The following is a 144,179-nucleotide window of genomic DNA, read 5'->3' as shown; positions in this document are numbered from 1 at the left end:
AAGTACTTGGCTGTGACACACCTAATTCTACACCTTCATTCCTCTCAGTGCAGGTTTCAGAGAGGATTGAAGGTATAGTGGGGTTGGAGATCCCAGTTGATGAGGAGCAAGGAGAGGTTGTTCTTTGGTGTGTGTCTTTTAGTTACAATTGCCAATGAACTGCATGGCAGGTCAACATATGTCTGGTCAAGCATGTGGTGCCCAAGTGGGTTATGTTTTGGCCATGTGAGATACGCTTGACATATGTTGCAAATGGCAGCGGTGAGATCTAATGCACTCGTCTCAAAAAAGCCCTACACCAAAGAACTTTTGGAATAACACAGAGACAGACAGCAGCGCCCTGCACATGCAGAGCTCTGCGTTGTGATGCAGCCAGTGTGCTGCCCTTAAGCTGGCCCCTGGAGGGCATCCTGCCTCGGGGATGTGCCTCCTCTCTCCCATCAGGCACCCACGTGGAGTCTGACCTCATCCTCTCCCTCATCACTGTAGCAAACCTGGCAGTGTGCTGCAGCTGGGGGAACATGACTGCCAGATTGCTGTCCATCTTGGGCACCCCCTCTCTCTGGGCTCACGTTACTGCCTTCCTCTAGCTGGGTACCATCATCGGAGCCTTCAAAACACTGCGCATCCTCCTGCAGCATGTACCCAACACTGTGGTCAAACAAATCGGGTGACTCCTCAGGAAGACATGGTGGGGCTACGGAAAGCGTGACTGATGCCATTGAGCAGAGGGAAGAGGCCGCATTGGCAGCTACTTTGCCAAAGTACCCTAAGCCTGTGTAAGAGGATGAGGATGATGAAAACGGCTTGGTCATCCACTCTACCAAGTCTTCGGCATGTTGTGGCTCAACACAGCCAGCTGCCGAAAAAAAAGAACGAGCGTGTCCCACAGCCACGTGCTGATGAGGATGCACAGTGTCCACGACCAGCACTGTTGCCTATAGACGTAGATAAGCTGCGCTAATGCAAATTCAAAATATATAAAAAGTGACCTATATATAAAAAATGTGAACACATAAAGAAGTACTGAACTTATAATATGACTCAATGAAAAAGCGTGACTATATAAACATAAAGAGTATATATGGTGAACCAGTGACAGATGAATTAACTTAAAGTCCAAAAAATAATCAATACACATCAAGTCCAAAAAATCAATAGATGTTTGAACTTCAATCTCCAGGTGAAAAGAAATCCACAGCATCCAGAAACGTGAGGATAGAAAAGCACCTCCACCTTATTAAAACTCTGCCTCTTACCAGCTAAAAACGATCTCGTTACAGGATTATTTATTTTTTGGACTTTTAAGTGAATTCACCTGTCACTGGTTCACCATATACACTCTATGTTTATATAGCCACTCCTTTCATTGAGAGTGTCATATTATAAGTTCAGTACTTATTTATGTGTTCACATTCTTTATATATTAATTCACTTTTATATATTTTTAATTTGCATTAGTGCATATGTCTTTGTGTAGTATAACACTTATAGTTGCTTGCTTGATACCCACTGAATGAGCGCAAATTTTTTTCTACCATACTCTAGACAGAGAGTGCTTGCCCTCTTATCGGTTTGTGACTCTCTGCCTCTCCTTGTCCTTCCAGACATACTAATGGCCTGCAGGGAGATGTAGCTGCACAAATACTGACAATACTTGCAGATCCCTGCCTGTGGTAATAGTATGAGAACACCAGCAATTGTAGTCGGGTAGCTTTAGGTGCACACTGTGCAAAGGACACTAAAACTGAATACTGTACAGTGGCAAGGGGGGAGCCAGGCTTGCCATCGACCGCCAGTGGCAAGGGGGGGAGCCAGGCTTGCCATCGACCGCCAGTGGCAAGGGGGGGAGCCAGGCTTGCCATCGACCGCCAGTGGCAAGGGGGGGAGCCAGGCTTGCCATCGACCGCCAGTGGCAAGGGGGGGAGCCAGGCTTGCCATCGACCGCCAGTGGCAAGGGGGGGAGCCAGGCTTGCCATCGACCGCCAGTGGCAAGGGGGGGAGCCAGGCTTGCCATCGACCGCCAGTGGCAAGGGGGGGAGCCAGGCTTGCCATCGACCGCCAGTGGCAAGGGGGGGAGCCAGGCTTGCCATCGACCGCCAGTGGCAAGGGGGGGAGCCAAGCTTGCCATCGACCGCCAGTGGCAAGGGGGGGAGCCAGGCTTGCCATCGACCGCCAGTGGCAAGGGGGGGGGGAGCCAGGCTTGCCATCGACCGCCAGTGGCAAGGGGGGGGGAGCCAGGCTTGCCATCGACCGCCAGTGGCAAGGGGGGGGAGCCAGGCTTGCCATCGACCGCCAGTGGCAAGGGGGGGGAGCAAGGCTTGCCATCGACCGCCAGTGGCAAGGGGGGGGGAGCAAGGCTTGCCATCGACCGCCAGTGGCAAGGGGGGGGAGCAAGGCTTGCCATCGACCGCCAGTGGCAAGGGGGGGGGAGCAAGGCTTGCCATCGACCGCCAGTGGCAAGGGGGGGAGCAAGGCTTGCCATCGACCGCCAGTGGCAAGGGGGGGGGGAGCAAGGCTTGCCATCGACCGCCAGTGGCAAGGGGGGGGAGCAAGGCTTGCCATCGACCGCCAGTGGCAAGGGGGGGAGCCAGGCTTGCCATCGACCGCCAGTGGCAAGGGGGGGAGCCAGGCTTGCCATCGACCGCCAGTGGCAAGGGGGGGAGCCAGGCTTGCCATCGACCGCCAGTGGGAAGGGGGGGGAGCCAGGCTTGCCATCGACCGCCAGCGGCAAGGGGGGGAGCCAGGCTTGCCATCGACCGCCAGCGGCAAGGGGGGGGGAGCCAGGCTTGCCATCGACCGCCAGCGGCAAGGGGGGGGGAGCCAGGCTTGCCATCGACCGCCAGTGGCAAGGGGGGGGAGCCAGGCTTGCCATCGACCGCCAGTGGCAAGGGGGGGGAGCCAGGCTTGCCATCGACCGCCAGTGGCAAGGGGGGGGAGCCAGGCTTGCCATCGACCGCCAGTGGCAAGGGGGGGGAGCCAGGCTTGCCATCGACCGCCAGTGGCAAGGGGGGGGAGCCAGGCTTGCCATCGACCGCCAGTGGCAAGGGGGGGGAGCCAGGCTTGCCATCGACTGCCAGTGGCAAGGGGGGGAGCAAGGCTTGCCATCGACCGCCAGTGGCAAGGGGGGGAGCAAGGCTTGCCATCGACTGCCAGTGGCAAGGGGGGGGGGGGGCCAGGCTTGCCATCGACTGCCAGTGGCAAGGGGGGGAGCAAGGCTTGCCATCGACCGCCAGTGGCAAGGGGGGGAGCAAGGCTTGCCATCGACTGCCAGTGGCAAGGGGGGGGGGGCCAGGCTTGCCATCGACTGCCAGTGGCAAGGGGGGGAGCCAGGCTTGCCATCGACCGCCAGTGGCAAGGGGGGGGAGCCAGGCTTGCCATCGCCTGCCAGTGGCAAGGGGGGGAGCCAGGCTTGCCATCGATCGCCAGTGGCAAGAGGGGGAGCCAGGCTTCCTATTAATTAGCAGTGGATTGGTTTAAGCAGGGGTTCCCCTGGAGAAACAAGGTTGATCTATGTAGTACACAAGGTTGCCTGTTTGAATACAGGACATTAAAGTAGGCCCTAGGACATTAAAGTAGGCCCCAGTATAACACAGTTGATAGTAAAACATTTTAGGAGATTATACGTTAGAATTGTAACATGTGCAAAAAAAAAAGCTTAAACTGTAGCTTTTAAATCAACATTGCAAACATAATCAAACACAACTTACCAAACCAATATGGCAGCAGCAAGCCATGTGCTCACATCTGTAGACCAAAGGGCTGACTGCATCACAAGTGGGCGTATTTATATGTAAATCGTGCATTTTTTTTTCACCCAACTTTATTTGTGACAGTACCAAATCAACTAAGCTCACAAACTCTCAAAAAGTTAAAAATATATTTTTCTTTTGCAATCAGGGTTCGGATATGTCGCTGTTCCTGGGTAGCTGCAGAGAAGGGGAAATACAATTAAAATTAAGGAAAAAAACAAAAAACAAACAAACCAGCTGTAATGCTAAATGGTGAACTAGGAAGTTAAAAGTCAGCCGACACCTTCAACTTTAACCCCTTATTGGCCAGATTCAGTTTTACCTTTGCTTTGCACGGGTTAAACTTGCCTTAGGTTGTTTGATGGTTTACGGAAGAAGGAAAAAAAAATAAAGGTTTGTCACTTTTTTTTGGTCAAATTCGACAACCAAATTCTACAAATAGTTTTATTTAATAATTGCAGAGTGCACTAAGGGCCCATTCACATCAGTGTGTTGTGAAATGCACATCTTGTTTTTAGTGCTTTTTCAATGTGTTGCGTTAACATTAAATGCAATGCATGTGTTTTTCATGCATTTTCCTCCATGGTCCCCAGGGAAAAATGGACATGTCACAAAAAAACACAAAGAAAAAGTGTTGCTTTTGCTTGCGTTGATTATAATGGAAGGTATATTCTTGGTGCGTTTTTTAACAAAATGCAGAGCTCGGTGATGTTATGCCCCAATGCCAGCTCCTGTGCTGGAGGTTCACTGGGTTGTTCCTCCACAAGTATATTAAATTACTAGTCTGGAATTGCTGAAAATCCAGGGTATGGGTTGGCGGCACTTGGGCCCAGTGCCAGCACTTTGGCAGGTGACTCATAATCCATAACATCCTCCTATGAAAAGTCAATTGAATTCAAACATTCTGTGATCTGTGGCTGAAGAGATGAGCCTCATCCGGCTCCTAGATAGACCTATTCCTCCATCCAAGATCGTCCCATGCAGAAACAGGATCGTCAAGGTGAGTCAGCACTTGCTGCATCCGCCATAAGACCTCCACTGCAGGTGGGGATGGGCAAAGCAAACTGTTACTATGCCACATTGCCGATTCAGAGCTGTCAGCTGGTATTTCCTGATAGACCAAAGGGAGCCCAGACCGGCTGCTAAGCAGAATCTAGTAGCCATCTGTAGGCGATCTCCAGCTCCCATTTCTTTTTTTTTTTTCAAATTGTTTTTATTAAGTTTCTGAACAATACATCAACACGACAGAAGACAATACAAACATATACAGCTCATATGCATTGAACATAAATCAATATATACGTTGTTACATGGTGTTACATAGTGCTTCCTGAAAGGTGGAGGTTTACAACCATGAATCAATGAGAATAGGGACAGGGGGAGCTAAGATGCCCCCCCCCCCCTAGCGGTGTGCTCCCTCGGCGCTCCGGCCAACCAAAAAGAAAATAAAAAATAAAAATAAGAAGGAAACAAATTATCCTCTATGCCCTCACGGCCAACATGTCATCTATTACAGGTGTTCACCCCGCAGTTTCATCTTCTGCTAGCCAGGCCCAGCTCCCATTTCTGATTGGTTAGAAACGCCAAATCTTCCAGTGCCCAGAGTACTTCTGAGACATTCATCATCTGTTCTCTGTACTTCAAAATTTCCTCCAAATGCCACTCCAGATCGCTCAAATGTCAGGGTCCTTGGATAGCCTCTCGTATAACAGTCCCAGGCCACTGTAGCCAAAGCCTTCCATCGGGCTGTTGTCCACAGACACACTTGGGCTACATACCAGTGGAGGGCTCTGTAGCTCTCATCCAACTGCATCTCTGCCTGCTTTTATCAAGAGTACCTCCATAAGGTTACAGTGTGAAGGTGCCACGGACACCCAAAGACCAATTTTTCTGTACCTGTTTGGCAGGTGCATATCATTAACATTTTTGACAGCAAGGCAATTCTTGCTTTTATCAAGAGTACCTCTATAAGGTTACGGTGTGAAGGCACCTCCGACAAAGAACAATTTTTGTGCGCCTGTTGCTTCTATCCAAAGCCTGCGGAAGAGACACCAGAATTCATCCAAAAAATCTCTAATCTTGTTCCTATTGTTCCTAGTGTATTACATTGTGGCCTCATCATACAGACTCTCTCCAAGCCGTTGTTTACAAAATAAAGAAAGCTTGCAGGGAAAATGATTTTTTTGGGGCTTTATAATAGCAATTTTTGCTGCAGCAGCTTCTATACACAGTACAGATGTGCCACTTTACAGGTAGACTAAGGGGACCCCCAGGGACTATATTAAAAGGATTTTTTTTTATCATTTCTAATTTTTATGCTTTCACTGTAAGCATCTGTAAATTACTGCTCATTTAAAAATAACGTTTTTTACTAACTTTTTTTCATTGATGCATGTCCCCCAGGACAGTACCTGGACCCCCATAACCATAAGCTCTAATAGACGTCCAAAAAAGGTGAACAACGAGCGATACTTTATCAAAAACAGTATTCCTGGCTCTTGGGGGCTAAAAATGTTCCTATTTTATCAAAAACAGTAATCCCGTCCTTTGGAAGCCAAAAATGGTCCACAGTGAACAAAAATAGCACTACAGGCCCTTGTAGACCAAAAATTTTACTATTTTATCAAAAACACAACCCCGGACCCTCGTAGGCCAAAAATGGTCCTCGGTGTCAAAATACAGCACTCTTGGCCCTTGTAGGTGAAAAATGGTCCTTGATAACGAAAAACAGCAATATCGTCCATTGGAGGCCAAAAATGACCGTCTGTGATCAAAAACAACAATCTTGGCTTTTGGGGCCAAAATTGTTCCTCGATGACCAAAACAGCACTCCCGGACCTTGGAGACCAAAAATGGTCCTCGGTGACCAGAAACAGCACTTCCAGCCCTTGGAGGCCAAAAATTGTCCTCGTGACCAGAAACAGCACTCCCATTTATTTGGAGGTCAAAAATGGGCCTCGGTGACCAAAAAACTGAGGATTAAATGACAAATACAAGAGGCAATAATCTTGTTGGAAGCCGTGAAATCATCAGGCGTTCCACCTGGAATGACAAACTTGCATGCGATCACCTACAAGGAGGGGCTGCCAAAAGGCGATTAGACTATTCGCCTTTGCAGCCCCTCAGCGGAAGGAGGAAGTGGGACAGGAAGTCCCACTCCTCCTGAAGCCCCCCCCCCCCCCCCGAAAAAATTACATGCCAAATGTGGCATGTAAGGGGGCAAGGAGTGGATTAAGCGGAAGTTCCACTTTTGGGTGGAACTCCGCTTTAAGTTTTCAGCATTTGCAAAGCACACATCGTCAGCTTGCAAAGCCTATGTGTTCATCTGTCATTGCAGAGTGCTCTGTTAATCTGAACGTCACATGCATGTATTGCCCTGGGCTGGGCACTCATGCCAATAGCTTTCTCCCGAGGAGCAATAACAACTCAGTCTAGTTGTTGGCCAAAATAAACTACGCTTTTGGATTTGCTTTGCATTCAATGTCCATGTGGATGCTTTCCAACAGATCCTGTACCCATAAGATACCTGGATAAAAAAAGAGAAAATGGTAGCCACCATTGGCATCTAATTTTGGAAGCTGTAGCCCTTTCCTTTTGCTTTACTGCTTAGAGAATCTCTAACTCGACACTGATTTGCTGCAAATTGTGAGCAATGCATTGAAGTCTCAAAAAATAGAAAGGTTGAAGATTGTGTGCTCTTGATGTAGCCCAATGTGTACAGTGCTTGTCTTGTAGCTTAACCACTTGCCGACTGCCTCACGTATATATACACGTTGGCAGAATGGCACGGGCAGGCAAAGCAACGTACCTGTACTTTGCTTTGAATCTCCAGCGGGGCGCGCCCGCCGTGAGTTCCATGACCACGGGACCCACGGACTCGATGTCCGCCGGTGTCCCGCGATCATGTCACGGAGCTGCAGAACGGGGACAGCAAGGCATTAACCTGTCCTTCCTAGTGACAGGACAGTGATCTACTGCTCCCTGTCATCGAGAGCAGTGATCACTGTCGTGTCACTTGTAGCTGAGCCCCCTTAACCCATTCCTTGCCCCCTAGTGTTTTACCCCTTCCCTGCCAGTGTCATTTACACAGTAATCAGTGCATTTTTATAGCACTGATCGCTGGATAAATGTCAATGGTCCCAAAATAGTGTCAAAAGTGTCCGATGTGCCCGCCGCAATATCTCAGTCACAATAAAAATCGCAGATCGCCGCCATTACTAGTAAAAAAAAAAAAATAATAATAAAAATGCCATAAAACTATCCCCTATTTTGTAGACGCTATAACTTTTTATATATATTTTTGGGGAAGAAAAAAGTGGGTAGGGGGCGCTGATAATACGAAAATCCAATAGGAAGTGGCAATAAAGCGCCTGTGCAAACAATGCAGAAAAAATATATAGCCGTGAAATATCAATAAATAAAGATCCTAATGGGGATCGCAAAACTTGCCATATGTGTGCCAAACAGCAAATAAATAAAGTGCATGTGCAGTATATACAAACAAGAAAAATTAGTACATAAGACCTGTATATAAATCACAGAAAATAAAATAAAATATGTGTGCACTGAGTGCCAAAAAAGGGGGATTGCATAAAAAACAAAAAATTATTAGAAAAATGATATATCAAATGTGAATGAATCACAAAATGTAAACCAGTGAGAGGTCACAAAGAAAAGTCCATAATCTTGGAATGTAAATGTCCATAAATTCCTTATCATTACTACATGTGTGGTAAGTTGCAGAGAAGCAGGAATTACACCTTCACCAATCCTATCACCCAAACGTGCATAAAGGATGGCCCCTTACCGCATGTAGTTGACCTTTTTAACTAAAAAAAGGTCAAATAAAGCTTTGCTGTCACCCTGGACAGATTGTGGATAGTCTGAGGTTCCTGTGGGTCAGCTTAATAGGACATCATGGAAAAATAAAACAGAGAGATACCGCCATAGCATATTATCATTTATTAAAAGTTTAAAACAAACAAGTGACGAGTGGAGGCTTACTTTAAAAGTGCCCACATCCCGGCACTGAGGCTTTGGGCTTGAGTCAGAAAGTACTATCCTGAGGACCCGTTCCGTAGAGAGTAATGTCCGCGCTGGGGTGATCTACAGCGTGCGTTCCACCTCGCAGGAGCTGAGAGCCAGCTGGACAGGAAGCTGTGTGTGATCTGCGTGTCGCCTCTAGATATATTTTTGGGGGATATTTGATATATCAAAAACTTTTTTTCAAAATTGTTGCTCTTTTTTTGCTTATAGCGCAAAAAATAAAAATCGCAGAGGTGATCAAATACCACCAAAAGAAAGCTCTATTTGTGGGGGAAAGCGAATTGCAATAAATGGCCTGGTCATTGGGCAGCCAATTCTTCCGGGGCTAAAGTGGTTAAAGGTTCAAATCTACATGCATAAAACCCGGTTTTGTGTTCATAAGCCACCAAATGTTTTTTCATTTGTTCTCATCATGTCCTATTTGGTATAAAGTTCTACAAAGAAGTTGTGTTGCTGGCTAGAGCCTGTGGTGCATGGTGTTGTTATCCTGCTGTTGAATCCTGGAAGTTCTGGATTTCTTAGTTCGAATCTGATGTGTTTCTCGTAAAGTGTTTTATGGGCGAGTAAATGTAAATGTTTTTTAATTGTTCCCATCATGTCATCTTCAGTATATACAGAAACAGAGAAGTTGTGTTTCTTTGCTAGAGCTTGTGGTGCATGGTGTTGGTGTGCTGCTGTTGAATGCTGCAAGCCTTAGATTTCATGGTTCAAATCTCTGATGTGGTAAGTGTTTTATGTTTCAATGACTTAGAGAGTCTAGATCCATGATATAGGTGCACCAGCAACGACTTCTTATGTCTTCTGGTTCTGTGGCGCAGGCTGTAAGCTCCTGAAGTTTGAATCAGAGGTCTGTAGGTTCGATTCCCATGTGAGCAAAGATGTTTCCTCAAAGTAGCACCAAGACTTTGGAGGAAGTGTAAAGGGCGGCTGAAATTGGAAAGACTGTGCAGGAAGTGGTCAGGACCTTGATTAAGGTGGTGGTGCGGACCACCGTCAGTGGGGCATGAGTGAACCTGTGACCCTGGAACTGGGGACAGGAATACAGTGAAGGAGAAGGGCATGTTGATGAAAAATATCAGATTTATTGGAAAAATGCAAAAAAAACACAAGAATGTTTGTTTCTACTCAGTTTCTGGATTCTTAAGCTTTCTGTACCCAACTTTCCTGTGGTCAAGTTCCATTGTGGCACAGTTATCCTCTGCTCGTGGTTTCCATTCACATGCTTTCAAGGACACCTCCTTGCTGGTTACCTGGATGGACCTCACTTCATTCACATGGTGCTGATGTTACCCACTTGATGGCCGGTGCTTGCTTCATTCACATGGTGCCAATGTTACCTACTTGATGGCTGGTGCTTGCTTCATTCGCATGGTGCTGATGTTACCCACTTGATGGCTGGACTTCACTTTGTCCACATGGTGCCAATGTTACTTACTTGATGGCTGGACCTCGTTTCATAGATGGTTCATTCACATGGTGCTCCTTAACCTGTAATTACACAGAGATGTCCCTTTGCCACAGTAGCTGTTCTGCCCCAAACACATTCAAATTATGCCAAGGTTACTTACTTGATGAAGGGTATAATTCACACAGTTCCAAGGTTATCCAATTGCTTGTCACATGGTTGGTGCCCCAACAGATCTGTTCTGGTATGCTTTGGGAATTGAACTCACAGCCTTGAGATGCCACATTCACCACCATGCATGTTGCGCCACAGACCAGGATGCTTAAGCTTGACAGCAGTGTCTATAAATACTAAATCCAATCAAGATTCAAGCTGCAAAGTGTAGTGACCCGTAGCAACCGATATGAGGAGGCTTTAAAAGAGGATTGGTTGCTATTGGTTGCAGTAGTTTGTATAACATTAATAAATAAATATGCAAAGCTGACCACCTAGGGATTCAAACTCACGACCAGCTGAATGCGAGTTCACTGACATATCCCCAAAGCTATAGTCTCAGATGGAGATTTTGCCCAAAACTAGAGTTGTAATATCATGATGACATACCGTATGATCAGTCAGTGGATTAATGTACTAAATTGCCATCATTAACAAAAACTAGTCTCCCAGTTGACCTTCCAAAGGATAATCTTAATTGCTACTTGCAAAGTACAATAATAAAACATAATGAAATAATACTTAAACTGAAAAGGCCCATAATAACCAATCAACTTTCAGACTATGTAACTTTAATAAATGAATCATAAAAAGGTGCTCGCCTGAGGATTTGAACTTGCAAACTTATCGTTTGTGAGATCAGCAGCATACATGCAGGGCCACTGTCTCAGTTGGTGGGCGGAGTTGAAAACTAGAGCTTTAATATCTTGAAATAACACATGACTAGGGGCTTAATATTAGAATATTAAATAAGTTGTTACCATCAGACCACTTGGCCTGAAGGAAATTCCCATTAAGTAAAACTGTACTTTCCATTATCCATTGCCATAAACCACAGGACACTATCTCAACTGATGCCTACAAAGTGCAATAACACAAAGCAATTAATAAGAAAGGATAAGCCCGTGCAATTTTCATAAATGAGTCACTTGGGGATTCGAACTTGCAGCCATTTCACTTGGTAGCCCAGTGTCTTGCATACCAGGCCACCGGCTCAGAAGGTTGGTGTTGTTCAAAATTAGACCTTGACTAGGGGCTTAATATTAGAATATTAAATAAGTTGCTACCATCAGACCTTGGACTACTCCGCCACTTGGCCTAAAGGAAATTCCCATTTAGTAAAACTGTACTTTCCATTGTCCATTGCCATAAACCACAGGACACTTTCTCAACTGATGCCTACAAAGTGCAATAACACATAGCAATTAATAAGAAAGGATGAGCCCGAGCAATTTTAATAAATGAGTCACTTGGGGATTCAAACTTGCAGCCATTGCACTTGGTAGCCCAGTGTCTTGCATATCAGGCCACCGCCTCAGATAGTGGGTGTTGTTCAAAACTAGACCTTGACTAGGGACTTAATATTAGAATATTAAATAAGTTACTACCATCAGACCTTAGACTACTCCGCCACTTGGCCTAAAGGAAATTCCCATTTAGTAAAACTGTACTTTCCATTGTCCATTGCCATAAACCACAGGACACTTTCTCAACTGATGCCTACAAAGTGCAATAACACATAGCAATTAATAAGAAAGGATGATCCCGAGCAATTTTAATAAATGAGTCACTTGGGGATTCAAACTTGCAACCATTTCACTTGGTAGCCCAGTGTCTTGCATACCAGGCCACCACCTCAGATGGTGGGTGGGGCTCAAAACTAGACCTTTCATTTACTAGCATACCATATGACTAGTGCATTAATATTTGAGTATTTTTCTAAATTGCTACCATTACACCCTAGACTAGTCTTCCATTTGGCCTAGAGGAAATTCACATTTGGTAAAATTGTACTGTTAAGGAGTCCATTGCCATGAACCACAGGGAACTATCTCAACCACTGCCTGCCTACACAGTGCAGTAATCCATAGAAATTAATAAAAAAGGATAAGTCCTCTGAAAGTTAATTTGTTGCTTTAGGGTTTTGCATCTGAAAAGGTGGTCACCATTTTACTTGCTAGCCCAATGTCTTACACACAAGGCCACTGCCTCGGACGGTGGGTGGGGCTCAAAACTAGACCTTTCATTTAATGGAATACCATATGACTAGTGGATTAATATTCATGCAATTTACTAAACTGCTACCATAACCGCTAGACAAATCTCTCACTCGACCTAGAGGAAATTCCCATCTGGCAAAACTGTGCCTTCAAGAGTCCATTGCCACAAACCATAAGGAACAATCTCAACTGCTGCCTTCAAAGTGCAGTAACACATAGCATGTTTGTTATTCATATAGGGAGATAAAGGAGCCTTTAAATCACTTTAAAGGTTGTGTGTTCACATCTGCATACAGAAAAACCCACTTTTGTGTTTAATGAGTCACCAAATGTTTTTCAATTGTTCTCATCATGTTGTATTTGGTATATAGTTATACAGAGAAGTCATATTGCTGCCTAGAGCCTGTGGTGTGTGTTGTTGGTGTGCTGCTGTTGAACGCCTAAAGCCCTGGAATGTTTAGTTAGAATCTCTAATTTGGTAATAGTTTTATGTTTCAAAGACTTAGAGAGTCTAGATCCATAATATAGGTGCACTACTCCAGATATCTTCTAGTTCTGTGGCGCAGCATGTAAGCTCCTGAAGTTTTGAATCCGAGGGTTGTAGGTTCGATTCCCACGTATGATCAAAAATGGTTCCTCAAAGTAACACTAAATACTTATGGATTGTTGTGTGAAGGGTGGATGAAATTGTAAAGACTGTGATGAAGTAGCCAGAACTTGACTAAGTTGGTGGTGTGGACCTCCATCAGTTGGGCATAGAGTGAACCTAGAACTAGGGCAGACATACTGTGAAGGAGATGAGCATTTTGATGAAAAATATGAGATTCATTGGCAAAATGGCTAAAAAAAAAAAAAACACAAAAATGAATTGACCTTTGAGGTTGTGGGTTCTTTTCCAAACCTTTAGCACCCATTGTACCAACTCTCCCATGCTTTCTATGTTCAAGTTGCCCTTTGTTTTCTTGTGGCACTATATTTACTGCTTGCGGTTTTCACTCACATTATTTTAATGACATCCCATTGATGGGTACATGGCTGGAAATAATTTCATTGAGGCTTTATTAACATGGTGCCAAGGTCACTCACATCATGGTTATACAGTGAGAAGGTCTGCTACTTAACCTCTCATTACACATAGTAGCTGTTTCGCCCCAAACAGCCAGGGCCGATCCACCCTATAGGCTCACTATGCAAGCTGCTTAGGGCCCCGCAAAGCTGTGGAGGGCCCCCCAAATTACTAGAGGCCCCGTCTGGTGAGACGTCATTTTTGGCCCCTCACCCCGCTTCTCAACTCACTGGCTGCATGGGAGAAGAGGTAAGAAGTCAGCACCCCCGCCTTCTCACTTTAATGTAAGGTGTCAGTTCGGATAAGGTGATCCAGACCAAACTGCTGTATAGATAGTATTTTACACCATATTTGTTATATAGACTGAAGAGATTATCCACTCCTGTGTGCACTCGATGTGGAATGGCCGATGGCACGTTCTTTCATCTGATGTGGGAATGTGCTCCGATCAGGAAGTTTTGGTCAGCTTTCATCAGCTCTGTAACTGAGATACCAAACATTTGTAATCCTCTTAGATGTCTGCTGGGATACGTTGATCATGAAGCATTGTCCAAAAATGTGCAATCATTTATACACATATTGTTTTTTTTAAGCTAAAAAAAAGGATAACAATGCACTGGAAATCCCAATCTGCACAAACTATAAAGTTCTGGCTTACCATTATCAACCAAGCAATACCACTATATAAGTTAACATACGAAGCTAGAGGATGTCCAAAGAAGTTCTCCAAAATATGGAACTCCTGGGTTACCTCACATAGTACCATACCACCTGCCCCCTAGGGCACAAATCGTACGAGGGATATTCTGGTCCAATTACTGCCAGTGCCTACGCCCTGACTAGAGTAAACTATGCTGTGTGCTGATGTTTTCTGAGTACTGTTTCACACTATCCACCTGTATACTTGATTAATATATTGCACTATGTTTGCAGCGATGTTCGCTATGACTATACGCCTGTGTAACTGTTACGTGTTATGTTTATATAAAAAATAAAAAGGTTAACCTTTAAAAAAAAAAGATGACAGGTCTGTGTCCGCTTTGCTATGTAGAGCAGACAAGGACAGAGCCCGCTCTCCTCTATGGGGCAGTCGGATGGAAATAGACTGCATGTCCATTTCAATCCGATCCGACCCGCTGGACAAATGGCGAGCGCATCACCAAACGTCTGTTTTCAGCGGATTTTTACTAATCGGATGGCTAGCGGGTGTCAGTGGACACGTGTCCACTGACATTCACTGCCCCATAGAGGACAATGATTGGCCCGATCGGGTCCACCTGAAAAACGAACAGGTAGACCCGATTGGTCCGCTGGTGTGAAAGGGGCCTTAGGCTCTGAGGGCCTATAGTTACTGCCCATCAACGTAGCCGAAGGTTTGGTTCTACCCTACCCCTTGCATTCAGGAAGGAGCAAACTCCGGCCACCTGTTGCATAGCTAATTGCAGTTTCAAGAGCGGGGGCCAATGAAATGGTGTTCCCTTAAAGCAGTGGTTCTCAACCTTTCTAGCGCCGTGACCACTTGATACATTTTCCCAAGTTGTGGGGACCCCTAACAGTAAAATTATTTTCGTAACGTGGGTTGTCACCACCAAGGCAAGACAAGTAATTTGCGCCCCTAACCCATGGACATTTAGCGCTCCCTAAGTCCCTTCCACTCGTACAGTATTAAAACCCCTTATGGTACATTTTAGGATGTGCCACTCTTTGGCCCCATACACACGAGAGAATTTATCCGCGGATATGGTCCAGCGGACCGTTTCCACGGATAAATCCTCTCAAAGATTTCCGCAGATTTCTATGCGATGGAGTGTACACACCATCGCATTGAAATCCGCGCGGAAATCCTCTGGCGATGACGTGTCGCGCCGTCGCCGCGATTATGACGCGGCGACGGCGCGACGCTGTCATATAAGGAATTCCACGCATGCGTCAAATCATTACGACGCGTGCGGGGAATCCCTTTGGACGGATGGATCCGGTGAGTCTGTACAGACGAGCGGATCCATCCGTTGGGATGGATTCCAGCAGATGGATTTGTTGTGCATGTCAGCAAATATCCGATCTGCTGGAATCCATCCCAGAGGAGATTTCTCCGCGGAAACAGATCCGCTGGCGTGTACACACCATAGGATCTATCCGCAGAAACCCATTTGCTGGGATTTATCTGCGGATGGATTCTATCGTGTGTATGGGGCCTTTCTCTTCGTTCTCCTTTTTTTACATGTTATCTCTCTCTATCCTAATTTCTTGTCCCCCAATCCCTCTCTCTAGCCGTCTTTTTTGTTCTTTCTATTATTCTTTCTCTCCCTTTTTCTCTTGATCCTCCCCCTGTTTCCCTCTCCCTTCCATGTATTCTCAATTTCTATTCCTTCTATTACTCCTTGGTGTGGGGGGGGGGGGGTGTATTGAGTGGCAGTGCTGGCGGGGAGTTGGGGATGAGTGGCAGTGCTGGTGGCAAATGGGATAAGTGGCAGTGTTGGGGGGAGTTCTGATCAGCCAACTTAGGTGCTCTTGATCAAGGTCATCTGCTGCTCTGAGAACTGTAGTGGGGACTTTTATTGGCAACTATAATCACAGGTAGTATTACTCGCTGTGTCTCCAGCTTCACTGTGTCTCCGACTTTGTGGTGTCTTGCAGCAGTGACACCCATGCCGGAATCAGGAGATAGGGTCTCCTTCAGCCCCTCCCACTTCACATTCCTCACCAGTCAGCTGAACGCTAGTCTCTGCCCCCAGCCATGCTGTGAACTGAATGGTCAACGGCAAAGAGGCAGAGAAAAGGCTGGGAGAGTGCTGCGGGCTTCAGGAACAGCCCAGGATTTGGGGACCCCTGGCAAATCATCATTCGACCCCCAGGTTGAAACCCACTGCCTTAAAGGGTAACCAGGTCAGATGTTCTTTGGATGCTGCATTCCAGCTACACAGCCAAAGTGCATTTGTATGGAAATCTGACATGATTCACAAGCTACAAATCGGTCTGCTGTGCTGTAGACGTGTAGTTCATTCTTTCACCAATTTCAAAAGTGACTGCTGTAGGGGAGAAGAACCCCCACACACTTCAAATAATTTCTAGAACAAAATTGTATTTTAAGGTGGCAATAAAAAAACATAACAAATGTCTTTTATTACAAAATATCAATAAAAATATCTAAAATAAAATGTGCATATCATATCAAGCGCATGGCCACCACGGAATAACATATAGTTGCTTGCTGTAATCAATCCGTCTCCACATGTTTCACTTGAGATTTGTCATTTTCAGGACACTTTTGTGCTACAAAGTTACAAGCTACAATAAAATGCAGGCATTTATATTTTGTTAAACCAAAAAAAATCCTGTTCCCATGTTATAAAGCGCAGTGTTTGTGCTCTGTCATTTGGCCCCCTGTAACACTGGAAATACCTGGCTGATCCTGCCTGGCTATGCCCTCCCCCCTGTAAAGTGACCACAGTGTATCATGACTGCTGAGCCCTGACACCTCAGTTTACGTGCCTCCGTCATCCGCAGCTCTGCTCTCCTCTGTGCTCCTGTGCCCCCCCTCCCCTGTCAGCTCTGTGTCCATGCTGCTCTGCTCTCCACCCCCTCCTGCTGCTGCTCAAATTATGGTTAACATAACACTATCCTCTCTATGTATTCCTGTAATGTGCCCTGTGTCTATGCCTTATAAAAATAATGCTGCTATATACCTCTTTCAGGGCACTGATTGGCGGTCACGTGATCCGCCGCCTCTCTCGCATGACAGCTGCATCGGGTAGGGTCGCCTCTCTTCCCCCCTCCTGACTGACGCCAGCGGGGGATCCTCAGCCCCGCCTGCTGTAGGGTCAAGAGGGGAGAGGTGGCGGATCATGTGAGTGACAATTTGCGCTCTGAAACAGGTATATAGCAGCATTCTTTTTAGAAGGCATATACACTGGGCACATTACAGGAATACATAGAGAGGATGGTGTAATTTTACCTTAGTGGGTTAACTGTAACATAAAGCATATAACAATATCAACAAATATTTTTACACTCATACAAATCTAAATTTGATAAACCGGTTTCGCCTGAGATTCGGCTTCTTCAGGAGGCTTTTGTGCTACAAAGTTGCAAGCTACAATAAAATACAGTTATATTATATTAAATGCCACCTGTATTATAAAGCATATCCTTTTCTCTGCCACATTCTGCACTCCGGTCCCACACTGAGTTGTCAGCAGCGGCTTTAGTGTGTAGGCGGGTGTAGGAGAGGCAGCTGACAATGGAAGCCCCATAGTAACTCTATGGGTGACGACGTCACTTCCCAGCCATTGTCGGTTCTCTCCTGCACACAGCATCCACTGTTAGAGATCAGCTGCAGAACAGGCAAGTACAACGAGTTTTGCTTTACAGAGCTAGATAGGTTAGTCTTAGGCCGCTTTCACACTGGGGCGAGGGCAGCGGTAAATCCTCATTTTTGCAGAGGTACTCGGCCGCCCGATAGCGGCCGAAAAAGGGTTAAAACCACCCGCAAAGCACCGCTCCAGCAGTTCGGCCGCGGTGCCCATTTACTCCAAAGATGCTGCTTGCAGGAAATTTTTTAACGTCCTGCCAGCACAGTGCTCCAGTGTGAAAGCCCTCGGACTTTCACACTGGAGTGAATGGAGACGCTCCTTCAGGGCGCTTTGCAGGTGCTATTTTTAGCGTTATAGCGCCTGCAAAGAGCCTCGGTGTGAAAGAGGGCTAAGAATGTGGCATAGGGTAGGATTAGAGTTCGATTTTGCCTAAACTTTCACTTAAAGGTTGGATGTAGATCAGTTCCAGGGTTAGTGTTGGGGTCAAAGGTCAGTTCAGTATATTTTGGGTAGGATTTTTTTATTTATTTGTTTAAAGCATTTTTTAAGATTAGTGTCAGTGAGTTCTAGCTAGGTAGGATAATAAAAAAAAACAAATAGCGCAATATTGTTTCGGGGGCCCTAAACAACAACTAACATACACATTTGTGGTATCCCTATCATCGTCAAGGGGAGAATTTATTTTGTGATGTTGTTTTTTTTTACTATTTTTGGGCAGTTTTCCTTTGATAATTAAACAATAAATAAACCTGGAGATTTCCATTACTATTTACCACCAAAAAAAAAGTCCAATTTGTCCTGAAAAAAAAAGAAAAAATATATAATTTACCTGGATTGTGAGACGTAAAATTTTTACCTATGCATATCAAACTTGCAGAATTGTGTTCAGGCATTAACATTTGTTTTACTCTCGATCACTAAGGGGTTAAAAAAATGTTACACATGTGACTGTAGAATTACTGTTGGGGGCTATGCCTTTAATTATGATGTACCAGGCTGTGTATGTATTTTTTATCTTTTTTTTTCATTATTAATAATAATAATTATGTATTATATGTAATTATATATATATAATTATATGTATGTATAATTATGTATTTTTCCATATATATTTTTTAAAGGTTATTGAGCCCGTGGTAAACCTAGAAACAGTAATTTCAAAGAAAAATATGGGGTTGGATCCAGAAGTTGCAATAGAATGGTTCAGCAGGAATTTTGATAGAAGAATCTCCTCTATTGGAAGAAGGTAAGCTTCTCTTTGTAAGGGGTTACATAGTAGGCGAGGTTGAAAAAAAGACACAAGTCCAACCTATGTGTGTGATTATATGTCATTATTACATTGTATATCCCTGTATGTTGTGGTCATTTAGATGCTTATCTAATAGTTTTTTGAAACTATCAATGCCCCCCACCCAGACCACCGCCTGTGGTAGGGAATTCCACATTACAGTAAAGAACCCTCTACATCGGTGGTCATCAACCCTGTCCTCAGGGCCCACTAACAGGCCAGGTTTTATGTATTACCTTGGAGAGATGCAGACTAGAATTCTGCAATCACTGAGCAGCAAATGAGATCACCTGTCATGTATTTCAGTTATCTTGCAAACCTGGCCTGTTAGTGGTCCCAGAGGACATGGTTTATGACCACTGCTCCACGTAGTTTATGGTTAAACCTCTTTTCTTCAAATTTTCATGAATGGCCACAAAGTTTTATCCCTATTGTGGGGTCACCAGTACGGTATTTGTACATTGAAATCAAATCCCCTCTCAAGCGTCTCTTCTCCAGAGAGAATAAGTTCAGTGCTCGCAACCTTTACTCATAACGAATATCCTCCAGACCCTTTATTGCCCTTCTTTGTACTCACTTTATTTCCAGTACATCCTTCCTGAGGACTGGTGCCCAGAACTGGACACCATACTCCAGGTGCGGCTGGATCAGAGTCTTGTAGAGTGGGAGAATTATCGTTTTATCTCTGGCATTAATCCCCTTTTTTTAATGTATGCCAATATTCTGTTTGCTTTGTTAGCAGCAGCTTGGCATTGCATGCCATTGCTGAGCCTGTCATCTACTAGGACCCCCAGGTCCTTTTCCGTCCTAGATTCTCCCAGAGGTTCATCCCCCTAAAGCTACGTTTCCACTGTTGTCTCTGAGATTTCTGCAACTTTGATCCAACTTTACAGTCTATGGATCAAAGTTGCATCAAAGTAGTGCAGGAACCTTTTCAAAGTTGCTGCAACCAGAGGCGGACTGACAACTCATGGGGCCCCCGGGCAATAGAAGAGTATGGGGCCCCTCTGGCTTACAGATGGCCACCACGCCAGGAGGTAGTGCAGAGGCGGGCAGCTAAAATCTTGGGATATTCACATTAAAAGCATGTCATTTTCGGACATATCAGGGACAGATCTAAAAAAAACACAGATTTTTACATACTGTCCCTGGTTTTACTGAGCCTGGCAACCTGGATGGGGCCCCCTAGTGGCATGGGGCCCTCGGGCAGTGCCCGAGTGAGTCAATGGTCAGTCTGCCCCTGGCTGCAACTTTGTCACATAGATGGGAACAGGTGCCATTGAAATCAATGGGCTGTGACTTGTCATGTGACTGTGTGCAAAGTCGCATAACAAGTTGCACTAGTGGAAACGGAGCCAGTAAGGACACAAGCAAATCGTTAAGGCTAGCTGGAAATGGCAGGGTGCCCCTGCACCCTTTTTTTTTATTGCCAGTGTCTAATCACATGATGGTATCTGCGTATAACTGACTGTTAATGAGCAAAGATCCTGTGTGTAAATTCTGTTTTTGTGTTTATACACCCTCTGAATTCTTGTTGTGGAAACCGCTATCCATTGCAAAATCCAGTCTGACAGTTACCCTCCCTCATCTAGGTATGTGGGGTTACCACTGCCCAGACACACTTCTTTCTAAACGTCAATTCTGCAGTGGACAGGTATCAAAAATTATAAATTTCTTATTAAAATGTTCCAGTTACTTAAATAGATCTAAACCTTAAGGAGTAGTAAACTCTTTGTACAAAAAAAAAAAGTTTGCCCCTGCAAGACAAAGGCATAATGTACTAGTATGCATTGCATACTAGCACATTATGAAGGGGCTTGCCATTAAACAAAGTCTTCCGGCGGTGCGCTGTCACCGCTGCAGAGGCTTTCATCTTAACCCGTTCTTCCTACCGGGTTCGTGGGCTGCAGGTGCTCGATTGACCGAGCCTTGGCTGCGGCACACAGTTCTGAAGGAACGGCACAGGTTCCTGAAAAGCACTTGATTAGGTAATTTTTGGTAGCACTATTGCCCTGTCAAATGCGACAGGGGGTTTATTTCTATCGCAGCTGCATATGTACAGTGCTGAGGCGGTGGGTGGTTGGGGAGATGTAAAACTATTCTATTACTCAACAGTTTTTATAGCACCCCCCCCCCCCCCCCCCAATGTGAACAAGGCCATAGCTTGCTAAAATACTGGGTATCATGAAAATGCCTTTCCCAATAGACTCCATGGCAGCCTACGTATATGTTAACTCCGCCTCCTCTCCTATGCTATAGGACCCTACTCCCTTAAATTTGAGCTCATGGTCAGATGTCGTGTTTCTTTTTGTCCTCCTCTAGGTATCCTATGTGCACATGCTGATGTCCTAACTGTCTGTGCGGTGGAGAAGGAATGGCATCCCGGTCGTCTCTTGTAAATCCTGGCCGCGAGTTTGGGTGGATACAGGCATATTTAAGTGGTGTCTGTGTGAGCACAAGGCCCAGCCACGGCCGGGCGAGTGGCATTCTGGCCGGATGGCCCAGCTTCTGGCGGGCGGCCTGCGTATGCCCTGAATGGACGTCCTCATCATGCAGTGCCCTGGCAAGGTCTCAGAAGATTGCGCCCCTGGGTGCTCCAGACTCCATGGCAGCAGTCTGTGTTCATAGTTCTCCTGATCTCCCTGGCTTTAGTTCTCGGCCTCTCATGCATCTGCGCTCCAAGCCGCTGCTTCTCTTCTGGCCCCGGCTGCCACCGCGAAGCCTTGGACAAATTTGAGGCTTGGTTCCGTACATGCATGATCATTCAGGGACTGCGTAGGCACATGCCCGGCGGAGGCTTGGTGATTATGTCAGCAGGGCGGGGGGTTTAAATAGCTGTTAGCCCCTGCCACCTTTAGAAAATCCTGCGGGCAGTGTGCAGTAGCTTCTCCAGGCCTTGTGTGTGCTCTCTCTAGGTAACCCTTGGCTCTCAGCAGTGGGGGGTTCTGGGGGACTGAGCCTTGCTTACTTTGTCCTTTTATTCCTCTGCAGTCTAGGTGGACTGTGTAGTTGCTCCCTCTGCCATGGACACGTGGCCAGCCTTCACGCAACAGGTATGTGCAGTTGTGTGAACTCCACTACCCTGGTGCATCTGAGGGTCTCCTGTGGCAGCCATGTTAGCTAGGCCGCAGCATCGACATTCCTCAGCTAGATCTAGAAGCCATGGTTCTCCGTCTAGAATCCGACATCATGGGAGAAGTTCTTATTCCTCTGTAGAAGATGCCTTGTCCTTCAAGGATGCTCATGAGAGAAGAATCGATCTAGATCTCAGGAGGATTTGTGCAACGGTGGGAATGGCCTGCAAACTCGATCTGACCCTCGCAGCCATGTCCAAGGTGGAGGTTTGGATGGAGAACGTTGACACAGTGCTCAGGAGTGTCTCTGAAGAGGTGGCCAGAAGCTTAGCCATGCAGGAGCTGAAGCTGGTCGGTCTTCCTAGGTGAGGCCTCTATTGACATTATCTGCCTGCTGGCATGGGTTATGCTCTCATCCATAACGGCTAATCGAGCATTGTGGCTTTGTCCCTGGCTCGCTGATCCGGCGTCTAAACAGGCCTGGTGTAGGATCCATTTCAAGGGATCCTCACTGTTTGGCATAAGCTGGACAGCACCATAGCCCAGACCACGGTGGGAAGTGAGTGTTTTTACCTCAGGATAAGTACCTGTTTGGCCAGAAGAGACCTCAGTCGAGAAGGCGAAGCGTAGAATGGGCAAGGGATGCACGTTTCTAGGGACCAGGTCAAGATTTTAGGAGAAATTAGAAAAGAGGCCAGACATCCTTCCAGAGGTATGCCAAGAACTTAACTTCTGGTGGGCATGAGGCCACCAAATACTTTTGAGATTGGGCCCGCTGAGGCATGTCAGGTGGGGGCACGCTTCCTCTACTTTAAAAATGTTTGGGTGGCCTTAATCTCAGATTACTGGACCATCAAAACAGTCTCCTTGGGACACGCATGGTTGTTCATAAATACCCCCCCCCCCCCCAGATCAGATTTGTACCCACGCTTTTGCCTCACTCAGAGAAGAAGCAAGTGCTGCTGTCCAGTGATAGATCTCATGCACTTAAACAAGTTTGTCAAGAACGAGAGGCTTAAAATGGAGACTGTCTACAATTCAACAGGCCGTTCAGCCGGATGACTGGCTAGTCTCCATACACTTAAGACGCATACTTCCACGTGTCCATTGCAGAGGAATTCCGCAGTTTTCTGAAGATACTGTCGTGCAAGTGCATTTTCAGTTCACCTGCCCCCCATTTGGACTCTGAACATCACCTCAGGTGTGCTCAAAAGTTCTATTGGCAGCAGTAGCCCTTATCAGGATGAGGGACATATGCCTGCATCATTATCTCGACCCTCTTTTTTTGTTGTCTTAGGACAAGGAGCAGTTGCTGATAGACAGGGCTCAAGTAATTTCTACACACCTCGAATTTGGCTGGTTGTATAAAGTTGGAGAAGAGTCATCTAGAACCTACACAGCATCCAATGTACATAGGAGCCCAGTTTGACACAGTCAGAAACACAATTTCCTTACCTCTGGAGCAAATCCTGGTAGTTTGGGACAGGGTGCGCCTGGCCCTATCTTCTTCACACTTAAGAGCCTCCAAGTGCCTCAGAATCATCAGCACTATGGTCTCCACAGCCCCCATGGTAAAATGGACTCTTTGGAGGATGTGCCCCTTTCAGAGAGGGTTTCTCCAACAGTGGGACCCAGACAGGGGCAACCAGCTCATTTACATAACCTCAAGCATGTGGGAACCTGTTCAAGTGCCATTCCATAGCCCCCTGTTTCCTGGGTCACAATAACGACCATTGCCAGCAGTACAGGATGGGGGACCCACTGCAGGTCAGAAATTGCCCAAGGCAGATGGGATCTTCATCCTCACAATCTTGTATCGAACATTTTGGTTATACAGGCAGCTTTCTGCACTCTCCAGGCCTTCTGCCATCTAACAGGGGGAGAGTCTGTACTGTTGGGAATGGACAACACCACAGCTGTCCCCTATGTGAAGAGACAGGGAAGGAGTCAGAGTCTTCCTCTATTACATGAAGTGAAGCCAATCATGACCTGGGCCCAAAAGAAGAACCTGGCCGACATCTCGGCAGTCTATGTTCCCAAGGCCCAGAATGTCCAAGCAGACTTTCTTTCCTGAGTCCAACTGGACAACGAGTGAACCCTTCATATGGAGACATTTAGATGGATACTGGCCCTGGGTGTCGACCCCGAAGACGACCTGTTTGCCTCCCCCTGCAAACAAACTCAAGAAGTACTACACGCGGGGCCGGTGTTGCCAGGCTTGCGGGGTATATGCCCTGATGGATCAATGAAGCTTCAACAATGAAGCGTATGCCTTTCCTCCAGTCCCAGTCAACCTCAGGTTCCTGTGGAGACTCCGATCAGAAAACATTAAGCCATGGTTTCCCCTGCTAATACAATACAGCTATTGGAACCTGGTGCCCTTGCCCCTTAGACCAGACCTGTCGCAGGGGGCAGTTCCGCATCCATGTCGCGTGCAGCTGCACCTGATTGGCTGTTTTTTGAGAGGGAAAGGTTGGAAGCCCTTAACTGTGCCTTATGAGTTCAAGAAAGGGAAGTACGAACCAGGTTTACAAAAGAATATGGACCAGGTTTGTGGCGTTCACATCCTCAATGGGGAGATCATACAGAGACCCTGGCGTTCAGGAGTTCCTCCAGTCAAGCCTAGACCTGACTCTATCAGTCAGCTCCCTGAGAGTTCAAGTTTCGGCCTTCACAGGAGTGGCGTGGACCAGTCACCACCTTATCCAGCAATTCTTCAGAGGTGCAGGCCTCAGAGGAAGTCGAGATTCCCCAAATGGGACTCCCCTGTACTAGAGTATCTGCTCCGATTGACAGGGGATGCCTTGTTAGGGACACAAACTGCTGTAGCTTTTTGTTAAACCAGCATGCCAATAAATTGACCTCTGGCCATCCCCAACACTGGCAGATTTCACATTCGGGTGTAGAGACCATTCCACTGGGCAGATAATCCGCCTTCCAGTTCTCTACTCCTGGGATATGGACTGTCGATAGAACAGGCACGTGTCCCTCTGCCCAGGTTAATATATGGTTCACCTCCTCCTGAGTTGAATGGCTCCTAGTACCCTGGTGGTTGATATAGGCCACTGCAGTAGCATCGTCGTACTGAACCCTGATGGGGAAGTCCTGAAGCTCCACCGTCCAGGACCACAGGGCCAGACGTACCGCCCGTAACTCCAGGATGTTGATGGGCAGGCTCTGCTCCTGACCAACTCTCCTGAGTAGTAAACCCCTCTAGAGTCGCTCCCCAGCCCGAGAGACTGGGTTCTGTGGTCAGTACTCTACAAGACACTGGGAGGAAGGATCTTTACCTTTTGTAGGTTGTAATCCTGCAACCACCAGCTTAGGCTTAAGTGTGCCCGGGGAGATAAGCACATGGGGTAATCTAGGGCTTGTGCTCTCCCGTTTCAAGCCGACAAGATGTCTTGTTGTATAGGCCTGGAATGTAATTGAGCGTAGGGAACTACCTTGAAGGAGAACACCATCCTTCCCAGAAGACTCATAAGGAGGGTTGCCTGGTACCCCTAACTTGACGCACCTGATCCTTCAGGGCACATATTTTTATGGGTAGCAGAAATACCTCTGCCTGGACCATATCCAGGAACAGACCTAGATACTTGAGTCTCAAGCTGGTCTCAAGGCTGACTTTTTGGTATTTATGACCCAGCCTATTGCAGGCTACACTGTGTTCCAGTGCCTATAGTGAGTGATCTCTGAGCAGGAGGTCATCCAAGTATCTGAGCACCAAGATCCCCTGAGCCCTTAAAAGACCCAATACAGGTTTTAGGATCTTTGTAAACATCCAGGGTGCTTTGGCAAGCCCAAAAGGCAGTGCAACAAACTGAAAATTATGCTCCTCTACTGCAAATCGCAGGAACCTCTGATGAGACTGAAAGATACACAAAGACCCTAACTGCTAAACTAGAAGGACTATAATGGTACCAATTGGGTAAAAAAAAGTCTCTCCAAATTAGGGGTCTCAGGAGATGGGGACAGTTCATCCCTGGTGATAAAGGGTGAAGCAGCAGCATTGACTGTAGGCACAATAACAGACATGCGCAGCGGGTGATATTGCCCGGAAGCCTCTGGTCTCTCAGGGGATACAACACTAGTGTTTCGACTAGGCTCCTCAGGAGCTACTGAAGACATAGGTGTGCCCTGTAGTGTTAGTCCTGCTCCTCTTTTTTTTTTTTTAAGACATTGCAAGACACAAAAAGGGAGTACCTGGGTTTAGTATCTTACCCCAGAAGGGAGACCCTTTTATTAAGGTTCACCAAGCCCCTATGCAAAAATCCTGCTAAGCTCTTTAGCTTGTCAACCAACACCTGGTGACTCATGTGACCCAGGTAAGGAGGAATGAACTGCTGAAGCGAAAGGTCTTCAGAGCCTGCTTTGTGTCCCACAGCTGTCCCCGGAAGCGCCGCATGTCAGCCACTCTTCGCTTAAATAAGATTGCTGTGTGTCAGAATGCTCTGCGCGTGCGCGGACCATCCACAAACAACAAGACAGCAAAAGACAACAAGAAAGCTTACTCCTACCAACAGTCAGCTCAAAAATCTACCTGCGGTCACCGCTATACAGGTGTCCAGCCTTAGCTAGGTTGACAGATTGTTACACACATGAGGCACCCCACAATAAGTAAATAAGGGGGGATTTCACTTACCCATCCAGGTGCAGGGCAACCATAGAAACTAAAAGCCCAATCTTCACCCATCAGGGTGGGTTCCTGTCACTTGAGGACTGGGTACCTTTTTCATGTTTTAGGGTCCACTCCCTTGGACCTGTACAGCACCCTGCAGGAATTCCTTAGTTCTGTGGTGTCCAGGGTTCCACTGTGCAGGGTCCAGCACCCGGAGGTCGCATTACAGGAAAAACCTTGCAGGATCCTTGCATCTTCTTAGCGAGGCTCGTTTACCATCCATCTTGGTATATAAGCTTGTTTCAAATGGATCTGATCGGTCAATCCCTTGATTAATTTTAGAACCATGCTGGTACTTCAAAACCTGGAGCTCGAGAGAGCTCAAATATGCCCATCCACCTTGCAGACACTGGTAAAAAAAAACTTAAGTACTTCCTGTATGGGAGGGGGTTATATAGGGGATCCTGTCTAAAGAACTTTGGTCTACCAGTGTCCATTCAGTTGGAGATGAAGTATAACCCAGTAGGTAATAAATATTAGCCCAACGCCGTGTCCCATGATGTATGATAAAGAAAGAGAAGTTTGGATTTTTTTTAAATCACATTTACCTAGGTGGATGTTGCATCTGTCCCCGCCAGCTCTAAGACTTAGAACCGAGCGATCAAAGACTGCTGATCGCTCGGTTCTCAGAGCTCCCTGGGCATAGAGCTGTTGTCTGCTCTGCCTCCCCTGGCACTTACTGGAGAGCTGAGCTGTGGAATGGGTGGCCGACTCAGGATCTTAGTGAGAGCTTGTGCCGGGTGTCAGTCCAGGTATATGGGCGGATCAAGACTATTGTCGCAATCTTGCCCCAGCATGGACAGCTCTGTAATGTCAGCCGACAGCTGGCTTCAACCCGCTGTATGCTGAAAATGGGTCACAGGATTGCAAAACTAACTGCAATCTTGTAATCCACAGAAGTACAGCCTAACAAGCTCTTTGTTTATAGAGCAAAAAATAAAAACCGCATAGGTGATCACATACCACCAAAAGCTCTATTTGTGGGGAAAAAAGGGACATAAATTTTGTTTGGGTAGAACATCGCATTACTTTGCAATGGTCAGTTAAAGCGACGCAGTGCCGTATCGCAAAAAAATGGCCTGATCATTAAGGGGGCAAATCCTTCCGGGGCTGAAGTGGTTAAAGTGATTGTAAATTTATTTATTTTTCCTATAAAAATAACAAACATATTATACTTGCATGCTTACTGTGCAGTGGATTTGCACAGAGCAGCCTGGATCTCGGATCCCTCTTCTGTGATCCTGGCCCCTCCCTTCCTGTGTCCATTTAGACCCGGAGCTCCGACCTTTCTCTCTCCTGATTGGCTAAGCCAATGGCGCCGCTGTGTCTAAGCCAATCAGAAGGAAGGATTTTGTCTAAGCCAATCAGGAGGGAGGATTCCGGAGGGCTGAGACACTTGTGGACATCACTGGCTAGAGATGGGGCTCAGGTGTTAGGAGGGGCTGCTGCACACAGAAGGTCTTTTATCTTAATGCATAAAGATGAAAAACCTTCTGACTTTACAACCCCTCTGCCACCTTGAGCTCTAAGCCTCGTTTTGGATTTGGTCTCCCTGAGTGTCTGACGTCAAGCCCGGGAGTCCTACGCTCACTGTTTCCTATTGGATTTTGCTTCGGTTGTCTCCAGGGCCCCTTCTCCACCTACGGCTGGCTAGTCATGCAGCCGTTCACCGCTGGTTACCATCGGGAACTCGGTTGAGGCACTACATCGTCTCCCGGGTCCCTTCATGAGTTGGGTTCACCCACCCCCTTCCCCGTTTTTGTGGATTTTGTAGGGGTGTATGAGGGTTCCACCACTGCAGCAAATCTTCAACAAGCTAGTCCATCTCTGGCCACCACCATAAGGTACCACTACAGCAGTGAGCAAGTTGATTGTCATCTATTTATGCAAGGAGAATTTTAACTGTTTTTTTAAAATAATCTTATGGTAACAACAAACCAATACATGATTTATCTTATTGATTTATGCATGGTTATCTGACAGCACAAGATTGACTTGATTAGCGCTCTCTTAGGCTGCGTACACACGATCGTTCCAAACCGATGAGAATGGTCCGATGGGCCATTTCCATCGGTTCACCGCTGAAGTGGCCTGATGGTCTGATGTGCGTAAACACCATCGTTCCAAAAAAACGATCGGGTCAGAACGCGGTGACGTCAAACACACGACGTGCTGAATAAAACGAAGTTCAATGCTTCCAAGCATGCATCGACTTCTGACCATGCGCGGGTTTTGAACTGATGCTTTCTGTAATAACCATCGGTTTGGCCTGATCGGTTCGATTTTGAAGCATGTTTTAAAATTTTGGACCGAAGGACAACACAGACCGATGGGCTATACACACGGTCGGTTTGGACCGATGAAACTGAACCTTGGTCCATTCTCATCGGTTTTGTCCGACCGTGTGTACGCGGCCTTATGGTTGCCATTGACTGTTTCCCCTAGACAGATAAGTGTCCTTATTTTAAAAGTCAGCAGCTGTAGTATTTTTTCTTAAAAGGTAGCTGTAGTATTTTTAGCTGCTGACTTTGAGCCCTGGTTCACACTGGGTACGATTTGGAACGATTTGAGATGCGATTTGACATGTCAAATCGCATCTCAAATCGGCGGCAATTGTCGGCAATGGCACTGTCCTAATCAGTGTGACGTCGCATCTGCGATTTCAAAAAGTAGTTCCTGTACTACTTTTTGCGATTTCGGGCCGCGATTTACATTAAATTGTGGAAAAATCGCAGCCGCGAAATCGCGGTAAAATCGCGCATTTTACCGCAATTTTGAATTCGCAGCAGTGTGAACCTAGGCTTAATTTTCTTTTTTTGGTGGAACTCCGCTTTAAGGTCTAAGATTCCATTTGTCTTTGATATAACAGATACAGACAACTGTGTAATATGACCTACAACAAAAACATATCAAAAGTAGACACTAAAAGAAAGACAAGAGCCACAGATTTTACTAAAAGAATAGACTTTATTAAGCATTGTAAGTCTTTCTAACTGGAAAACCAAGCTCCTCCATGAAGCATTCCTAAACATTCTGCATCGTAAGTTCACCATCTCAGTAACGACAGACATTCCCAGAGTTTAGCCGCTCTAACTTACATTGATAAACTATGGAGATGCTGGGGGTGGGGGAATTACAGGACAGGAAGATTTTGGGAAGTGGGAGATAGTTACACATTACCCATCCACTAAACAGGTGACTAGCATAAAGGGGCGTTTATTAACAGGGGAGAAAATATAATCCAGAAGCCATGGTTTATTTATTTTTTTTCCATTGTAATTAACACAGACAGAATCCGTTAAACATCATGAATTACTACCAAAGATTCATTGCAGTGAAGGTTTCACCTAGCTAAAAAAAAAAAAAAATTCAATAAAGAAACTTCAAAAAGAGAAAAGCAGAAGTTTATATTAATCGGGGTCAACAGGGAGCGGGGCTTACAAAATATATACGTAACACTTTGAAAGTCAGCAATATTCACTTTCAAAGGCTCTGTTTCTTCTTGAGGAGAAAACAAAAAAAAAAAGGGATCAGCAATTAGTTACCACTAAACCAGGAATAAAAGAAGCAGTATATCACAAAGTACATGTTCAGCAGATACAGATGGGTTAAAGTTACACCCAAAGGAATTAGGTGCAAGGAATATTTTATTATTACTTTTTTTTTTTTGTCTTTTTTAAACGGTTTCTTACATTTAAACCTTAACAAGAAAAATGATCTGTTAGTTTTCGTAGAACATCTAAAAGAAGAACATTTAAAAGACAATAATTCAGCAGGTATGTGTTAGATTTATCCCCTAGGATGCGTCTAGACCATCCTTGAAAAATTTTAAGAAATAAAATATGAAAGAGTAAATAAAACGAAAAAAAAAAAAAAATAGGAGGAAATGGGTAAGCTGGCTGCCCCTTTTTTTTTTAAGACATCAAAAATTTGATGTCTGGTTGTTAAAAGAAAAAAAAAAGCGCAAAATAAAAGCAGACAGCAATACTATCCACCATCTTCCCCACACAACATAATCTAAGATTTTTTTTTTTTTTAGATGATCAAAACTACAAAAAGCACTAAAAACTAAGGCAAAGGAACAGAGTTAAATGTGAACAGTTCGCTCAAACTGAAAGGCCTACGGACAATGTATTTGACCCCCGAATACTGGTGGTAGGTGCTCATCTTTGACATTGACGTCTAGCATCAGCTGCTAAGCGGTCAAACAAGAAGGAACAAGGCAAACAACTTGTTTCCCCCCCAACATACGAATTATCCTTTGCAGCGCCCTCAAAGTTATTAAAAAAAGCGAATTTGGCTTCTTTAGGCTTTCTTGGGAACCTACAATAAATCTAAATGCAGAATAAAGAAGAGTATTATATCAAAGAAAGTAGTCACCCACCCGCCTCCCTTTTTAAACATCAGGGCAGATCCTAAAGCAGGGTACTGGAGCACTGACAAATCTTTGTAACTTGCATTTAATATAGTCAAGTTAACCTTTCTGGAATCAAACTAGGCCTTTCAGTATAAAAACGTTTAATTCAATTAAAAAAAACGTCTACATCGTATTATCTGTGATCTCTGATCAGCATTGGGATGACCCAAGAAAAAAAGTGTGTGCCCATTGGCAGAAAGGTAGCAGGGAAAGTGCAGCTTTATAACTATCACGTGATATCAATGAGATTAGCAATCACTAATAATTCAATATCAGAGAATATGGTTAGTGATAAACATTTAAACAAGCCCTGGTGGCTAAAACTTTTCTTTGAGTTGCTCACCAGCTAAATAATGTGTACAAAACACTAATTCAGATAACAAAAAAAAATAAAAAATATGACATATAGAAGGTGTATTTTGCAAAAAAAAACCAAAGAGTCTAAATCAATAACGGCAATTAATGGTGGATCATTAAGTGGATGTTCATGTGTGATTAAAATTAGTTATTGTGAAATGTAGTAAAAAAGAAAAAAAAAAACACAAAAACGTATTAAGTTGTAACGGCTTAGAAAATGAAAAGATTCAATATATCACAAGTTGACTCCTCGGGTGGGAACTGGCTGTTGGTTTCCCCCTGTGAAATAACAAGTTCCCCCCTTTTTATAGTTGCGTTGCCCTTTGTTAAGCCTTCTTGGCTATTGCAAAAAATAAAAAATATGGACAACTTCTGAGGCCACGGTTTAAAAAAAAAAAAAAAAAAAAAGGAATTCTCCAAGAAGAATTGAAGTCCATATGGTGGCCATCGTAAACAGAGGGGAATTTTCGTCACAATCCCTGGGTTTTTATGTTCCCAGGGCACGATTGATCATGTCTAAAAAGAAGAGGTCCGAGCAGCAGCAGCGTATCAATCCATGTCAACGCCAGAAAGAGAACGGTTTGTCATCATGGCCACCGACCGTTATTCTTTTCTTTTTTCCTATACAGGAAGTTTGGTGACAAGACGATTACACTGCTGGAATTGTATCTCTGAGGTTTGAAAAACCGTTTAGAAAGATACCTCTCTTCTTTTTTTATATTTAAATATCTTGGAAAAAAAACAAAATGCAATGTAAGGGCTGTTCTTCGAGCCACAACACTGCAAGTAACGTGTTCACCAGCTCTGCGCTGGAAAACAGCTTCGCTCTTCTGTGAACAGGCTGGTTGCTTACTAGTAAAGTCATGAAGGGTTGGAGGGAAAAATATGGTAAAAGAAAAAAACTATTTTTTTTTTAACTAAAATCAGTAACTGGGATCTATAGGTTTACTAAATCACTTGTTTTCATTGTGGCAGACAATCTAGATCTGAACTTGTTATAGCACAATAATAACGCGTAGCATGCAATGAATACATACACGGGGCTCAAGGCTGCGTAGCTTTCTACAAAAGGCAATATGCTAGGATTGGCTTTTCTATGGCAACTATTTATATCAAGGCTTTCTACAAGAAGACACATATATATATATATATATATATATATATATATATATATTGTGACTGTTTATGTTTTCGGTATGACAACTTTTAGAATCACCAATTTGTAGGACTCCCCTAGAAAGATATAAACCCCTCAACTTCCCAGGTCCACTGACCCACCCAAGGCCAACTTCCCAGGTCTACTGACCCACCCAAGGCCAACTTCCCAGGTCCACTGACCCACCCAAGGTCAACTTCCCAGGTCCACTGACCCACCCAAGGCCAACTTCCCAGGTCCACTGACCCACCCCCAAGGCCAACTTCCCAGGTCCACTGACCCACCTAAGGCCAACTTCCCAGGTCCATTGACCCACCCAAGGCCGTACCAGGAGTTCCATGATCGCACTTACACCTTAAACTGGCCATAAATGGATTAAAATGTGTCCGATTCAGCAAGGACCAGTTGAATTTCAATTCATGTATGGGGTCCTGATGGACAGAAGTCAATCTAATGATTGGCTGGCTTCTGTCAAACAGGAATGTTTGAAAACTTTGATGTATTATATAACATTGGTGGAGTCCCGTTATCGGAATACACTGGTGCAGCAGGGAGGATTACTTCATCCACCTTGCATGTGTGGACGGAGGAATCAGTTTGTTTCTCTTTGATCAGCCAACTGATGGACCGTCTATGGCTAGCCCTATAGATATGAGGTAACAATGCATGGCTGCCTCTCTCTAGAACGCAATTTGTTTTTGGCAGATTTAGGCCTGGTACACACTACGTTTTTTTTTTCTCCGATGCAACAAAGTGGGTTGCACAAAAAGAAAAACTGACAGCTCGGAGCCGCTGTACTAAACCCCCACTGAGCTGTTGTGCTCTGACAAGGGGACGGCCCCCCGCCAGAAAACCCCGATCAGTGCTCTCTGCCATTGGCTGGGAGCACTGATCAAGAGTCGGTCAGCTGCTGGTTTTCCACCATGCACGCCAAACGGCTGGCTTCTGTCGGACAGACTGACATACACACGGCTGAATGTCGGCCTTTTTATTTCGAAGCGGCAAATGTCTCCTGACATTTGCCCCGTGTGTACCCGGCTTAACTCCTGCCATCATCTGAAGCTTTCAAATGAATTTGCCAATTATATTCAATGTACTAGGGCATATGTGTCAAACACAAGCCTGTGGGCTGAATCCGGCCCTCCAGGCCATTTCATGTGGCCCTCACACCCCCACCTGGTCGCAGCAGAGAGGACAGGACTCCACCAGATCCTGCACTTCTCTGTCCAGCCCTCCTGGCAGCGGCACAGGGCAAGGGGGTGCACTGATGTAAGGGATAGTGGGGGGGGGGGCTCTTGACATATGATGGTGGGGATACAACCTTTGAGGGCAACTTTAATGCCGATATGCCTCCCCAAGTAAATGGAGTTCGACACCCCTGTACTAGGGAAAACGGAGAGCCTTTTATTAACTATATTTTACACACACTCACACCTATAGGTCCTAAATTCAAAGTGTTCTACACCACATCATTATACAGGAGGAATAGGAGATACTTCACTAGTACTTCTGAAAAGCGATGGGACCGGAAATTCTTCACTATAGAATACAGATTTAATAAAAGAGAAGTTTGTGCCACACCAAGTACATGAAGAAAGTAAGCTGGGTCAATTCTAACACCCAAACCTCTCTACAGTTACATAAGTAACAAGACAATTGTTAACGTTATAGGGGTCCTTGTAACGGTATGATTAACCATTATAGGGGTCTTTGTACAGGTATGATAAGTCATTGTAGGGGTCCTTGTACAGGTATGATTAACCATTATAGGGGTCCTTGTACAGGTATGATAAGTCATTATAGGGGTCCTTGTACAGGAATGATCAACCATTATAGGGGTCCTTGTACAGATATGATCAATCGTTATAGGGGTCTTGTAACAGTATGATTAACCTTTATAGGGGTCTTTGTACAGGTATGATAAGTCATTATAGGGGTCCTTGTACAGGTATGATTAATCATTATAGGGGTCTTTGTACAGGTATGATAAGTCATTATAGGGGTCCTTGTACAGGTATGATTAACCATTATAGGGGTCCTTGTACAGGTATGATTAATCATTGTTGGGGTCCTTGTACAGGTATGATCAATCGTTATAGGGGTCCTTGTACAGGTATGATCAATCGTTATAGGGGTCCTTGTACAGGTATGATCAATCGTTATAGGGGTCCTTGTAACGGTATGATTAACCATTATAGGGGTCCTTGTACAGGTATAAGTCATTATAGGGGTCCTTGTACAGGTATAAGTCATTATAGGGGTCCTTGTACAGGTATAAGTCATTATAGGGGTCCTTGTACATTATAGGGGTCCTTGTACAGGTATGATAAGTCATTATAGGGGTCCTTGTACAGGTATGATAAGTCATTATAGGGGTCCTTGTACAGGTAAGATTAATCATTATAGGGGTCTTTGTACAGGTATGATTAATAGGGGTTCTTGTACAGATATGATCAAATGTTATAGGGGTCCTTGTACAGGTATTGTCAACTAAAGGGTTTCTTTACTTATTTTAATTAGTCCAGTTTCATCCACACAATGTGAAATGAAAATAGGAAACTGTCAGAACTGCAAATTTCCAATATGGTTACTGGCTGCCCCATCTGGCATACAACTGTTTTATAAACTATACCGTGAAAAGTTGGTTGGAGAAAGTCTTGTCCTATCCCTAAGGGCCCTTCCACCATTAAGCAGTAAGTAGCGGCCATGCTTGTGTTACGCATATATAGGTGCATTTTTTTTTTCTTCATGCAACATGCAAAGCAATAAACATTAATTGCCCTGCTTAACATGCATTATTAATACGCAATAAATGCTACAAGCTCTATTTTTTTTTACAAGAAAGCAGCTAGCCACATAAGGGATGAATAGGATTTCTATTGGAAATGCGTTCCCGCACACCAGTTTTCCTGCAAGAAAACTAGCAAACGGAGACAAGTGAGCTTGAAGAAAGCAAACTGTGGGTTTGGTAGAGAAGCCAGTCAGCCAGGAGAAGCCAGTCAGCCAGGAGTATGCGAGAAAACACAGTTTAAAACATGATTTACTACAAATTCATACGAGCTAGAATGTCCAAATGAAAACAAACGTGATATGGAAAAGGTAGGTGGGGTGGGGGGGTTGCTTTATCGTGTTTCATAACTGGGTTTCTTTTCTACGGTTTCTAGAGTTGGAATACAAGAAGAAAAGGATTCTTTTATTAAAAATCTCTAACAACAGGTGCAGAGCAAAACATTGTAAGCCCTTCAACCAGAGAAAAACATTGACGGGCGTTTGGGGTATTTTTTTCCAAAAACAAATACCGTAAAAAAAAAAAAAACAACGTTTTTTTTTTTCTCGTTTCCGTTAAAGTTTCAGAGAGGTGGGCATCAAGTGAAGTTTCCAGCGGGAGCTCTGGACACGAGAGCTAAGTTTGCCCTCTCCTGGTTCATTTTTTGGAGTTACACGTCCGGAGTACAAGTTTCCGATTTTTTTCACCACAAACCTCCCCCCCAGCAGGCGGCAGCGTTCTCGAAGGAATACTGGTTTCTGCTCAGGATGCAAATGTGGCTTTTACCTAAATATATATTTATAGATTACATAAATAGATCTCTCTTTGCCTCTCTCTGTACATTAGGTCTGTGCACAAACATATGCATATTCACAATATACACAGTGAGCCTTGTCAGACAAAGTCCTAAATTGCGTACTTCTGCGCGTATCCCATCTGCGGGCCGGTTGCCGGCAGATAAACGTTACGCCCATACACTATCATTCACATTACACCTTCAGCAAGACAGGTGTCACCTCTTTGGCGTCAAGCAATGTGTGGCGCGCTCTCCACTCCTGCAATGGGTGATCTCATTTGCAAACAGTAAAACTGCTGTAAAAAACGAAGCGATCGTGTTTAATTTTATTTTTTACACTACCACCTCCTCCATTATAAAATTTCAACACAGAGGCCTTTATTTCTTAAATGCAGTTACCCATAGCAACCAGATTTCAGTGGCTTAGTGCAATCAGATTAAAAAGTATTGTTTGGTTGCTATGGGTCCCTGCGCTTTTTTAGTGGGGGCGCGTTCTTCTCCCGCCTATTATATAAAAACCTGCAGTGTCAGAATGTAAAATATCGCTTTGGAAATGGCTTAGGTATCCTCTAAGTGTCCTTAGAAGGCTCTATGGCAATAGTCAATGAGCATCGGACAGACAGTAAAAAAAGAAAACCCTGTCCTTGCTCATTTTTTTGTTTTAGGGACTTTAAAGAACAGCTAAGGCAAATACAATTGTATACTGATTGTGACTGCTTTGGCCTTCTGTGGGTGAAAAGCAAATTACAAGGTGCATCTTAGCAGCAGCAGCAACACGATTTAAAAGGTGCTCGAGATTTTATGACGCAGATGGAGGTGGCTTACTGTATCAAATGACATGACCCAGCATGACACAGGCTTGACCTTAACTTCAAGGCAGGAAAAATCTGCCCAAAAAAAAAAAAAAACAGCTTCTTTCCTGAAATCCCCCTTTTTTTGTACAAAGGCCATATTTATATATATATTTATACATATATATATGTACATATAAAAAATAATATTAATAAAATTCAGACAAAAAGCCCAACATTATCTACATGTTCCGGTAGTCTGGCAGGAGGTTTCCTCGTAGGAGGATGGAGGGCGGAGCGAGATAGAGGGAGGGAGGTACAGCAGATGCAATAAAGCAATACTGCTGAATAAATCCACTCTCAGTAATACTGAGAGAGAGCCAATGAAACGTCTTCCATAGGACAGGATCCTTCTACAGCTTCCTAGAAAACACAAACGTCATTATCGTCGTTTATGTCATTCGTTTTATCGCAAACCTATAGCTTATTCTTCTTCCCCCATGGGACCCGGGGATAGAAGCTCTATGATAAAGATAATGCAATCTATTTCTCTGCACTATGATGATCTGTAATGGAAAAGACACAAAGCTTGTGTCAAGGGATTGTACCAAATCAAAGCATGGTGCCATATAACAGCTGTATGCCTAAAAGGTTTAATTTCAATACGGCAACAGAAAAAAAAAAAATTAAATATCTCTTGTTAATTTTTCTTGTTTGTTGGGGGGTGTTTTTGTTTTTTTTGTTGGGGTTGAGCTGTACCTCCCTCGAGCACTCTCCTCCTCCTCCAGTGTTTTCCCTGTTAGTGGCTCACTCCTCCTTCTGGAGGGCAGTTGGACCCAGTTTGTCATCGCGGCAGTTGTCCCCGCCTTCACTACTTATCCCAGTAAAGTGAGAGGCATTGCCATTGCTGCAAGGGTCACTGCAATCTCTGGATAAGGCACATGCTATAGTTTGTGAGCTGGATTCTTCTTCTGTAACAGGGTTTCCACTGGTCCCATTGACTTGAGAAGGGCTGCGGCTGTCTGTTGGCCCCTGGAAAATACAAGGAGAAACAGGTTAGTGTTCTGGGATCCTTTTATTTATTTTTTATTATCGCAATCCTGCTGCAAAAATTTGTAAAAAGCGGTTACCTGTAAAAGAAGAGCATAATAAAATTCACCTTTTCTGTTGCCACTTTGATCAAGAAGAAAGTACCGTATTTATCTTCATATAACGCGCCCCGACGTATAGCGCGCACCCCCAACCTGGAAGGGAAATTTCAGGAAAAAAATAAAATACTCACAGTTTGAATGCCCCTCGTCGGTGTCTTGCCCGCCGTCCATCGGCGGCCTTGTCTGGTCCGGCGTCCGTCTGCGGCCCTGGTGGTGTCCTCCCCGCTTCTCCCGCGCTGTTTCTGAGTCGATCCCCGCTTCTCGCGCTGTGTTTGAACGCCGCCGCCGACATATACCGAGCGCAGTACACTCGGCCAGGCTCGGCTCCCCTCGCGGTCACGCCCTGTGCTGCACAGGGCGTGACCGCGAGGGGAGCCGAGCGTACTGCGCTCGGTATATGTCGGCGTTCAAACACAGCGCGGGAAGCGGGGATCGGCGCATATCGCGCACCCACGATTTTATCCTTATTTTAAGGGGAAAAAAGTGCGCAGTATACGCCGATAAATACAGTACATTTTTTTCATCCTGACACTTCTGGGAATGCCAACATTCGCAGCACCCATTGGTTCATTTTTCTGACCTCCATGACACTACTTGGGGTCACCAAGGGGATCAGTAAAAGGAACCACTGAACACAGGATAAGGAAATGATTTCAGACGGCTGCACTTCTAAAAATCCTTTTATTGAAGCTTCATATGACAAGTGGTTGATAGAAGGAGCAGGGGACAAAAAGGTAGACGCGCTTTGAGCAAATGTTAGCGCTTAGTCATTACCTGGTAAAGTGACTTAAAGTGGAGGTTCACCCTAAAAACAAGTATATACCATTCAATCCAGCATACTGCCGACATATACAGTATGCTGTCTTTTTTTTCGGTTTACATACCATACCATAGCATGCTTTGGTTCCACTCCTGTTTTGCCTTTGTTTTTTCCAGTGCTCCTTTTTGCCAGACCAACTATAGGTAGGGGCGGGTTTAGGTTACCACCTGCCCCCTATCTATTGATTAGCATGCCTGTGCTCCTCTTTAGGAGGCTTCAAAATCATAGCTAGGGCTGCAGTTACACAGAGTGCCTTGACGCTTGGCCTGCAGCTTACCAGGTATTTGCAAATACATGCAACTAAACCTCTGTTTTAATTACATACAGTTAGACAGATGAATTCGGTTTAGTGCTTTTTTGGTAGGCAACTTTGAGCCTGTCTTTTATGGAAACATTTTTTAAATTCCATATATATACTAAATCGCATATTGCTAAAAACACATCTCATTTAAAGTCCCAATTCTCCCCCCTTTTTCATACATTTACAGGGATGGAGGCCTGTGGTAGTTCTATCATATGCCTCATATAAAGTCCCACCCTCATTCCCCCCTTTTTTAATACATACCGTAGTATAGGTATTTCCCCCCCCCCCCCCCCCCGGCTTCCGGGTAGTGAATCCCGCGGGACTGGGCGTTCCTATTCAGAGACTAAGTGATTGACGTATGACAAAAGCTTCACCCCCGGCGCATAATGTACGTCACCAGTTTCCGAAAGAGAACGAACTGCGAGTCGGCTCTATACGGCACCTGCGCACTGACGTTCGGCTTTTTCGGAAACTGGTGACGCACATTATGCGCCGGGGGTGAAGCTTTTGTCATACGTCAATCACTTAGTCTCTGAATAGGAATGCCCACTCCCGCGGGATTCACTACCCGGAAGCCGGGGGGGGGGGAATACCTATACTAGAGTATGTAAACAAAAAAAAACAGCATACTGTACATGTCGGCAGTATGCTAGATTGGATGGTATATACATGTTTTTAGGGTGAACCTCCACTTTAAGTGCTAACATTTGTGCGAAACATGTCTACCTTTTTGTCCCCTGCTCCATCTGTAAATTACTTGTCATATGAAGCTGGTAATTACTAAGCGCTAACATTTGTGCTAAACATGTCTACCCTTTTGTCCCCTGCTCCATCTGTCAACCACTTGTCATATGAAGCAGGTAATGACTAAGCGCTAACATGTGTGTGAAACGTGTTTACCTTTTTGTCCCCTGCTCCATCTGTTAACCACTTGTCATATGAAGCTTCAATAAAATTATTTTTGGGAGTGCAGCTGTCCGGAATAATTTTCTTATGTTACACAGCATGGACTAGCACCTGATCAGTGTGCGTGGGGATTAACCAGAGGCCCACTCACCTGGAGCTGGCTTTTCTTGTTTCACTGAGCACAGGAGAGGTCAACTCTTCCAGAAGTGCTGGTTTGTCTGCAGACTTCAGAGAAAGATTCCTCTTTAAACCACTAGCCGACCAGCCGCTGTCATTTTACCGCACCAGGTTGGCTCTCCTGGGCAAATCGCCATAGCTGTACGTCGGCCCTTTAAACAGCCTTAGCAGGCGCACTTGACGTAGGAGCTGATGCACATGCCCGGCGGCCGCGATGTCTGCCGGGCACCCGCGATCGCTCCTGAGAGTGAAAGAACGGGGGATCTATGTAAACAGACAGATCTTCCGTTCTGTCAAGGAGAGAGAGATCTGCTGTTTCTAGTGATTAGAAACAGCAATCTCTCTGTACTCCCAGTCACTACACCCACCCCCACAGTTAGAATCACTCCCTAGGACACATTTAACCCCTGGATCGCCCCCTAGAGTTAACCCCTTCCCTGTCAGTGACATTTATACAGTAATCAGTGGCAATTTATAGCACAGATCGCTGTATAAATGTCACCGATTTCAAAAAAGTGTCAAGTGTCGGTTCAATCTGCCTGCTGCAATGTTGTAGTCCTGCTAAAAATTGCAAATTACCGACATTACTAGTAAAAAAATAATAATAAAAATGCCATAAATCTATCCCCCATTTTGTAGACGCTATAATTTTGCGAAACCAATCAATATACGCTTATTGCGATTTTTCTTTTTTTTTACCAAAAATATGTATAAGAATACATATTGGCCTAAACTGATGAATACATTTTTTTTTTAAATTTGGGGTTAGTTATTAGAGCAAAAAGTAAAAAATTATTATTATTTTTTTTTTGTCGCTCTTTTTTTTGTTTATAGCAAAATAAATTATTTAAATTTATTGGGGGGGGGAGGGACTTCAATGTTGTTTGTGTATATTGTCACACGACTGCGAAATTGTCAGTTAAAGCGGAGTTCCAGCCTTTTTATGTTTATTAAAAGTCAGCAGCTATGAAAAGTGTAGCTGCTGACTTTTAATAAACAAGATGCTTACCTGTTCCACGGTCCAGCGATGCGGCCGTCCAGAGTGTCGCTCCTCTACCTGGTGCTTCCATTCACACTCTGGGTACCCAACCGTGACAGCTTTCGGCTTCACGGCTGGGCATGCACTGCGCATGCTCGAGTCGCGCTGCACTCCCGGAGCGGACAGGCGATCTCCTGGGACCTCACAGGGAGGGGCCGCCTAGGGGCAGAGGAGGAGTCGCCTAGGTGGTCCCTAGGTGGAAGTGGCACAGGCACATTCCACAGGTAAGTTGTTAATGACCTATAGATTTGTAATGAATGAATCAAGCATGAAAATCACCCAATGAACTAAATGAGAGTCTAGCTGGTCACATACTCTTCCAGATTTCTCTTCTTCTTGCCTGAGAAAAAAAAACAATATATTCCACAATCCACACTAAACAGCGTAAATGGAGGAATCTGAATTGACGGCTTTTGTACACAGCTGTCTGAATACCTGAAAAGTGAATGCATCCTACAGGATGCAGCTCCTGTTCAGCCGACAATTTTCCACCCAGCCCAATTAATAGTTAAATCAACGTGTGGTGCTGAGAGGGACCCCGACGGCTCAAATTTCCAGCTTATTCATCAGGGGCCAGATTCAGAAAGAGATACGACGGCGTATCTCCTGATACGCCGTCGTATCTGAGTGCGCTCGGTCGTATCTATGCGCCTGATTCAGAGAATCAGTTACGCATAGATACCCCTAAGATCCGACAGGTGTAAGTGTCTTACACCGTCGTATCTTAGGCTGCATATTTACGCTGGCCGCTAGGTGGCGCTTCCGTATGTTTTGCGCGAGGAATATGCAAATTAGGATTTACGCCGATTCAGAAACGAACGACCGCTCAGCGCTTTTTTTTTTACGTTGTTTGCGTTCGGCTTTTTCCGTCGTAAAGTTACCCCTGCTATATGAGGGGTATGTGCGGCGTATCCTGTTAAGTATGGCCGTCGTTCCCGCGTTGAATTTTGGAAATTTTGCGTTGTTTGCGCAAGTCGTTCGCGAATACGGCTGGACGTAATTTACGTTCACGTCGAAACCAATGACGTCCTTGCGACGTCATTTAGAGCAATGCACACTGGGATACTTTACGGACGGCGCATGCGGCGTTCAAAAAAAAACGCAAAAAAGCGGGGTCAACACAAATTTAAATACTACACGCCCCAACATCCCATTTGAATTACGCGGCCTTACGCCGCAACACATACGTTACGTCGCCGTAAATATGGGCGCAAGTTCTTTCTGAATACAGAACTAAGGGCCAAATTCACAGAGGAGATACGACCGCGTATCTCCTGATACACTGTCGTATCTCTTGTCGTATCTATGCGGCTGATTCATAGAATCAGTTCCGCATAGATAGCCCTAAGATCCGACAGGTGTAATTGACTTACACCGTCGGATCTTAGGATGCAATACTTCGGCCGCCGCTGGGGGGAGTTTGCGTCGTATTCCAGCGTCGGGAATGCAAATTAGCAGTTTACGGCGATCCACAAAGGTTTTTCCCGTCGTTACGTCGGCGCAAGTCTTTTTTTCCCTGTCGCAAAGTTAGGTGTGCTTTAACATGGTGTAAAATTACTCCACCATGTTAAAGTATGCCCGTCGTTCCCGCGTCGCTTTTGAATTTTTTTTTTCCCGGCGTAAGTACGTTACGCACGTCGCGATTCACAAACACGTCGGGCCGCCGTAAGTTCGCGCAAAGCACGTCGGGAAAATTGCGAACGGAGCATGCGCAGAACGTCCGGCGCGTGAGCGCGCCTAATTTAAATGGTACCCGCCCCATTTGAATTGGGCGGGCTTGCGCCGGACGTGTTTACAATACACCGCCGCAAGTTTACAGGTAAGTGCTTTGTGGATCAGGCACTTACATTGAAAACTTGCGGCGGTGTAACGTAAACGGCTTACGTTACACGGCCGCAATTCTTCGTGAATCTGGCCCTAAGCGCCCAAAGTTACAGCGGCGTAACGTATCTCCGATACGTTCCGCCGGCCGGACAGATACGCTCAGGTATCTGAATCCGGCCCCAGGAATCGGCTGCAATGCCTATCTGTGTACGACTATCTTTAAAAGTTGGGTACCAGACGCAAGTCACTTTGAAACGGCCCCAATATACAGACCACAGCTATCGCCATTGCACGCAGCTATGGTATGTTACTACAAACCTGCTTGCTCACTTTTTTGGTTGGTTTTGCCATTTTGTTAGCAGCAGGATCTCTTCCACGCCTAGGAAAAGGAGGAGGGGAATAAGATATGATTATTATTATTGCCAATATCCATTTACCACTATACAATCCATCCACAATCTTATTTGTTAAAGTATAACTATTGATATATATATATTTTTTTTCATTTTGGATAGAATAATAGACGGTTATAACCCCTGTATTTTTTTGGCATCAGTGTCCCATTGGGGAGATTTACCTTCACTTCCTGTCCCATAGCCAAACAGGAAGTGAGAGGAAATCCTTGCAAATTAGGGCAATCCCTTGGGGCCTCCCAGGTCACTAGAACTAGTGTCCCCATTGGAAGATTTCCCTCTTCAAGTGGGGGTTCACCCTATGAACGGAATTTTTTTTTTTTTTTTTCTTCTACCATAAAATCAGGCATTGTAGCGCGAGCTACAGTATGCCTGTCCCGATTTTTTTACCCCCGTACTCACCTTGTACTCGTACATCGAAGATACCGGGGAATGGGCGTGCCTATGGAGACGGAGGATGATTGACGGCCGGCTCTGGCGCGTCACGCTTCTCCGGAAATAGCCGAAATAGGCTTGGCTCTTCACGGCGCCTGCGCATAGCCTGTGCGCAGGCGCCGTGAAGAGCCGAGACCTACTTCGGCTGTCTTCGGGGAGAGTGACGTGCCAGGGCCGGCCGTCAATCCTCCTCCCTCTCCATAGGCACGCCCATTCCCCGCGGGAGCCGAAATCTACAATGTACGATTACAAGGTGAGTCCGGGGTTAAAAAAATCGGGACAGGCATACTGTAGCTCGCGCTACAATGCCTGTCTCGATGGTAAAATCATGTGAGTGAGGGTGAACTACCGCTTTCATTACTTTTCTGGGGACAACTCAAAATTTGGGATTCTCTTTAGAGATGGGATTCGGGTGTGTTTGAAATCCCACATGCCCGATCCAGCCAGGAAACCGACACTGCACAGCACTAATCACGGGCAGTGAGACATTTCCCGATTCGCAGCTGCACAGATCAGGAAATGTCTCATCGCCTCTGATTAGCGCTGTGCAGTGTCGGCTTCCTGGCTGGACCGGGCATGTGGGATTTCAAACACACCCGAGCCCATCTCTAATTTTCTTTTACTTTAAATCTCGGTGCCAACAGTAAACAGAACACATAGAGAGGATGAATCTCCCTGTGGAGGGGGGGGGGGGGAGAGCACAGACAGCAAAAAAAACCTCATAGGTGTTCTAATCCCTCTCCACTCTATCCAAAACAAAACAAAAAAAGTTTTGCGTTTAGTTTTACTTTTAAAGGGTTAGTTCACCTTTACAAAAAAACTGCCAATGCAGGTAAAGGAGTGTTTCAAACTGTGCAGCTCTGACTAAAGCAATGCCCCTCTTATAGGTGCAAGTCATTTACATACCACATGAAGATTAACTGGAATACACCTGGGATGTTGCTAAGTGAGGCCCAGTCATGTAAGGGGGTCTGAATTAACCACTTGCCAACCCGGCCATTGTAGAATGACGGCCACAAGGTGGCTCTACAATGCCGGAAGGCCGTCTATTGACGTCCTCGGCTCCTCCCGGCCACAGGGGAGCGCGCGCGTGCCCGCCGCGTCACTCGGATGCCTGGCGGCCGCGATGTCCGCCGGCTACCCGTGATCGGCAGTTACAGAGACAGGGACGTGGATCTGTGTGTGTAAACACAGAGACCCACGTCCTGTCAGGGAGAGAGGAGACCGATGGTGTGTCCCTTGAGACATAGGGACACCCATCGGTCACCTTCCCCAGTCAGTCCCCTCCCCCCACAGTAAGAATCACTCTCAGGGAACACATTAACCCCTTGATCGCCCCCTAGTGTTTAACCCCCTTCCATGCCTGTCACATTTATACAGTTATCAGTGCATGTTTATAACACTGTTCGCTGTATAAATGTGAATGGTCCCAAAAATGTGTCAAAAGTGTCCGATGTAATGTCACAGTCCTGACAAAAATCACAGATAACCGCCATTAGTAGTATGGGAGCCGTTTTTCAGGCGTCATTTTTAGGCCAAAAGCGCCTGAAAAACGCCCCAGTGTGAAAGGGGTCTAATAGGGCAGAAAAGAAACACTAGCAGCTCATATATCATATCGAGCGGGATTTTTTTTTTCAAATGCTCACAGTAGCAGCAATGCATATAAAACAACAACAACAAAAAAAATAGAATCTGCATGCTTACCCTTTGCCTGGACCCCCAACCGAGACCACCTGCATCCCAAAAGCTCCCCGGCCACGGGAAGGTTTACTGCCTGCCCACTGACCAACCACCATACCAGCAATCTCCAGCTTGCCCCCTTGTGGTGGAATAGGATGAACGCCTGAATAAAATGCAAACAGTTAACTAGGTGCTAAAATGTATGCAAATCATACTATACAAACACATCCAAAATGTACAAAAAATACACACCTGAAAAACCTCTGTTTCTTCCAGGAGGAGGAGGTGGGGGCATGGAGCCCATGGCTCTGGGGTACATTGGAACAGGGTAAAAGGGTGGCATCATGTGGGGCATGAAAGGTGGTGGAGGCAGAAGTGGTGGAGGTGGCTGGCGATTAAAATTGATCCCCTCTAAGATGCTTTGTCTCATCTTCTCCACTTTGGCTGCCTGCTCTGCCTGGAGTAAAAGAAATACACAAAAATAAACGAACGCAAAAGACCAATCAGTAGATTTTATGCAACAAACGTCTCTCCAAGTTTTCAATGAGGGGCACAGAAGACCTCTGGGTACAAGTCCTACCCTTAGGTGTACATTTTCCTTATTTACATTCATGTGCTAGACAGCCTGTGCACCCATTACATTTTTTTATCACCAAGTACAGTATTGATACTTTTTTTCATGTTCTGTTTCATTAAGGTTTAACCACTTCAGCGCCGGAAGGATTTACCCCCCTTAACGACCAGACCATTTTTTGCGATACGGCACTGCGTCACTTTAACTGACAATTGCGCGGTTGTGCGACACTGTACACAAATAAAATTGACGTCCTTTTTTCCCTACAAATAGAGCTTTCTTTTGGTGGCATTTGATCACCTCTGCGGTTTTTATATTTTTTGCGCTATAAACAAACAAAACAAAAAAAAGACTAAATTCTTTTAGTTATTTGCGCTACAGCGGCACATTACGCCGCTGTAGCGCAAATAATATACGCTACGCCGATGCAGCGCAGAGAGGCAAGCATGGAATTCACAAAGCCATTGTTCCCAAAACTGCGCTGGGTTTCTCAGGCGTAAGTGGAAGTGGGCGTGAGCCATGCAAATGAGGCGTGACCCCATGCAAATGATGGGCCAAGTGTCAGACAGATACTTATAACGAACAGAGCATGCGCCGTCCCGTGGACGCATCCCCGTGCACATACTCAGAATCACGTCGGAACAGCTGCCTAAGAAACGTCGGATCACTGCCTACGGCGTGAACGTAACCTACGCCCAGCCATATTCACGTCCAACGTAAACTACGTAAAATACGCCGGCTTGTGTTCCCTGGTGCAGCCCTTTGCATGGATGCTGCTGAGTTACACCTCCTTTATGGGGCATAACTTTACGCCGGACCTAAGACTTTACGTGCACTGCGTCGGGAAAACGTACGTTTGTGAATCGCCGTATCTCCCTCATTTGCATATTTGAATAGAAAATCAATGGGAGCGCCACATGCGTCCAGCGTAAATATGCGTCCACTCTTCGTCGGCAAGTTACGTCGGTAGGATGAAGCCTGTTTTTAGGCGTATCTTAGTTTGTGAGTCCGGCGCATATTTGCACTTACTGGAGATACGTCGGCGCAAGTGCTTTGTGAATCCGGGCCAATATTTTTTACTTTTTGCTATAATAAATATCCCCAAAAAAATTTAAATCAACTTCCTCATCAGTTTAGGCCGATATGTATTCTACATATTTTTGGTAAAAAAAAAATCCCAATAAGTGTATTTTAATTGGTTTGCACAAAAGTTATATCATTTACAAAATAGAGCAAGGATATGCAATTGGCGGACCTTCAGCTGTTGCAGAACTACAAGTTCCATCATCCCTCTGGGTGTCATGCTTGTGGCTGTCAGTCAAATTCCTCCATCGCCTAATCCAAACTCTTAAGAGGCTAACGTGTAACACAGGCCACACACACAGTGCAAATCTCTTTCCTGCAACCACGGCATGATTCTCCCATCAGCACAGACAGTGCTAACAGAGGAATCCCTCCGCCCCAGACATTGTCTGCTCCCGAGGAGGAAGCCAGTGATTATCGCTAGTGGCTATAGCAGCCGCTAGCGATAATCGTTCAACTTGGTACAATCAGCCTGCCCAATAAGGGTTTGAATCTTGTCCAATCCCTGCTCAACTGGCCGAGATTCAAACCGTTTATGGCCGGCCTAAGTCATATTGCAGTACTTGCACTGCCGTCATTTAACCACTTGTTCACGCAGATATACGTTGGCAGAATGGCTCTGCTGGGCGAAACTCGTATGGCTGGCGGGCACAAGAGCCGGCACAAATCCCTGTTCTGTCAGAGGAGAGGAGACATTGTGTTCCTAGTAAGTAGGAACAGCGATATGTCTCCTCCCCCAGTCAGTACCACCCCATACAGTTAGAAACACTAACTAGGGAACACAGTTAACCCCTTGATCGCCCCCTAGTGTTAACCCCCCTCCCCTATCAGTGACATTTACACAGCAATCAGTGCATTATTATAGCTCTGATCGCTGTATCAAAAGTGTCCGATCTGTCCACTGCAATGTCGCAGTACCACTAAAAATCGCAGATCGCCGCCATTACTAGTAAAAAAAAAATCATAAATCTTTGTAGACACTATGGCCTGGATTCACATACATCGGCGCATATTTATGCTGGCGTAGCGTATCTAATATACGCTACGCCGACGTAGCGCAGAGGCAAGCACCGAATTGACAAAGCACTTGCCTCCAAAACTGCGCTGGGTTCCCTTGGCGTAGGTGGAAGTGGGCGTGAGCCATGCTAATGAGGCGTGACCCCATGCAAATGATGGCCCGAGCGCAATAAAGATACGAATAACGAACGGCACATGCGCCGTCCCGTGGACGCATCCCAGTGCGCATGCTCAGAATCACATCGGAACTACTCCCTAAGATACCTACGACCTGAACGTAACCTACGCCCAGCCCTGTTCACGTACTACGTAAACGACGTAAAATACGACGGCTGTGTTCCCTGGTCCATACCTTAGCATGAGTTGCGCCTCATATATGGGGAATAACTTTACGCCGGACGACTTACGCAAACCGCGTATATTATGCGCTGGGCGCAAGTACGTTCGTGAATCGGCGTATCTCCCTCATTTGCATAGAAAATTAATGGGAGTGGCAAATGAGCCCGGCGTAAATATGCGCCCACGATACGACGGCGTAGGCAAGTTACGTTGGTCGTAGGCGTATTTAGTTTTGTGGGCACGGCGCACAGATACGACGGCGCATATTTACACTTACGCGGCATATCTCAAGATACGTCGGCGTAAGTGCTTTGTGAATCCGGGCCTATAACTTTTGCGCAATCCAATCAATATATGCTTATTGTGATCTTTTTTTGTAAAAATATGTAGAAGAATACATATTGGCCTAAACTGATGAAGATTTTTTTTTTTAAAACATTTTTGGGGATATTTATTATAGCAAAAGGTAAAAAAAAAATATATATATATATATATATTTATTTTTTCTCCAAAATTTTCGCTCTTTTTTTTGTTTAGAGCGCAAAAAAGTGTGTGTGTGTGTGTTGGGGGGAGGGGGGGGGGGGGGTTGGGAAGGACACAAATTTAGTTTGGGTACAGCTTTGCATGACCGCACAATTACCAGTTAATGTGGTTGTAAACCCAACCACACAACTTGCACCTACAGGTGAGCCTAGATTAAGGCTTACCTATAGGTGCAAGAAATATCTCCTTAACCAACACGGTTAAGGAGATATTTTCACAAAAACAGGCACCGATGTCTACGGCGCGCATCGTGCTGTTTTTGTGAATGGCATTATTGGGGTTAATGCTGTGTTTTCGTGCATGCGCGGGACATCATCGCCGCTCTGGCCAATCACAGCGCCGGAGCGGCGATAACAGGAAGTAGCTACGAGGGGACATGGCGGTGGACGGGACCAAGGAGGACTTCGATCACAGGTAAGTGCCACATAATGAGCTGGTATGCTGCGCATACTAGCTCATCATGCCTTTCTCTTGCAGGTATTTTTTTTTTTAATTGGTGAGAAGGGTTTACTTCCTCTTTAAAGCGACGCAGTGCCAAATTGTAAAAAGTGCTCTGGTCAGGAAGGGGGTAAAATCTTCCGGGGGTGAAGCAGTTAAACATAAATAGGTGGATTCACAGAGAGTTAGGCCGGCGTATCAGTAGATACGCCGACCTAACTCGGAATCTGCGCCGACCTAAGTTTAAGTGTATTCTCAAACTGAGATACACTTAAACCTAGCTAAGATACGACGGCTCTCGCCGTCCTATCTTGGGGTGCAATATTTAGGCTGGCCGCTAGGTGGCGCTTCCATTGAGTTTGGCGTAGAATATGTAAATCACTAGATACGCCTATTCACGAACGTACGTCCGCCCGTCGCAGTAAAGATACGCCGTTTACGTAAGACATAGGCCGCCTAAAGATAAACATGCCCCCTAGGTGGCGTAGCCAATGTTAAGTATGGCCGTCGTTCCCGCGTCGAAATGTGAAAATTTTACGTCGTTTGCGTAAGTCGTCCGTGAATAGGGCTGGACGTAATTTACGTCCACGTCTAAACCAATACGTCCTTGCGGCGTACTTTGCCGCAATGCACACTGGGATATGTACACGGACGGCGTAAAAAACGTCAATCACGTCAGGTCACCCCCCCATTAACATAAAACACACCCCCTCAGGCCCCATACACACGAGAGGATCCATCCGCTGAAAAATCTCAGCGGATCGGTTTCAGCGGATAGATCCCCTGGTGTGTACGTTCCAGCGGAACGCAGATATATCCGCAGATATTTCCGATTTCCAGCAGATAAAAATTTGTAGACATGTCTACAAATCTATCCGCTGGAATCGGCACCAGCGGATCGATCTGGTGGTCTGTACAGACTCACCGGATCGATCCGTCCGAACCCGTCCCTCGCATGCGTCGTAATGATTCGACGCATCCGTGGATATCCTTATATGACTGCGTTGCGCACGTCGCCGCGTCATCAGCGCGGCGACGGCGCGACACGTCACCGCGATGGGAATTCGGCGCGGATTTCAATCCGATGGTGTGTACACTCCATCGGATTAAAATCCGCAGAGGATTTATCCGCGGATACGGTCCGGCGGACCGTATCCGCGGATAAATCCTATCGTGTGTATGGGGCCTCAGTCTAATTTGAATTAGGTGCGCTTACACCGGCCGCATTTACGCTACGCCGCCGTAACTTAGCAGGCAAGTACTTTGTGAATACAGTACTTGCCTAGCTAACTTACGGCGGCGTAGTGTAAATACGATACGCCGCCGCAAAGATGCGGCGGGATACTTGAATCCAGCTAAAAATAATAAATGCATTACCTGACCTCTAAACAAATAAGAAAACTGTCTATTTCTATCTGCCTGTATCTCAGATTCGATCATTGGAAAGTCGCATACCCTTTGATGGGGTGAACAATGAAGACTTGTGCAAACTGGAATGATCTGTAGTCCATGCAATATTCTACAAAATACTTTTCGATTTCTTACCTGACCGTCACAAAGATCAATCAAAGGTGCTTTCTCCCTTCCTGCTCGGTTCAGCTTGCTCTGGAACAGCTTCCCATCAAAGTAAATCCAGGGACAGCAGTGCTCCCAAGGGACAGGCTGGCCGCAGGCGTCGTTGGCAAATAGTGCGGTATCCACTCCACTCATGAAGAGCGCTGCCAGCTGCACACCCCGAGTATCCAGTTTATCAATCTGGCCAATGAAAACAAGTCAAGCATTTATAAGTCACTTACACGATATATTTGTAGAAAAATCTTTAAAGTGGATGTAAAGCCGCTCTCATCCTTTCTAAACTACTGCCATAGTGCTGATCTATAAGGATATAGATGCCTCCTGCATGTATCCTTACCTGTCAAATGTCTGTTATAAGAACTGAAAAACTGCAGATTCTGTGGGTGGGTCTGTTGTCTGGAGCTCGGTGGGTGGAGTCGTGATGTCAGTAGACTCTCCGCCCACCTCTACACTCCCCTTACACTAAATTCTGCTATGATCACTAACATCCAGAAAAGTAACCTTCAGAAAAGGAGTGGGGGTGGGAATTAAAAAAAATAATGCCTGTCTCCAGGCATGTGCATGAGATATGTAAATAACCTGTCACTCACAGCAAGGGGGAAGAACGGACAAAAGTTCTCTCCTGTTTGTCCGTTTATCTCACAAAAAAAAAAAGAAAAGAGGATTGCTCAGAGCTGTGATTTATATGGAGACCTCTCAGTAACAACGATAACATAAAATTAAAGTACCATCATCCTAGACATAAGTTTGAATAGAGATAGGGTTCATTGGGACCCCAGAGGCCCAAAAAAGCCAGGGAGGTAAGTAGGGGCGGGGGGACTGTATCGGTACTAGGTAGGTAAGTTAAACAGGAGAGTGTAGTAAAAGTAAAAAAGGATTCCATTTATTGAAAGTAACATCAAAAAATGGGAAATACACAATTTTTAAACCCTCAGATTAGGGTTCCATACCATCTCGATGATGTGTTGGCTGGTCGTATAATCGTTCTGTTTTACATTACTACTGATGTATTTTTAAAAATTGTGTATTTCCCATTTTTTTATGTTACTTTCAATAAATTGAATCCTTTTTTACTTTTACTACACTCTCCTGTTTAACTTACCTACCTAGTACCGATATAGTCCCCCGCCCCTACTTACCTCCCTGGCTTTTTTGGGCCTCTGGGGTCCCAATAAACCCTATGGGCCAGATTCTCAAAAGACATACGCCGGCGTATCGCCTGATACATAGAATCAGTTACGCATAGATAACCATTAGATCCGACAGGCGTAAGGCTCTTACGCTGTCGGATCTTAAATGCATTTTTTTTTTTCGCCGCTAGGTGTCGCCAACGTCGTTTTCCCGATCGAGTATGCAAATTAGCAAAATACGCGAATTCCCGAACGTACGCCCGACTGACGCAGTGAAGTTACGACGTTTACGTAAGATTTGCGACGCGTAAAGTTGCCCCTGGGTATATGAGGCGCAGTCAATGTTAAGTATGGCCGTCGTTCCCGCGTCGAAATTTGAAAATTTACATTGTTTGCGTCAGGGCTGTGGAGTCGATAGATAAATGTTCCGACTCCTCAGTTTTATGTACTTCCGACTCCGACTCCTCTGTATTAATATGTGAATGTATTTTATACATTCCTTGAGGGAAAGAAACGCAACCTACCACAGGACTACTGGCTGGGCATGCATTGGTCTTTATTCTTACAGTAGAGAAGTCATTAATTATAACTTTTTGTGAATTGGGACATTTAAACTTGCTTTTTTTTTTTTATTCCAATCTAAATTTAGTAGGAGTCGGAGTCGGTGCATTGTTTGCCGACTCCGACTCCAGGTACCCAAAATTTCCCCCGACTCCGACTCCACAGCCCTGGTTTGCGTAAGTCGTCCGTGAATGGCGCTGGACGCCATTTACGTTAACGCCGAAACCAATGACGTCCTTGCGACGTCATTTAGCACAATGCACGTCGGGAAATTTAAGGGACGACGCATGCGCAGTACGTTCGGCGCGGGAACGCGCCTAATTAAAATGATCCACGCCCCCTAGCCGGATCATTTGTATTAGGCGGGCTTGCGCCGGAGGATTTACGTTAAGCCGCCGCAACTTTACAGGCAAGTGCTTTGTGAATCCAGCACTTGCCCGTAAAACTTGCGGCGGCGTAACGTAAATGTGATACGTTACGCCGCCGCAGATTTGCGCGACTATACGTGAATCTGGCCCTATCTCTATTCAAACCATTGCTCAGCGCTGCATTAACTCTGTGTGACAAGACTGGGCACAGATCATAGAAAATCTTTTACTCTACATTGTGACAGCAAAAAAAAATAAAAAATCGGGTTTACATCCACTTTAATGTAGAAGATATGATAAAAGTGACCCTACCTTGAGCTCCTGTAGCTGGTCGGGCTCATACAGTTGTGCAGATACAGCCTGTGCTAGAAATGAATCCAGCTCATGCCGAAATAATATTCTCCCTCCGGGCCACTGCATCATATACCTGAAAACAAAGAGCAGGTGGTGACTCCTCGCCCTCCGGGAGGAATAATGGACATTTTACCCTATAGACTCGCTGACTCTTCTCACCGAAGCACACAGCACATGAGGAGGAGATGTGTGGGCACATTAGCTGGGTTCAGCATGCTGGGCGTGTCCGACTTCATACAGGCCAGGAACGCTCTCATTCGCCGGTTTTTGTCTTCTACAGCTTTGCCAAGCCACAGTTTCTTTAAATTAGGACAAGTCCATTCTCTGAAGGTCAAGGCCGATACCAGCTCTGGGGTCTGAGGTGACTTCCCTTTATAGGCAGACCACTCTTTAATTATCACTGGCGGAACTGCAAAGGCAAAAATCACAGAAAAATGAGGTTGTCGTCGTCAGTAAAGGGAGAATAAACCTGTCCTGCCTTCCCATATTAGTGCAGATATAGCTGGTGGAATGGCCACAAGTTGTCCACATGGGACTGTAATAGTTCAGATGCAATACAAGAAGAAATGTTGTACTCAACGCCAACATTTTCAGAAATCCCCACACACTTAAAGTGGAGTTCCACCCAAAAGTGGAACTTCCGCTTAACCCACTCCTCGCCCCCTTACATGCCAAGTTTTTTTGGGGGCTCCAGGAGGAGTGGGACTTCCTGTCCCACTTCCTCCTTCCGCTGAGGGGCTGCTAAGGCGAATAGGCTAATTGCCTTTTGGCAGCCCCTCCCTGCAGGCGATCGCCTGGGACACGTGACAGGTCCCAGGCAATCGCCTGTCCAATCGGATGGCACAGCGCCACTCGCACATGCGCAGTGGGTGCCCGGCCGTGAAGCCAAAAGCTGTCACGGCCGGGTGCCCACACTTAGAATGAAGACACTGGAGAGGGGGGAGAGGAGCGGAGCCCCGGCTGGCACGTCGCTGGAACGTGGAGCAGGTGAGTGTATGTTTATTAAAAGCCAGCAGCTATGCTTTCTGTAGCTGCTGACTTTTTTTTAAAAATGACTGTAACACCCCTTTAAAGCGGAGTTCCACCCAAAAATGAACGGGGGGTTCCGGTGTCATATTTGCCACCTTTCAGGGGGGAGGGGGGTGCAGATACCTGTCAAAGACAGGTATTTGCACCCACATTCGGGCATAGACTCCAGTGGGAGTCACACCACTCCCCCCCACCCCACACAGCTGTCTCCTGGGAAACACACTGGTCCCAGGAGAGAGCGAGGACCAGTGAGGGCTCGCCGTGCGACTCGCGCAGTAGGGAACCGGGCAGTGAAGCCGCAACTCTTCACTTCCCGATTCCCTCACCGAGGATGGCGGCGGGGGCAGCCAAGAGATGAGCAATTGCTTGGCCTCGGCTGTCAACATCGCGGGCACCCTGGACAGGTAAAGGCGGCCATACACGGTTCGAATTTCTAAAGAATTTTCTTTCGAAAATCGTATCAAAGAATGTTCGGACTAATTTCGCACCGTTAGTGGGCTGCAGCAACAGCCGATTTTCGTGCGGCAAACAAATTTGAGAAATCCGACATGTTGGAAATTTTTTGGAAAAACGAACGATTTTCTGATCAATGATGGGAGAATCGTGCGAGAAATGTAATAAAAAAAAAACCGCGCATGTGCAAGAAAAGAATATTCCCGGAGATAAACGAATATTCCCGGAGAGAAACGAATATTCCCCCGGAGAGAAACGAATATTTCCGGAGAGAAAAGAATATTCCTGGAGAGAAACGAATATTCCCCCGGAGAGAAACGAATATTCCCCCGGAGAGAAACGAATATTCCCCCGGAGAGAAACGAATATTCCCGGAGAGAAACGAATATTCCCGGAGAGAAAAGAATATTCCCGGAGAGAAACGAATATTTCCGGAGAGAAAAGAATATTCCTGGAGAGAAACGAATATTCCCGGAGAGAAAAGAATATTCCCGGAGAGAAAAGAATATTCCTGGAGAGAAACGAATATTCCTGGAGAGAAACGAATATTCCCGGAGAGAAAAGAATATTCCTGGAGAGAAACGAATATTCCCGGAGAGAAAAGAATATTCCTGGAGAGAAACGAATATTCCCCCGGAGAGAAACGAATATTTCCGGAGAGAAAAGAATATTCCCAGAGAGAAAAGAATATTCCTGGAGAGAAACGAATATTCCCGGAGAGAAACGAATATTTCCGGCAACATGAATATTTTGTCGGCCGAATTTCGAAAATCAATGGTGGCATCATCGGATCACAAAAAAAAACGAACTTTCTGATTTTGAAAAGAAAATTCGTTCGAAATTCGACCGTGTATGGCCTGCTTAAGTGTCCATTTTTTTTAAAAGTCAGCAGCTGCAGTATTTGTAGCTGCTGGCTTTAAAAAAAATAAAAATTTGGGTGGACCTCCGCTTTAAGATACCAATATCTGGGATACCAATGTCTTTAAAATCTTCCAGACCTAACTAATGGAAATAACCAAAATCTAGGCACATTTGAAAGCTGAATTCTTATTTTGCTTGCCAAAGAAAGTTTTTTTTTCAAAACATATGCCAGTGCAACTCCACAGATAATTTTGAAATACAGTCAACGTTCTGATTATTAACCACTCTCCCAGACTGCAAGGTGTATATTGTAGTATACAAGTGGTGTTCCCGGGATTGTGGCCGTTTTGATGTTGAATTATAAAAGCAGCGAGCGGTGTTCTGTCACATTAGCAAACGTGTGAGATCAGCAGGCGTACCGCTGCTTTTAAAATTCAACATCCAAACAGCGTCACGGACTTCTAAATACTGTATTTGAGGATATAAGCTCAGTTTAGTGGTAAAAAATAAGTGTGAAATGCAGGATTTCGGTGGGTGTAAAAAAGATGTCCATTTGGCGACTTCAGACCTGTAGGCTTAGGCCCCGTACACACGACCGAACATGTCTGCTGAAAACGGTCCGGCAGCCCGTTTTCATCGTACATGTTTGCTCGTCTGTACGTACGAGGCCTTAGTGTGGGCGAGTGCGGGGTGTACCAAGATGGCCACGACTGAACGTCACTTCCGCTACGAAATCTGACGGAACACAATCCCTATCAGAATAGTCCGTCCTGCCTCCCCCCACATGCATACAATGCAGCCTTGATTCCCAAGAGCCTGTCCACACAATGTGGGGTACTTCTGTGCCAGCGTCACCAATGACTCTTGGGTCTAGGGTCACACTGTGCCCCTTTTGGGCATAGGGTGACTGATAACTGATAATTCATGTATTGCAGGAGATCTGGACATATTACAGGTGATTTCATGCTGATAATTCATGTATTGCAGGAGATCTGGACATATTACAGGTGATTTCATGCTGATAATTCATGTATTGCAGGAGATCTGGACATATTACAGGTGATTTCATTCTGACCCCCAACCGGTCAATAAGAGTGTCTCCTTCAATGCTAATACTGTTTTGTGTAAAAAGTCTATTGATGATAGAGGTGTTGTGCGTTAGCAGTCTAAAGGTCAGATGTCTCCTTTCAGGGGTAGGGAATTAGCATGTCAATTATGTTTAGTAAAGGAATGTGTATTATGCAGGTGAATCACTTATTGGCGGAGACGGGGCGTCTGGGGGATGACTAATAATTAACTCAACTGAACGTCATTATCTAAAAGAAGGTGTATTGAAGCCCCATTGTGAGATGTGTGGGTGGAGTGTGTCTTTGTTCCTTTGATTACTATAACATGCTTGAACTGTATACAAGAAAGCTGAGGAACCATTAAAGTCATTCATACATTTTGAAACCAGAGAACAGAGCTGTGCATGTCTCGTTCATTCTGGGGAATGGAATGGATCGTGTCTGATGTCTGTCGGACAAGCTGTCGTGGGTTGATGGAATGGGAATATCGTAAACGGTGGTGACCGTTACAGGGTTTATTGTGACAATGCATTTCTACAGTTTGAAGAGAGCCCCCTCCCCCAACCATGACAGTTGTACTGTACTGTATGTAATTTGGCAACGACAAATAAATAATTTAAGACAACTCGGCAACTAAGCAGAAAGACTGACAGCAAAACAGACACACAAACACACACATATCCTTAGGAAGATTAGGTTTCAGATAAGTCTGCTTGGTAGAAGAAAGGACTTATAGGGCCAGATCCACATACATGTAGATCAGCGCAGCGTATCAGAGATACACTACGCCGCCGTACCTTACCTGGCGCATTTTCGAATCCTCAGCGAGTTCACGCCGTAAGTTACGGCGGCGTAGTGTATTTCTGGCGGCGTATTTCAAATTGGGCGGGTTTCATTTAAATGAAGTGCGTCCCCGCGCCGAATGAAATGCACATGCGTCATTGCTAAATTTCCCGCCGTGCATTGCGCTAAATGACGTCGCAACTACGTAATTTTTTTAACTTAGACGTGAGTTACGTCCATCCCTATTCACGGACGACTTACGCAAAAAAAAAAATTCAAATTTCGACGCGGGAACGACGGCCATACTTAACATGGCAATTCTATACGCCGAAAAAAAACAGCTTTAACTATACGCCGGAAAAAGCCGACTACAGACAACGTTAGAAAATGCGATGGCCGCGTGTACGTTCGTGGATCGTCGTAAATCGCTAATTTGCATACCCGACGCGGAAAACGCCACCCAGCGGACGCCGAAGTATTGCATCTTACACCTGTCGGATCTAACCCAGAAGCCGTCGTATCTTGTTTCGAGGATTCAAACCAAAGATACGACGCGGGAAATTTGAAAGTACGCCGGCGTATCAGTAGATACGCCGGCGTACTTCGTCTGTGGATCTGGCCCATAGGGACTAAGAGAAAAGGAAACTAGCTGAGACAGGAAACTAACAAGACATAAAAAAATTCTGTATTGTTTTTTTGACACAACTGTTTCAATGTTCTCAGAACGGTGTAATCCCAGAATACACACAACACATAAAAAAAAAAACCAAAACAACTACATCAATTAAAAAAAAAACATAACAATTCCCTTACCATCCACTGGCAGACGCCTGCGCAAGGCTAGCCGCTCAAGCCGCCTCTGAGTCTCAGCCAGGCTGAATAAGACTCCGTATACATATTGGCGTGCTGGGCGGAAAAGAATGGTGGAAGGGGGGAGATCAGTGTTGCATTCATCCTCTATGCACACTGGCAATTTAATCTCACCCTATGGGAAGAAGAGAAAGCCAGATAAAGGTAAGCTGTGTAGACCACCTTCAGTAACAGGACGTGCCATAGACGTGCAGATTTCTCATCAGGAATGAAGACAGTAAGAGATCGGCTCGTCTTCAGCCTAACAAACAATGTGGACTGTCTATGGACTCCATGTAATTGCTGGAAATGCATATTATTGCTTAAAGCGGGAGTTCACCCGAAATTTTTTTTTTAACATTAGATTGAGGCTCATTTTGTGAAGGGGAATCGGGTGTTTTTTTTTTTAAATCGAAGCAGTACTTACCGTTTTAGAGAGCGATCTTCTCCGCCGCTTCCGGGTATGGTCTTCGGGACTGGGCGTTCCTATTTGATTGACAGGCTTCCGACGGTCGCATACATCGCGTCACGAGTAGCCGAAAGAAGCCGAACGTCGGTGCGGCTCTATACGGCGCCTGCGCACCGACGTTTTCCGCTACTTTCGGAAAATCGTGACGCGATGTATGCGACCGTCGGAAGCCTGTCAATCAAATAGGAACGCCCAGTCCCGCAGCCCATACCCGGAAGCGGCGGAGAAGATCGCTCTCTAAAACGGTAAAACACCCGATTCCCCTTCACAAAATGAGCATCAATCTAATGTTAAAAATGAACTTTTTGGGTGAACTCCCGCTTTAAAAGTCAAACTGCTGCAATTAAACTGGTTGCATTGTTCACAAATATCATTTGCTCAGCCTTAGTGGCTGCACATGGAAACCTATAAATATACAGTATAGTCCTGAATGGGGTTGGATTGTTTATAAGGGGAAGGTGTTGTCCTTTATTTAATGTGCAAACTTGCACTGGTATATATATGACGGGTGGAATTACTATAGAAATGCTTTAGTTTTCTTTTATACTATTGTGCAGCACAAACCTTTGTGAGGACATGGTAGATGTACGGGTACATTAGACCCCGTCGGTGTCTGTGCTCTGCTACTCGTAATACTTCAGGAGCCACGGGAGGTAAAGGTGGCGTGGTGATATCCATGTGGTTTCTGGTCGCCATGGATAGCAGGGATGGAATCTGGGATTCATTTTGCTGGGATTCTCCAGATCCTGACTGGTGGCCCCAGTTCTGAGTCATTTTCTCTCCGGTAGATTCCTCCCAATTAGTCTTGTGCTGTCTTGCCTCTGTGACATGACTGTATGATGGAGAGAAAAGAAAAAAAGTCAGATACCACCAAGCAAGGAAACACGGGGGCCCAAACAGCCAACCTTACAGCCCCCCCCCCCCCCCCCAATAACATAGCTTACTATGCTTCAAGGGGTTGTAAACCCTCAAGGTTTTTCACCTTAACCACTTAAGGACCGGACCAATATGCTGCCTAAAGACCCAAGGGGTTTTTACAGTTCGGGACTGCGTCGCTTTAACAGACAATTGCGCGCTCGTGCAACGTGGCTCCCAAACAAAATTGGTGTCCTTTTTTCCACACAAATAGAGCTTTCTATTGGCGGTATTTGATCACCTCTGCGGTTTTTATTTTTTGCGCTATAAACAAAAATAGAGTGACAATTTAAAAAAAAAAACAATATTTTTTACTTTTTGCTATAATAAATATCCCCCAAAAACATATATAACATTTTTTTTCTCAGTTTAGGCCGATACGTATTCTTCTACCTATTTTTGGTAAAAAAAAATGCAATAAGCGTTTATCGATTGGTTTGCGCAAAATTTATAGCGTTTACAAAATAGGGGATAGTTTTATTGCATTTTAATTTTTTTTTATTTTTTTTACTACTAATGGCGGCGATCAGCGATTTTTTTCGTGACTGCGACATTATGGCGGACACTTCGGACAATTTTGACACATTTTTGGGACCATTGTCATTTTCACAGCAATAAATGCATTTAAATTGCACTGTTTATTGTGAAAATGACAGTTGCAGTTTGGGAGTTAAACACAGGGGGCGCTGTAGGAGTTAGGGTTCACCTAGTGTGTGTTTACAACTGTAGGGGGGTGTGGCTGTAGGACTGACATCATCGATCGAGTCTCCCAAATAAAAGGGATCACACGATCGATGCGCCACCATAGTGAAGCACGGGGAAGCCGTGTTTACATACGGCTCTCCCCGTTCTTCAGCTCCGGAGAGCGATCGCTCCAGGGCGGCTATAAACGAATAGCCGCGCCGTCGTCCCGGATCGCTCCCCGAGGCTTACCGACCGCCGCATGTACGGGGGGGGGGGGGTCCCGATCGGACCCCCGACCCACGTCAAGCAGAGGACGTATAGGTACGTGCATGTGCCTGTCCGTGCCATTCTGCTGACGTATATTTACATGAGGAGGTCGGCAAGTGGTTAATACATTCGATGCATTAAAGGGGTTACAGGAGAGTCAGGACGCCCACTAACACACAGCTCCTTTCTCTATCTGCAACGTAGAGAGCGTCCTGACTCTCCTGTAGTCCAGGGGAGGGGGCGAGCACGACACTCCACACCAGGGAGAGAGCCTTGCATTACTGTGTGGAGTTACAGACAGAAGAACAGGAAGTGAGGATTTCTCAGAAGAAATAAGGACATTTAAAAGCACTTACCTGAACCCGATCTTTCCAGCGACGGGGACAAGCACACCAGCCAGTGTCTCGGGTCCTGATTGGGTAAATTGATAGCAGCGCTGCCATTCGCTTCTGCTGCTGTCAATCAAATCCAATGATGCGGGAGCCAGGGGGCGGGGCCAAGTCCTGCTGTCTGTGTCAATGGACGCAGCAGCCGGACACGGGAGCGAACCCGCACGAGTGCCCAGAGGGAGAGCGTCTCTCCAACAGGACACACCAGAAGAGGAGCCACGAGCGCCGCTGAGGGACCCCAGATAAGGAGGATCAGGACCCCTTTGTGCAAAACCAACTGTACAGAGGAGACAAGTATGACATGTTTGTTTGTTTTGTTTTTAAAACAACCTTTAGTTATCCTTTAACCACTTAAGACCCTGACATTTAGGCAGGTAAAGGACCTGGCCAGATTTTGCGATTCGGCACAATTTTGGGACCATTGTCATTTTCACAGCAAAAAATGCTATAAAATGCATTGTTTACTGTGAAAATGACAATTGCAGTTTGGGAGTTAACCACTAGGGGGCGCTGAAGGGGTTAAGTGTGACCTCGTCTGTGTTTCTAACTGTAGGGGGGCAGGGCAGGACGTGTGACATCATTGATTGTGTTTCCCTATAACAGGGAACACACGATCGATGACGGCGCCACAGTAAAGAACGGGGAAGCTGTGTTTACACACACCTCTCCCCGTTCTTCAGCTCCGGGGACCGATCGCGGGACTCCAGCAGCGATCGGGTCCGCGGGTCCCGGAGCTTCGGACCGCGCCGCGGGCACGCGCCCCACGGCTGGGCACTTAAAGAGGACATACGGGTACGAGCTTGTGCCCAGCCGTGCCATTCTGCCGACGTATATCTGCAGGAGGCGGTCCTTAAGTGGTTAAGTTCTGAATGAACACAGTGAGTGATCGATACAGATCACTCGTGTCCTTTCAGGAAAGGAAGGACCTGGTAATGTGACATATTTAAAGGACCCTTCCCCCACTTACCATCCTGAAGGATCCTATTGTGTCCTTGCAGCTTCCGGTGAAAAAGGAGAGGAGGAATGCCAGCAGAACGGTGGATGGGGGAAGGGGACACACAGAAGGGCCCTGGGCAGCAGTGGGAAACTTATGGTGCAACAAGAAGGGCGATTGGTATGGCAGGGGGGCGAATAATGGAACTGATCCCCTGTATGGGTCTCTCTGCGGCAAGTGAAAGCCGGCTGGAGGTTGAGCAGGAGATGCAAGCTTTCAGCTGCTGCAGAGAGAGCCATACAGGGGATCGGGTTCCAGTAATTGCCCATCCTTCCCATCCCCCGCTGTGCTGATCACTCTCTCCCAGCCCACATCTGATTCACCCAGCTGCCTGGGACTTGAACAGGAGGCCTGGTCCCCTTACCCACGGCCCTGCCACCAAGGCACACCATAGTGTAAAATTATTTTAGCCTGTCAGCAATCACACAATCTTATAGCGAATCCATACATTTCCCTAACAATGGAAAGGACCTTAAAATTGTATGTAGCAAAAACCATAGCCTGTTATCATTATAGGGGGTATTACATGCCACTTGGCTGCAGGAAGGAAATTCGCTGGACTCCCCCATCAACACAGACAGTGCTGGGGGGGGGGGGTGATCCCTCCTGCTGATGTCTTCCCCCCCACTGGGGGAACACAATGGGCTAGATTCAGGTAGGGGGACGTAAGTTTGTGCGGGCGTAGCGTATGTTATTTACGCTACGCCGCCGCAATTTAGAGAGGCAAGTGCAGTATTCACAAAGCACTTGCTCCGTAAGTTGCGGCGGCATAGCGTAAATCTGCTGGCGTAAGCGCGCAGCATTCAAATCGTCAAGAGGTGGGCGTGTTTTATGTAAATAAAACATGACCCCACGTAAATGACGTTTCTCACGAATGCCGCATGCGCCGTCCGTGAACGTATCCCGGTGCGCATGCTCCTAATCACGTCGCAAATAGTCAATGCTTTCGACGTGAACGTAATTTACGCAAAGCCCTATTCGCGAACGACTTACGCAAAATTCTACGCTGTCCCGACGTCCATACTTAACATTGGCTATGCCTCATATAGCAGGGGTAACGTTACGCCGGAAAAAGCCTTACGCAAACGACGTAAAAAAAAATCCGCCGGGCGCACGTACGTACGTTTCTGAATCGGCGTATCCAGCTCATTTGCATATTATACGCTGAAATTGACGGAAGCGCCACCTAGCGGTCAGCGTAAATATGCAACTAAGATACGACGGCGTAAGAGACTTACGCCAGTCGGATCTTAGCCTAATTTTGGCGTATCTAGCTTTCTGAATACAGAAAGAAGATACGCCGGCGCAGCTTTGAATTTACGCGGCGTATCTATAGATACGCCGACGTAAATTCTTGCTGAATCTAGCCCAATGATTATTGCTAGCGTCTATTGTGGCCGCTAGTGATAATCACATGTAAAGTACAGCAGGCTGGTTGTACCCAAGTCGATCAATCAATCAACTTGTATACATTCAGCCTGCCCACACATTGTTCAAATCTTGGCCGGTTTCTACTGAACTGCCCGGGATTTGAACCGTCTATGGCGAGCTTAACCACTTCCAGACCTGCGCACGACGATGTACGTCCTTTTTTTAAAAATTTATATCTCGGTAACGGCAGCAGCTGCTGCCACAACCGAGGTATCGATCTTTAGTGTGCGCGGTCTGGTAAACGATAACGGCGGTCTCCGCGGCGGATTCGCCGCGAGATCGCCGTTATCGGTGGCGGGAGAGGGCCCCCCCTCCCGCCGCTCTCCCGCGCCCTCCGCCGCTTATCGGAGCCGTCGGTAGCGGCGGAGGAGATCGGGACCGTTCGGCATCTGAGCGGGGACGAGACTGAAGGAAAAATCTCCTTCGCCCGTTCCCATAGCTCTGCTGGGCGGAAGTGACGTCAAAACGTCAGTCCCGCCCAGCCTCTTAAAGAGACAATTTTTTTTTTTTGTCATTTGAAAAAATGACAGTTTCAATTTTTTTTTTTCTTGCATTTTAGTCTAATTATGAGATCTGAGGTCTTTTTGACTCCAGATCTCATATTTAAGAGGACCTGTCATGCTTTTTTCTATTACAAGGGATGTTTACATTCCTTATAATAGGAATAAAAGTGATCATTTTTTTTTTCAGTGTAAAAAGTAATAAAATAAATAAGAAAACAAAAAAAAAAAATTTTTAAAGCGCCCCGTCCCGACGACCTCGCGCGCAGAAGCGAACGCATACGCGAGTAGCGCCCGCATATGAAAACGGTGTTCAAATCACACAAGTGAGGTATCGCCGCGATCGTTAGAGCGAGAGCAATAATTCTAGCCCTAGAGCTACTCTGTAGCTCAAAAAATGCAACCTGTAGAATTTTTTTAAACATCGCCTATCGAGATTTTTAAGGGTAAAAGTTTGACGCCATGCCACGAGCGGGCGCAATTTTTAAGCGTGACATGTTGGGTATCATTTTACTCGGCGTAACATTATCCTTCACAATATATAAAAAAATTGGGCCAAATGTATTGTTGTCTTATTTTTTTATTCAAAAAAGTGAATTTTTTCCAAAAAAAGTGCGCTTGTAAGACCGCTGCGCAAATACGGTGTGACAAAAAGTATTGGAATGACCACTATTTTATTCTCTAGGGTGTTAGAAAAAAAATATACAATGTTTGGGGGTTTTAAGTAATTTTCTAGCAGAAAAAACTGTTTTAGTCTTGCAAACACCAAATCTGAAAAACACCTAAGGTCTGGAAGTGGTTAAGGGGATAGAATAGAAGTGATGATGCTGCCTGCATTAAGGCCACTTTATCTATAAGCCAAGATATGTGACACTCTAATTCCCCTCTATGGACAGAGGTTAAGCCAATTACTCCAGGCTTGCGATGTCTGAATAATACTGTACATTGATGAGCTTAAAGTCTAAGGCCCAGATTCACGTACCTGGGCGTATCTTTGTTCCGGCGTAGCGTATCCTATTTACGCTACGCCCGCCGCAACTTAGACAGGCAAGTGCAGTATTCACAAAGCACTTGCTCCGTAAGTTACGGCGGCGTAGCGTAAATGGGCCGGCGTAAGCCCGCGTAATTCAAAGTAGGCTGGTAGGGGGCGTGTTGTATGGAAATGAATCGTGACCCCACGTAAATGACGCGCCTAACGAACGGCGCATGCGCGCGCATGCTCAGTATCACGTCAAATTTTTTCCCTAAATTACGCCGGCTCAATGCTTAGTCAACGTGAACGTAACCTACGCCCATCCTCATTCACGTACGACTTACGCAAACGACGTAAAATACGACGCTGTTCCGACGTCCATACCTTAACGTGACTTACTCCTGCTTTATGAGGGGTAAAGTTACGCTGGTCGTACGCCTTAAGTAAACAGCGTATTTTAATATGCCGTGCGCAAGTATGTTTGTGAATCGGCGTATCTAGCTCATTTGCATATTCAACGCGGAAATATACGGAAGCGCCCCTAGCAGCCAGCGTAAATATGCACCCCAAGATACAACGGCGTAGGAAACTTACGCTGCTCGCATCTTGGCAACAGTGAGGCGTATCTGATTCTATGAATCAGTCGCAAAGATATGACGGCGCACATTTGGACTTACGACGACGACGTACGTGGAGATACGCCGTCGTAAGTCCTTTGTGAATCTGGGCCCATATGTTTTTTTACCATAATGCAGTGCCTTGCATCAAAGCGGAACTTTACCAATAACAACAAATAAATATCAGTCTTTAGCAAGAACATTCCACATTAATAATTACGCCACCAAAAGTGTGTGCTGTAAATTGCCTCCAGCATTGCTCCCGTTTCTTCTTGCTGGAGGGCGTATGGCAGAGCCATATTGTATGTGTGTACAGACAGGGCAAAGACACTGCGGAGCAACTATCATCTGACGTCACCACGCCCCAGCTGATCGGCTGAAGCCGTAGCTGGAAGTTTTTTATCCTGCTTTTTAAACTTTTCTGCTTTTACAAGCTTTTAATTGATGTCAGTTAAACCTGCTTTTTCAATAAAGTTTTTTTTTTTGGAATACCCAAATAATACTGCACCGTTAAGCTTTTTTTGCTCTTCATCTAAATATATCTGCATACCACGCCACCTCATTGGAAGCTGAGATTGCTTGGAATAGGATCCAGCATAGCCCCTGGAAGTTTGATGAAAGACAGACACGCTTGTACACCAGAGCGTAGCCATAGAGGATCCCCTTGAGTGACCCCTGGTTTCTGATGAGCCCATAAGACCTCCATAATAGAGGTCCACCAAATCTGGTAAGCGGCTTCTCTGTCTGAATATATACCAACAGCTGAAAATCCTATGGATATTTTTGTTTGATGAATATATCTTTTGATTGCATCTAATACATATCATCTGCAGTGGACACTTTTTTTGTATTATCCTCACTTGCATTTTTTCACCTGGGTGATACACCTTATTGTTATATGTACTTTGTTGTTATTCTTATAGGACACTTTGTTTGGTTCTATCTTTATTTAATATTTATTTTGGTTGCGCATTTTTTACCTATTTTTGACATGTTTGTTTAGCTGTGTATTCCAGCTTTTTTTGTATTTTTGCAGCACCAGTCAGTTTCAATTTTTTTTTGAAACAACGCTTTTTCCTCTCGTTAGGTTGGAAACGTTTATCAGCACAATTAGTGTGTGGGATGGTACACATGGTTTGTTTTCTTTCATTAACCCACTAGACTGCGCTTGAAAATTTTGCAGCACAGGCTGCACTGATTACTGTCTTGGGGGGAAGCGCAGATTGCCCACGCTTTACATCACAGATCTATTGTTCCCAGTGATCGGGAACAATGGGGGTTAGTCAGCCAGAAGAGCTTACTGAGGAGGAACAGGAAGTGAGAAATTCAGACAAAGAAAAAAACCATTTAGAAGGGAAATCGAAGGAAAAGGTAAGTGAACCAACAATGCAGTAGCTTAAGGGAACCTATTTAGAAAATAAAAAAACAAACCTTTACAACCCCTTTACTGTACGTAAAGGGGTTGTAAAGGTTTGTTTTTTAATTTCTATTTTCTAGCTCAATTAATTTTACACACTTATAATAAAAAAATAAAACACACAAAACAAGCTGGTAATGTGCAGAAACATCATAAAAAATAAAACGGTCTAAGAAAAGCTTTCACATGCTTACTTTGAGGCTGCACTATTCTGATCTTCATCAGAAGACGAGGACGGGGAGGAATCCTGGCCAGATGAAGGAGAAGGCTTCAAAGTCAAGTGATTGGGGAACTTGGCAGCAGTCGTGTCATATGGCATGGCCCAGTTTGAGAATGGTCCCGCTTTCAGGAAGTGGTCATCGTGAAAGTGAGATAGGTCGCCCATCGGGTGAGGAGGAAATACAAATCCAGAGTTGGGTCCTGGAGGAAACGGGTGATGCTGATAGGGAAGCTTTGGTGGCATATGATGGCCAAACTGTAAAATAATAATAATAAAAAAAAATTATTCCTAAATCAATGTAAACTTTGTCTCAGAAGAATAAAGTTTATGAACCCTCCACCTGATTTGTACAGTCCTATAAGGTGCATCTGTTTTAGGCTAGCCCTATGTCCAACCTCTCCAAATGCCTATAACCACTTACCATTTCAAAAATATCGGAAGACCCAAACTTTTTTTGTAATTTTGGATAGAATTGGGGAAGGTCAAAACCGCTCATATGGGAGACTTCCCTTCACTTCCCATCCTGTAATCAGGGGTCATAAACTGGCGGCCCCCCCAGCTGTTGTGAAACTACAAGTCCCATGAGGCATTGCAAGGCTGTCAAAGTCACAAGCATGACTTCCATAGCCCGAGGCATGATGGGACTTGTAGTTTCGCAACAGCTGGGAGGCCGAAAGTTTGAGACACCTGCTGTAGATGCAACAGAAAGTGAAAGGATATCTTACCAATGTGAGGAAAATCCACTCTGGTTGGTTATCAGAGGGTGCAAACTTCCTCACTGCAAGATTTCCCATCTATTCCTGTTCTTGTTGAAAATCAAACTGGATTTCCCCTCGCTCTAATACCTGATGGCATTGGTGATCGGGACAAATGGAGAACGTGAATCTCCCTAAGTGGTATGCAGCCTGCATTTAAAACCTGACAGTGGATCTAAACCCTCACAAATCCATCCTAACTAAATCTATAGATGTTCAGGCCGGCAGTGGGCTTGATTAGAAATTCAAACTGTAATTTTAAATGTACCTGTATTTTTACAGGTACAGGGACATGAGAGTGGTCAGGTCAGAAGGGACACGAGAGTGGTCAGGTCAGAAGGGACACGAGAGTGGTCAGGTTTAGAAGGGACACGAGAGTGGTCAGGTCAGAAGGGACACGAGAGTGGTCAGGTTTAGAAGGGACACGAGACTGGTCAGATCAGAAGGGACACGAGAGTGGTCAGGTCAGAAGGGACACGAGAGTGGTCAGGTTTAGAAGGGACACGAGAGTGGTCAGGTCAGAAGGGACACGAGAGTGGTCAGGTTTAGAAGGGACACGAGAGTGGTCAGGTTTAGAAGGGACACGAGACTGGTCAGATCAGAAGGGACACGAGAGTGGTCAGGTTTAGAAGGGACACGAGAGTGGTCAGGTTTAGAAGGGACACGAGAGTGGTCAGGTCAGAAGGGACACGAGAGTGGTCAGGTTTAGAAGGGACACGAGACTGGTCAGATCAGAAGGGACACGAGAGTGGTCAGGTTTAGAAGGGACACGAGAGTGGTCAGGTTTAGAAGGGACACGAGAGTGGTCAGGTTTAGAAGGGACACGAGAGTGGTCAGATCAGAAGGGACACGAGAGTGGTCAGGTCAGAAGGGACACAAGACTGGTCAGGTCAGAAGAAACACGAGAGTGGTCAGGTCAGAAGGGACACGAGACTGGTCAGGTCAGAAGAAACATGAGACTGGTCAGGTCAGAAGGGACACGAGAGTGGTCAGGTCAGAAGGGACACGAGACTGGTCAGATCAGAAGGGACACGAGAGTGGTCAGGTTTAGAAGGGACACGAGAGTGGTCAGGTTTAGAAGGGACACGAGAGTGGTCAGGTCAGAAGGGACACGAGACTGGTCAGATCAGAAGGGACACGAGAGTGGTCAGGTTTAGAAGGGACACGAGAGTGGTCAGGTTTAGAAGGGACACGAGAGTGGTCAGGTTTAGAAGGGACACGAGAGTAGTCAGATCAGAAGGGACACGAGAGTGGTCAGGTCAGAAGGGACACGAGAGTGGTCAGGTCAGAAGAAACACGAGAGTGGTCAGGTCAGAAGAAACACGAGACTGGTCAGGTCAGAAGGGACACGAGAGTGGTCAGGATTTGAAGGGACACGAGACTGGTCAGGTCAGAAGGGACACAAGACTGGTCAGGTCAGAAGGGACACGAGAGTGGTCAGGTCAGAAGGGACACGAGAGTGGTCAGGTTTAGAAGGGACACGAGAGTGGTCAGGTCAGAAGGGACACGAGAGTGGTCAGGTTTAGAAGGGACACGAGAGTGGTCAGGTCAGAAGGGACACGAGAGTGGTCAGGTCAGAAGGGACACGAGAGTGGTCAGGTCAGAAGGGACACGAGAGTGGTCAGGTCAGATGTGACACGAGAGTGGTCAGGTCAGAAGGGACACGAGAGTGGTCAGGTCAGAAGGGACACGAGAGTGGTCAGGTCAGAAGGGACACGAGACTGGTCAGGTCAGAAGGGACACGAGACTGGTCAGGTCAGAAGGGACACGAGAGTGGTCAGGTTTAGAAGGGACACGAGAGTGGTCAGGTCAGAAGGGACACGAGAGTGGTCAGGTTTAGAAGGGACACGAGAGACACGGCATAATTTTACGCCGGAAAAAGCCTTGTAAACGGCGTATCTGTACTGCGACGGCCGGGCGTACGTTCGTGAATAGGCGTATCTAGCTGATTTACATATTTCTAGGCGTAAATCAGCGTACACGCCCCTATCGGCCAGCGTAAATATGCAGTTAAGCTACGACGGCGTAGGAGACTTAGGCCTCATTCACACTTGGCGGACTCCGTCGCTACGGCTCCTGCTCCCGTCGGCTCGGCGGGAGATCAGTCCGCAGATCTCCGCTGAGCCAACGGATGACAAGCTCCTCTCTGCTCACTGAGCGGGGAGAGGCTTGTCGGGCACCGCTGTGTCCTATGGAGTGATCTGATGAAAACGGTCCGTTTTCATCAGATCTTACCCGTTCCGATCCGCATGGACGGATGGGGACGTGGCCCCCATACGTCTATTTTTAGCGGGTCGGATGTCAGCGGACATGTCTCCGCTGACATCCGACGCTTCATAGCGATGCATGGAGCGGCCGTTCAGGTCCGTGACAGACGGACCCGAACGGCCTTAAGTGTGAATGAGGCCTAACGCTGGTCGTATCTTAGACAAATTCTGGCGTATCTGATTCCTTGAATCAGGTGCCAAGGTACGACGCCTCACACTCAGAGATCTCCGCCCTGCAACGGTATGGAGACGGGTGGGGGCCAACCGGTGGCTCCGGTAAGTGGCGGAGGGCATTGGAGAGTGGAATCGGTGGCAGAGACCACCCGCTGAATACCGGGATTATGGTAGCTAGCTGCTGCCACAACACCGATACCCCTCTTCAAACAGCCGACGTATAATGACGTTGGGCGGTCCGGTTAAAGATAAACAGTGGAATATCACTTCACACCAGAATGACGGATATCAAAAATCAAATGTAAAACCTCTTCAAATGTTTTAAGAGCACTTTACATACTTGATCAGCAGCTATGACAAAACTTACTGGTGTGGGTTAAAGAGTGAAAAGTACATTTTACCGCCATAAGCAAATATACACTTATATGGCGGCCCCATTTATTCATGTATGAGTCATAGTAGCTTCCAGCAGTCAAGGCATACAGTAAACATAGGACAGATAATGTATTTGCAGGAATTAGCAGTTACAAATAGAAAAAGCAATTAAACAAACAATCCTTTATAACAAAAAATAAAATAAAAAAATACAAACAAACGCAGTCACCACATGTAAGGAGTTACAATACATTACATCATTTTTCATAGGTTTAGATACATTTTATGCATAACTCACCATGGGCTTCCCCACAGGCATCCCTCCCATATGATTATGATGAATAGGTGGAACTCCAAATTGATTGTGAGGGTATCCCGCAACTATAAAGGAAAACATTTCATACATTATTATTATTGCTGCCGGGTATCCTCAGTCTTATAGTCAGCATTATTTAAAGCAATATTAAAGCCTTGTTTTTTTTAATAAATACTTATCTGCTCTGTGTAGTGGTTTTGCACAGAGCAGCCTGAATCTTCCTCTTCTCAGGTCCCCCCACCGGCGCTCCTGGCTCCACCTCCTGCCGGGAGCCCCCACAGCATGCAGCTTGCTTTCGGGGCACCCAAGCAGGCGCACTCCCAAGCCACGGAGAGCTGCGGCTCGGCGCCCCCTCGTCTCCTGATTGGCTCACTGGCTGAGACTGGCACCACCATTCCAACTTAGGGAAACTGCCAGTGGAGCCTTGCGGCTTCACTGCCGGTTTCCGACTGAGCATGTGCAGTAAATGTACGGTGCGCAGTCGGCAAATCGTTAGGATTATCAGAGTACCGCTGTCTGGATTGATTATTCTACACAAATATAAGATGAAAACAATCAGCGCCAAAAACAGATAGTAGGTACTGTGCCACTATTAGACCCCTTTCACACGATCGGACCGTCCAGGTCCGCCTGTCAGTTTTGACGACGGACCTGAACGGCCGCTCTATGCAGTCCTATGGAAAGTCGGATGTCAGCGGAGACATGTCCACTGACATCCGACCCAATCTGATCTGCCAAAATGGGACGGGACGGATGGCGATACGTCCCCATCAGTCCATGGCGGATCGGATCAGGTGAGATCTGATGAAACCGGACATGCTGTCCGTTTTCATCAGATCTCCTCATAGGAGACAGCGGCGCTGCACAAGCCCCTCCCCACTCAGTGAGCAGAGAGGGACCTGTCATCCACCGGCTCAGCGGAGATCTGCGGAGAGATCACCCGCTGAGCCGGCGGACTCCGTAGCGGCCGAGTCCGCCTGTGTGGAAGAGGCCTTACTGTATTAATAACCTATTATAAACGTGCACAGCTGCTAAACATTGTAAGTGATACACCACACTGGTTGAAAAATTGAAATAAATAAATGTAGCACTATGTATTTAAACCTATTAATAATAAACTAATGGTGCATATATTTATGATTTTTAGATATATGCACTTTTAGTTTATTATTAATAGGTTTACCGTATGTTCCGGCGTATAAGACGACCCCCTAATTTTCCAGGAAAAATTTTGGTTTTGGGATATACTCGCCATATAAGACTACCCCCTTCTTACTAGTCTTTCTGGAAGCTGAGGGGTAGCCAGAACCGCTGACAGAAACAGGCTTTTTCAAATCTCACTGTGCCATTACATTACATGCCCCTCACTGTGCCATTACATTACATGCCCCCACTGTGCCATCACTTGCCCCCACTGTACCATCACTTGCCCCCACTGTGCCATCACTTGCCCCCACTGTACCATCACTTGCCCCCACTGTGCCATCACTTGCCCCTCACTGTGCCATCACTTGCCCCCTCTCTGTGCCATCACCTGCCCCTCACTGTGCCATCACTTGCCCCCTCTCTGTGCCATCACTTGCCCCTCTCTGTGCCATCACTTGCCCCTCTCTGTGCCATCACTTGCCCCTCTCTGTGCCATCACTTGCCCCCTCTCTGTGCCATCACTTGCCCCCTCTCTGTGCCATAACTTGCCCCTCTCTGTGCCTGAATTTGCCCCCACTGTGCCTGAACTTGCCCCCCAGTGCAATCACTGCAAACAGTGCCATCACTCACTTTTTTTCTGAATAGACTTCAGGCGGTGCGGTGACAATTTCCCAGCAGCGCCTCTGTTCTGTGTTCCGCCTATCAGGGACGTCTTCTCATCTCGTCCGAGGATGAGAAGGCATCTGTGATAGGAGGAACACAGAACAGAGGCGCTGCTGGGAAGATTTGTGTTCCGCCTATCACAGAACACTCTGAGGAGAAGGAGCGTCTTTTAAATCATTGACGCTCGCAGCACGGAGACCGTCCCCGGCGTATAAGACGACCCCCGACTTTGGATGCATTTTTTTGCATCCAGAAAGTCGTCTTATACGCCAGAAAATACGGTATATACATAGCGCTACAATTATCTATTCTACACAAATGCATTCATGCTGACCCCATCCAGTGACTGCCCCCCCCCCCCCCCCCCTTTGGTGCGCTTCACCAAAAAAGCCTCGACAGCAAAAATCCTTGCGATCGAGCCTTCGTTAATGAAATGCGTTGAGGGGGCGGTCCTTGGGCGGGAAAAAAATGGATACTTTTGTATCACTAACAGCAAAATAAAGAGCTTTAGAGGAAAAAGAGAATTTTGCGATTGACTAAATATACCTTGATGATAAGCGCAGAGAAATTCTATGAGGAGCCGCCACCTCGAACGTTCACAAGATACAGCGATCGAGGCGGCGCAGGTCCTTGAGCGGTGCTACAAGTCTAAGAACTACAAAGCCAGGTATATTCTGATCACATACTCACCAACAAAAGGTGACGGGTTCATTTGGGGTGGACGCTGTCTGGTTGCAACAGAGTAATATTCCACAGCTTTTTTGAATCGTTCAATCTTATCCTCTGTCCTGGACTGGGAAACAAATCACCGTTTTAAAACATTCAAATCTTTAAAATGAATAAGACACTTGGTGAAAAAAAAAAACACGTAAAAACGCTCACCTGAGAGTGTCTGAATATATCCTTCCCCACCGTGTCCAAATTAGAAGCATCTTTGATTGTTGCCACATACTCAGAGACGGCTTTTATCACTACATCACAAGGCGGGAGGACAAGCTGGTGGGCACGGACCTGGAAGAAGCAGAGAACAGGTTTGCATGAATGTCAGGCTCTTCTGAACAGCCAAAGTTCTGACGTGTGTGTGTAGCTTGCTTGTTCCTTATGTGCAAGTGTATGGCCCCGTACTCACGACCAAACATGTCTGCTGAAACTGGTCCGCAGACCAGTTTCAGCAGACATGTTTGGCCGTGTGTTGGCCCGGGCGGATCGGACAGGTTTCCAGCAGACAACTGTTTCCTGGACTTGCTTTAAAACAGTCCGCTGGAATCCTGCCCGCTCGGACATGTTCGGTCGTCTGTACAGACCTACCGTACATGTCCTGCCGCCCGCCATCCCTCGCATGCGTCGAATGACTTTGACGCATGCGTTGAAGCATTTTAAAGGCAGGCCGCCCACCTCGCCTCGTCATTGTCGCGGCGACACCGCGGACACGCCCCGCGTATTGTTTACGCGCGGACCTCTGTTCGATGGTGTGTACAGCCATCGAACAGAAGTCCCCAGGCAGACATGTCCGATGAAAACGGTCCGCGGACCGGTTTCATCGGACATGTATGCTCGTGAGTACTCGGCCTATGACTGCAGTAAGGACAATGTTGCAAAACAATAAAAAAAACAATAATAATTATTTCTCCACAATGCCTATAGCTACTGAGGTGAATGCTTTACTGCTTGTTCACAGTATGTAAATACTTTAGTGCAGGGCTCAAAATTTCAAGTCCTGAGCTACTAGCCAGGCCTCAAGAGTTACTCGCCACCAGTTGCCCCACCTAATTCATACACTGCCCTGCGCCTAATTGCACCTGTAAACACGCCCTCGTAGATTATCTTATAGAATGACACTGTTAAATGTTTTATGCAGAATCAAGTTACACAATCAAATATTACCCAACCTGTGGCCCTCCAGCTGCTGTGAAACTACAAGTCCAATGATGCACTGCAAGACCTCCACGTTGCCACTGTAGTGACATGGGCCCGGATTCAGATAAATATTCCTATCTATCGGCTGGCGTAGCGTATCTCATATACACTACGCCGCCGTAACTTAGGGCGCAAGTTCCGTATTCAGAAAGAACTTGCGCCCTAAGTTACGGCGGCGTAGTGTAAATGTGTCGGCGTAAGCCCGCCTAATTCAAATTTGGCTGGTAGTGGGCGTGTTTTATGTTAAACTATCATGACCCCACGTAAATGACGCTTGCGCGCGCATGCTCAGTATCACGTCGAATTTTCAAAATAAATTACGCCCGCTCAATGCCTAGATGACGTGAACGTAACTTACGTCCAGCCCCATTCACAGACGACTTACGCAAACGACGTAAAATCTGACGCTGTTCGTACATTTCCGACGTCCATACCTTACCCATGCTTTATGAGGGGTAACTTTACGCCGGAAAAAGCCTTACTTAAACTACGTAAAAAAAAAATGCGCCGGGCGGACGTACGTTTCTGAATCGGCGTATCTACCTAATTTGCATATTCAACGTGGAAATCTACGGAAGCGCCACCTAGCGGCCAGCGTAAATATGCAGCCTAAGATACGACGGTGTAAGACACTTACGCCGGCCGTATCTTAGTAAAATTCTGGCGTATCTTGCTTTCTGAATACAGAAAGAAGATACGCCGGCGCTTCGTAGAACTTATACGGCGTATCAATAGATACGCCGACGTAAAGGGTATCTGAATCCGGGCCATGGAGTTCAGCAGAGGGAACCAGTGAGAGCTGCAGGGGACCCAGGAGGTCAAACCTTTCAGAAGTATAAAATCCCAGCAGGTGCCTTAAAAGCTTTACTGTAAACACAGGATTAACCACTTTGGCGCCGTAAGATTTAAACCACCCCTCCCCACACCCCCATTATGACCAGACTATTTTTTTGCTTTTTCGGCCCTGCGCTACTTTAACTGCTTGCCAACCAGCCGCCGTCATATTGCGGAAAGTCGGCTCTCCTGCACAAACCGCCGTAGGTGTATGTCAGTCTTTGCATAGGAGATAGCGTAAGTGTATATTGATTGGTTTGTACCGAAGTCATAGCGCCTACAAACAAATGGGATATATACTGGAATAAAAAAAAATTCATACTACTAATGGCGGCAATCGGCGACTCGTAATGGGACTGCGATAGTGCGGCAGACAATATGACACTAACTAACGCCGGGAGGAACTAACTTCCACTGACATCACCAGTGACACTAATACAGTGATAATACTATACACTGTCACTGTCAGGGCTCGACAAATCCCGGTCGCCAGGTAGCCATGGCGACTAGAAATAGGGTCCTGGCGACTTGGCTTGGAAGGGGGGCAAAATTATATTATATATTATATAATTATAAAATTATATTATGAAAAATAATGTTACGCCGAGTAAATTGATACCCAACATGTCACGCTTCAAAATTGCGTCCGCTCGTGGAATGCCGACAAACTTTTACCCTTTAAAATCTTCATAGGCAACGTTTAAAAAAATCTACAGGTTGCATGTTTTGAGTTACAGAGGAGGTCTAGTGCTAGAATTATTGCTCTCGCTCTACCAATCGCAGCGATACTTCACATGTGTGGTTTGAACACCGTTTACATATGCGGGCGCTGCTCACGCATGTGTTCGCTTCTGCGCGCAAGCTCGTCGGGACGGGGTGCGTTTTCTGGCTCCTAACTTTTTTAGCTGGCTCCTAGATTCCAAGCAAATTTGTCAAACCCTGGCTCAGTGTACATTTTAATAAAGACTGGCTGCAGGCAGGCTGGATTTTATTGTATGTCTTCTACAATTAAGAGCCAATTTTGTCTGTATTTTGGTTTAAGTTCCACTTTAACGGCTTTAACACAAGTTGCGGCCTCAATTACTGGCGGGCGCGGGCCCACCACGATCCGTGCGATCGGCCGGTAATTGAGGCCGCGGCTTTGCGGCCTAAGCTTCCTTCTGTGAAGGCGGCAAAGCCGCGGCCTCAATTACTGGCGGGCGCCAGGTCACAGTATCTTGTCGCAATTGCGACCGGGCGCCCGGATTTTGTCGAGCCCTGCACTGAGCGGGAGTGACGTCATTCTGGCACGTTGCAGGATGACTGAACTCCTGTGCATACGCCAGAGTTACACCAACCTGTGCCAGCCAATCAAGGTGGCTGGCGTCTGGAAGAGAAGAAGTTGTTTGCACCAATGGTCTGATGCCCTCAAGGTCCCTCGTTGATGCGAAGGTAAATATCATGGACTTTAGTTCCGATTTAAATACATATAGGATAGATAACATTTAGTCTTCGGTTATTTCTTTCTCATCTAAGTATAATGTATATACACCAAGCCAATCTGAGACTTTTCAGGTTAGAGCCCTTTCACACTGGGGCGGAAGTGATGCTAGTTAGGTGCCGCTATACGGGCGGGAGCGGGGAGCATTTTACCCACTAGAAGGGGTAAAAAGCGCCCGTGTAGCGTCACTGCTGAAGCACTTTGCAGGTGCGTTTCGGCAGCGCTGCCCATTCATTTCAATGGGCAGGGGTGGTGGAGGAGCGGGCTCTCACACTGGGGCTGTAGGGAAGGTTTTTTTCAGGTGTTTTTCAGGTGCATAGCAACTGTTAATTCAAAATAGAAAATTCAAAATAATACTCTACAATAATAATAATAATAATCTCTAACAATACAACACGACAATATATATGTGTGTATGCATATATATATATATATCCTTTTTTCTCTCCTTATTATATCCTCTTAGGTCGTTTCTGTAATGTATTGAACTTATATAAATTGATTTAAAAATGATCACCTTCAACGATGCAAGAGGATGATCTGGTCCCAGCAAACTCCAATGAAATGCAGCTAAATCTTCGTCAGGAAGAATATGATTCCCTAAAGCAAGATTAGATCACCAATTTACTAATATTAAATAGGCAGTTTTTTTTTGTTACAGTGCAACAAACATCAACATTTATTAGTGGCCAATATACAGGAAAAAATAAAAAACAAAGCTTCATGCACCTCTGCCGTCAGTGAAGGGACACTCACCTACCTCTCTCTGTGTCACCTTCCTCACCTACCTCTCTCTGTGTCACCTTCCTCACCTACCTCTCTCTGTGTCACCTTCCTCACCTACCTCTCTCTGTGTCACCTTCCTCACCTACCTCTCTCTGTGTCACCTTCCTCACCTACCTCTCTCTGTGTCACCTTCCTCACCTACCTCTCTCTGTGTCACCTTCCTCACCTACCTCTCTCTGTGTCACCTTCCTCACCTACCTCTCTCTGTGTCACCTTCCTCACCTACCTCTCTCTGTGTCACCTACCTCTCTCTGTGTCACCTTCCTCACCTACCTCTCTCTGTGTCACCTACCTCTCTCTGTGTCACGTTCCTCACCTACCCCTCTCTGTGTCACCTTCCTCTCTGAAGTGGGCGTGAGCCATGCAAATGATGGGCCGAGCGGCAGACAGATACGTATCACGAACTGCGCATGCGCCGAGACGTTGAACATATCCCCGTGCGCACACTCACAACCACGTCGGAACAACTGCCTAAACTACCCCGGATCACTGTGTACGGCATGAACGTAACCTACGCCCAGCCAGACACACGTCCAACGTAAAATACGCCGGCTTGTGTTCCCTGGTGCACACCTTTGCATGTCTTCTTCTGGGTTGCACCTCTGTTATGGGGCATAACTTTACGCCGGACGTACAACTTACGCGCACATTGCGTAGCCTGCGTCGGGCGCACGTACGTTCGTGAATCGCCGTATTTCCCTCATTTGCATGGCTAATCAATGGGTGCGCCACCATGCGTCCAGCTTAAATGTGCGCCCATCCTACGCTGGCGTAGGCAAGTTACGTCGGCGGGGTGAAGCCTATTTTTAGGGGCATCTTAGTTTGTGGGTCTGGCGCACAGAAACGACGGCGCACATTTGCACTTACGTCGGCGTAACTTGTTATACGTCGGCGTAAGTGCTTTGTGAATCCAGGCCATAGTCTTTACCACCAGTGGTTATGACTAAGGCCTTATAGGCTGAAACGCGTCAACTGACTTCATCAACGTTTGTCCACTGTGGCTTTTCAATAAACTGGATGATTGTGCCTCTAAAACAGTGGAAATACCAGATAAGGGCAGAGCCAGACCTAATCCTAACGGGAGGCATTGCAGGACCACCCTACACAATAGCAGGATTTGGGAGCCCATCTCATTGTCCTTCCCCCAACCTCTCTACCTGCGTAATGCCATGGCCTGCTGAGGGTAACCAGGACTTTAACCTTTGTATGGGGGGCTGCAGACGGCATGCGTTTCCACTGCTGAGGGAAAAATGTAACTGCAAATAAAGGTTTTTCATTCTAGTGCTGTATCACTGACTGGCTGTCACCTTACCCAAGAGAGCAGCAAAGATGGGGAAATTGCTCATCTTCAGGCCAAGCTGCTTAGCGACTTCCTGCATCAGAAATTGGTTGGTGGTCAGATTCTTCCCATTCCAGCTGAGCTTGAGAGCATGAGAGCTGTAGTAAGATGGGATGTTACACAAAGCATATTCAGAGTCGTGGGCAATGAGGCCATGAAATCCGTTCTCCCGGAAAAAAGAAACCACTTCCAGGTGATGATCCTCCAAACTCTGAAACACCTGAGAAAAAAAAAAAAAGAACAGGAAAGGTCACAAGGTTTATAAAACACTCTGAGCTAATTGTTGTAACAGAATATAAAACCGAGCATTAAAAGGAAAAGATTTTTTTTTAAATATCAGCAATGTTTGTATCAAGAGTAATACGCCATGAAAATCTTGGAGGACGTAGTACAAGTTGAAGGGTCTTTGTCAACAGGCTTTGGTCGACTTAAAGCGGAGTTCCAACCACAATTAGCATTTTTTAAATGTATGTCCTTTCATCCTGCGTTTTTATAATATAAATCCGGTCACTTACTATTTTACAATCCGCCGCCGCTCCACATAGATATTCAAAAAAGATAGTTTATAAAACTATGTCTACACCGTTGTCATTTTGCTTGTGGGCATTGTGAAGCCCACAAGCACTTATTTCCTGGAAGTCTTGGATAGGAAGTGATAATTGGACAGCGCACTGCATCCTGGTAAATGATGACACACATTTCCCAGGAGCATTAGAGGGAGATGATGTCAGAATCCTAGGTGATTCCATAGGCAGATTTTGTGGGACCGCATAGCAACAGGCATTTCCAGATGAGTAAAAAAAAAAAAATTTTTTTTTCATTTTTAGGTCTAATGAGCACAATAATGAAAAAACAAATTTGGGATGGAAACTCCACTTTAAGAATTGCTTCTCTTTCCATGCAAGTAAAGGGGGACAAAAAAGCAGCAAAGCTTAGGAGGTCAAATATACCCGGCAACGAATTCTGAAGGATCTCAGAAGTATCTCTAAAATTAAGGCTGCCTGTGCCTGAAATCACTCGACTTTTTTTGCCCATCAACAAAAGATCTTAAGTGTTACTAAACCCAGGACCCTGCATTCACTAGATCTGGTCTCCCCCAGGACACAGAACATGGAAATGCAATTACTTTAGTAAATATAAACGGCTAAATACCTTTTCTCATCAGAAGTATATAGCAGTCTTGTGACTTCTATCTGTGTCTGGTTAACCACTTAAGGACCGCCTCCTGCACATATACATCGGCAGAATGGCACGGTTGGGCACAAGCACGTACAGGTGCGCGCTGTACTAGTACCCAGCTGTGGGTCGCAGGCGCGCTCCCGCGACCCAGTCCGAAGTTCCGTGACCATGAAAAACCAGCGGACCCGATCGCCGCTGGAGTCCCGCGATCGCTCCCCGGAGATGAAGAACGGGGAGAGCCGTATGTAAACACGGCTTCCCCATTCTTCACTGTGGCAGCATCATTGATCATGTGATCTCTTTTATAGGGGGACACAATCAATGACTTCACACCTACAGCCACACCCCCCTACAGTTGTAAACACACTTGAGGGAACACATAACCCCATCAGCGCCCCCTGTGTTTAACTCACAAACTGCAACTGTCATTTTCACAATAAACAATGCATTTTAAATGCATTTTTTGCTGTGAAAATGACAATGGTCCCAAAAATGTGTCAAAATTGTCCGAAGTGTCCGCCATAATGTCGCGTTCATGAAAATAATCGCTGATCGCCGCCATTAGTAGTAAAAAAAAAAAATTAATAAAAATGCAATAAAACTATCCCCTATTTTGTAAACGCTATAAATTTTGCGCAAACCAACCGATAAACGCTTATTGCGATTTTTTTTTTACCAAAAATATGTAGAAGAATACGTATCGGCCTAAACTGAGGGGAAAAAAAAATATTTTTTTTATATATTTTTGGGAATATTTATTATAGCAAAAAGTAAAAAATATTGCATTTTTTTAAAAATTGTCGCTCTATTTTTGTTTATAGCGCAAAAACTAAAAACCGCAGAGGTGATCAAATACCACCAAAAGAAAGCTCTATTTGTGGGAAAAAAAGGATGCCAATTTTGTTTTGGGAGCCACGTCGCACGACCGCGCAATTGTCAGTTAAAGTGACGCAGTGCCGAAGCGCAAAAAGTGCTCTGGTCTTTGGGCAGCAATATGGTCCGGGGGTTAAGTGGTTAAAATGATATCTTACATATTTAAAGAGGAAGTAAACCCTCTAATACATTTCTTAAAAAAAAAAAAACTGCAAGAGAAAAGGATAATGAGCTAGTATGCATAGCATACAAGATTGAAGCCCCCCAAGTGACTCTCGTTCCTCTCCTCCACCATGATACCCGAGTGACTTCTGGGTATCGCGGCTCCCGCGCTGTGATTGGCTGGAGCCGCAATGACATCACTCCCGCGCATGGGAGCCGTCAGTGACGGCACGGCACGATCGCCTTCACTAATGGTACGCTCAGTTGTCTATGGCGCGCATGCGCCGCAGACATCGGTGCAGTCTTTCCAGCAAATATCTCCTAAACTGTGTAGGTTTAGGAGATATTTGTTGCATCTACAGGTGAGCCTTAATCTAGGCTTACCTGTAGGTAAAAGTGGTCTGTAAAGCCTCGTACACACGATAGGTTAACCAGAGGACAACGGTCTCTGAAGGACCGTTGTCCTAGGTTAACCGATGAATCTGACTGATGGTCCGTCACGCCCACACACCATCGGTTAAATAACCGATCGGGTCAGAGCGCGGTGACGTAAAACACAACGACGTGCTGAAAAAACAAAGTTCAATGCTTCCAAGCATGCGTCGACTTGATTCTGAGCATGCGCGGGTTTTTAACCGATGGTCGTGCCTACTAACGATCGGTTTTGACCTATCGGTTAGGAAGCCATAGGTTAATTTTAAAGCAAGTTGGATTTTTTTTAACCTAAGGTTAAATAACCTATGGGGCCCACACACGATCGGTTTTGACCGATGAAAACGGTCCTTCAGACCGTTGTCCTCTGGTTAACCTACCGTGTGTACGAGGCTTAAGGCCCCATTCACACCTGAGCGTTTTGTCGCCTGAAGCGCGACGCTCCAAAGCGCTAGAGGGGAAAAAATACATTATTCTCTATGGAGATGGTTCACCTGACGCCTCGCGCGAATTGGGCGTTTTTGAGCGTTTGTATTTCCCATAGAAAGTAATGGAAACGCTCGATTCAAGTGACAACAAGCGTTTGCTACGGGCGTTTTGTCGCTTTAATCAATAGAACATTTCACCCAGGCAGAAGATAAAAAAAATCTACAAACATAGAAACACGTGATGAAAAGATGATAATTTTTCCTATTGGCTAAAATAAAAAACGTCGAAGTACAATAACGTCGGACGACGCTGTATGCAAATACGCATGAAAACGCCGAAAAAAACACCGGAAAAAACGACCAAAAACTCTACGCTCAGGTATGAATGTAACCACTTTAAGACTTTACTTCTTATTTTGGATCCATCACTGCAATGCTTTGTAAATGTTAGAAACAAAATACACAAGTTGCACAGTCAGCGAGACATTTTGATATTGAAGGCATCTTTTTTATAAAGGCCACTGGAAAGCAAAGCTAAATCTGGAGAAGGACAAGCTGATTGGAAAGTGAAGTGTGTCCAGCACTTGTCACCACCATCAGATAACGAGCTGCACTGTCACTTGGTGTTGTGTACAGGATATGGGAAAAGGTTGCCAGGTCTCTTATGATTATTCTTGTATCTTAATGAACTTTTATATTTAGAGACTAAAGGAAACTTGTGTGGAAATGTTTTCAACACACACAGTTCCCTATCTGGAAAAGAACACTAACAGGCTGGGTTCACATACATGCAGTTCTGGACATTGCATGCGATTCAGATTGGAATCGCATCACATTCCTGTGCAAATCACATATGACGTCTGTGCGGTGTGATATGAGCCATTTATTTGTACGGCTCAAATTGCACCGAACCTCCTGAACGCGATCCTCCAGAAAACCGCGCCCCCATACCCCCTATGTCCCTCTCCTGACCTGCATGCTCGGAAAAGGGTCTGGTATGGATTTGGGGGGGGGGGGGGGGTGAACCCATGCCATTTAAAAAAAAAAATTGGCCCTGAAGGGCCGGGCGGGAGGGGCGATGACTCAACGCCGTTTTTTTGCATTTTTTCTTTTTGCTTTATTTATTTATTTATTTACATTCAGCTGTCAGCGGGGAAACCCTGCTGACAGCTATTGACTCATCGGTTGTTAAGGACATGGCGGCGGGCTTCCTAGCCCCCTCCTTAGTAACAGCTACAGTGTTTGAAGTTAAAGGGGTTGTAAAGGTACAATTTTTTTCCCTAAATATCTTCCTTTACCTTAGTGCAGTCCTCCTTCACTTACCTCATCCTTCCATTTTGCTTTTAAATGTCCTTATTTCTTCTGAGAAATCCTCACTTCCTGTTCTTCTGTCTGTAACTCCACACAGTAATGCGAGGCTTTCTCCCTGGTGTGGAGTGTTGTGCTCGCTCCCCTCCCTTGGACTACATTCGATGCCGTCGCCGCCATCTTGCTTCACCCTACCTGTGCCGTGGAAGCTACCGCGCATGCGTCAAAGTCATTTTGAGCATGCACAGGTTTCCACGGCGACAGGTATACACACTCTCTGGTTTCTCGTCGGGAAACAGGCCGACAAGAATCTCGACGAGAAAAAAGGGAGCAGGTTCTCTTTTTTTCTCGTCGAGATTCTGGCCAGATTTCAGGACGAGAAACCTGAATGCCTCGTACACACGCACGGGAACCTCGGCAAGAAGCAGTTTTCTTGCTAGTTTCTGCCGAGAAACCCGGTCGTGTGTACAGGGCTTAAAGGGTCACTAAAGGAAAAAAATGTTTTTGCTGAAATGACTGTTTACAGAGTATAGAGACATAAAAGTTAACTGATTCCTTTTAAAAATGATTAAAAACAGATAAAAACCAATCATATAATGTACCTGCAGTTTAGTTTCTTTTTGCTGTTGTTTCCTGGTTCTCTGATGTACAGAGCTAGAGAGCCAATTGAGGGCAGTGATGGATTGTAAAACGAAACTGGATTGGTGCTGAGGGGTTTTAGACACACAGGGCCAGATCCACGTAGCGTGGCGCATTGTTCCGTCCGGCGTAGCGTATCTCTGATACACTACGCCGCCGTAACTTACAGCATATTTTCCTTATCCTGAAAGAATTTGCGTGTAAGTTACGGCGGCGTAGTGTAACTTTGTCGGCGTAAGGGCGCGCAATTCAAATGGATGAGATGGGGGCGTGTTTTATGGTAATACGTCTCGACCCGACGTAAATCATTTTTTTTTTGAACGGCGCATGCGCCGTCTGTGGGGGTATCCCAGTGCGCATGCTCGAAATTAACCCGCAAAACAAGCCAATGTTTACGACGTGAACGTCATTCTACGCAAAGCCCTATTCACGAACGACTTACGCAAACGACGTAAAAATTTAAAAATTTGACGCGGGAACGACGTCCATACTTAACATAGGATACGCCTCATATAGCAGGGGTAACTATACGCTGAAAAAAGCCTTACGGAAACGACGTAAAAAAATGCGCCGGCCGGACGTACGTTCGTGGATCGCCCTATCTAGCTAATTTGCATACTCGATGTGGAAATCGACGGAAACGCCACCTAGCGGCCAGCGTAAATATGCACCTTAGATCCGACGGCGTACTAAGACGTACGCCAGTCGGATCTAGCCCAGCTTCAGGCGTATCTTGTTTTGTGGATACAAAACAAAGATACGCCGGAGCAAACTAGAAGTTACGCGGCGTATCAATAGATACGCCAGCGTAACTGCTTCGTGGATCTGGCCCACAGTAATCACACCTCCTTGATTAGTGACCACAGTGAGAAATCTCCCAGTACTGTGGTTATCAGGAAACAGACAACCAGGAAGTGTCCAGAACAGAGAGGAATTACAGCAACATCAAAGCAAAAACGAACAATGAGGACATGAAACCAGGACTGCAGTAAGGTAAAGGAAGCTATTTAGCTAAAAAAAGTGACCCTTTAAGCCCTGGTTTACATTGGTGCAATCTGACATGTCAACTCGGCGGCAATTGCACCGTCGTAATCGCTGCGACGCTGCATTTGTGGCTCCGCATTTCAAAAAGTTGTTGTTCCAGTACTACTTTTTTGCGATTTCGGGGTGCGATTTAACATTGACACCCGCCCAGATGTCTGTGAAATCGCAGCCGAAATCAGGACTGAAATGGTTCAGCTGAACCCTCGCGGCTTCATTCCCGCAGCTCAGTGTGAACCTGGGCTGAGGGGCTGTGCTGACAAGTGCATTGCATCTGTCAACAGCCTAAATCCTCAGCAGGCCATTGGCCCTTGGAGACTGGAAAGTTCTGGCTCACAGCCCAAAACCACGCACTGATAAAAGAAGCTGACCTGGGATCACAGGGTTCATTCTCAGTAAAGACCGAACACCACTGGGTCAAAGGTCATCCGAAATGTAAACAATGAACTTGCATTTATTTATTTTTGGACAGGCGCCTGCAAAAGCATTGCACCAGGGATCATTGTACCACGGGTGCAATGTCAGGCTCCTGCGCACACTCTGGGGCAGATCCTCGTACAGCGGCGCATTTATGCGCCGGGCGTAGCGTATCTAAGATACACTACGCCGCCGTAACTTACTTTTTTTTTTTCAAATCCAGAAAGAATCTGCGCCGTAAGTTACGGCGGCGTAGTGTATCTTTGCCGGCGTAATGGCGCCTAATTCGAATGGATGTAATGGGGGCGTGTTTTATGTAAATACTTTGTGACCCGACGTAAACAACGTTTTTTTTTTAACTGCGCATGCGCCGTCCGTGGGGGTATCCCAGTGCGCATGCTCGAAATTAAACCGGAACCAGCCAATGCTTACGACGGTGATGTCATTCTACGCAAATCCCTATTCGCGAACGACTTACGCAAACGACGTAAAAATTTCACAATTCGACGCGGGAACGACGGCCATACTTAACATTGAGTACGCCTCATAAGAGCAGCTTTAACTATACGCCGGAAAAAGCCGAACGCAAACGACGTAAAAAAATGCGCCGGCCGGACGTACGTTCGCCGTAAATAGCTAATTTGCATACTCGACGCGGATTTCGACGGAAATGCCACCTAGCGGCCGCCGAAATATTGTATCTAAGATCCGACGGCGTACTAAGACGTACGCCTGTCGGATCGACCCGAGATGCCGTCGTATCTTGTTTTGAGGATTCAAAACAAAGATATGACGCGGGAATTTTCAAATTACAAAATACCTTTGTGGATCTGCCTCTCTCTGTCCATACCTCTGTATTGGGCCTACAATTCCTGAGCTGTAGGCAGTGTGAATTACGTGCGCGCTCGCCGTTCATGGATATTACAAGTCGTCCGTCTGCCGCGGTGACAGACAGGACTTTCATTTACACATTCCTGTGAATTGTCATTGCTGCCATTATTGGTTGCTAGGATGCAGGCGGCTACTGCTGCCCTTTCTGGGTCTTATGCTTGTAATTTTACCCACGTACAGCCATTCATTACTGTGGGCATCTGTCTCTCCTGGGCACAGAGATATGCCAGTGTGCATGGAATGTTTTCCATCTATTTGGATCCCTTTCAGAGCCCTCTCTCTCTCTCTCTCTCTCTTATGCTTTTGGTGCCTTGTTGTTCAGGAGCATCCTCCCCAAAACCAATTCAACGCATTCATTGGACATTTATAGGTAGATTCACAGAGAGTTACGGCGGCGTATGAGTAGATACACCGTCGTAACTCTGAATCTACGCCGTCGTAAATTTAAGCGTATTCTGGAAACCAGATACGCTTAAATTAGGCTAAGATACGAGCGGCGTAAGTCTCCTACGCCGTCGTATCTTAGGGTGCATATTTACGCTGGTCGCTAGGTGGCGCTTCCGTTGAGTTCGGCTTAGAATATGCAAATGACCTAGATGCGCCGATTCACGAACGTACGTGCGCCCGTCGCAATTAGTTACGCCGTTTACGTTAGAGATACGCCGGCGTCAAGATAAAGCTGCTCCCTAGGTGGCGCAGCCCATGCAAGGTATTGATGTCGGAACAGGCCTATCTTTTTACGTTGTTTGCGTAAGTCGTACGCGAATCGGGCTGGACGTAATTTACGTTCACGTCGAAACGGCATACTTTGGAGCAATGCACACTGGGATATGTCCACGGACGGCGCATGCGCCGTTCATGAAAAACGTCAATCACGTCGGGTCACCAATCATTTACATAAAACACGCCCCCCCTGTTCCACATTTGAATTAGGCGCGCTTAGGCCGGCCCATTTACGCTAAGCCGCCCTAACTTAGGAGGCAAGTGCTTTGTGAATACAGCACTTGCCACTCTGACTTTCGTCGGCGAAGCGTATATGCGATACGCTACGTCGCCGCAAAAGTAATCCAGTCTATCTGAATCTGGCTATGTACCAGACAACTTGCACCTACAGGTGAGCCTGGATTAAGACTTACCTGTTGGTGCAAGAAATATCTCCTTAACCTACACGGTTAAGGATATATTTGCAGAAAACACTGCAGCGATGTCTACGGCGCATGCGCACTGAGCGTTCCAGTTTTCTCAATGGAATAATGCAGGAAACCCGTCGCTGCTACGGCCAGTCACAGCGCCGGAGAGGCGATACAAGGAAGACGCTTCGAGGGGACATGGCGGCGGCAGAGGCCAATGAGGAGCGCTTCCATCTTAGGTAAGTGCCACATAATGATGCTATGCATACTAGCTCATTATGCCTTTTTTCTTGCAGGGTTTTTTTTTTTTTTTACAGGAAAAAAATTGGGATTTACTTCTTCTTTAAGCCCCTATATTCTAACCATGACCAACACGCATTATAGGGGGGTCCCAAACCAAAGGGTAGAGTGTATACAAAGAAAACATCCCGTTTCATCTCTCTGGACTTGGGAATACAGAAAAATTACAATCAGTCCCTCAAAACAAAACACAATATTTAAAAAAAACGCATCTGGTGTAGACCATATCAACCAGCCAGCCCAGGAACAGACGGGTGGTGCCTATAAACTGGCCACACATTGTACAATCTCCTTTACAAAAACTATTTATTAGGACACACCTAAACAAATGTTCTTTAGAAAGGATTCCACATTCATATATATGCCACCAAAATGCTCCTGTTTATGCTTCGCTGAAGCCCAGGGCCCCTGAGCAGCAGTAAATATGTAGACTAGCCTCTAATTTTTGACACAGTACCAAAAAATGGAGAAACTAAGCATGTGCAGGCCCTCAGGTTTGGTATGGATTTTAAAGAGGACTCCACGCCAAAAAAAAAAAAAAAGTCACGGAGTCCCCCCCCCCAGATCAATACCAGACCCTTATCCAAGCATGCAGCCTGGCAGAGCAGGAAAGAGGGGTCAAGCGAACGCTTTCCTCTCCATCTCCTAAACCAGGCCACATGGCCCACAGCTGGTATGTTCCTTCCCGTCGTGGAAATTATGGGGGTCAGATGAGTATAATGGGGGGTTTGGGGGCGCTGCTGTAACACAGGAGGTTTTTTACCTTAACCGCTTGCCGACCAGCCGCAGGTTGGCTCTGCTGGGCGAGATCACGTATATCTACGTCATCTCGCCGAGCAGCTAATATGGGCCCGCGCGCCCCTGACACACAGTTCCCGGTCCTGTCAGGGGGAGAAATGCCTGATTGTCTGTTCATACAATGTATGAACAGCGATCAGTCATTTCCCCCAGTCAGTCCCACCCCCCCTTCAGTTAGAACACACCCAGGGAACATACTTAACCCTTTCTCCGCCCCTAGTGTTAACCCCTTTACTGCCAGTGGCATTTTTATAGTAATCAATGCATTTTTATAGCACTGATCGCTATAAAAATGCCAATGGTCCCAAAAATGTGTCAAAAGTGTCCGCCATAATGTCGCAGTACCGATAAAAATTGCAGATTGCCGCCATTACTAGTAAAAAAAAATATTAATAAAAATGCCATAAAACTACCCCCTATTTTGTAGACACTATAACTTTTGCGCAAACCAATCAAACGCTTATTGCAATTTTCTTTTATGAAAAATATGTAGAAAAATACGTATCGGCCTAAACTGAGGATTTTTTTTTTATATATATATATATATATATATACATACTTTTGGGGGATATTTATTACAGAAAAAAGTAAAAAAAAAAAACGCAGAGGTGATCAAATACCACCAAAAGAAAGCCCTTTTTGTGGGAAAAAAAGGATGCCAATTTTGTTTGGGAGCCACGTCGCACGACCGCGCAATTGTCAGTTAAAGCGACGCAGTGCCGAATCGCAAAAAGTGGCAAGGTCTTTGACCTGCATAATGGTCCGGGGCTGAAGTGGTTAATGCATAAAATAGAATGTATTAGGGTGAAAAATGGCGAGGGTTTAAAACTCCTTTAAAATGATATCTTACATATTTAAAGGGGTTGTAAACCCTCGCGTCATCCTATGCATGAAGGTGAAAAAAACACCTGGCAGTGACCATTCCATCCCAGAGCAGGGGGTCGCAGGCCACATCAGAGGGCTCCACGGGCCACTGGTTGGGCACCCCTGGCATAGAGTGTGCATGTTCTCCCTGGACTTGTGTGGGTTTCCTCCTACGCTCCAAAGACAGGCTGGTAGGTCAATTGGCTCTACTATGTGTATATATTTGATAGGGAACTTGTAAGAGCAGGTACTTATTTGCATATACAATGGGGTTTATTTACTAAAACCGGAGGGTGCAGTTCTGTATAGAAACCAATCAGCTTCCAGATTTTTTTTTTTTTTTGGTCAAAGCTTCATTGAACAAATTAACATTGAGTGGATTGGCTACCATGCACAACTGCACCAGATTATCCAGTTTTTATAAATCAACATCACTATCTAAAGCGCTACATAAATTGTTGGCACCATATAAATACCAGAAAGAAAAAAATAATACATTTTTTTCCCAGCTATCCTACCAGCAGTGCATGTTTCAAAACAATGATAGAATAAATTGTGTGTATATATATATATAATAAAGAGTGTGTATTTGTATATATATATATATAATTTTTGGGAGGCTGATGGTGGATGAATGTGTGGTTAGGATAATTAGGATAAATGGGAAGGTAAGATAGCAGAATAGATGGAGGCATTAATAGTAAAGATTTTTTTTATAAATATTGGGCTAGATTCAAGTAGCCCGCCGTAAGTTTGTGCGGGCGTAGCGTATCCTATTTATGCTACGCCGCCGCAATTTAGAGAGGCAAGTGCAGTATTCACAAAGCACTTGCCCCCGTAAGTTGCGGCGGCATAGCCTAAATCTGCCGGCGTAAGCGCGCCGAATTCAAATTGAGAAGAGGTGGGCGTGTTTTATGTAAATAAAACATGACCCCACGTAAATGACGTCTCTAACGAACGGCGCATGCGCCGTCCGTGAAAGAATCCCAGTGCGCATGCTAGAATTTACTCCGCAAATCGTCAATGCTTTAGACGTGAACGTAATTTACGCAAAGCCCTATTCGCGAACGACTTACGCAAACGACGTAAAAAAAAAAAAAAATTCGACGCAGGAACGACGTCCATACTTAACATTGCGTACGCCTCATATAGCAGGAGCAACCTTACGCCGGAAAAAGCCTAACATCAACGAAGTAAAAAAATGCGCCGGGCGTACGTACGTTTGTGAATCGGCGTATCTACCCAATTAGCATACTCCTCGCGTAAATCCTTGCGTAAATCGACGAAAGCGCCACCTAGCGGCCAACGTAAATATGCAACTAAGATACGACGGCGTAAGAGATTTACGCCAGTCGGATCTTAGGCAAATTTCGGCGTATCTTGCTTTCTGAATACAGAAAGAAGATACGCCGGCGCAATTTGAATTTACGCGGCGTATCAATAGATACGCCGGCGTAAATTCTTTATGAATCTAGCCCATTGTTTATAGGTATTGATCAGATTCTGTACATTGAATAATGAGTAGCAATAGATATATACAATGTGACAGAATCTTGTATAAATGTTTTTGTATTTAAGAAAAGAACCAATAAAAAAAATAAAAATAAAAAAAAAATTGTGTGTGTGTGTATATATATATATATATATATATATATATATATATATATATATACACACACACACACACACACACACAGTACAGGAATTGTGTGTAATTATAATATATATATTATATACACATACACACACACACAATTTATATATATATATATATATATATATATATATATAATATTTTAAACAGTACAGGAATATATATACACACACACACACAATTTTATATATACACATATAAAAAAACTACAGAAATTATGTGTGTGTATACACAATTTATTCTATCATTGTTTTGAAACATGCACTGCTGTTAGGATAGCTGGGAAACTGTAATGTATTATTATTTTATTCTTACAGGTATTTATATGTAGCTCTTTAGATATTGACATTGATATATTAAAACTGGAGAGGGTAAAATCTGGTGCAGTTGTGCATGGTAGCCAATCCACTCAACGCCAGTTTGTTCAATGAAGCTTTGACCGAAATAAACCTGGACGCTGGATTTCCTTTATTTTTAATTTTATTTATACTATATATTATACATACACACACATATAAATATATATAAATAAAAGAAAAAAAACGGAAGAAATGATCACCAACCCCAAAATTGCACTATACAAATATTATAGAATAAGGGAGATCTCTGAGCACAGTACATAAATACAAAATATGTATTAGGTAATTAAAAAATTGATAAAAAAAAAAAAAAAACAGAAACAAGACACAAAAAAACACTACGTTAAAAAAGAGAGATAATTGCTACATATATAGGACAATTATGATCTACAGATGGTTTAGTCAGGGGGCAGTCTCTCTGAAATGCGATAGAAGGAAGATTTTGAATGAGAACCATTCCTTGCACCTGAATGATTCAGACTTGGGGGGACGATACCACCTACCAAATGCAATAGGTGGTATAATTCTTGCTGCGTCAACATGTGCCAACTTGGTCACTGGCTAGGGGTTGCAACCTCATCCCTCTAAACCCGAACACATTCTGCGGCTGCGTGCAAATACCTGTATTATACAGGTATCTGCACCCCCCTCCCCCCTGAAAGGTGCCAAATGTGTCACCAGAGGGGGGGGGGGGAGGATCCGATGAGTGGAAGTTCCACTTTAGGGTGGAGCTCCACTTTAATCAGCCACAGAACCTGTGTAATTATTATGTGTTCAGGTTTAAAGGGATGAGGTGGCGACCCTAGCCACTGGCCATGTCAACCTGTAGCTTTGCGGTTGAGGGGTGGTAAAACTGTTATCGCCCCTCTCATCTGCATGTAAATGAGGCCTTAGAAATGAAATTTAGGAGAAGACAAATATTGGCTAAACACATTTGTCATGTTTATTCCTCTTGAATCTCGGTGTGTGTCGCGTATTTCTTCCATATCTGTGCAGTAATCCAGTGCGAGACTTCCTGTAATAAAGACCGCTCACTGCTGCTCTCTCTCCTTGTGCAGAGAGACTGGTCTCGTCTCCGCCCCCTTCCTGTAGCTTCCTCCAAGCAGTCTGTAGTAGGAGGAGCCTGCCGCTCCCTCACACAGCTCTGCTCAGTCTATGCACAGCACCATGATGAGGTTACAGGGCAATCTGGATTTGCAAACTGATAAGGTGTACAAGTGAGTTCATATGCTCTGTAGCTACTGAATAATATATTTACATGATGTTTTCTGTGTCCACAGTTCAGCTTTAAATGTTCTTGCTTTCAAGTCTACCAGGCTGTTTTTATTAGGTGTTTATGACAACATACACACTTCTTTTTTTTTTTTTTACCCCCCTTTAAGAATGTACACTTTCTAATACTTTTTTGAGGTATCAGCTAGTCTGTCCATGTCTTGTGTACAGCCTCGATTCTTCAACTTTTAGATTTGTTTTTCATAGATTAAAAATTAGTCTTTTGTATTTAAGCATTATGCTCCGAGATCTCCAGTTTTTCTATACTTGCAAACTTCACACATGTACCAAGGGGAGGTCTAACCAACGTTCAGAAGGATCACTATTAGACATGTGCACAGCCAAAACATTTGTTTGTTTCATTCATATTTTTTGTTTTTTGGAAATTTGGAATTTTGAAAATAAGAAAGGAAAATCCAAAAAAATTTGAAAAAAAAAAACGAAATCCGAAAATTTGAAAAAATAACTACCGTATTTATCGGCGTATATTTGCCCTGAAAATCAGGGCAAAATCGTGGGTGCGCGATATACGCCGATCCCCGCACCGAGTTTGAACCACTGCGCCGGTATATACCGAGCACAGTACACTCGGGTATAGTCGGGCAGGCTCGGCTCCTCTCGTGGTCACGTCCTGGACGTGACCGCGAGAGGAGCCGAGCCTGCCCGACTATACTGCGCTTGGTATATGCCGGCGCAGTGGTTCAAACTCAGCGCGGGAAGGCGGGGATCGAGCGGGGAGGACACCGCAGAAGGACGCCGGACCCGACGAGGAGGACACCACCGAAGCCGCAGACGTACGCCGGACCCGACGAGGCCGCCGCGCAAGACACCAAAACTGTAAGTACTAAAATGTTTTTTTTTTACAGGAATGCGGGTCCACTTTAGGGGTGTGCGCTATACGCCGGAGCGCGCAATACCCAGATAAATACGGTAATAATAACTATTAAATTATAGGTATTAGGGTTGTCCCGATACCACTTTTTTAGGACCGAGTACAAGTACCCTTACTTTTTTTCATGTACTCGCCGATACCGAATACCGATACTTTTTTTTAAATGCAGCCATGTGTCCCCAAATGCAGCCATGTCCCTTAATTCAGCCATGTCCCTAAATTCAGCCATGTCCCTAATGCAGCCTTGTGTCCCCTAAGACAAAGCCAAGTCAATCCCCCTCCCCTCCCCCCGCCGACATCTAGTTACTATGCGCTAGGGGAACACAACAGCTGTCATTTGCATTTGAATAGCTGGGTGTTCCCCCGCCGCGCCGTCATGTATAGCCCCTCCCCCTTGCCCAGAAACTTTGATAGACAGGTCACCCGTCGTATCAAAGTGCCCGGGCAAGGGGGAGGGGCTATACATGACGGCGCAGCGGGGGAACACCCAGCTATTCAAATGCAAATGACAGCTGTTGTGTTCCCCTAGCGCATAGTAACTAGATGTCGGCAGCGGCGGGGGGGATTGACTTGGCTTTGTCTAAGGCGGCAGCGGCAGCAGCTCTCCTCTCCCCCATACGAGGACTGCTCTGCTCCGCTCTCCGCCCCCTCTCCACCCGCACTCGAAAAAAAAAAAAATGTATTCTATTCAGGCATCAGGAGTATTTGCGCGAGTACAAGTACTAGCGCAAATACTCGGTATCGGTCCCGATACCGATACTAGTATCGGTATTGGGACAACCCTAATAGGTATTGTAATTTCCTTTCAAATTTGGCTGTTAGTAAACGTAACGAATACAAATTTATCCGAAGTTATGAACACATGGAACGGAATGAAATAATAATAAATAATACGTTTTTATTATTATTATTATTATTAATTTGTTCCGTTACATTCGTTTAGATGCAGCATTCGTTATTTTGGATGGTTCGTAACCTCGGATAAATTCGTAACGTTCACCAACAGCCAAGTTTGAAAGGAAATTCCAATACCTATAATTTAATAGTTTGTAATAGTTACGTTTTAGTTAGTTATTATTTCAGATTTTTGAATTTTCGGATTTTCATTCTTTTTTTTGTGGATTTCCCAATATTCGGAAATTCTGATATTTTTACATGAGCCAATCTCGTTTTACGTCATGCGTTTTGTCACGCAGCAAAATGCACGACTTCTGCTTATGTTTGGGGTGCCAATAAGAAATATCGGCACCGTTTGATTCGGCTACACCCAAGTGTGAATGGGACCCAACAAGATTGCAATGCCAAAATAAAAAGAAATAAATAAAACGCACACAACCTTTTAAAGGGACATTAGCGAACATTTCTAAATTCAGTATTGAGCTGCCAAACAATGTAACTAGGTCTGTATGCAGGAAACATGAACTGTTGCTGGGACTGGAGTACATGATTGGAGTACCAATTAACAGCACAGCAAAACAGCCACCCCCCCCAACCAGAGTGCAATGTCATCTAAAAATAAAATGTAAAAAAAAAAAAAAGGCACAACCTTTTGGGGTATATACATGTAGTTTTAAAATCAGTTTTGGGTTGGCAAACAATGTAATCATGTCTGTGATTATGCATAACATTGAAACTGTAGTATAGGTTAGGGGCCCATATCTAGGTAGGGGGATGGGAGAAAGAAGGGGGGGGGGGGTAAAAGTTTGGGTTACATGGCCCTGTTGAATAGGCCTGTCTCTGGGCAGGGAAGTAGAAGGGTCTGGGTGAGGAGGGGTTCATGGATGAGGGTGGGGGACACACTCCCGTTGAATAGGACTGTCTCTGGGCAGGGAAGTAGAAGGGTCTGGGTGGGGGGGGGGGGGGCTCCTGGATGAGGGTGGGGGACACACTCCCATTGAATAGGACTGTCTCTGGGCAGGGAAGTAGAAGGGTCTGGGTGGGGAGGGGTTCATGGATGAGGGTGGGGGACACGCTCCTGTTGAATAGGTCTGTCTCTGGGCAGGGAAGTAGAAGGGTCTGGGTGGGGAGGGGTTCATGGATGAGGGACACACTCCCGTTGAATAGGTCTGTCTCTGGGCAGGGAAGTAGAAGGGTCTGGATGGGGAGGGGTTCATGGATGAGGGTGGGGGAAACACTCCTGTTGAATAGGCCTGTCTCTGGGCAGGGAAGTAGAAGGGTCTGGGTGGGGAGGGGTTCCTGGATAAGGGTGAGGGACACACTCCCGTTGAATAGGTCTGTCTCTGGGCAGAGAAGTAGAAGAGTCTGGGTGGGGAGGGGTTCCTGGATGAGGGTGGGGGACACCGTCTTGTTGAATAGGCCTGTCTCTGGGAAGGGAAGTAGAAGGGTCTGGATGGGGAGGGGTTCCTGGATGAGGGTGAGGGACACACTCCCGTTGAATAGGTCTGTCTCTGGGCAGAGAAGTAGAAGAGTCTGGGTGGGGAGGGGTTCCTGGATGAGGGTGGGGGACACCGTCTTGTTGAATAGGCCTGTCTCTGGGAAGGGAAGTAGAAGGGTCTGGATGGGGAGGGGTTCCTGGATGAGGGTGAGGGACACACTCCTTTTAAATAGGCCTGTCTCTGGGCAGGGAAGTAGAAGGGTCTGGGTGAGGAGGGGTTCATGGGTGGGGGACACTGCCCTGTTGAATAGGCCTGTCTTTGGAAAGGGAAGTTGAAGGGTCTGGGTGAGGAGGGGTTCCTGAATGAGGGTGAGGGACACACTCCTTTTAAATAGGCCTGTCTCTGGGCAGGGAAGTAGAAGGGTCTGGGTGGGGAGGGGTTCATGGATGAGGGTGGGGGGCACCGTCCTGTTGAATAGGACTGTCTCTGGGCAGGGAAGTAGAAGGGTCTGGGTGGGGAGGGGTTCATGGGTGGGGGACACGGCCCTGTTGAATAGGCCTGTCTTTGGAAAGGGAAGTTGAAGGGTCTTGGTGGGGAGGGGTTCATAAATGAGGGTGGGGGACACCGTCTTGTTGAATAGGCTTGTCTCTGGGCAGGGAAGTAGAAGGGTCTGGGTGGGGAGGTGTTCCTGGATGAGAGTGAGGGACACCGTCCTGTTGAATAAGCCTGTCTCTGGAAAGGGAATTAGAAGGGTCTGGGTGGGAAGGGGGTTCATGGGTGGGGGACACACTCCCGTTGAATAGGCCTGTCTCTGGGCAGGGAAGTAGAAGGGTCTGGGTGGGGAGGGGTTCATGGATGAGGGTCGGGGACACCCTCCCATTGAATAGGCCTGTCTCTGGGCAGGGAAGTAGAAGGGTCTGGGTGGGGAGGGGTTCGTGGATGAGAGTGAGGGACACCATCCTGTTGAATAGGCCTGTCTCTGGAAAGGGAATTAGAAGGGTCTGGGGGGCACCGTCCTGTTGAATAGGCCTGTCTCTTGAAAGGAAGTAGAAGGGTTTGGGTGGGAAGGGGGTTCATGGATGAGGGACACCGTCTTGTTGAATAGGTCTGTCTCTGGGCAGGGAAGTAGAAGGGTCTGGGTGAGGAGGGGTTCATGGATGAGGGTGGGGGACACACTCCCGTTGAATAGGCCTGTCTCTGGAAAGGGAAGTAGAAGGGTCTGGGTGGGGAGGGGTTCCTGGATGAGGGGGAGGGACACACTCCTGTTGAATAGGCCTGTCTCTGGGCAGGGAAGTTGAAGGGTCCAGATGGGGAGGGGTTCATGGATGAGGGACACACTCCCGTTGAATAGGTCTGTCTCTGGAAAGGGAAGTAGAAGGGTCTGGGTGGGGAGGGGTTCATGGATGAGGGTGAGGGACACCATCCTGTTGAATAGGTCTGTCTCTTGAAAGAAAGTAGAAGGGTCTGGGTGGGAAGGGGTTCATGGATGAGGGTGGGGGGCACCGTCCTGTTGAATAGGCCTGTCTCTGGGCAGAGAAGTAGAAGGGTCTGGGTGGGGAGGGGTTCATGGATGAGGGGGAGGGACACACTCTCGTTGAATAGGCCTGTCTCTGGGCAGGGAAGTAGAAGGATCTGGGTGGGGAGGGGTTCATGGATGAGGGTGGGGGACACGCACCTGTTGAATAGATCTGTCTCTGGGGGTGGAGGCACTGTCCTGTTGAATAGGTCTGTCTCTGGGCAGGGAAGTAGAAGGGTCTGGGTGGGGAGGGGTTCATGGATGAGGGGGAGGGACACACTCCCGTGGAATAGGCCTGTCTCTGGGCAGGGAAGTAGAAGGGTCTGGGTGGGGAGGGGTTCATGGATGAGGGGGAGGGACACACTCCCGTGGAATAGGCCTGTCTCTGGGCAGGGAAGTAGAAGGGTCTGGGTGGGGAGGGGTTCATGGATGAGGGTGGGGGACACGCACCTGTTGAAAAGGTCTGTCTCTGGGGGTGGAGGCACTGTCCTGTTGAATAGGATTTTTTGGGCAGGTGAGCAGAGAGATGGGGTACAAAGGGGGGAGGGGTAACTGTTGAATGAATAGACCTTCAGGTAGTTGGGTATGGTATAGAGGTAGGTATGTGCACTGTCCCTGGTTACCTTGACCCTGAAACAAATTATGGTCAGGCAGATGGAGGGGGGTTACCTTGATACACTGTCATTGGGGGGGGGGGGGGGGGTAGGTATGTACATGGTCCCTGGTTACCTTAGCTCTGAACCAGATCATGACCAGGTGGGTTAGGGGAGCAGGGGGAGTGGTGTAGGTAGATCAGGAGGTGCCCCGTTACATTGAGTCTGAACCGGATCATGGCCAATCGGATGGGGAGGGGTGTGGGTAGGTAGATGGATTTGGTAGGTGTTCCGGGTTACCTTGACTCTGAACCATACCATGGCCAGGCAGATGAGGGAGGGTGTAGGTAGGGACACTGTCCCAGGGGGAGAGGTGTAGGTGTCACCAATTACCTTGACTCTGAACTGTATCATGGCCAGGCACATGAGGAAGGGGTGTAGGTAGGTAGTTAGGGGGAGAGGTGTAGTAGGTAGTTACCTAGGTAGATGTGCCCAGTTAACTTGACTCTGAAGTGGATCATCATAGCGGGGAGGGGTGTAGTAGGTAGTTTGAGTAAAGGGTTATGAGTCAGTAGGTGGTCTCAGTTACCTTGACTCAGAACCAGATCCTGGCCAAGCAGATGGGGGAGGGGTGTTATGGACAAGTACACTGTCCTGGGGGAGGGGATATAGGTATATGGGGAGGGGTGACGCATCAGGGAGGGGATATAGGTAGAAGGGATGTGGTAGGTACACAATCCTGGGGGGGGGGTGGTAGGTATCTAGCTGGGGTGTACATAGATTGGGTGTACACAGTCCCAAGTGGAAGGGTGCAGTAGGTAGTTTAGGGGGGGGGTGTAGATAGTTTGGTAGGTGTCTCCAGTTACTATGACTCTAAACTGAATCATGGCCAGGTGGATGGGGGGAGGAGATATGGGTGGGTAGGTTGGAACACAGTCCCGGGGGGAGGGTGTTGCAAGTAGGTAGGCGTGGGGGAGGGGATATAGGTAGTAGACGGGGGAGGGGTGTAGTGGGCAGGTAGGTGTCCCCGGTTACCTTGACTCTGAACCAGATCATGGTCAGGCAGATGGGGAGGGGGATGTAGGTAGAAGTTGAAGTGGTGTGGTAGGAGTCTGGGGGAGGGAATATAGGTAGGTAGTAGATGGAGGGGTGTAGGTAGGTGTCCCCGGTTACCTTGACTCTGAACTGGATCATAGCAAGGCAGGTGGGTGAGGAGATGCAGGTAGCTAGAAGAGGAAAGGGTGTGGTAGGTAGAGAGACGGGGGGGAGACATAGGTTGGTTATTGGGGGGAGAGGTGTAGGTAGGTCGGTAGGTGTCCCCAGTTACCTTGACTCTGAACTAGATGGATCAAGGCCAGGTAAAAGGGGGGGGTTTTGTGGGTAGGTACACAGTCGCAGATAGAGGGGTGTAGTAGGTGGAAGATGGAGGGGTGTAATAGGTAGGTAGTAGATGGGGGCGGGATGTAGTAGGTAGGTAGGCAGTGAATGGGGGTGAAGATAAAGATAGGAAGGCAGTAGATGGGGAGGGGTGTAGTGGGTAGGTAGTAGATGGGGGAGGGGGATATAGGTAGGTGTCCTCTGTTACCACGACTCTGAACCCGATCATGGCCAGGCAGGCGGGTGGCAAGAACTAGGCCCACGGGGGCGGGGTATAGTAGACGGGGGAGGGGGATGTTGTAGGTGTCTACGGGTTACCTTGACTCTGAACCGTATCATGGCCAGGCGAATGCAGTGTGCCAGGCAGGCGGTAAGAACCAGGCCTGCGGGGGTGTAGTAGATGGGGGAGGGTTGTAGTAGGTAGTTAGTAGATGGGGGGCAGAGTATAGTAAGTGGGGAGGGTTGTAGTAGATAAGGGGGGATATAGGTAGGTAAGTAGGTGTCCCCGGTTACCTTGACTCTGAACCTTATCATGGCCAGGCTGGCGGGTTGCAAGAACCAGGCCTGCGGGGGTGGGGTGTAGTAGATGGGGGAGGGTTGTAGTGGATAGGGGCGGAATGTAGTAGGTGGGGCAGGGTTGTAGTAGATGGGGGGGATATAGGTAGGCAAGTAGGTGTCCCTGGTTACCTTGACTCTGAACCTTATCATGGCCAGGCAGGCGGGTTGTAAGAACCAGGTCTGCTGGGGTGGGGTATAGTAGATGGGGGAGGGTTGTAGTAGGTAGTTAGTAGATAGGGGCGGAGTGTAGTAGGTGGGGGAGGGTTGAAGTAGATGGGGGGGGGGTATAGGTAGGTAAGTAGGTGCCCTCGGTTACCTTGACTCTGAACCTTATCATGGCCAGGCGGATGCAGTGTGCCAGGCAGGCGGGTGGTAAGAACCAGGCCCGCGGGGGCGGGGGTGTAGTAGATGGGGGAGGGTTGTAGTTAGTAGATAGGGGCAGAGTGCAGTAGGTGGGGGTGGGGTGTAGTAGATTGGGGGAGGGTTGTAGGAGGTAGTTAGTAGATGGGGGCGGAGTGTAGTAGGTGGGGGAGGGTTGTAGTAGATGAGGGGGGGTATAGGTAGGTAAGTAGGTGTCCCCGGTTACCTTGACTCTGAACCGGATCATGGCCAGGCGGATGTAGTGTGCCAGGCAGGCGGGTTTAAGAACCAGGCCCGCGGGGGCGGGGTGTAGTAGATTGGGGGATGGTTGTAGGAGGTAGTTAGTAGATAGGGGCGGAGTGTAGTAGGTGGGGGAGGGTTGTAGTAGATGGGGGAGGGTTGTAGTAGATGGGGGAGGGTTGTAGTTAGTAGATAGGGGCGGAGTGTAGTAGATGGGGGAGGGTTGTAGGAGGTAGTTAGTAGATAGGGGCGGAGTGTAGTAGGTGGGGGAGGGTTGTAGTTAGTAGATAGGGGAGGGTTGTAGTAGATGGGGGAGGGTTGTAGGAGGTAGTTAGTAGATAGGGGTGGAGTGTAGTAGGTGGGGGAGGGTTGTAGTAGATGGGGGAGGGTTGTAGGAGGTAGTTAGTAGATAGGGGCGGAGTGTAGTAGGTGGGGAGGGTTGTAGTAGATGGGGGGGGATATAGGTAGGTAAGTAGGTGTCTCCGGTTACCTTGACTCTGAACCGGATCATGGCCAGGCGGATGCAGTGTGCCAGGTAGGCGGGTGGTAAGAACCAGGCCCGCGGGGTGTAGTAGATGGGGGGAGGGTTGTAGGAGGTAGTTAGTAGATAGGGGCGGAGTGTAGTAGGTGGGGGAGGGATATAGGTAGGTAAGTAGGTGTCCCCGGTTACCTTGACTCTGAACCGGATCATGGCCAGGCGGATGCAGTGTGCCAGGCAGGCGGGTGGTAAGAACCAGGCCCGCGGGGGTGTAGTAGATGGGGAGGGTTGTAGTTAGTAGATAGGGGCGGAGTGTAGTAGGTGGGGGTGGGGTGTAGTAGATTGGGGGAGGGTTGTAGGAGGTAGTTAGTAGATGGGGGGCGGAGTGTAGTAGGTGGGGAGGGTTGTAGTAGATAGGGGCGGAGTGTAGTAGGTGGGGGAGGGTTGTAGTAGGTAGTTAGTAGATAGGGGCGGAGTGTAGTAGGTGGGGGAGGGATATAGGTAGGTAAGTAGGTGTCCCCGGTTACCTTGACTCTGAACCGGATCATGGCCAGGCGGATGCAGTGTGCCAGGCAGGCGGGTGGTAAGAACCAGGCCCGCGGGGGTGTAGTAGATGGGGGAGGGTTGTAGTTAGTAGATAGGGGCGGAGTGTAGTAGGTGGGGGTGGGGTGTAGTAGATTGGGGGAGGGTTGTAGGAGGTAGTTAGTAGATGGGGGGCGGAGTGTAGTAGGTGGGGAGGGTTGTAGTAGATAGGGGCGGAGTGTAGTAGGTGGGGGAGGGTTGTAGTAGATGGGGGAGGGTTGCAGTAGGTAGTTAGTAGATAGGGGCGGAGTGTAGTAGGTGGGGGAGGAGTGTAGTAGATGGGGGGGATATAGGTAGGTAAGTAGGTGTCCCCGGTTACCTTGACTCTGAACCGGATCATGGCCAGGCGGATGCAGTGTGCCAGGCAGGCGGGTGGTAAGAACCAGGCCCGCGGGGGCGGGGTGTAGTAGATTGGGGGAGGTAGTTAGTAGATAGGGGCGGAGTGTAGTAGGTGGGGGAGGGTTGTAGTAGATGGGGGAGGGTTGTAGTTAGTAGATAGGGGCGGAGTGTAGTAGGTGGGGGAGGGTTGTAGTAGATAGGGGCGGAGTGTAGTAGGTGGGGGAGGGTTGTAGTAGGTAGTTAGTAGATAGGGGCGGAGTGTAGTAGGTGGAGGGTTGTAGTAGATAGGGGCGGAGTGTAGTAGGTGGGGGAGGGTTGTAGTAGGTAGTTAGTAGATAGGGGCGGAGTGTAGTAGGTGGGGGAGGGAGGGTTGTAGTAGATGGGGGAGGGTTGTAGTTAGTAGATAGGGGCGGAGTGTAGTAGGTGGGGGAGGGAGGGTTGTAGTAGATGGGGGAGGGTTGTCGTTAGTAGATAGGGGCGGAGTGTAGTAGGTGGGGGAGGGTTGTAGTAGGTGGGGGAGGGATATAGGTAGGTAAGTAGGTGTCCCCGGTTACCTTGACTCTGAACCGGATCATGGCCAGGCGGATGCAGTGTGCCAGGCAGGCGGGTGGTAAGAACCAGGCCCGCGGGGGCGGAGTGTAGTAGGTGGGGGAGGGTTGTAGTTAGTAGATAGGGGCGGAGTGTAGTAGGTGGGGGAGGGTTGTAGTAGATGGGGGAGGGTTGCAGTAGGTAGATAGGGGCGGAGTGTAGTAGGTGGGGGAGGGTTGTAGTAGATGGGGGGGGGATATAGGTAGGTAAGTAGGTGTCCCCGGTTACCTTGACTCTGAACCGGATCATGGCCAGGCGGATGCAGTGTGCCAGGCAGGCGGGTGGTAAGAACCAGGCCCGCGGGGGCGGGGTCCCCTTGTTCCCGATGTGGCTGACAATAAGCTGAGACGTCTGCCGCTCGCCCTGCGCCCTCCTCGCCCACTCGGGGAGCCTCTCCTTGGCCAGCGTCCCGTTGAACATGGCCACCAGCTCCAGGCCGCCCTGGTAGAGACAAGCCTGGGACAGGGCCGCCAGGTAGCCCAGCATGGCGTTCCATTGGCCCCCGCACACCCAGTCGGTCTGGTATCCGCCGTACAGACGTTGCAGGGCCGAGTCGGCGTCCACCAGAACCCGGCAGGGAGGGGGCGCCCCCGGGGCGGGGGGTTGTGTGGGGGGAGGAGGAGGCGGAAGGGGGTAACCGGCCCGGTGTTGTTGTCGGGCCACCGTCCTGGACAACTTCAGTAAGTCTACGGGCACCACGGCCCCCGGACATCGCTTCTCCAGGAACTCCTGGAATCCCTGCACCCCCATTGTGTGTCCGGGGGGGAGCTGCGGAACCGAGCCCGGGGCTGCTGACGGTATGGAGGAGGAGAGGGGGCAGGGCGCTCGGTAGCAGACGGTGCTGGCGGTATAGGGCGGGCGGCTTCCTCCCTCACAGAGCCTGGCTGTGGGGGGACGGTCCCTGCGCGCCACCAAGCGCCATCTTAATCGCCTTCTTCTTCTTCAGCACGGCTCGGCTTACTACGCCCCTGAGAGGTGCGGTGCATGCCGGGAAATGGAGTCCCAGCCCCCGTCCGCGGCCACTGCCCAGATACGGCCCGAGAACTACAACTACCGGCATGCCCCGCGCCGCCCTCCCACAGCCAGGCGCGCGCCGTCACCCAGCGGCACAGAGACCGCCATTGTACTTATTATTAAACTATAGACTGGGCGCCCGGGCCCCTTTACAACGCCCAAAAGAGGGCCACTTCAGCGGCTGTGAGGACAGAGGCGGACGTGGGGCATTATGGGAGTCCCGCTCCGTGTAAATGGCGGCTCGCGGGAGAACACGTGTTCTGTCATAATCTCCAACCTGTCAAATACTGCAACAGTTTGTACTTTTACTGCGCATGTGCGAGCGCGGGCACGAGAAGGGTGCACGTCGGATGTAGACGTAAAAGACATCAGTTACTACACCAAGCTCCACTTGTCCCCGCACCGCGCATAAGTGCGCACGCGCGGGATCACCCACATCCTCTGTCACATCTTCCCACACATAAACCAAAGGAGATACATGGACAACAAAAATACAGATTTATCATACTAGATTCATAACAATGAACTGGGAATATCGTGTATTGAAACAAAGTATTTGCCACTGCCGCAGCGCGCCCGAGGCCTCAAATAGAGCGACCGCTCGCAGCGCGCCCGAGGCCTCAAATAGAGCGACCGCTCGCAGCACGCCCGAGGCCTCAAATAGACAGAGCGACCGCTCGCAGCGCGCCCGAGGCCTCAAATAGACAGAGCGACCGCTCGCAGCGCGCCCGAGGCCTCAAATAGACCGACCGCTCGCAGCACGCCCGAGGCCTCAAATAGAGCGACCGCTCGCAGCACGCCCGAGGCCTCAAATAGAGCGACCGCTCGCAGCACGCCCGAGGCCTCAAATAGAGCGACCGCTCGCAGCGCGCCCGAGGCCTCAAATAGAGCGACCGCTCGCAGCGCGCCCGAGGCCTCAAATAGAGCGACCGCTCGCAGCACGCCGAGGCCTCAAATAGAGCGACCGCTCGCAGCGCGCCCGAAGCCTCAAATAGAGCGACCGCTCGCAGCACGCCCGAGGCCTCAAATAGACCGACTGCTCTCTCACCGCCGCAGCGCGCCTGAGGCATCAAATAGACTAATTACTCTTGCAGCGCCCCTGAGGCATTAAATTAACCAACTGCTCGCAGCACGCCTGAGGCATCAAATAGACCGACTGCTCTCTCACCGCCGCAGCGCGCCTGAGGCATCAAATAGACCGACTGCTCTCTCACTGCCGCAGCGCGCCTGAGGCATCAAATAGACTAATTACTCTTGCAGCGCCCCTGAGGCATTAAATTAACCAACTGCTCGCAGCACGCCTGAGGCATCAAATAGACCGACTGCTCTCTCACCGCCGCAGCGCGCCTGAGGCATCAAATAGACCGACTGCTCTCTCACTGCCGCAGCGCGCCTGAGGCAAATAGACCGACTGCTCTCTCACCGCCGCAACGCGCCTGAGGCATCAAATAGACCGACTGCTCTCTCACTGCCGCAGCGCGCCTGAGGCAAATAGACCGACTGCTCTCTCACCGCCGCAGCACGCCCGAGGCCTCAAATAGACTGACCGCTCGCAGCACGCCTGTCAGGAATGCTGGTAGATCAGACTGTGTGACCGCACAGAGGAACCAAACAAGGTGAGTAGTGAAATAAAAGGTGTTTATTTACAAATGTGTGAACCACCAGTGCACAATAAAACGACAAACAGTATGTACAAATAAAGGGGAATACCGTATTCATAAACGAGCCAAGCCAAGGTCATACACATGGGAGGTCAGCAGATGGGTGAGGATGGGAACACAGCGGATCAGGGAGCGGATGGATGGACAGGCTGCGGGGCAGGAATCCAAGAGGGAACAGGAACCAATGTAAACAGGCAAAGGGAAGAACGGGTCCAGGATAAGCTCAGGATGGGGAACAGAAACAGAGTCCAGATAGCAGGGTCAGATAACAGGCTCAGGTCCAGGAGGTATGACGATACCAGGGCGAGGAGTGATTACACACGCCGGGTATTTATAGAGGTGTGCTGATTGCATTCAGGTCACACCTGAACGCAGGAAGGGCTGTATGCTCCATACTGCCAAGAACGCCCCGCTGGTGGACGCCAGTACTGCAGCCCAAGGATCACATAATACCACCAGGGGAGAGCTCCCCTGGCAGTCCAAGACTGCCGGGAGACACCTGGTGGTGGGCCACAGTACTGCACGCCAAATACCAGGCAGTAACACCAGCGGGGGGAACCTTCCCTGACAACGCCAGAGGCCTCAAATAGAGCGACCGCTCGCAGCACGCCCGATGCCTCAAATAGAGCGACCGCTCGCAGCACGCCCGAGGCCTCAAATAGAGCGACCGCTCGCAGCACGCCCGAGGCCTCAAATAGAGCGACCGCTCGCAGCACGCCCGAGGCCTCAAATAGACCGACCGCTCACAGCACGCCCGAGGCCTCAAATAGAGCGACCGCTCGCAGCGCGCCCGAGGCCTCAAATAGAGCGACCGCTCGCAGCACGCCCGAGGCCTCAAATAGAGCGACCGCTCGCAGCACGCCCGAGGCCTCAAATAGACCGACCGCTCGCAGCACGCCCGAGGCCTCAAATAGACCGACCGCTCGCAGTACGCCTGAGGCATCAAATAGCCCAACTTCTCTCTCACCGCCGCAGCGTGCCTAAGGCCTCAAATAGACCAACTGCTCTCTCACGCCGCAGCGCACCTGAGGCATCAAATGGACCGACTGCTCTCACCGCCGCAGCGCGCCTGAGGCATCAAATAGACCGACTGCTCTCACTGCCGCAGCGCGCCTGAGGCATCAAATAGACCGACTGCTCTCACTGCCGCAGCGCGCCTGAGGCATCAAATAGACCGACTGCTCTCTCACTGCCGCAGCGCGCCTGAGGCATCAAATAGACCGACTGCTCTCTCACCGCTGCAATGCGCCTGAGGCATCAAATAGACCGACTGCTCTCTCACCGCTGCAATGCGCCTGAGGCATCAAATAGACCGACTGCTCTCTCACCGCCGCAATGCGCCTGAGGCATCAAATAGACCGACTGCTCTCTCACCGCCGCAGCGCGCCTGAGGCATCAAATAGACCGACTGCTCTCTCACCGCCAAAGCGCGCCTGAGGCATCAAATAGACCGACTGCTCTCTCACCGCCGCAGCGCGCCTGAGGCATCAAATAGACCGACTGCTCTCTCACTGCCGCAGCGCGCCTGAGGCAAATAGACCGACTGCTCTCTAACCGCCGCAGCGCGCCTGAGGCATCAAATAGACCGACTGCTCTCTCACCGCTGCAATGCGCCTGAGGCATCAAATAGACCGACTGCTCTCTCACCGCCGCAGCGCGCCTGAGGCATCAAATAGACTAATTACTCTCGCAGCGCCCCTGAGGCATTAAATTAACCAACTGCTCGCAGTGCACCGAAGCATCAAATAGACCAACTGCTCTCTCAACGGCGCAGCAGTGATATTTACTTTTTAGGCCGGGTTCACACCTATGCAAATTGGTTGCAACTTAAACCGCATCCAATTTGCATAACATTATAAAATACATTGATTTCAATGAGGCTGGTTCACATAGGTGCGATGCATTGCCGAAAAAACGTGTGCGTTTTCTAAGCATTGCAGTGCGGCTCAGGTGCGAATTCAGGCCCATTATCTTCTATGGGTACGCATCAGATTCGCAGATGTGTTCATTTCTCTTCAGGATTTCTCTCATTCTACTCAATACGCTTCCCCCTCCCCCAGGTCTCCAAATTCGCATCTAAAAACAGAGCTGATCTGCTGAACAGTTCTCTTATCTCTCTGCAGAGATAAGAGAGCTGAAATTCGCACCGCACTAGTGTGAATCCGGCCTAAATGAAATTTTGGCAGAACACCGGTGTTCTAAAAAAAAAAAAAAAAAAAAAAAAAACCTCAACCTATGCAAAGCCTCGACCAAGTCAATTCCATTGACGCTACATCAGAAAACAGCTGCTCGCGTGGCTTCACTGTGCATGCGCATCATTTTTTTGACATCACCAATCTATCCTTTGCAGAAACTTCAGCGAAGTTGGGCTCTTTATTTTGTTATTTTTTCTGCATTAAAAAAAAAACACAGTAATATAAGAAAACAATTGTGTGTGTGTATATAGATATATCTATATAGATACACACATTATATAAACAAATGAAAAAAAATATATAGAAAAATTATCTCACAAAGTGAGGACACCCCTCACATTTCTGTAAATATTTTTACATCTTTTCATGTGACAACACTGAAGAAATGACACTTTGCTACAATGTTGTGTAGTGAGTGTACAGCTTGTACAGTAAGGCCCCATTCACACCTAGGCGTTTTTACGCCTGAAGCGCACTGCTCACAAACGCCAGAGGGGAGAATTAACATTATTCCCTATGGTGACTGTTCACACCTGAACGCCTGAACGCCCAAACGCCTGTCGCGCGAAGCTCAAACAAGTCCCGGACCTTTTTTTGTCGCGCGAATCGAGCGACAGAGGCGTTTGAGCGTTTTTTTTTTCCCCATAGAAAGTAATGGGAAACGCGCGTATTGAGCGTATCGCGCGACAACAGGCGTTTGCTATGGGCGTTTCGTCGCTTTAATCAATAGAACTTGTCGCCCATGCAGAAGATTAAAAAAAATCTACCAACATAGCAACAAGTGATGAAAAGATCATAATTTTTCCTATTGGCTAAAATAAGAAACGCCGAAGTACAAAAACGTCGCACGACGCTGTATGCAAACGCGCAAATAAGCATGAATACGCGCGAAAAAAAACGCCCGAAAAAACGACCGAACGCCCTACGCTCAGGTGTGAATGCAGCCTTAGGGCCCATTCACACTTATACGACTTGTTTCACGATTTTGTACTGCAAAATCGTATGACAAGTCATTCTCCATGAATAAATGGATAGAGGGCGCTAAACCACAAGCAGTAGATAGTGATTTAAAATTCTATAGAACAATATAGTGAATTAAATATCAATTAATGTAATACAAAATCAATACATTTACAGATAACTCTGTAACATAAGTGAACCCAAATAAATTGGAAAGTGTCTCTGTGTCATAGATGAAAATGACAAAAATAGTCCCACTACTGTGCATAAATAGACAATAAAATCTTCTTATTTTGCCGTGATCTTGCTACAGTGAAGAAAGTATAGAGTGCCACCACCACCACACTTTTGTCTTCTTTACACCCAAGGTGTGTTGAAAATTTAATGCTCTTACCAGAGCGAGTGGACTACTTTAATTAAAAAGATAGTCACATAGACTTGAGCAGGATTGTGCCTGCACACATGATGATAGGGAACAGATATGTAAACCTCATCTCCAGGCGTTCCAATTGGGATATATATGCAAAAAAAAACAGGAGAATCCAATAGCGTAATATTGCTTTAATTAAAATGGTGAAGAAATATGTAGCGCTGGTGAAAAACACTTATAGAAAATGCATAAATAAAAAAACATGGATAAATGCAATTAAACCACAGTAACCTGTAAATAAGTGTCCAAAAAATAAATAAATAAATAATGGAAGCACAGAAAAACAAAAGTCCATCAGTAGAACGCATATGCCCACATCATTGTCATGGAGGGGACATTCTGCACGATAAAACAGGAGTAGATGGAATACTCTTACCGGATAGCGTGGATCTGCTTGTCAGCGACAACAGATCGTAAACGCATGGAAGGACTCCACTCGAATCTGCTCAGCTGGACGAGGGCCCAATGGTAGACTCCACACAGGATATCCAGATGAATGGCTGTAGTCCTGGACTGGAACCTCACCGTGGGTGAATTCGCTCAGACTCAGATTCACAGGCAGAAACAGAAGGTCAGCTTATTCCAAAGTGACAATCGGTGGTGTAAAAAGTGGTATCCACTCAAAGGAGGGTAGGCACAATCGTGGAGTATGAAAAAGCTTTGTATCCAAACAAGTCATGCAGGAGAAAGAAAAAACAATGCTCCGGATGGTGCAGGTAAAAGAGGATAAGGTTTTATTGTAGTAAAACCAAATAACATAAAAGTGATCACTGTAGCATAAAAAAGTAAAGTAAAAGCAATATGGGGAGCAGGTATAGCAAGCCCGACGCGTTTCGTCCAACTGGACTTCAACTGGGGCATCTAAATCTGAGATCAGATGCCCCAGTTCAACGAAACGCATTGGGATCGCTATACCTGCTCCCCATATTGCTTTTACTTTACTTTTTGATTGCTCAATATGGGTGTTAGGGAATATAGCAGTATAAAAATAAAATATATATAACATTAAAAAAAATTTAAGAGAACTAAATTAAATACCAGATATTAAATGTTAAATTTGACTTATTTACGGGTCCCAAAATGTTTTTAATGTTATATACATTTTATTTTTATACTGCTATATTCCCTAACACCCATTATGAGCAGTCAAAGCTCCCTATAGGATATTGTGATGCACATCCGGAGGGATGCGAGGGTGTTTTTTTATAGGTTTTTTATACTTTTTTTTGGTAGCTGTTGCAATATCCATTGTATTTTGCATTCTTTATATCGTTATGTAATGTATGTTTTTTTTATGCCGACCAAGTGATGTCCTTGTATGTCGTTTAAGAGGTTAGTCTGTGGAGATTGTACCCTAAACGGCGCTGAGGCTGTAATTAAAATTAGTTTCCCCATTCGGACCAATGAGTAGTCATACTCGACTACATATACCATGATGCTTCAGTGACCAGGAACGCCCCCCTGAAGACGTTCATCCAACGAAACGTAAGTCGGAGACGGTACCTGGTCACGCGACGTCCTTCCCGTCCTGTGAGCTGCCAGCTGGGAACCCGTGTCAAACGCTACGGCAGTGGCGTGTATCCCTGGAACCGATTTTCAAACCGCAGATTGGCGGTGAATACGACTGCAGCCCCAGTGCCGGGTAGGCACTTTTACAGTAAGAGGCCATTTGGCTTTCTGTTGTTTTTATGGATATTTTAATTAAAGCAATATTACGCTATTGGATTCTCCTGTTTTTTTTGCATATATATCCCAATTGGAACGCCTGGAGATGAGGTTTACATATCTGTTCCCTATCATGTGTGCAGGCACAATCCTGCTCAAGTCTATGTGACTATCTTTTTAATTAAAGTAGTCCACTCATTCTGGGAAGAGCATTTAATTTTCAACACACCTTGGGTGTAAAGAAGATAAAAGTGTGGTGGTGGCACTCTATACTTTCTTCACTGTAGCAAGATCACGGCAAAATAAGATTTTATTGTCTATTTATGCACAGTAGTGGGACTATTTTTGTCATTTTCATCTATGACACAGAGACACTTTCCAATTTATTTGGGTTCACTTATGTTACAGAGTTATCTGTAAATGTATTGATTTTGTATTACATTAATTGATATTTAATTCACTATATTGTTCTATAGAATTTTAAATCACTATTTACTGCTTGTGGTTTAGCTCCCTCTATCCATTTCTTCAACCATTACAATTCAGTATTGTCTAAGAGGAGCAGCTTTTTCTAATTTTATATTATTTGATATAGATTTTTTATTGATTTGGCGCGGAATTTCACCCTTTCCAAGTCATTCTCCATGATTTTCAATGAACACCATTCATATTGACACGACTTTAAGTGCCGACTTTAAAGTAGTCCCTGCACTACTTTGGTCCAACTTCCATGCGAGTTGATGTCCATAGACCTCAATGTTAAACCCTCAAGTAGCATGCAAATCGTACCTGAATAATATAGACACGATTTCAGTACGATTTTGTAAGCACAAGCAGCTTTAACCCTTGTCCACCCAATCCTTTCACCATAGTAGCCCCTCTCAAGCACATTTTTCCACCACACATTCACTTCCTGGTTTTTCCCTCAGGAACAATGTGCTCCAAACAGCCCAAAAAAAAAAAAGAGACGTCCTCGATAATGAGCAAACCATTCGATTTATCCGTGAGTGCTCAGCTATTTATGATTTGTGTGACCCAAACTACAAAGACAAGATAAACTACAAAGACAATATCCCACTGATCACCAATGAAGGGACATTCTTCCCACTGACCACCAATGTAAGGGACATTCTTGAATGAATGAATGAAAAACTTATATAGCGCGGCACATGCGAACTGAATCGCCTCTGGGCGCTAGTTGTTCGTGTCTCAAGACATCAGAAGAGCAGAGTTTTGATCTGCTTTCTGAAAGACAGGTGGTTTTCCTCCAACCGAATGCTGGTTGGTAAAGCATTCCATAGCCTAGGACCTTGAAAAGCAAACCTTCTTTCTCCTTTGGACTTGTATTTGGTTTTTGGAACCTTGACCAAATTTTGGTCGGTGGATCGCAGAATGCGGTTGGAATTGTGAGGTTCGATCTTGTCGCAAAGATATTGCGGAGCCTTCCCATGGATGCACTTATGTGTCAGGCAGAGTGCTTTGAATGCAATTCTGTCTTTCACTGGCAACCAGTGAAGGGATCTCAGTGAAGGTGAGATTGATTCCCATGATTTTTTCCCAGTCACAAGTCTTGCGGCCGTATTCTGTACGACTTGTAGACGAGCGATTTGGTACTTAGGGAGCCCGAGGTAAAGGGCATTAGCATAGTCCAGTCTGGAATTCACAATTGATCCCACCACGACTGCTACGTCTTCTTTGGGGATAAATGGAATAAGTCTGCGTAGTAGGCGCATCAAATGGTGCGATCCGCTGACTACTGACCCTATTTGTGCGTCCATTGTCATGAAGGTGTCAAAAGTGACTCCTAGACTTTTGACTTTGGAGCTAGGGGAGATGATTTGTCCCAGAATGGGCGGTGGTATCCAGTTTGTTGCCAGTTGACTCTTTCGGCTGGCGTGAAACATAAGGAGTTCTGTTTTTGAACTGTTGAGTTTAAGATAACTCTTAGTCATCCAGTTTTCTATTGAAGAGAGACATTTCTCTAATCTGAGATGATGATCCTTTTTGTTGCAGATACGAAAATACAGTTGCGTGTCGTCTGCATAAGAGTGATAGAGTAGTTCTTGGCTACTGATAATATCAAAAAGAGGACGAAGATAGATGTTGAACAGCACCGGTGATAGGGGGGATCCTTGGGGGACCCCGCATGGCACCGTGCGTTTTTCCAAAGTGAAAGATCCCAGTTTCACGGTTTGTGATCGGTTTCCAAGAAAAGAGGAAAACCATGGTAAATCACCTTCTGCGACTCTGGCTACTTCTGCTAGTCGCCTCAGTAACAATTTGTGGTCTACTGTGTCGAAGGCTGCGCTTAGGTCCAGCAGAACCAGGAGACAGGATTCTCCTTCGTCTGCGGCCTCGAGCGCATCGTCCCATATTTTAAGTAAGGCCGTTTCCGTCCCGTGTCCGGGACGGAAACCGTATTGAAATGGATCAAGTAGGTTGTGGGTATCCAGATGCTGTTGCAGCTGTTGTACCACTACTTTCTCCATTATCTTGGAGAGAACATTTAGGCCTGTTATGGGGCGGCGGTGAGTTGGGTCCTCGGGATCCAAATTCGTTTTTTTCAAGATGGGCTGAATTGTGCCCTCTTTCAGCAGGGATGGCACTATGCCTTCCTTAAATGACTGATTTATAAGTTGTGTGATAGGAGGCGCCAGGATGTCGGCACATTCCTTCAGTAGCTTGGTGGGAATGATGTCATTGGGTGCTGTGCTGTTCCGCAACGCACCAATGATATTTTTGATGGTATTGACGGAGATTGGTTCCAGAATGAACTTTGTTGATTGTAGAAGGTTTCTGTCTGTGTTTTGTAGTTGATTGAAGGGGGGGCTGAGGGGAGTATTGTTTTGCAGAATACTTACCCGGATTCTTTCAATTTTGTTGATGAAGAAATCCGATAGTTCATTACAGAACTCTTGGGTGTCTGAAGTGGGGACTTCAAGACATCCCGGATTCATGGTCTGGGTGACCATCCTGAAGAGTTCTCGGGGGCGGTTCATGGCGCTGTTAATCACCATGGAAAAATGATGTTTTTTGGCTTTGAAGATTTCTTTGTGATATCGTGTTATTGCCTTGTAGATGGTGAGGCGATCTTCTGAAGGGCTTCTTTTCCAGGCGGCTTCCGCCCTTCTGCGCTCTTGCTTCAGTAGCGACAGCTGGTTATTGAACCAGCTGGACTTTTTTTCCCGGATGCAGACTTTGCGTTTTGGTGCTACCAAGTCGGCTGACTGTAGCAGAGCTGCATTTATGGCATCCAGTGTATCTGAGGCTGCTAACTGAGGATGAATAGCCACAATTCGGTTTCCCAGGGTAGATTTGAAGAGTTCCGAGTGGAGCTTCTTCTGAGATCTAGCCCAGTGTATTGTCACCGGCTTGGGTGCTTTTATAACTGGTGGAATTTTGGAAATTGTGAAACTAATTGCATGGTGGTCTGTCCATGGCAAAGGTTCATTTCCCAAAATGTTTATTTTCAGATTTTGTCTGAAAATTAGGTCGAGTGTGTGACCTGAAGCATGCGTGGGTCCGCATATAAGTTGCTGTAGTCCTAACCCTTCCAGGTGGTCGATGCAGGCATCCGCAATGGGATCCTGTGAGGAGTTGGCCCACAGATTGAAATCCCCGAGCAGCAAAAGATGTTTGCTGTTAAGGGAGTAAGTGGATGTGAACTCCGTTAATGATGGTAGAAACTGCGATTTGGGTCCTGGTGGCCTGTAGCAGAGGAGAATGTGCACAGTCTCCTGGGAGTTTGAAGTTGAAGAGTAAGGGTTTCCATAAACGGAAGAGGATTTTGAAGGACCGGCTTAGTGATTGCAATATGAGACTTATGAATCACCGCAAGGCCGCCTCCTCTTTGCCCTATTCTGTTTTCCGTTAAGATGCGATAATTTTCTGGCACCAATTCTCCGAGAATGGTGTTGCAGTCGTCTGAAAGCCAACTTTCTGTAATAAAGAGGCAGTCTAGATCGTTTTGTAGTAAGAAATCGTGGATTTCTGATCAGTGTTTTACTGCCGATCTTGTGTTGATCAAAGCACATGATATGTGCTTGAGCTGTGTTGAATGGTTGAAATTTTTGATGGTCGATCGTCGATCGAATCTCAAAAGTTGATCTAATTTTTAAGGCCTTTTTGGTGACGGCTGGTAATACTGTTGCGAATTGTCTCAGACCCCAAATAGTTTCTGCAGAGTATCGCATTTTAACCATTGTTGCCAGTCACCGGGGAGGGGGGTGCAGGTGTTGCGTGAAAATGGAGAGAAGATTCGCTGAATCCTCACTCTCGGCTTTTGGTCCAGAGGAAGGCAAAAAAAACCTGGCCGTGCTGGCCAATGTGCTGCGGCAGGGAAAAAAATTCCTTCCTGATCCCTGAAAGGCGATCGGATCAATCCCTGGATCAAACACTGTTAGATTATGGAGGGGAAAAAGGGGGGGGATGCGGGGTGTCACTGTTGCTGGGGTGTACCAAGATGGCCGCCAGACAGAACACAGGACCCGGGCTTGGGGGGCTGTCAGCTGGGTAAAAGCTGATTTTGCCGATCTGGTTGCTGATCGGGGGATATGGTCTTAAGAAATCTGCACTGTTTGGTGGCGTGTGCAGGGTGTATGGTCGGCGCGCCGGTAGGCCGCGGCTGAAGCCGCGGACTTTCCTAAGGCGCGGCGGCCGCGAAAAGGACTAGGCTGGCGCGGGCGTGTAAAAGACGCCAAAATACGCCGAAAATTCACCCAGGGGGGGTGGCTAGGAGCCACCACAATCGTGGGTGGCTGTACGGGCGGCGATGCCGAGAGAAAGCGGGGCAGAGAGCCGCAGTGAGGGGCCTGTGTGACGGCTGTCCTGAGAAGGACGGCCGTCAATGGTTCCCCAGGATGGTAGGCCCTGAGAGACAGGGTCTTACCTGCAGAGAAGAGGGAGTCCACGGGGAGAGAGGAGCTGGTTCCTGGTTCCTGAGAGCTGCGGTTTACCTCGTGCAGCACAAGGTATGCAGAGCCTGCTTAGCTTCTGACTGCCAGGTCCGGGTGAGAGCAGGCTCGTAGTGGAAGGTCCGGAGCGCCCTACTCCACCACTGACACCCACTGACCACCAATGTAAGGGACATTCTTCTCACTGATCACCAATGTAAGGGACATTCTTCCCACTGATCACCAATGTAAGGAGCATTCTTCCCACTGATCACCAATGTAAGGAACATTCTTCCCTCTGATCACCAATGTAAGGAACATTCTTCCCACTGATCACCAATGTAAGGAACATTCTTCCCACTGATCACCAATGTAAGGAACATTCTTCTCACTGATCACCAATGTAAGGGACATTCTTCCCACTGATCACCAATGTAAGGGACATTCTTCCCACTGATCACCAATGTAAGGGACATTCCTCCCACTGATCACCAATGTAAGGAACATTCTTCCCACTGATCACCAATGTAAGGGACATTCTTCCCACTGATCACCAATGTAAGGAACATTCTTCCCACTGACCACCAATGTAAGGAACATTCTTCTCACTGATCACCAATGTAAGGAACATTCTTCTCACTGATCACCAATGTAAGGAGCATTCTTCTCACTGATCACCAATGTAAGGGACATTCTTCCCACTGACCACCAATGTAAGGAACATTCTTCTCATTCTTTATTATAGAGGACCCAAAATGTACCCCTATCTTCACGATTGGCAATGATGGGATGTACCCAATATCGACGTCTTCTCCGCCTCCGCTTCTCCTCCTGTTCTTCCTCATGCACTGCTACTGCTGCAGCAGCAATGACAACTGCGGTGCCAGGAAAAGGAATTGCCTCACACCATGTATGTTTTCATTGGTTAATGCCAAAGTTGTACTGATACCCATTTAGCGGTTGCAAAATCGCGGTAAAATCGCGGCCGCAAAATCGCACGACTTTGAAGTTGTATAAGTGTGAAAGGAGCCTTAAACCTTGGATTGTGAGCATAATTCATTCCAGAAACATGCTTGTAATCCAAAGCACTTGTATATCAAAGATTTTTTTTTACAGGGTATAAAAGAGAAGAGAGGCGCCTCTAAGTGTAGCAATAAGTACCAAAGCAGCCTTATTCACTAGCCGGGGACAGTGAAGAAGTGGGAAAGCTTCAACGGGTTAGCAGGGGTGACGCTTGGGGAGAATACAGCAGGATAGCTGTGGAAGAGCTCAGGGGATCCAGTGATGTCTGGAATCTGGAAGTCTAGAGAGACCGGGAGCTCAGTGAGTGAAGATCTACAGTGAGATACTGAGAGATGTGAGAAAACGGGCTACTGTGATTTACATGTATGGATCTCTATTGACTTATCATAGTTCAGTTGCCATAAGAGACAGCATTTCTACAAATACAGTTGTTGCATCCAGCTTAAAGGCCCTCTACCTGTATTGCTGTCTGCCTATTTTTGTCTCAGAGTCTGCCAATAGCCATTGCATCTGCCTAAGAGTGTCCTGGCCCTAAACCCTCTCTCCCTCAGTTCTTGTTCAGAGACAATAAATCTCTTTTGTTCGCATCCAAAAAGTGACTGGCGCCCATGGTTTCAACTTGCATTACACCCGACCATGCCTAGTAACCCATACTGTAAAAAAGGATGTAAAGATCACCCTAACTTAGGCCTTTGGAGGATGGGGATGCTGCTACAAGTGGTATGCACTTAGTGGAACAAATTATGTTAGAGTAACCTGTCATTGTTGTTTTCTGTACGACAATTGAAAACTCTTAATAAAGATATCTTTAACCACTTACCTACGGGGCACTTTTACCCTCTTCCTGCCAGGCCAATTTTCAGCTGTCAGCGCTGTCACACTTTGAATGACAATTGCACGGTCATGCAACACTGTACCCAAATGACATTATCATTTTTTCACATGAGTAGAGCTTTTGTTTGGTGGTATTTAACCACCCCTGTTTTTTTTTTACATTTTTTGCTAAAAAAGAAAAAAAGTTTTAGTTTGTCAGTCAATTTTGTAAATAATAAATTTTCCTCCATTACTGATGTGCACTGAGGCGGCATTGATGGGCGCTGATGAGGCAGCACTAATATGTGGCACTGGTGGGCAATGATAGGCGACACTGACTGGCATCGCTAATGGGCACTAAATGCTATGCGGAAGGCTCCGGCCGAAACATGTTAGTACTTTAGATGTCGCACTGCTGTTAGTGCAATATAAAGATTTAAGAAGAAGCAATCGAGTTGCCGGCATTTCTTGCAATAATGGGCACTGCGGGGACTGTACTGTAATCAGGGCACCAATGATCAGTGTCCTGATTACCTAGGTGTACAGGTCTCCCCTGTGAGGAAATGCCGCTGATCGGCTCTTTGCCACACACTCTTTCAGAGTAAGGCGAGGAGAGCCAATACATGGCACTTCCTTGTGACCGGCTGTGATTGGACACAGCCGATCACATGGATAAAGAGCCGCAACATTGGCTCTTTACCGAGATCGGGGTCACGGTGTGTGCTAGGAACACAGCATGGCTGGGAGCGTGGTGGTTCGGGGGCGCCGCCATACGACGATGTCCCAGAAAGAGAGTGCATCCCTTCCGCCACCATTTTACTATACGGCAAGAGGTTTAAAAAAAAAAGGATGTTGGAGTGCTGTATGGACCTTCTTTATCGCATAAAGTAGAACTGCACTGCTTCTGAGCATCACAAACCAACAATATTGAATTCATTTTTTAATATTCAAAGCAAAACTCACCCATCCCATTCATGTCTTAACCACTTCCAGACCTTAGGTGTTTTTCAGATTTGGTGTTTGCGAGACTAAAACATTTTTTTCTGCTAGAAAATTACTTAAAACCCCCAAACATTATATATATATATTTTTTTCTAACACCCTAGAGAATAAAATGGCGGTCATTGCAATACTTTGTCACACCGTATTTGCGCAGCGGTCTTACAAGCGCACTTTTTTTTTTGGAAAAAATTCACTTTTTTGAATTAAAAATATAAGACAATAAATTTGGCCCAATTTTTTTATATATTGTGAAAGATAATGTTACGCCGAGTAAAATGATCACGCTTAAAAATTGCGCCCGCTCGTGGCATGGCGTCAAACTTTTACCCTTAAAAATCTCGATAGGGGATGTTTAAAATTTTTTACAGGTTGCATTTTTGGAGCTACAGAGTAGTTCTAGGGCTAGAATTATTGCTCTCGCTCTAACGATCGCGGCGATACCTCACTTGTGTGATTTGAACACCGTTTTCATATGCGGGCGCTACTCGCGAATGCGTTTGCTTCTGCGCGCGAGCTCGTCGGTTTTCTTATTTATTTTTATTTATTTTATTACTTTTTGCACTGAAAACAAATAATAATTTGATCACTTTTATTCCTATTACAAGGAATGTAAACATCCCTTGTAATAGAAAAAAGCATGACAGGTCCTCTTAAATATGAGATCTGGGGTCAAAAAGACCTCAGATCTCATTAGACTAAAATGCAAGAAAAAAAAAAAAAAATAATTGAAACTGTCATTTTTTCAAATTACAAAAAAAAAAAAAAGTTTCTTTAAGAGGCTGGGCGGGTCTGACGTTTTGACGTCACTTCCGCCCAGCAGAGCTATGGGGACGGGCGAAGGAGATTTTTCCTTCAGTCTTGTCCCCAGTCAGCAGCCGAGCGGTCCCGATCTCCTACGCCGCTACCGGCGGCTCCGGTAAGCGGGAGAGGGGGGGCCCCTCTCCCGCCACCGATAACGGCGATCTTGCGGCGAATCCGCCGCGGAAACCGCCGTTAACGTGTACCGCCCCGGCGCACACTAAAGATGGATACCTCGTTTGTGGCAGCAGCTGCTGCCGTTACTGAGATATCCATCTTTAAAAAGAGGACGTACATCGTCGTGCGCAGGTCTGGAAGTGGTTAAAGGATCACTAAAGGAATTTTTTTTTTTTAGCTAAATGGCTTCCTTTACCTTACTGCAGTACTGGTTTCATGTCCTTATTGTTCGTTTTTGCTTTGAAGTTGCTGTAATTCTGCTGTGATCTCCACACTTCCTGCTTGTCTGGCTCCTTATAACCATCATACTGGGAGCTTTCTCACTGTAGGTCTAAGCTGTCATTACTGTGTGTCTAAAACTTAACAGAACCAATCAGATTCATTTTAAAAACAAAACACTGCCATAGATTTGTTTGTTTTTCTTCTGCGTGTCTCTCTAGTTCACAGGAACATGAAACCAGTTTAAAAGTGAAAGTGAAACTGTAGGTACATTATATGATTGATTTTTATCTATTTGTAATCATTTTTAAAAGGAATCAGTTAACTATTATGTCTCTATACCCTGTAAACAGTCATTTCAGCAAAAACATTTTTTTCCTTTAGTGACCCTTTAACATTTATAGCCGCAGCCATCTTGAGTAAGGGCAGATTTATGTAGAATTTACTTCCTGGAAGCCATTTGTCATTTGCTCAGACATTCAAGCAGGAGGGTGCGATTAGCACAGAAACCTAGGCCTGGAAACTAGGAAGTAAAAAAGTTTAATACAAGTAAATATGATACACTTTCCTTTCTATTTACTAATGCTAGCCGTATAAGCATTAAAGAGGAAGTAAACTCTGCATTCCTTATAGCGATTTTCATCTCTTGTGATATAAAAACCTATTTGCAACCCTTGAACAGTATAATGTATGCATAATCAGGGCTTACCTACTGCTTTTTAGTAGTTCCGGGATTCAGCGGCGCCATCTTCAGTACCGTTTTCTGACTCATCTTCCGCCCTAGCTCGTTTCCCCTGCTAGCCAAGCCTTTCTCGAGCCGATTGCCGCTATAGGAGTCTGGTTTACTCCCGTGTGACGTCACACAGTCAGTAGGGGAGAACGAGGAAGCTGTGAATGACTGCCTAGTCTTGCGAGTCTGCAAAGCTGTAACGAGGGCAGCGTAGCTCTTGTACACAGTATGTTGGGAATGGGGTAACGGCACAGGACGAGAAGCGCATGCGCCGGTGACAAACATTACGGAATGGATTGCAAGCAGATTAAACATGTAAGGGGAACAAAAATAAAAAGGTCTGCAGTCACCAGTGATGTATCTCAATTCCTATATACAAATACAGAAAGAGTCGCCCATGGGACTTTAAACGAGGTGGTCACAGCTTGCCACTGAATAACAAAAGTAGTAACAGTATAAATGTTTATTAAAATTGATGTACATACATGAATAATATAGCATAACAGCTCAGCCAATGGATTTGCACATAAGAGAATTAAAATTGATACAGACGTTATACAATGCAGTATATACAAATGTACGCAGCAGAAAACCCGACACACGTTTCGCGAGGTCGTTGCTCGCTCATCAGGGGTGGATGCAGATGGGATGTATCTAAATAGATAAAGAGATGTGTCACAGTGGTAAATGCAAGAACAATGGCAGAATGGGCCAGAGCAAAACGGCCCAATACTTACCAATGAACGGACCCAGAGTGTCCATCTCTTAACCCCCAAATGGACGGCAGCAGCCAGAGTATGGCACGGGAGCTGAGGGGGAGAAAACAGACACAGATACCCCCAGGGGGGGACGCCAGGAGGCAGACATGGCGTGGGTGAAGGTGAATGGTCTCAGTATGTGACTTGATAGATATCAGCTGTAAACATAAATGTATATGTCTCAACGATTTGCCAAAATTAGTATGATAAACGTCAAGTTAAATAGTATAATATCTTTGTATGAGAGCATGTATACTCTAACATAAGTACTGTATATACTCGAGTATAAGCCGACCCGAATATAAGCCGAGGCACCTAATTTTATCACAAAAAAATGGGAAAACTTATTGATTCGAGAATAAGCCTAGGGCAGTGATGGTGAACCTTTTTAAGCCCGAGTGCCCAGACCGCGACGCAAAACTAACGTATTTCTTTCAAAGTGCCAACACAGAATTAAACCTGCCAGTGTCTCTGTACAGAGGATGGGACTGATCATCCCTCTGAATGAGCCCTAAGGGACCTAAAAGAATGCACTGTGCAACATACACTGACCTACCCGACACATTGACCTCACCTACCCGACACATTGCACTCACCTACCTGACCATTACACTCACCTACCTGACACATGCTTCCTGCACTACTAACATCCCCCTACACAGTACAATGTAGATCGGAGGATCCATCCTCCTCCTTACCTTTCCATGGCCTTGTCGTCCAGCTCTCCTCGGGCAGTATTGAAGGAATCCCAGCCATCCAGCCGCTCCTCGATATCCCCGCCGCCAGGATGTAAGCTATCAGCCATTGCACCTCTCCCCATAGATGATCAGCTCTGAGCACTGGCCCTCCCCCTCTGCTTTTTCACAGGCTGCACTAGGACAGACTGAACCAACGTGCCAGCTGTGGCACGTGTGCCATAGGTTCGCCATCACAGGCCTCACTAGACTGATGTTTAACATGGGAGTCTATGGAAGGGGTGCCCGGCTTTGAAAAAAAGCTGTAGGTTCCCCAGACAACAAACTTTGCACACTTGTAGAGGAGAAATGGGGCTACATGTGTGCCAAGTTCCAGGTCCAGGGGACCTATGACCGGCCGGTACCGGGTCCCCAAAATCACCAGAGAAATTACCATTTAACATGGAAGTCTATGGAAGGGGTGTCCGGCTTTGAAAAATCGGTGCTCCACGGCCGTAGGTCCCCCGAACAACCTTTGCACACTTGTAGAGAAGAAGTGGGGCTACATGTGTGCAAAGTTTGGGGTCCAGGGGACCTACGGCCGGCCAGTACTGGGTCCCCAAATTCCAGATGATCAGGCGCAAAAAAGGTGACTCGAGTATAAGCTGAGGGGGGCATTTTCAGCACAAAAAAATGTGCTGAAAAAAACTTGGCTTATACTGGAGTATATACGGTATGTATAGCAAGCCTATCGTGCATTTGTATATACTGCATTGACAAAAATATGGTGTACACTGCGCTGCTTAAAAAGCACAGCTGCTAACACAGCTAATTTTGAATAAAACAGCAATAACAAAAATGAAAAAAAGTGTAGCGCTTAAACCAAGTAGATTGTAAGAATATACTTGGAAGGTAAATAATGTATATCAGAAGGAACTCAGTGACAGTTCATACTTGCAACATAGTAACATTGAGTGTATTATCACAATAATAAACCATGATATGTGAATAAACAATATGATATCGTGATCATAAAATAATAATTGAAGTCCATGTAAAATATATTCCACCACGTGAAAAGGGATATAATCCAAGGAATGTAGTAACGTCCTTGTATTGATCGGACCACCACCAACAGTGTAGTAATCTGCTTACCGGAATTGGTGGACTTAAGGGGACATATGAAGTAAAAAAAGGCTTTAAAGTATGTATCCAGGAAGCAGGCAGCTGAATATGATGACCATCAAATGCTTCTAATGGAACACGGCTTCAAGGGGAACTTTGTGTTGAAAAAGAAAGGTTCCTGAGCCAAACCACTCAAAGTGGTGTCAGAGATGTTTTTGGGAGGTAAAAGAGAAGGGTGGCCACATAGCGTAAAATTGTAAAATAAAACATTTATTTTTAAAAACAGCAATTACACTCGCATGTAGGCTGAGAATTCATGCGTGTATACACAAATGAGGCGGCGGTGGAAGCGACCCGATGCGTTTCGTATGAGAATACTTCATCTGGGGTGTCGCTCCACTGTGGCCCCCTCCAATATATAGCAATCCAACCTACCGCCATAGCCAGTGATGGAACCGCCCTACTTCCGGTTTCGACACACATGGAAGTGAGGCGTGCGTTCCAAGCCTCGTTTTGGAAATATGAGGATGTTATATGTCTCTGGGAAGCCGGATGTGTGATGTAAGGGATCGCCATGAAATTAAAAAAACAGGGCGCCGCACGGAGTGATCCGCGCTACAACCACCTAATTACGGTATCGTGGCCGTTCATCGGGGCGGGATGGACGTGTGGAACGCACACGTGACATCCCTATCCAGCGTCACCACTCAGATGCAGTATATACTGCATTGTAGAACATCTGTATCAATTTTAATTATTCTCTTTATGTGCAAATCCATTGTCTGAGCCATTATGCTATATTATTCATGCATGTACATCAATTTTAATAAACATTTACACTGTTACTACTTTTGTTATTCAGTGGCAAACTGTGACCACCTTGTTTAAAGTCCCGGGCGACTCTTTCTGAACATGTAAGGAGAATATCCCAACCTCCAATCAATAGGTTTATTTATGAGGAGTGCAATGTGCTGAAGTTACGTTGGAGAGTTTACAACCACTTTAAAAAAAAAAAGTTCCACTTTAAGAAAGACAATATAAAACCACAAGAATTTAATAATGACTGTTTAATGAATTTTTTTTTTAATGCAAACTTTACAAGACCCTCCTGTAGTTAAACAAGTATTACAATTCCAGTGATGGAATGTTAGTATTCTAAAATACCCCAAAAAAGTGCATGCTGCGTCTCTAAACATAAGTATATTGCAGTAAAAGACAAACTTTCAAAAATAAACACAGTACTTGTAATAAGAATATATATATTATGTATAAAACACAAACCACTGGTAGATTTTAAAGCAGGGATCTGTTCAGATTTGTAAGAAATAATACAAAAAGGCAAGGAAAAGGGGGACAGAGAGAGAAAGAGAGAGCCAGAGCGGCCATTTCTACAGAACTGAAATGCAGTTTTAGCTCCGGCCCTTTAAACATTGCAATGTTCACTGCCATTTGGTTTCCAGCAGTAAAGGAATGAAGGGGAATGAAAAGAGGGGAGGCAGACATTCTGAACAAATCCCTGGAGAGTGGAAAAAAAAAAAAAATATTCACAGTTTGGAAATAAATGACAGGAACAAAATTGTGTACATTAACATCGTTCTAAATCAGCAGTTATAATTCACAACCAGCATCTTTTCACTACATGGACAGCTGCACCTTTATAATAATATAAAAACAAAAAAATAATCAAATAGAAGGAAAAGAAACAAATGTGTTCACTGTGAAAGGAAAACCCTATTGAGAATATTGTTCAGCAAAGAAACTGTATCTTGCCTTCACAATTAGGTGCCCATGCTGGCCATACACGGGTAGATCTTTGCCCAACCATACTCTCTGCTTCTTCTTCTTCTTCTTCAGAGGATCTCAGAGCACATAGAGACCAAGATGAACGCCTCATCTCCTAGGCAGATGTCCTACAGAGAGGACCGCGTCAGATTCTTAGAACTGCTGCTATCAAAACTATTTCAGGGTCAGGCTGTGGAATACAGTCGGGCCAAGTCTGGCACCAGACACCTCCTCCAGCTGGTGCAAGCATCTGGGTCATGTTGTCGTCGTTTGACTTGTCACACCAGCTGTGAGCAATGTTCACCTCTACTGAGCAGGACTCCTAACAAAAAGGTCCATAGCAGTGGACTTGACAGATCTCCTAGAATAAATCTCTATTATGGGACCTGTAGCAAGAGGTAAAATTGTGTTGTAGTTTAAAAAAAAAAAAAATCACAGAAGACGCGGTAACATGCCCATAGTTCCTTATATTTACAGTGGAAATCTATGCAATTAAAGTTGGACCAAGTTTCGGCCAATTCCTGGTGAGACACCAAAAATTCAAGCCATGGATGGCCATTCACAGCAACTCTGCCTGATCTCCTTCAATCTGAAAATGAAAGGAGACAGTTGGAAACTTGTCGGCTGAACGGTGTCTCCAGCCACGGTGCAGAATAAAAACCACACTCGGCAAATGTCTAACCATTGAGTTTATTCAATAGACCAGACTTCCGACATGGCAAACCAAACCATGGCACCCCAGATGTTTTGGAACTACATATCTCACGATGCTCATGCACTCTGCAGTGTCGTTGAGCATCATGGGAAATATAGTTCCAAAACATCTGGGGTGCCGAGGTTCGCCATCACTGTCCTAAGCCATGACACTCTAAAATGTTTCACCCTGAATGGGCTTTCCGTAGCGGTAACCTCTACAAATAAGGCCAGTAGGGGTGAAACGTGTCAGAAGGGACTTGGTCAAGGAATAGGTCACCAAAACACCAAGGAACTCTATTAAAAAGGGATCAAATGCTTTATTGAACGATATCACAGCAGGAGATGGCAATGTTTCCAAGCCAAGCAGGACCACTTCATTAGGTAGGGGTCATCATGCATGGCTCTGAAACATAGTGATATCACAGCAGAAGATGGAAATGTTTCAGAGCCATGCATGATGACCCCTACCTGATGAAGTGGTCCTGCGTGGCTTGGAAACATTGCCATCTTCTGCTGTGATATCACCGTTTCGTAAACCCTGGAGTTCCTTTGTGTGCTAGCGACACATTCCTTGATTTGAGACATTCCGATCCCCATCTAGTGGATAATATAGTACCCACTTACTCTTCAGCCATTCCCAGGAAAGCGTGTGTTGGGAATATTGCTTTGACTCATGTCAGAAGCTCGGTCTGTTGAATAAAAAGTCAACGGTTTGACATGTGCCGAGTGTAGTTTCATTCTCTACTTTGCCATGCAAACCGAGTGGGACAAGCTCTTTGAAACCAGCACCTGTTACAGTGAAGGACCAGAGAATCATCTATGGAACTTTGAGCGGTGCAGCGTTTTTTTTTTAAACTGTTAAAGAGTATTCCGACAACCACAGGTGCCAGCCATCAGAATACGATTGCCAGGAAGGGAGATAGATTGCTTGGATGAAAGAATCTATAGATTTCTCTCGTTTAGCCCGTGGGGCTGAATGAGAGAAATCCAAGTGTACGGCCAGCCTAAAACCCACATTTCACTAAAGCTACCGGAGTTGTTTTGCTCCACAGCAGTCATTTGTAATCATTATTCCCCCTATAAAACTAAATTATTATTATAGTAAGCAGTATCCAAAATCTCAGATGCAGATGTCCCGTTTATGGCCAACTTGTTCACTATCATACATGTATACTTCAAGGCAAAGGTCAACATTACCCCTAGACCAATGCATAAAAAATAAAGCTTAGTTCCACTGGTACAGGAAAAAAAAAAAAAAAAAAAAAAAAAAAAACTTTGCAGCAAAATGATTCAACTCATCAGAACTACTGATAAAGCTCGTATGGCAAAGTATAAAAATGTGAGGAATTTCACAAAAAAAACAAACGTTACACCCTTCATGGTACATGGCATTCCTCTAGTTATTGCATCCTCATATATATTTGTAATATATATATATATATATATATATATATATATATATATATATATATATATATATATATATGTCATCATACCGCACAAAGACAGTATAGCGCAGCTCACTTTGCAAAACACCAAAATTAAACAACTTTTCTGATCAACTCAAACCACTGATGGAGGCCGATTGGAATACGGCAAAACCTGACCGCAATGTGTTGTGTTTTTTTGCCCACATGGCTTCACTAGCAAGACGAGAGAATGAAATATTTAAGATTACATTCCACGATGCAACATTCACCTTAGAACACTTTAACAACTGCCAACAAACCCCCCCCCCCCCCCCCAAAAAAAAAAACATGTTAGCAGGGATCAGTAATGCCAACTTGAATTATACCAGGTCTATAGCAGCCACCCAACATCAATTGCCAGCATGGTAAAGCCTCACAGTACAGTAAAAAATAAGATTTTGCTACTACACAATACTCTGAGCTGCCAGAGCAGCGAACAGGCTACATGGAAACCCCAAAAATGAACAACCTCAGCTTAGGTTGCTGCAATATTTTCTGTGCTCAAGGATGGGGGACGCAGCAAACAAAGTTACAGTATCCATTCAGTATTAATAATAACGAAAATAGGAGAAGAATTCTGCATGGGTTTTCAAGTATGTAGGCTTCTATCCACAGGGGAACGATGCAACCAGAACAAGAAAGGATATACCGTACACCGATTCAGATGACACACGACAATAAAACAACCAGCCTATTGCCTTAAAAAAAACAAAAAAACAAGCAGATCCCCCTTTAAAGTGTGTTACCTGTTTTATAAACATTTAAAGGGTTGTAAAAAAAATAAAGAAAAATCCTAAATAGCTTCCTTTACCTTAGTGCAGTCCTCCTTCACTTACCTCATCCTTCCATTTTGCTTTTAAATGTCCTTATTTCTTCTGAGAAATCCTCACTTCCTGTTCTTCTGTCTGTAACTCCACACAGTAATGTGACAATTTCTCCCTGGTTTGGAGAAAGCCTCTTGAGGGGGGAGGGGGCGAGCAGGAGTGTCAGGACGCCCACTAACACACAGCTCCTTTCTCTATCTGCAAAGTAGAGCGTCCTGACAATCCTGCTCACCTCCTTCCCCCTCAAGAGGCTTTCTCCACACCAGGGAGAAAGCCTTGCATTCCTGTGTGGAGTTACAGACAGAAGAACAGGAAGTGAGGATTTCTCAGAAGAAATAAGGACATTTAAAAGCAAAATGGAAGGATGAGGTAAGTGAAGGAGGACTGCACTAAGCTAAAGGAAGCTATTTAGGGTTTTTTTTTTTTACCTTTACAACCCCTTTAAGGGCTCATTCACTCAGACATCGGCATGAATCAACGTATGGCTGACAGGTGAATTGCCATCAACTATAGATAGGAAGGTTGTAGAAATCAATGACGGGCCCACAGCTGTCCTCGGCTGTTCACAAGTATTCAACAGTTACATGCAGCTAGGAACAGATGAGCAACCTTGATGTAGACAGCACGCATCTGGGGTCATTAATCTGGCCTTAGTTCCACGTAACCACTGGATTTGTGGAAGCTTACCCAAATCCACAGCTCTGCTCAAGACAGGCGATGACGTACAAGACGTACGACGAGCCGAGATCAATGAAGTTCAATAGGCAGTTCGGCTCTTCTGCTCAATTCTGAGCATGCGCGTCGGAAATTCCATACAGACGAGCGGAATTTCCAATAGGAATTTTCTTCCGCCGGAAAAATAGAGAACCTGCTCTCAATCTTTTGTTGGCGGAAATTCCGACAGGAAAAGTCTGATGGAGCATAAACACGGTTGGAATTTCCATTCAAAAGCTCACATCGGACTTTTGTCGGAATTCTCGAACGTTTGTATGCGGCATTAGTTCCCCTTGCCATATTTATTAGTCCTTAAAAGGAATGGATGCATGGAGCAATGTGGGAAACGTGGGAAATAACCTTCCTTGATGCATTTCGCCACTCCTGGCTTGCACACAATGACTTCCCCTCTTAAGAGCAAGCCAGGAGTGGTGAAACTCATCAAGGAAGGTTGGTTCCCAGGTGAAGACATTGCTGTATGCATCCATCCCGTTGATAACCAATATCGCAAAAAGAGAAGAGTGGAGTGTGGTCAATACATTTTTCCCCAAAGGTGGATGTGCGGTCACATGAGACGTCACAAATCGCTGCAGTGCCTGTCATTCTTATACATTGAGTCTTGCCACTGTCCAGTCCTCATTGGCCATATGAATGAGCCCTTGATCAACACAGCCATCCCCTTTCTAGGGGGAATGTCCCAAAATGTACAGGATCAAGTGTACCACCACACTGCCCAAAGCAATCAGCTTCACTGCTTGCCAAGCTTACCTTTTGGGCAGAGCCACATTCCTGTTTTCATTTGATCGTCATTGTAACATTTCGAGGTGGATCTATTGGTTTTGTTTGTTTTCAGCTTTTTATTATTGGCGATTTATTTTTTGTGGGTTGTCATGTGAATCTTTTCGGAGGTTAGTTTAAATTATGTTTTTCACTTTCCATAATTCCCCCCCACTGAGGTTTACAATTCGGTTCTCATTCTCCATCTTCAAAGCATGCTAAATATAAGTTGTGAAAGGGACCCAAGCGCGATAGGTGTAAACGGATAACACTGGAGCTATTTTGACCCAAGTTCAACCATCACAACAGTAAAACAGAAATGACAAGTGTCCTGCTCCTGATGCCTCCTGAGATAGACTTCACATATCCCAGGAGGCATCCGCTTCCTCACAGCGGCTGGTGGAAGAAGGTCCTGGTGTCACATCATGGGATCGGCTGCAAGAACCAAAAAAAAAAAGCAATGAGTTTAGAAGAGGGTGGCGTCTCAGGGATTGTTGTGCAACAGCAGAGTGCTGGATCACAGCAGATCAGCACTGGACTTGCTGGGCAGGTGGGTATGTTAAACTGTTGCCGCCCATGTAGCACATGTGTGGCTGCAAAAGGGAGTGGGGCTTTAACACCCACAGGCTGCACACACGTCGCTGGGAAGTCCGCTTCTGTGCTGAATGCAATCTGTGCGCATCCTCAGCATAGGGGCAAGCTGTATAAAAGACAGCCCTCAGCCCTCACTAGTTCACAATGGAACTGTCACGAGACAGCAAAGCACAGTGGCCAACCAAATCGCTAAACCAGAACTGCAAGGGATGACTGGTTAGGCTGGAATAGGTCAACTGAGGGGGGGGAGTCAACGCTGGTATACACAAATTTCGGCTGGTAGTGGATCAACAAGCCAAACTTGGCTTTGGTTTGTCCTGGTCAGCCCACACCTGACCGTCATCTTTTGATTGAAACAGCTTGCGGCTTCGGCTGTTAGAATACAACAACCATAGAGGGATATTCATCCATCCAATCTTTGTGTATAGTCAGTCTAAGAAAAAAAAAAATACAAATTTTTAAAGTGGAAGTAATCCCTCTTAACGTTTTCAGCCAAGGAAGCTGCCATCTTGGCCCCTGTGTAATCTTCAACTGCCATGATGCTGCCCATGTGATCAGTTATGAAACCAGCCATTCGATGGTTTGACAGTTTGGTTGTAAGCCCAAACAATGCGACAGTTACATTTCCAGCAAGTGTCAGGAATTTAACTTTTTTTTTTTAAACTTAAATCAACGGGTTTACTTCCGCTTTAATACAGGGGGTGAAGTTCCACTTTAAAAAAGGTGTACAGTGCAGTTAAAAAAACTCAAGTGCTCCCATCTGTGATTTAGTTTGCTGGTTCAAAAAAATAAAAAACACATTTTCCATCAAGCTGCAGTTTTGACTTTTTACAACAATGCTCCATCCAAAAACCATTTCCATGGTACAGAAATCCGAATCGCACCGATTTCTTACAGTATTTTGTGGTTCAGTATCTCAAGAGGAACAAACAAAAAGGGACCAGGTCCTGACCCACAATGTGTGCTTTCACCGGAATTCCAGAGACTAAAACGTTCTGCAGAAAAATTTGATGCTGGGTGAACAAATCCTCGAAAACACTAATATTTTCCATTTATAGGGCCACGTGTTTGGGGCCCCTTAACATTCACTAACCACATAGTTCAACGTGGCAAATTCACATTTAGAAAGCATCATGCCTGGACTTTGACAACCATTTCTTCTTTAAGTGCCAGACTGAGTTTCAAGTTAAGGACACACAACACAAAAAAAGGTGAAAGGAACCCGTGGCATGATATCTCAAAAGAGGGAAGGCAAAGAAAACAAAAATAAGGGTATTCCCTCTGTGCCCACCCTGACCGTTTTATGGCTGCAAACTGCTTGCTTACACCATATTGTTATTCCCATCTAAACAAGTATCTAACACTGAAAACAAAAGGAAACGGCATTACATTAAAAAAAGATAAAAAAATGAAAATATTCAACTGAAAATCGGTAGAAAGTAGAATTACCAATAATGGCCTTTTTGAGGGAGATGGAACTTCCCGGGACCAAAGGTGACCTTGTACCTTACCTCCCATACCCCCACTACTACTCTTCTTGAAATCAAGATTTTAACAATATATTGGGACCAATATAAAACACATGCAGTATCGTGATGCAATGTAGGAGGTACTGCATGTGGGCTATAAAAAACATTTGCCCCAAATTCAGGTAAGATAAAAGAGCTGTGTAAATTGGGGGTGCTTTACTGTCAACACTTGTGGCCCTCTGCACATGTGCAATTGGGCCTGTCTGGGTCAAATCCTGGCGTTTTTGGGTGCCCGGGTGAAACCAGTGCAATTTTTTTTTCTAGCCGCCTATGACAGGCTAAAATACATAACGGCGGGTTGCTGTACAGAGTGGTACTCATGTTCAGGGGCATATGTCTTGAAGGCAGGATTCCTGCATTAGGGAAATAGGTCTCTCAGTGCATACAGTGCTAAATGTAAATGTCGCTGGGTATAGCGTCTAGCAGCTGCGTATTTCAGCCAGTCATAGATTGACAGGCTGCTGGTTCCCGGGGCTGGATGCTGCACTAGATCCTCTCAAATGTGGCCTTAAAATGCCAGAATTTAATATTGACGAGCCAAACCACCCATGTGCATGTAGCCTAAAGGTATCACAATAATCACCAAACAAGGAATTTCCTTTGTTTCTGGGAGCTTTCTTTTTATAAGAATCCCATACTCTGGGGAAACATGATGGACTCGGGAACATTTGGGAATGTCCTTCCAGTTGAACCCCGACATTCTCCAAAGAAAATATTAACCAAGAACAAAAAACGCAGTATAATCTTTTCCACCCATCCCCAATTTTACACAAAGTAGCCCTCAGAACAGGAAACATACATAACAAAATATTCAGAACATGTCAACACAAAATAAAATGAACAATTCAGAATATGGTTAAGTTCCAATTTACCAGGGTAACCGAAATTGTATGATGTGAAACATCCTAGAACAAAACTCCTGCTACTGCCGTAGTTTCTGGAAGCAGTGTGAAATAATCTATACCCCTAGTATGAGGATTTTTTCTTGTGTGGCAGTCTCGTGGTTTTAGAAAAAGCCATGGTAGATAGTGTGGAAAATGTCATGGCAGAGTACGTTCTAAAAAATCAGCCACAGGAAGAGTCTAGAGAAAGGCAGGAGGTAAAGAGAAAACGCTCTTCTAATGGATGAAACCACATCAAGGTGAACTTTTTCTGTCTAGAATGGGCACTACAAGACGAGGTAGATTTAAAATGAAAATTATTAAAAAGCAATGCCATACAGGGGGGGGGCACACACAAGATGAAGCCATTTGTACTAATACAAAAAAAAAAAAGCTTAAACAAAATATATATATATATATTATACAGCCAGCGCTAACCTTTACGAGCTTGCGTTCACATTTGAAAAAAAAAAAGTGACGTGTAGGCTATCTGCCCTAAGCTTTATGAAAAGTCAATATCCATCGCTTCACATTTAGAAACCTGAGAATGGCCAAAGAAAAAGAAGCTTTGATCTCCTTTAAAGAAACAAATCCAGAAGATGGCAACACTGAAATTATTGCTCAGATATTATTTCTGTGTATATAAACCTTTGGGGGGGGGGGTTTACTAAAACTGGAGCGCGAACCAATCAGTTTTTAGGTTTTATTGTCGAAGCTTAAACAAGCGGAAGCTAGAAGCCGATTGGCTATTATGCACAGCTGCATCAGATTTAGGAAATCACCCAGTGTTTCAAAGTCTACCATTCAGCGACTTCCATCCAGAGTTGGTCTGTGAAGAAATTTTGCAATGTTTAATTAGGAAAACATTCCTGGCATGAAAAGCGCTCAGCTGACACAACTCTTAGGGCCCCGATCACACAGGTGACCGATCAGGTCTGTTTTTCCAGGTGACCTGACCAAAAGCTCCATGCATCAGCCGTTCTCAACCCCGTCTTCAAGTACCCACAACAGGCCATGTTTGCAGGTTTTCCTTTATCTTGCACAGGTGCTTTAAATCAGAGTCAATGGCTTGGTATTTTGGACAGCTAAGAGAAATTCCCAAACATGGCCTGTTGGGGGTACTTGAGAACCACTGGGCTAAAGGATGCAAGTGTGTCTACATCTGCTTATCTTCCAGGTTTGGAGAAAAAAAAAAAAAAAAAAATGATGTGTCCTTTTTCATTTATTGAGCTCTAAAAACAGGAAGGATCAGAGGTAGCCTGATGTAAACAGATGCAAATCTGTTTACATTCGACGCCCCAGAGATCCAACATGGGCCTGGAAAGCTCAATTTTTTTTTTAATACAGACATGGCTATCACAAGTGAAATTCTGCAAAATGTACCGAATGCCACCCATTGGAATGGGACCTTACAAGGAACTGAGAAGGGCAGAAATATGGCAGCTACAACTTGTTCTTAAAGGTGCCAACTTTGGGGGCTGCCATCCTTTTCTGTGGTTCACAACTTTGTAAATTGCCCACTTGGAACAAATATTTACGTGTGTATCCAAACATTCCACCAGTTGGATTCTTATAGGTAGTGAAACAAGAATCAGGATGACATTCCCACAGCTATATGCATGGAGAATATAGTTTAAAGGGAATTTCCACTTTACTCCAAAGTGGACCTCTGTTTCTTTTCTGATTAGCAAGAACAAAGTACTCCCTGCTTGGTTTGTCTAACTTACCATAAATGTACCAGATTATTTTTTAAATCATAAGCGTTGCATTGGTGCTCCTATGACATAGTCCACCAAAACAAAAATTTAGAAAAAGACTTATAAAGGTATAGCTTAGACTGGCAGCGGGAAAGCATCTGTTCTACTACAGAAGGTCAGAAACATGGATTCGGTCGTAGGAATGGAGGTCCTCTTTATCTTGAGCAAATATCTGTTTAAAACTGTTCTTGCTACCACATTAAATTAGGCCAAGGTCCTCAGATTTTCATGTCCGATCCAGAAATTTTTTGGATTACCAACAATGCATGTCAGAAGGGCAGAGAATGTTTCCACTAGCTTCCAACCAGAGATGGCCCATGAACGCAACTTTTTAATTAGGAAAAATCCCAGGCATGAATAGCACTCATGTGATACAACCCTTACTAGGACCCAGGGGGAGGTAGAGGGATAGAAATATAGCAGCTGTAATTGCCGATGTGTTTTTTTTTTTTTCTCAAGGTAGTAGCAATGGTGTCTGTAATCTTTTTCCCCCGGTTACACAACTTGGCAAGTTGCTGACCTGGAAACTAGTGTTTATAACGTGTGGTAGCCCAACACTCCACTAGGTGAATACTTTTTCCAGGTAGTGTATCGGGATGACAATACCACAGCTTGAATCCCCCAAAAAAACACAAAACAATCAATGGCAGCTGTATTTCTAACCAGACAGGTTTGCTTTGAAGGGACTCGGTTGTAAATCTAAATCTGTACCTTAAAGGGCTCCCTGCAAAGAAGAGAAGCAATACTCATCTCTTCAGCTGCCTAATCTCTACAGTAGCAAATAAAAACCACCCGCTACTCAGGAGATTAAAAACTGGAAGAAGGTCTGATCATTTCCTAGTCCACCGCTGCACTCAGTGGTTCAAACCACTGGCCCCTAAATCACTACTGTGACGGGCAAAGGGGAAACAGGAATTTGACACTCCAGGAAGTGTCAAATTCTTAAAGTGAACCTAAACCAGTCTTAATGTGCCTCACCCATTCCGAACACCTATGCTAACTAACCTGTGTAAAAAAAAAAAAAGCCTGTTCCAGTCACATGATCCAGCTCCTCTGTCTCAGCCAGTGGCTGCACCAGGAAAGAGAAGGGAGCTGGGAGCCTATGGGTGAAGTCACTGCTTCCAGCCACTGTTGAGCGTGCTTTCTCCTCTCCCTTGTGGTCGCTATTGGCTGACATAGGTGATCATGTGACCAGACCGGACTGAGAATAGGCAAGTATATGCATTTTTTTTTTACACAAGTTGGTCAGGATAGGTGTTAGGAGGGAGAAGAGGACATCTTTAAGACTAGTTAGATTCAGGCTGGAAATAAACACAAAGGTTCTTTAGCCGGTTGGACGCAGGCGAGTTGAACATGTCTTCTTTGCAGGCAGCCATCTATTGGACACATATTTTCGAGCGAGAGTCGCTTTAAAAAAAATGTTAATTAAAAAGGACAGGTTTCATAAGAGTTGGCATTCTGTGTAATAGAGTTGTGTGTATATTGACAATAGCCCTCATTTAAAAGAATACAAGCAGAAAAGGGTCAAACAAGGGAAGAAAAAGAAAAAAAATTCAAGTATAAAAAAAAAAAAAAAAATTAACTACAATTAGCTAAAGTAAAATTGCCTTAGCCCATACACTGTGTCTAAGCACAGAAAGACAATCTGACAGGTTATTTATTCAGAGATGGCAAAAATATCCCCCAAAAAGGCACAGCAAGAAGTCTGCAGGCAAAGCAGAAGCAGCAGTTGTGCTAAAGACAGAAAAACTAAAAGGCCTCTTTGTTTTTACAGGTACTGGGGGGGTAGCACATGCAAGCTGGAGAAGTCGTAAAAATTGTACAACAAAGCAAGGCCTTACAAAGAGCTGATCAAATCAAAACAGCCCCCCCATTTTCAGGGACAGCAAAACCCAAGTCACTGGTGAAAAGGCAATGAAAAAAAATAAAAAATAAAGCATATAAACAGCCAGTTTTGTTTTTTTTTGTTTGTTAACCATTGTGGAAGAGGCCACTAAACAAAGTCGTACAACAGCATAAACCATTCACATTTTTTTCTTTTAGCTGGTGAAAAGATATCACTGCTTTAGAACAGTCCACAATGGAGTCATGTTCTCTTTGTGGAATAATAAAAAAAAAAAAAAAAAAAAAAAGGCATAATCGTGTACCATCAGCAAACTTTCTATCTTACAAAATGACGAAGAACAGAAAATAGGTGTCTGGGGAAAACTTTTTTTGCACCAATTACCAAAACACAGGAATAAAAGACTGTGAAGCCATAATGAAATTTTCCAGTAAAAAGACAAGATACGGTTGTGCTGTATGCAACCCTGTACAAAAGGCCGGGGGGAGGGGGTGCTGTTTGGAGAACGCAGTCACGTGAATTATCCCCCTTTAACATTTCACCCAATAACTGGATTGGCTGCAGCTTCTGTTTTAGGCTGGAAAACATTCATAAACCAGTATGGCACCAGGAATTTTTTCATCCACAACAAATGTAAAAAGTGAACAACATTGTAGAGTGACTAGACGTAGCAGATTGGCTACTTATAAATCCAAATCACACAACACAGCACTTACTGGAAAAAAGAAAAAAAAGAAAACATCCCCAAGACAGAGGAGAAAATTACAGCATACCCCCTCTGCTTTACAGCCATTCCTCAATCAGGTAGGCTAAAAACCACTAAACCAAGGGAGCATGGGTGCATGGTGGGTATGAATCCCAGAGAACAGTCCAAAGTCTTTCGTGGGATTCATTTGGGGGATGTTGGTATTGTAGCAGCTTTCTGGGGTGTATTAGAGGGAAATGCTTGCATCCCAATTCCAGGTTGGTATGCAGCAAGATGCTGTGCAGGAAGGCCTGGCGTCTGATTGGGCCACTGTACTGAGTAGCCAGTGCTGCCGATTGCATTGAACTGGCAGGGGTATGGTTGAATTCCTCCTGTGGGAAAGTTGGGGAGTCCAAGAGATGGAGAAATAGCAGCAGGAACATTCCCGTGGATCTGAGATATCGTGGGCATCCAGGTCGATGTGAAGCCAGGGGCAGGTGATGAATTCTAGGAAAGAAAGAAAATAAGTAAATAAATGCAAACAAAATAAGAAAAGGTTAAAAGTAAAAAATAACCACAAGCCAAATAAAATAGTTGTGTTCATTTACAGTATACCATCACATTAGAACAGCTTAAAAGGACTAGGTTCACCTTTCTGAACATGTTACACTTGTAATTTAGGGTGTAACATGTAAAATGCTCTGCATGCACCGCCTCTCTGGGACAGTGGGCGGGGGGGATCTTCTCCCCACTCACTGTCAAACTTCGAAAACTGTATGGCCGTGCGCGACTCCGCTTTCATAGTTTATGGATCTTCTTACGCTCAATTAACTGCCTACCCATATCAGAGGGAGGGGCAGACAGCTATCGTGAGAGTCTGTAGGAGCCTGGCACTGCACCCGCGATCTGCAGACCTCTCACATTCTAAACCAGGGGTCTCCAAACTGTGGCCCGAGGGCCAGATGTGGCCCTTTGCTAGCCTTTATCTGGCCCTTGGGGCACTATTCGTCCTACCGATACCAACAACGGAGCCCTATTTCTTCCATCAATACCAATGAAGGGATACTATTCCTGCTACTAATTAGAGGCATTACTCCTCCTCCTATTGACCACCAACCCCGAGGCCATATTTGTTCTCATTGATGCCAGGCCGTGACATTTTCTGCCCCTGCTGGGTACAATCCGGCTCTCCTTAAGTCTGAAGGACAATAAACTGGCCCTTTGTTTGAAAAGTCTGGAGACTCCTGGTCTAAACCAAGGGTCACCAAGCCCCAAACTGAAGCTGTACAGCAGGTGAGCAAGCCAGCACAATTGCACTGCCATCCTCCCACCACCAGAGGGCATCCGTTTTTTCTCCCTGCATTACTTTCTTCCCTCTCTGTGGTCACCTTACCTATGGAGAGGAAGGGGGAGGGCCAGGTGGTGACAGGCTGCCCCCACCCGCCAGAGGCGACAGGTTGCGGCAACACACCACCTCCACCCCCCCAGGTGACAGAGGCAGCACATACACACGCATGAGAGGTGACAAACTGCACATCGCCATGAGGTGACAGACTGAATCAATGCACCCCCCCGGTGACAAGCGGAGGGGTTTTGGTCGCCGAGGTCGGTCTCTGGTGCTGGGAAGGTTGGAGACCAATGGTCTAAACAATGTCCAGATAATGGAGGAAAATTTTCATATGATAAATCGGAGCTGGACAGAGATAGGAGAGCAATGCCCTGGTTAAAGTGAAAGGCAAAGACTAGCCTAGGCAAGAAGGAAGTCTTGGGCCTCAAGACCAATTTTTACAAGACTACAAAAAGGTTTCTTGGCAAGATAAGACCCACCAATTCAGATGCTGGCCTCACAGGAGGATTCAGATTTTATAGAGTCACAGGGAAATGAATAGGAGGTCCACATAGAGACCACATGCACAAAGGTCTTAAAGAGTAAGAGGCCAATGATCTCTAAAAAAAAAAAAAAAAGGAGAAGTAGAGATTTGACCTTTGATGGTGCCGAGAGCCAAACCCCTGCTCAAAACACAACTTGCAGGAAGAAGAAACTCCTGGGGTTAAGATCCCTAAACTCAGACCAAGTGAAGTTTGCCGTCCATGTCTAATGACAGACCTTGTGGATAGTGGATTTCTAGCCTTGAGCATCACAGAAAATCACAGACACAGAGATGCCCATTTTTCCTAGAGAACCTGGGCTTCAACAGCCATGGCATTAAAGTGGATGTAAACCCTCCATTAACCCAGTGAAGAGAACAGCCTCAGATTACACACAGGGATTCACCAAATCTCCCTACATAGCTTTTACATGTATATCTGCGGTCTTCACATTTATATACCGTTTAGAAAGTTGAGATCATGTTAGGAGATTTTCTCTTCCTGGTTAAAACAGTGCGATTTCTGGGCAAATCAGCCAAGATAGCCAACATTGCTGATTGGAGGAAAGGCACACACCCCCTCTCAATCATAGGCAGAGACTCTCAGAGGTGTTTTGTAATAGGACCTGCTCCCTAATTTAAGCATCCTCCCCGGACCGAAGATTCAGGCTGCTTTTGTCTAAAGTGTCGATAATTTGTCAGGAGTCATCAGGATGATAACAGAGAAAAACAGTCAGGAGAACTACAAGACTTGGCTCATTGAAGAGAGATAACAAAATACTGCAGGATATATGTGCCCAGCTCAAATTTCATGAAATCAAGTTTACATAAACTTTAAAGCCAGCTACTGGGAAGCATAACGGTAAATAGGTCCTCGCAACCGCATATTCAGAACATTCATGTCTGACAGGGCCCATGGAAGATAGAGAATACTCCTAAAATAGTTTAGATTCAAGCAGGAGACAACAATCCAAGCTATCAACATCAGATACTATAGGGAAGAACTCTGCAGGCTGTCCTGGAATTGTTAGAGGAGGAATTGTGAGTTGGAAATGCCTGCAAGATCACAAACCTTGTGCTTAGGATCTGACACATTGAGCTACAAGTAAGCACTTGGGGTACTCAATCACTGTGGAGGCAGAACAGGTTGCACTGCAGGAGGTGACCCTGTCACTGTTGGGCAATGACAAAGACAGGAAAACCCTTTGACCCTTGAAATCAGTGGTTGGCGACAGATTTCTGGCCCTGTACCAAATTACTGATCCTGCATTTTGGGACGTTATTTTAATACCTTTACGGGATGGAGCCCCCCCTGGTTCTCCCCTCTCAGAAGACATACATCTCAGTTATCCCGAAGCCACAGAAAGATCGTGGAGAAGTGGGAAATTGTCGCTCTATATCTCTCACAGATAATGATCTCGAATTGTTTACTAAAGTGCTTGCAAACCATTTAGCATCCTCCATTCCTCTCTACGTCCATAAAAATCAGGTGGGTTTCATCCCGGGCAGGCAGGGTCCAGATCAGATACAGAAGGCTATTGATCTCTCTTATGCATGCGGATTGGGCGGGGGGCACCTCGCAGGAGGGACTTGTTATCACTAGACCTAGAGAAGGCCTTCGATACGGGCTCATGGCTGAATATGTTTGAAGTGTTGAAGAGTTTGGGGTTTTGGTCCACGGTTCCTTAGTGTCATGGGAAACTCTATATCTGTCCCCACGGGCAACAGTTATGATTGCAGGCTTCCATTCAGATTCTATTGAAATTTCCAGGGTTACTCGTCAGGGGTGCCCTTTTTCCCCATTGCTTTTCGCCATCATGATTGAGACATTGGCGGTGGCCATCAGAGATAACCAGAATATTAAAGACGTTACTTGTGGAGCTCTGGACCATAAGTTCGCGCTATTGGCAGATGATATCCTTTTGTTTCTCACCTCTCCCCTCATCTCTTTACCCAATCTGATGCAGCTACTACAGGATGTTAATAGGATTTTAGGACTTCGAGTGAATGTGACAGTCACTGGCACTTAATGTTAATCTCTGACCAGCTGCTACAACGTATACAAGACGCTTTTTCGATTCAGTGGCAAGCTGAGGCTTTGCCATATCTGGGAATTTCTCTTACCGCATCCTATGCCTCACTATACTCGGCTAATTTCCCCCCGTTTTATCGGCGTTTGGACGATCTTCTCTCGGGTTGGTCAATTCACGATATCTCATGTCTAGGTAGAGTGATGGCGGTCAAAATGACTTTATTGCCCAAATTGCTGTACTTGGTTCTACTCCCTGCCTGTCCCCTTAATAAAGCTGACTTGGCACATTTCCAGTCTAAAGTGCTCAAGTTTATATGGGGCCCTAAAGGTATAGGCTGGTCCGCGCTATGCTATACACACCAAGAATCAGGGGTGGGCCGGGTGTTTCACTGTTGGGCATACTATAAGGCGGCGCAGCTTATACAATTGTCAGTCGTATATTCGAGACAGGAATGTCCCAATTGGGTCAATATTGAAAGACAAGCGTTCCCTTCCTACACTATCAATTTTCTTTTGTGGCGCCCCACTAAGGCCAGACCTCCTATTATGATGCCTACCCTTTCTCATTCCTTTGGGTTATGGGATCGGATGCGCACTAATCCGGTATTGGCTTCGGCATTCACACCTTTGGACCATTTATTCCGTAACATGCTTTCCCTCCAGGCATGGAGATCAGAGCCTTCAAATGGAGGACGGACAAAGGCCTCTACCGTATAGGGAATTTTTATACGCACAGAGGGCCCCTTTACATTGACACATTGTTTAATAACCTGGAGATGCCCCGCAATGAATGGTTCTGCTTTCTCCAAATTGTGCATTTCCTGTCGGGACTCCGTTCCCCCTCAGACCCTTCCTCATTAATGCCCTATGAACATTGGTGTACTAAAGATCGGGAAACCAGGGGTGGCATTTCCATCGCTTGTGCATCACTGCTGGCCTCTCCACCGAAACAACCTTACATGTTGGCATGGGAAAGGGACCTCAATATCGACTTGGAACCCGAGTCCTGGTATTCCAGGCTTCAGGTAGCTTATAAGGGCATATTAAATGTATTTTTAAAAGAAGCAAGTGTTATGGTTTTGACAAGGTGGTATCTGGTTCCCACGCGCTTAGCCAAAATGTACCCATCATCATCAGCAGACTGCTTTAGGGGGTGTTCCCTTCGAGGTACTATGCTTTATATATGGTGGGAATGCCCACTGGAACAGGATCTTCTCAACAATACGCAAAATAGGCCTTGAACTCGGAACAAGTTACCTTAATTGCCCTCCTGAATGATCTTCCAGATAATATGCCGCAGCCTACGAGACGTTTAGTTTATTTTATGCTGCTTGCAGCCAAGATCTCCATTGCTAGAGCGTGGAAGTCTCCCTCTGTATCGGTTCGCCGCATGAAGCATAGGGTATCCTGGATAATGTTACATGAAAAACTGGCTAGTATCATGAATGATAAACAAATTTGAGCGAACCTGGGAGCCTTGGGCAAATTGTTAAGATAACCTACAATCAGCCAAGTGCAGGAGACCAGGGTACCATAGTCCAAGAGGTCCAAGTCTCTTGCTTTTTCTCTCTTCTCCCTCCTAGTTTTCTTTTCTTTTCCATTCGATGAAGTTGGTTTATGCAGTTCCCTTTTGGAACATTGCTGTTTAGCATGCCAGCTTAATGAGACACAGTGGATCTCTTTGGCCAACATCAGATGTATATTATAACTGCATCCGATTTCTAAGAGTTATGATCCTCTATGACTTGTCAAGTATGAGCTCTATCTGGGCACTACTGTGCGATTATGCAGCTAGGTGCCAGGGATTGCTTGTTTTGGAAAAACAAAAAATCTGCTCCGCCACTAAAAACTTTTTTGTTGTATTCTCGACTGAAAGTATATTACAGGAGGGCTGTGTTGCCTATCGTCCTACGACACAGTTTGCTCCAATATGGGGGTGTCTAGAGGCAGTGGGGCGACACCCTTACCGCACGTTAGCGTTGATTCTTCTTTTGATGTTTGAGGAAAACTGACCCATGTGGTGCCATTGTGCACCACAGTACTAAAGTGACCCAGTACTAAAATCTTTTATGACTTTCATGGGAAAAACTGTAGAGAATAGTAACATGCCAGGCTCATAAAATGACAATCCCCAGACTTGTCATAGGCATGGACTGTGTTCTATGGCTAACAAGCGCAGTAACCAAGTACTGAAGAGTACCACATGCATATCCAATAAATAGTGAAATGGTCACATGGCAAGAATGCTTCGTCCCCACTATGGGCACACTCCCAAGGAGTCTTTAGGGATCAGGATTACACCAGAGGCAGTGTATCACTACCCTGGGGCCTCCAAGATGTTGTTGCTAAAGAAAAAAATAAAATAATACACAAGTATCTGGAGTGTGGCCAAAAGCAGAGCTCAGGCTGGCCCTGCAATCCTTGGTCCAGTGGTGTGGGGTATAGCCTGCCTCCAAGGCGGCACCAAAAAAAAAAAAAATCGGCGCATCCCAGCTAAGCAGATTACCGAAGAATCCTGCCTGAAGGAAAAAAGACTGAAAAAGGTAAAATTGTTAAAAAAAAAAAAAAAAACAGGAGGTAAATGTTTCTACAAGGAGAAAAGGGGTCTATTCTCCTAGGACACTAGCAAAAAACTAAACAATCGTGGCAGTGGTAGGGGTTATACTAGGCTGGCCAACAGCATTTTTTCTTTGCCAATGTCCAATTCCACCAAGGCAGCATGCCAATATGAAATCTTATATTAACTAAACGTTTTCTGCTTTTACTTACAATTACGGTTTTCCACTTCCTGGTTGAGTGAAGGCACCGGTAAAGTAGCTCTGGCTTCACACCTGCATCTGGGAAGGCAACATCACCGATGCCTTCCTGGGAAAATTTCGTTGGTACACTGAGATCTCAGGGGCAATTCATTTTCCCCCCCTCAGATATGTGCACGGTCACATGTTCCAAGAGGCAAACCCAGAGTTCCAGAAAGTAAAGGGAGAATGGATTCATCTGCCCTTAATCAGATGATTAAGGCCACTGTGAGAAGCATAGGGAGGAAAAGAAAAACAAAGTGTGCAAAGAATAAAAATCCCACAATTATCTGTAAGTATCTGTTTGTAGATTGCCATTTCTAAACATTTCTAAAGCCTGGTACACACCGAGTTTTTTTCCGATCAACCCG

At 46.0% G+C, this 144,179-nt stretch overlaps 2 protein-coding genes across 3 annotated transcripts in view; both read right to left on the bottom strand.

Moving 5' to 3' along the window:
• Positions 1-29,782: 29,782 nt before the first annotated feature.
• FAM120C (family with sequence similarity 120C) lies at positions 29,783-104,394 on the bottom strand. 2 transcript variants are annotated; one of them, XM_040322869.1, is made up of 16 exons: positions 103,655-104,394; positions 79,794-80,040; positions 78,213-78,295; positions 74,347-74,475; positions 74,155-74,257; positions 71,638-71,720; positions 67,743-68,023; positions 59,926-60,193; positions 58,857-59,028; positions 54,010-54,259; positions 53,809-53,923; positions 51,408-51,617; positions 46,121-46,325; positions 45,893-46,031; positions 43,659-43,719; positions 29,783-38,151 (listed from the first exon to the last, which is right to left on the bottom strand). In XM_040322869.1, exons 1-16 carry the CDS (start codon positions 104,174-104,176, stop codon positions 37,927-37,929), a joined length of 3,093 nt encoding a protein of 1,030 aa, XP_040178803.1. In that variant the 5' UTR covers positions 104,177-104,394; the 3' UTR covers positions 29,783-37,926. The 2 variants fall into 2 exon arrangements, with proteins under 2 accessions (XP_040178803.1, XP_040178802.1); XM_040322868.1 differs by lacking the exon at positions 103,655-104,394 and adding an exon at positions 102,110-102,344.
• Positions 104,395-134,170: 29,776 nt separating this feature from the next.
• Positions 134,171-144,179, bottom strand: part of WNK3 (WNK lysine deficient protein kinase 3) — a 216,159-nt gene continuing 206,150 nt past the window's right edge. The window contains exon 23 of the mRNA XM_040325190.1: positions 134,171-137,620. Within this exon, the coding sequence (XP_040181124.1) occupies positions 137,318-137,620 (303 nt within the window). The 3' untranslated portion in view covers positions 134,171-137,317. The remainder of the gene's footprint in view (positions 137,621-144,179) is intronic.

This window comes from Rana temporaria, chromosome 9 (genome assembly GCF_905171775.1).
Source record: "Rana temporaria chromosome 9, aRanTem1.1, whole genome shotgun sequence".
Taxonomy (NCBI): Eukaryota; Metazoa; Chordata; class Amphibia; order Anura; family Ranidae; genus Rana; species Rana temporaria.
The sequence above is the reverse complement of the archived record's forward strand: the minus strand, read 5'-3'. Positions and strand labels throughout refer to the sequence as shown.

What these genes read in the sequence shown, in the direction of transcription:
- FAM120C (XM_040322869.1), bottom strand. Translation starts at nt 104,176, where the DNA reads ATGGGGGTGCAGGGATTCCAGGAGTTCCTGGAGAAGCGATGTCCGGGG. An exon ending in CATCTTTGCTGCTCTCTTGG is followed by an intron (nt 78,296 to 79,793) that starts GTAAGGTGACAG and finishes ATCTTGCTTTAG; the next exon opens with GGAATCATATTCTTCCTGAC. An exon ending in CCAAAAAAGTGAGCAAGCAG is followed by an intron (nt 38,152 to 43,658) that starts GTTTGTAGTAAC and finishes TGTATTTTCCAG; the next exon opens with GGGCCAACAGACAGCCGCAG.